We start from the raw sequence: 144,179 nt of genomic DNA on the forward strand, positions 1-144,179 counted from the left end.
TTCATAGCGACGGAATTTCCGTGTGAGTTCGTCAATGTGTGGGAGTGAGGGATGCAGTAAAGAAGGATTAGTGGATCGGAAATGTGATTGTCGTATCCCAAAAGAAAATCCTGTCGTTTCCATAGAAACGTTACTCGATTTAGAAGGAAATGTCTTAGAACACATAGTTCTCGTATTTCATAGCGACGCAATTTCCGTGTGAATTCGTCAATGTTTGCGAGTGAGGGATGCAGTAAAGAAGGATTAGTGGATCGGAAATGAGATTGTCGTATCCCAAAAGAAAATCCTGTCGTTTCCATAGAAACGTTACTCGGTTTAGAAGGAAATGTCTTAGAACACATAATATTTCATAGCGACGCTATTTCCGTGTGAATTCGTCAATGTTTGGGAGTGAGGGATGCAGTAAAGAAGGATTAGTGGATCGGAAATGTGATTGTCGTATCCCAAAAGAAAATCCTGTCGTTTCCATAGAAACGTTACTCGATTTAGAAGGAAATGTCTTAGAACACATAGTACTCGTATTTCATAGCGACGGAATTTCCGTGTGAACTCGTCAATGTGTGGGAGTGAGGGATGCAGTAAAGAAGGATTAGTGGATCGGAAATGTGATTGTCGTATCCCAAAAGAAAATCCTGTCGTTTCCATAGAAACGTTACTCGATTTAGAAGGAAATGTCTTGTAACACATAGTACTCGTATTTCATAGCGACGCAATTTCCGTGTGAATTCGTCAATGTTTGGGAGTGAGGGATGCAGTAAAGAAGGATTAGTGGATCGGAAATGAGATTGTCGTATCCCAAAAGAAAATCCTGTCGTTTCCACAGAAACGTTACTCGGTTTAGAAGGAAATGTCTTAGAACACATAGTATTTCATAGCGACGCAATTTCCGTGTGAATTCGTCAATGTTTGGGAGTGAGGGATGCAGTAAAGAAGGATTAGTGGATCGGAAATGTGATTGTCGTATCCCAAAAGGAAATCCTGTCGTTTTCATAGAAACGTTACTCGATTTAGAAGGAAATGTCTTAGAACACATAGTACTCGTATTTCATAGCGGCGGAATTTCCGTGTGAGTTCGTCAATGTGTGGGAGTGAGGGATGCAGTAAAGAAGGATTAGTGGATCGGAAATGTGATTGTCGTATCCCAAAAGAAAATCCTGTCGTTTCCATAGAAACGTTACTCGATTTAGAAGGAATTGTCTTCTAACACATAGTACTCGTATTTCATAGCGATGCAATTTCCGTGTGACTTTGTCAATGTCTGGGAGTGACGGATGCAGTAAAGAAGGATTAGTGGATCGGAAATGTGATTGTCGAATCCCAAAAGAAAATCCTGTCGTTTCCATAGAAACGTTACTCGATTTAGAAGGAAATGTCTTCTAACACATAGTACTCGTATTTCATAGCGACGCAATTTTCGTGTGAATTCGTCAATGTGTGGGTGTGAGGGATGCAGTAAAGAAGGATTAGTGGATCGGAATTGTGATTGTCGTATCCCAAAAGAAAATCCTGTCGTTTCCATAGAAACGTTACTCGATTTAGAAGATAATGTCTTCTAACACATTGTACTCGTATTTCATAGCGACGAAATTTCCGTGTGAATTCGTCAATGTGTGGGAGTGAGGGATGCAGTAAAGAAGGATTAGTGAATCGGAAATGTGATTGTCGTATCCCAAAAGAAAATCCTGTCGTTTCCATAGAAACGTTACTCGATTTAGAAGGAAATGTCTTCTAACACATAGTACTCGTTTTTCATAGCGACGCAATTTCCGTGTGAATTCGTCAATGTGTGGGAGTGAGGGATGCAGTAAAGAGGGATTAGTGGATCGGAAATGTGATTGTCGTATCCCAAAAGAAAATCCTGTCGTTTGCATAGAGACGTTACTCGATTTAGAAGGAAATGTCTTAGAACACATAGTACTCGTATTTCATAGCGACGCAATTTCCGTGTGAATTCGTCAATGTGTGGGAGTGAGGGACGCAGTAAAGAAGGATTAGTGGATCGGAAATGTGATTGTCGTATCCCAAAAGAAAATCCTGTAGTTTCCATAGAAACGTTACTCGATTTAGAAGGAAATGTCTTCTATTACATAGTACTCGTATTTCATAGCGACGCAATTTCCGTGTGAATTCGGCAATGTGTGGGAGTGAGGGATGCAGTACAGAAGGATTAGTGGACCGGAAATGTGATTGTCGTATCCCAAAAGAAAATCCTGTCGTTTCCATAGAAACGTTACTCGATTTAGAAGGAAATGTCTTCTAACACATAGTACTCGTATTTCATGGCGACGCTATTTCCGTGTGAATTCGTCAATGTGTGGGAGTGAGGGATGCAGTAAAAATGGATTAGTGGATCGGAAATGTGATTGTCGTATCCCAAAAGAAAATCCTGTCGTTTCCATAGAAACGTTACTCGATTTAGAAGGAAATGTCTTCTAACACATAGTACTCGTATTTCATAGCGACGCAATTTCCGTGTGAATTCGTCAATGTGTGGGAGTGAGGGATGCAGTAAAGAAGGATTAGTGGATCCGAAATGTGATTGTCGTATCCCAAAAGAAAATAATGTCGTTTCCATAGAAACGTTACTCGATTTAGAAGGAAATGTCATCTAACACATAGTACTCGTATTTCATAGCGACGCAATTTCCGTGTGAATTCGTCAATGTGTGAGAGTGGAGGATGGAGTACAGAAGGATTAGTGGACCGGAAATGTGATTGTCGTATCCCAAAAGAAAATCCTGTCGTTTCCATAGAAACGTTACTCGATTTAGAAGGAAATGTCTTCTAACACATAGTACTCGTAATTCATAGCGACGCAATTTCCGTGTGAATTCGGCAATGTGTGGGAGTGAGGGATGCAGTAAAGAAGGATTAGTGGATCGGAAATGTGATTGTCGTATCCCAAAAGAAAATCCTGTCGTTTCCATAGAAACGTTACTCGATTTAGAAGGAAATGTCTTTTAACACATAGTACTCGTATTTCATAGCGACGCAATTTCCGTGTGAATTCGTCAATGTGTGGGAGTGAGGGATGCAGTAAAGAAGGATTAGTGGATCGGAAATGTGATTGTCGTATCCCAAAAGAAAATCCTGTCGTTTCCATAGAAACGTTACTGGATTTAGAAGGAAATGTCTTGTAACACATAGTACTCGTATTTCATAGCGCCGCAATTTCCGTGTGAATTCGTCAATGTTTGGGAGTGAGGGATGCAGTAAAGAAGGATTAGTGGATCGGAAATGAGATTGTCGTATCCCAAAAGAAAATCCTGTCGTTTCCACAGAAACGTTACTCGGTTTAGAAGGAAATGTCTTAGAACACATAGTATTTCATAGCGACGCAATTTCCGTGTGAATTCGTCAATGTTTGGGAGTGAGGGATGCAGTAAAGAAGGATTAGTGGATCGGAAATGTGATTGTCGTATCCCAAAAGAAAATCCTGTCGTTTCCATAGAAACGTTACTCGATTTAGAAGGAAATGTCTTAGAACACATAGTACTCGTATTTCATAGCGACGGAATTTCCGTGTGAGTTCGTCAATGTGTGGGAGTGAGGGATGCAGTAAAGAAGGATTAGTGGATCGGAAATGTGATTGTCGTATCCCAAAAGAAAATCCTGTCGTTTCCATAGAAACGTTACTCGATTTAGAAGGAATTGTCTTCTAACACATAGTACTCGTATTTCATAGCGATGCAATTTCCGTGTGACTTCGTCAATGTCTGGGAGTGACGGATGCAGTAAAGAAGGATTAGTGGATCGGAAATGTGATTGTCGTATCCCAAAAGAAAATCCTGTCGTTTCCATAGAAACGTTACTCGATTTAGAAGGAAATGTCTTCTAACACATAGTACTCGTATTTCATAGCGACGAAATTTCCGTGTGAATTCGTCAATGTGTGGGAGTGAGGGATGCAGTAAAGAAGGATTAGTGGATCGGAAATGTGATTGTCGTATCCCAAAAGAAAATCCTGTCGTTTCCATAGAAACGTTACTCGATTTAGAAGGAAATGTCTTCTAACACATAGTACTCGTATTTCATAGCGACGCAATTTCCGTGTGAATTCGTCAATGTGTGGGAGTGAGGGATGCAGTAAAGAGGGATTAGTGGATCGGAAATGTGATTGTCGTATCCCAAAAGAAAATCCTGTCGTTTGCATAGAGACGTTACTCGATTTAGAAGGAAATGTCTTAGAACACATAGTACTCGTATTTCATAGCGACGCAATTTCCGTGTGAATTCGTCAATGTGTGGGAGTGAGGGACGCAGTAAAGAAGGATTAGTGGATCGGAAATGTGATTGTCGTATCCCAAAAGAAAATCCTGTAGTTTCCATAGAAACGTTACTCGATTTAGAAGGAAATTTCTTCTATTACATAGTACTCGTATTTCATAGCGACGCAATTTCCGTGTGAATTCGGCAATGTGTGGGAGTGAGGGATGCAGTACAGAAGGATTAGTGGACCGGAAATGTGATTGTCGTATCCCAAAAGAAAATCCTGTCGTTTCCATAGAAACGTTACTCGATTTAGAAGGAAATGTCTTCTAACACATAGTACTCGTATTTCATGGCGACGCAATTTCCGTGTGAATTCGGCAATGTGTGGGAGTGAGGGATGCAGTAAAGATGGATTAGTGGATCGGAAATGTGATTGTCGTATCCCTAAAGAAAATCCTGTCGTTTCCATAGAAACGTTACTCGATTTAGAAGGAAATGTCTTCTAACACATAGTACTCGTATTTCATAGCGACGCAATTTCCGTGTGAATTCATCAATGTGTGGGAGTGAGGGATGCAGTAAAGAAGGATTAGTGGATCCGAAATGTGATGGTCGTATCCCAAAAGAAAATCCTGTGGTTTCCATAGAAACGTTACTCGATTTAGAAGGAAATGTCATCTAACACATAGTACTCGTATTTCATAGCGACGCAATTTCCGTGTGAATTCGTCAATGTGTGGCGGTGGAGGATGCAGTACAGAAGGATTAGTGGACCGGAAATGTGATTGTCGTATCCCAAAAGAAAATCCTGTCGTTTCCATAGAAACGTTACTCGATTTAGAAGGAAATGTCTTCTAACACATAAAACTCGTAATTCATAGCGACGCAATTTCCGTGTGAATTCGGCAATGTGTGGGAGTGAGGGATGCAGTAAAGAAGGATTAGTGGATCGGAAATGTGATTGTCGTATCCCAAAAGAAAATCCTGACGTTTCCATAGAAACGTTACTCGATTTAGAAGGAAATGTCTTTTAACACATAGTACTCGTATTTCATAGCGACGCAATTTCCGTGTGAATTCGTCAATGTGTGGGAGTGAGGGATGCAGTATAGAAGGATTAGATGATCGGAAATGTGATTGTCGTATCCCAAAAGAACATCCTGTCGTTTCCATAGAAACGTTACTCGATTTAGAAGGAAATGTCTTCTAACACATTGTACTCGTATATCATAGCGACGCAATTTCCGTGTGAATTCGTCAATGTGTGGGAGTGAGGGATGCAGTAAAGAAGGATTAGTGGATCGGAAATGTGATTGTCGTATCCCAAAAGAAAATCCTGTCGTGTCCATAGAAACGTTACTCGATTTAGAAGGAAATGTCTTACAACACATAGTACTCGTATTTCATAGCGACGCAAATTCCGTGTGAATTCGACAATGTTTGGGAGTGAGGGATGCAGTAAAGAAGGATTAGTGGATCGGAAATGTGTTTGTCGTATCCCAAAAAAAATCCTGTCGTTTCCATAGAAACGTTACTCGATTTAGAAGGAAATGTCTTCTAACACATAGTACCCGTATTTCATAGCGACGCAATTTCCGTGTGAATTCGTCAATGTGTGGGAGTGAGGGATGCAGTAAAGAAGGATTAGTGGATCGGAAATGTGATTGTCGTATCCCAAAAGAAAATCCTGTCGTTTCCATAGAAACGTTACTCGATTTAGAAGGAAATGTCACAGAACTCTTAGTACTCATATTTCATAGCGACGCAATTTCCGTGTGAATTCGTCAATGTGTGGGAGTGAGGGATGCAGTAAAGAAGGATTAGTGGATCGGAAATGTGATTGTCGTATCCCAAAAGAAAATCCTGTCGTTTCCATAGAAACGTTACTCGATTTAGAAGGAAATGTCTTCTAACACATAGTACTCGTATTTCATAGCGACACAATTTCCGTGTGAATTCGTCAATGTGTGGGAGTGTAGGATGCAGTAAAGAAGGATTAGTGGATGGGAAATGTGATTGTCGTATCCCAAAATAAAATCCTGTCGTTTCCATAGAAACGTTACTCGATTTTGAAGGAAATGTCTTCTAACACATAGAGCCCGTATTTCATAGCGACGCAATTTCCGTGTGAATTCGTCAATGTGTGGGAGTGAGGGATGCAGTAAAGAAGGATTAGTGGATCGGAAATGTGATTATCGTATCCCAAAAGAAAATCCTGTCGTTTCCATAGAAACGTTACTCGATTTAGAAGGAAATGTCTTAGAACACATAGTACTCGTATTTCATAGCGACGCAATTTCCGTGTGAATTCGTCAATGTTTGGGAGTGAGGGATGCAGTAAAGTAGGATTAGTGGATCGGAAATGTGATTGTCGTATCCCAAAAGAAAATCCTGTCGTTTCCATAGAAACTTTACTCGATTTAGAAGGAAATGTCTTAGAACACAAAGTACTCGTATTTCATGGCGACGCAATTTCCGTGTGAATTCGTCAATGTGTGGGAGTGAGGGATGCAGTAAAGCAGGATTAGTGGATCGGAGATGAGATTGTCGTATCCCAAAAGAAATCCTGTCGTTTCCATAGAAACGTTACTCGATTTAGAAGGAAATGTCTTAGAACACATAGTACTCGTATTTCATAGCGACGGATTTTCCGTGTGAATTCGTCAATGTTTGGGAGTGAGGGATGCAGTAAAGAAGGATTAGTGGATCGGAAATGAGATTGTCGTATCCGAAAAGAAAATCCTGTCGTTTCCATAGAAACGTTACTCGATTTAGATGGAAATGTCTTAGAACACATAGTACTCGTATTTCATAGCGACGGAATTTCCGTGTGAATTCGTCAATGTGTGGGAGTGAGGGATGCAGTAAGGAAGGATTAGTGGATCGGAAATGAGATTGATGTATCCCAAAAGAAAATCCTGTCGTTTCCATAGAAACGTTACTCGATTTAGAAGGAAATGTCTAAGAACTCATAGTATTTCATAGCGACGCAATTTCCGTGTGAATTCGTCAATGTGCGGGAGTGAGGGATGCAGTAAGGAAGGATTAGTGGATCGGAAATGTGATTGTCGTATCCCAAAAGAAAATCCTGTCGTTTCCATAGAAACGTTACTCGATTTAGAAGGAAATGTCTTAGAACACATAGTACTCGTATTTCATAGCGACGGAATTTCTGTGTGAATTCGTCAATGTTTGGGAGTGAGGGATGCAGTAAGGTAGGATTAGTGGATCGGAAATGAGATTGTCGTATCCCAAAAGAAAATCCTGTCGTTTCCATAGAAACGTTACTCGATGTAGAAGGAAATGTCTTAGAAGACATAGTATTTCATAGCGACGCAATTTCCGTGTGAATTCGTCAATGTTTGGGAGTGAGGGATGCAGTAAAGAAGGATTAGTGGATCGGAAATGTGATTGTCGTATCCGAAAAGAAAATCCTGTCGTTTCCATAGAAACGTTACTCGATTTTGAAGGAAATGTCTTAGAACACATAGTACTCGTATTTCATAGCGACGGAATTTCCGTGTGAATTCGTCAATGTTTGGGAGTGAGGGATGCAGTAAAGAAGGATTAGTGGATCGGAAATGAGATTGTCGTATCCCAAAAGAAAATCCTGTCGTTTCCATAGAAACGTTACTCGATTTAGAAGGAAATGTCTTAGAACACATAGTACTCGTATTTCATAGCGACGGAATTTCCGTGTGAATTCGTCAATGTGTGGGAGTGAGGGATGCAGTAAAGAAGGATTAGTGGATCGGAAATGTGATTGTCGTATCCCAAAAGAAAATTATGTCGTTTCCATTGAAACGTTACTCGATTTAGAAGGAAGTGTCTTAGAACACATAGTATTTCATAGCGATGCAATTTCCGTGTGAATTCGTCAATGTTTGGGAGTGAGGGATGCAGTAAAGAAGGATTAGTGGATCGGAAATGTGATTGTCGTATCCCAAAAGAAAATCCTGTCGTTTCCATAGAAAAGTTACTCGATTTAGAAGGAAATGTCTTAAAACACAAAGTACTCGTATTTCATGGCGACGCAATTTCCGTATGAATTCGTCAATGTGTGGGAGTGAGGGATGCAGTAAAGAAGGATTAGTGGATCGGAAATGTGATTGTCGTATCCCAAAAGAAAATCCTGTCGTTTCCATGGAAACGTTACTCGATTTAGAAGGAAATGTCTTAGAACACATAGTACTCGTATTTCATAGCGACGCACTTTCCGTTTGAATTCGTCAATGTGTGGGGGTGAGGGATGCAGTAAGGAAGGATTAGTGGATCGGAAATGAGATTGTTGTATCCCAAAAGAAAATCCTGTCGTTTCCATAGAAACGTTACTCGATTTAGAAGGAAATGTCTTAGAACACATAGTATTTCATAGCGACGCAATTTCCGTGTGAATTCGTCAATGTGTGGGAGTGAGGGATGCAGTAAAGAAGGATTAGTGGATCGGAAATGTGATTGTCGTATCCCAAAAGAAAATCCTGTCGTTTCCATAGAAACGTTACTCGATTTTGAAGGAAATGTCTTAGAACACATAGTACTCGTATTTCATAGCGACGCAATTTCCAAGTGAATTCGTCAATGTGTAGGAGTGAGGGATGCAGTAAAGAAGGATTAGTGGATCGGAAATGTGATTGTCGTATCCCAAAAGAAAATCCTGTCGTTTCCATAGAAACGTTACTCGATTTAGAAGGAAATGTCTTCTAACACATAGTACTCGTATTTCATAGCGACGCAATTTCTGTGTGAATTCGTCAATGTGTGGGAGTGAGGGATGCAGTACAGAAGGATTAGTGGACCGGAAATGTGATTGTCGTATCCCAAAAGAAAATCCTGTCGTTTCCATAGAAACGTTACTCGATTTAGAAGGAAATGTCTTCTAACACATAGTACTCGTATTTCATAGCGACGCAATTTCCGTGTGAATTCGTCAATGTGTGGGAGTGAGGGATGCAGTGAAGATGGATTAGTGGATCGGAAATGTGATTGTCGTATCCCAAAAGAAAATCCTGTCGTTTCCATAGAAACGTTACTCGATTTAGAAGGAAATGTCTTCTAACACATAGTACTCGTATTTCATAGCGACGCAATTTCCGTGTGAATTCGTCAATGTGTGGGAGTGAGGGATGCAGTAAAGAAGGATTAGTGGATCCGAAATGTGATTGTCGTATCCCAAAAGAAAATCCTGTCGTTTCCATAGAAACGTTACTCGATTTAGAAGGAAATGTCATCTAACACATAGTACTCGTATTTCATAGCGACGCAATTTCCGTGTGAATTCGTCAATGTGTGGGAGTGGAGGATGCAGTACAGAAGGACTAGTGGACCGGAAATGTGATTGTCGTATCCCAAAAGAAAATCCTGTCGTTTCCATAGAAACGTTACTCGATTTAGAAGGAAATGTCTTCTAACACATAGTACTCGTATTCCATAGCGACGCAATTTCCGTGTTAATTCGGCAATGTGTGGGAGTGAGGGATGCAGTAAAGAAGGATTAGTGGATCGGAAATGTGATTGTCGTATCCCAAAAGAAAATCCTGTCGTTTCCATAGAAACGTTACTCGATTTAGAAGGAAATGTCTTTTAACAAATAGTACTCGTATTTCATAGCGACGCAATTTCCGTGTGAATTCGTCAATGTGTGTGAGTGAGGGACGCAGTATAGAAGGTTTAGTGGATAGGAAATGTGATTGTCGTATACCAAAAGAAAATCCTGTCGTTTACATAGAAACGTTACTCGATTTAGAAGGAAATGTCTTCTAACACATAGTACTCGTATTTCATAGCGACGCAATTTCCGTGTGAATTCGTCAATGTGTGGGAGTGAGGGATGCAGTAAAGAAGGATTAGTGGATCGGAAATGTGATTGTCGTATCCCAAAAGAAAATCCTGTCGTTTCCATAGAAACGTTACTCGATTTAGAAGGAAATGTCTTGGAACACAAAGTACTCGTATTTCATGGCGACGCAATTTCCGTATGAATTCGTCAATGTGTGGGAGTGAGGGATGCAGTAAAGAAGGATTAGTGGATCGGAAATGTGATTGTCGTATCCCAAAAGAAAATCCTGTCGTTTCCATAAAAACGTTACTCGATTTAGAAGGAAATGTCTTAGAACACATAGTACTCGTATTTCATAGCGACGCACTTTCCGTTTGAATTCGTCAATGTGTGGGGGTGAGGGATGCAGTAAGGAAGGATTAGTGGATCGGAAATGAGATTGTTGTATCCCAAAAGAAAATCCTGTCGTTTCCATAGAAACGTTACTCGATTTAGAAGGAAATGTCTTAGAACACATAGTATTTCATAGCGACGCAATTTCCGTGTGAATTCGTCAATGTGTGGGAGTGAGGGATGCAGTAAAGAAGGATTAGTGGATCGGAAATGTGATTGTCGTATCCCAAAAGAAAATTATGTCGTTTCCATTGAAACGTTACTCGATTTAGAAGGAAGTGTCTTAGAACACATAGTATTTCATAGCGATGCAATTTCCGTGTGAATTCGTCAATGTTTGGGAGTGAGGGATGCAGTAAAGAAGGATTAGTGGATCGGAAATGTGATTGTCGTATCCCAAAAGAAAATCCTGTCGTTTCCATAGAAAAGTTACTCGATTTAGAAGGAAATGTCTTAAAACACAAAGTACTCGTATTTCATGGCGACGCAATTTCCGTATGAATTCGTCAATGTGTGGGAGTGAGGGATGCAGTAAAGAAGGATTAGTGGATCGGAAATGTGATTGTCGTATCCCAAAAGAAAATCCTGTCGTTTCCATGGAAACGTTACTCGATTTAGAAGGAAATGTCTTAGAACACATAGTACTCGTATTTCATAGCGACGCACTTTCCGTTTGAATTCGTCAATGTGTGGGGGTGAGGGATGCAGTAAGGAAGGATTAGTGGATCGGAAATGAGATTGTTGTATCCCAAAAGAAAATCCTGTCGTTTCCATAGAAACGTTACTCGATTTAGAAGGAAATGTCTTAGAACACATAGTATTTCATAGCGACGCAATTTCCGTGTGAATTCGTCAATGTGTGGGAGTGAGGGATGCAGTAAAGAAGGATTAGTGGATCGGAAATGTGATTGTCGTATCCCAAAAGAAAATCCTGTCGTTTCCATAGAAACGTTACTCGATTTTGAAGGAAATGTCTTAGAACACATAGTACTCGTATTTCATAGCGACGCAATTTCCAAGTGAATTCGTCAATGTGTAGGAGTGAGGGATGCAGTAAAGAAGGATTAGTGGATCGGAAATGTGATTGTCGTATCCCAAAAGAAAATCCTGTCGTTTCCATAGAAACGTTACTCGATTTAGAAGGAAATGTCTTCTAACACATAGTACTCGTATTTCATAGCGACGCAATTTCTGTGTGAATTCGTCAATGTGTGGGAGGGAGGGATGCAGTACAGAAGGATTAGTGGACCGGAAATGTGATTGTCGTATCCCAAAAGAAAATCCTGTCGTTTCCATAGAAACGTTACTCGATTTAGAAGGAAATGTCTTCTAACACATAGTACTCGTATTTCATAGCGACGCAATTTCCGTGTGAATTCGTCAATGTGTGGGAGTGAGGGATGCAGTGAAGATGGATTAGTGGATCGGAAATGTGATTGTCGTATCCCAAAAGAAAATCCTGTCGTTTCCATAGAAACGTTACTCGATTTAGAAGGAAATGTCTTCTAACACATAGTACTCGTATTTCATAGCGACGCAATTTCCGTGTGAATTCGTCAATGTGTGGGAGTGAGGGATGCAGTAAAGAAGGATTAGTGGATCCGAAATGTGATTGTCGTATCCCAAAAGAAAATCCTGTCGTTTCCATAGAAACGTTACTCGATTTAGAAGGAAATGTCATCTAACACATAGTACTCGTATTTCATAGCGACGCAATTTCCGTGTGAATTCGTCAATGTGTGGGAGTGGAGGATGCAGTACAGAAGGACTAGTGGACCGGAAATGTGATTGTCGTATCCCAAAAGAAAATCCTGTCGTTTCCATAGAAACGTTACTCGATTTAGAAGGAAATGTCTTCTAACACATAGTACTCGTATTCCATAGCGACGCAATTTCCGTGTTAATTCGGCAATGTGTGGGAGTGAGGGATGCAGTAAAGAAGGATTAGTGGATCGGAAATGTGATTGTCGTATCCCAAAAGAAAATCCTGTCGTTTCCATAGAAACGTTACTCGATTTAGAAGGAAATGTCTTTTAACAAATAGTACTCGTATTTCATAGCGACGCAATTTCCGTGTGAATTCGTCAATGTGTGGGAGTGAGGGATGCAGTAAAGAAGGATTAGTGGATCGGAAATGTGATTGTCGTATCCCAAAAGAAAATCCTGTCGTTTCCATAAAAACGTTACTCGATTTAGAAGGAAATGTCTTAGAACACATAGTACTCGTATTTCATAGCGACGCACTTTCCGTTTGAATTCGTCAATGTGTGGGGGTGAGGGATGCAGTAAGGAAGGATTAGTGGATCGGAAATGAGATTGTTGTATCCCAAAAGAAAATCCTGTCGTTTCCATAGAAACGTTACTCGATTTAGAAGGAAATGTCTTAGAACACATAGTATTTCATAGCGACGCAATTTCCGTGTGAATTCGTCAATGTGTGGGAGTGAGGGATGCAGTAAAGAAGGATTAGTGGATCGGAAATGTGATTGTCGTATCCCAAAAGAAAATCCTGTCGTTTCCATAGAAACGTTACTCGATTTAGAAGGAAATGTCTTCTAACACATAGTACTCGTATTTCATAGCGACGCAATTTCCGTGTGAATTCGTCAATGTGTGGGAGTGAGGGATGCAGTAAAGAGGGATTAGTGGATCGGAAATGTGATTGTCGTATCCCAAAAGAAAATCCTGTCGTTTCCATAGAAACGTTACTCGATTTAGAAGGAAATGTCTTAGAACACATAGTACTCGTATTTCATAGCGACGCAATTTCCGTGTGAATTCGTCAATGTGTGGGAGTGAGGGATGCAGTAAAGAAGGATTAGTGGATCGGAAATGTGATTGTCGTATCCCAAAAGAAAATCCTGTCGTTTCCATAAAAACGTTACTCGATTTAGAAGGAAATGTCTTCTAACACATAGTCCTCGTATTTCATAGCGACGCAATTTCCGTGTGAATTCGTCAATGTGTGGGAGTGAGGGATACAGTACAGAAGGATTAGTGGACCGGAAATGTGATTGTCGTATCCCAAAAGAAAATCCTGTCTTTTCCATAGAAACGTTACTCGATTTAGAAGGAAATGTCTTCTAACACTTAGTACTCGTATTTCATAGCGACGCAATTTCCGTGTGAATTCGTCAATGTGTGGGAGTGAGGGATGCAGTAAAGATGGATTAGTGGATCAGAAATGTGATTGTCGTATCCCAAAAGAAAATCCTGTCGTTTCCATAGAAACGTTACTCGGTTTAGAAGGAAATGTCTTCTAACACATAGTACTCGTATTTCATAGCGACGCAATTTCCGTGTGAATTCGTCAATGTGTGGGAGTGAGGGATGCAGTAAAGAAGGATTAGTGGATCGGAAATGTGATTGTTGTATCCCAAGAGAAAATCCTGTCGTTTCCATAGAAACGTTACTCGATTTAGAAGGATATGTATGTTAACACATAGTTTATTTCATAGCGACGCAATTTCCGTGTGAATTCGACAATGTGTGGGAGTGAGGGATGCAGTATAGAAGGATTAGTGGATCGGAAATGTGATTGTCGTATACCAAAAGAAAATCCTCTCGTTTACATAGAAACGTTACTCGATTTAGAAGGAAATGTCATCTAACACATAGTACTCGTATTTCATAGCGACGCAATTTCCGTGTGAATTCGTCAATGTGTGGGAGTGGAGGATGCAGTACAGAAGGATTAGTGGACCGGAAATGTGATTGTCGTATCCCAAAAGAAAATCCTATCGTTTCCATAGAAACGTTACTCGATTTAGAAGGAAATGTCTTCTAACACATAGTACTCGTATTTCATAGCGACGCAATTTCCGTGTGAATTCGGCAATGTGTGTTAGTGAGGGATGCAGTAAAGAAGGATTAGTGGATCGGAAATGTGATTGTCGTATCCCAAAAGAAAATCCTGTCGTTTCCATAAAAACGTTACTCGATTTAGAAGGAAATGTCTTAGAACACATAGTACCCGTATTTCATAGCGACGCACTTTCCGTTTGAATTCGTCAATGTGTGGGGGTGAGGGATGCAGTAAGGAAGGATTAGTGGATCGGAAATGAGATTGTTGTATCCCAAAAGAAAATCCTGTCGTTTCCATAGAAACGGTACTCGATTTAGAAGGAAATGTCTTAGAACACATAGTATTTCATAGCGACGCAATTTCCGTGTGAATTCGTCAATGTGTGGGAGTGAGGGATGCAGTAAAGGAGGATTAGTGGATCGGAAATGTGATACTCGTATCCCAAAAGAAAATCCTGTCGTTTCCATAGAAACGTTACTCGATTTAGAAGGAAATGTCTTCTAACACATAGTACTCGTATTTCATAGCGACGCAATTTCCGTGTGAATTCGTCAATGTGTGGGAGTGAGGGATGCAGTAAAGAGGGATTAGTGGATCGGAAATGTGATTGTCGTATCCCAAAAGAAAATCCTGTCGTTTCCATAGAAACGTTACTCGATTTAGAAGGAAATGTCTTAGAACACATAGTACTCGTATTTCATAGCGACGCAATTTCCGTGTGAATTCGTCAATGTGTGGGAGTGAGGGATGCAGTAAAGAAGGATTAGTGGATCGGAAATGTGATTGTCGTATCCCAAAAGAAAATCCTGTCGTTTCCATAGAAACGTTACTCGATTTAGAATGAAATGTCTTCTAACACATAGTACTCGTATTTCATAGCGACGCAATTTCCGTGTGAATTCGTCAATGTGTGGGAGTGAGGGATGCAGTACAGAAGGATTAGTGGACCGGAAATGTGATTGTCGTATCCCAAAAGAAAATCCTGCCGTTTCCATAGAAACGTTACTCGATTTAGAAGGAAATGTCTTCTAACACATAGTACTCGTATTTCATAGCGACGCAATTTCCGTGTGAATTCGTCAATGTGTGGGAGTGAGGGATGCAGTAAAGCTGGATTAGTGGATCGGAAATGTGATTGTCGTATCCCAAAAGAAAATCCTGTCGTTTCCATAGAAACGTTACTCGGTTTAGAAGGAAATGTCTTCTAACACATAGTACTCGTATTTCATAGCGACGCAATTTCCGTGTGAATTCGTCAATGTGTGGGAGTGAGGGATGCAGTAAAGAAGGATTAGTGGATCCGAAATGTGATTGTCAGATCCCAAAAGAAAATCCTGTCGTTTCCATAGAAACGTTACTCGATTTAGAAGGAAATGTCATCTAACACATAGTACTCGTATTTCATAGCGACGCAATTTCCGTGTGAATTCGTCAATGTGTGGGAGTGGAGGATGCAGTACAGAAGGATTAGTGGACCGGAAATGTGATTGTCGTATCCCAAAAGAAAATCCTGTCGATTCCATAGAAACGTTACTCGATTTAGAAGGAAATGTGTTCTAACACATAGTACTCGTATTTCATAGCGACGCAATTTCCGTGTGAATTTGTCAATGTGTGGGACTGATGGATGCAGTATAGAAGGATTAGTGGATCGGAAATGTGATTGTCGTATACCAAAAGAAAATCCTGTCGTTTACATAGAAACGTTACTCGATTTAGAAGGAAATGTCTTCTAACACATAACACTCGTATTTCATAGCGACCCAATTTCCGTGTGAATTCGTCAATGTGTGGGAGTGAGGGATGCAGTAAAGAAGGATTAGTGGATCGGAAATGTGATTGTCGTATCCCAAAAGAACATCCTGTCGTTTCCATAGAAACGTTACTCGATTTAGAAGGAAATGTCTTCTAACACATAGCACTCGTATATCGTAGCGACGCAATTTCCGTGTGAATTCGTCAATGTGTGGGAGTGAGGGATGCAGTAAAGAAGGATTAGTGGATCGGAAATGTGATTGTCGTATCCCAAAAGAAAATCCTGTCGTGTCCATAGAAACGTTACTCGATTTAGAAGGAAATGTCTTAGAACACATAGTACTCGTATTCCATAGCGACGCAAATTCCGTGTGAATTCGACAATGTTTGGGAGTGAGGGATGCAGTAAAGAAGGATTAGTGGATCGGAAATGTGATTGTCGTATCTCAAAAGAAAATCCTGTCGTTTCCATAGAAACGTTACACGATTTAGAAGGAAATGTCTTAGAACACATAGTACTCGTATTTCATAGCGACGCAATTTCCGTGTGAATTCGTCAATGTGTGGGAGTGAGGGATGCAGTAAAGAAGGATTAGTGGATCGGAAATGTGATTTTCGTATCCCAAAAGAAAATCCTGTCGTTTCCATAGAAACGTTACTCGATTTAGAATGAAATGTCTTCTAACACATAGTACTCGTATTTCATAGCGACGCAATTTCCGTGTGAATTCGTCAATGTGTGGGAGTGAGGGATGCAGTACAGAAGGATTAGTGGACCGGAAATGTGATTGTCGTATCCCAAAAGAAAATCCTGCCGTTTCCATAGAAACGTTACTCGATTTAGAAGGAAATGTCTTCTAACACATAGTACTCGTATTTCATAGCGACGCAATTTCCGTGTGAATTCGTCAATGTGTGGGAGTGAGGGATGCAGTAAAGATGGATTAGTGGATCGGAAATGTGATTGTCGTATCCCAAAAGAAAATCCTGTCGTTTCCATAGAAACGTTACTCGGTTTAGAAGGAAATGTCTTCTAACACATAGTACTCGTATTTCATAGCGACGCAATTTCCGTGTGAATTCGTCAATGTGTGGGAGTGAGGGATGCAGTAAAGAAGGATTAGTGGATCCGAAATGTGATTGTCGGATCCCAAAAGAAAATCCTGTCGTTTCCATAGAAACGTTACTCGATTTAGAAGGAAATGTCATCTAACACATAGTACTCGTATTTCATAGCGACGCAATTTCCGTGTGAATTCGTCAATGTGTGGGAGTGGAGGATGCAGTACAGAAGGATTAGTGGACCGGAAATGTGATTGTCGTATCCCAAAAGAAAATCCTGTCGTTTCCATAGAAACGTTACTCGATTTAGAAGGAAATGTGTTCTAACACATAGTACTCGTATTTCATAGCGACGCAATTTCCGTGTGAATTCGGCAATGTGTGGGAGTGAGGGATGCAGTAAAGAAGGATTAGTGGATCGGAAATGTGATTGTCGTATCCCAAAAGAAAATCCTGTCGTTTCCATAGAAACGTTACTCGAGTTAGAAGGAAATGTCTTTTAACACATAGTACTCGTATTTCACAGCGACGCAATTTCCGTGTGAATTTGTCAATGTGTGGGACTGATGGATGCAGTATAGAAGGATTAGTGGATCGGAAATGTGATTGTCGTATACCAAAAGAAAATCCTGTCGTTTACATAGAAACGTTACTCGATTTAGAAGGAAATGTCTTCTAACACATAACACTCGTATTTCATAGCGACGCAATTTCCGTGTGAATTCGTCAATGTGTGGGAGTGAGGGATGCAGTAAAGAAGGATTAGTGGATCGGAAATGTGATTGTCGTATCCCAAAAGAACATCCTGTCGTTCCCATAGAAACGTTACTCGATTTAGAAGGAAATGTCTTCTAACACATAGCACTCGTATATCGTAGCGACGCAATTTCCGTGTGAATTCGTCAATGTGTGGGAGTGAGGGATGCAGTAAAGAAGGATTAGTGGATCGGAAATGTGATTGTCGTATCCCAAAAGAAAATCCTGTCGTGTCCATAGAAACGTTACTCGATTTAGAAGGAAATGTCTTAGAACACATAGTACTCGTATTCCATAGCGACGCAAATTCCGTGTGAATTCGACAATGTTTGGGAGTGAGGGATGCAGTAAAGAAGGATTAGTGGATCGGAAATGTGATTGTCGTATCCCAAAAAAAAAATCCTGTCGTTTCCATAGAAACGTTACTCGATTTAGAAGTAAATGTCTTCTAACACATAGTACTCGTATTTCATAGCGACGCAATTTCCGTGTGAATTCGTCAATGTGTGGGAGTGAGGGATGCAGTAAAGAAGGATTAGTAAATCGGAAAAGTGATTGTCGTATCCCAAAAGAAAATCCTGTTGTTTCCATAGAAACGTTACTCGATTTAGAAGGAAATGTCTTCTAACACATAGTACTCGTATTTCATAGCGACACAATTTCCGTGTGAATTCGTCAATGTGTGGGAGTGAGGGATGCAGTAAAGAAGGTTTAGTGGATCGGAAATGTGATTGTCGTATCCCAAAATAAAATCCTGTCGTTTCCATAGAAACGTTACTCGATTTAGAAGGAAATGTCTTCTAACACATAGAGCTCGTATTTCATAACGACGCAATTTCCGTGTGAATTCGTCAAAGTGTGGGAGTGAGGGATGCAGTAAAGAAGGATTAGTGGATCGGAAATGTGATTATCGTATCCCAAAAGAAAGTCCTGTCGTTTCCATAGAAACGTTACTCGATTTAGAAGGAAATGTCTTAGAACACTGAGTACTCGTATTTCATAGCGACGCAATTTCCGTGTGAATTCGTCAATGTTTGGGAGTGAGGGATGCAGTAAATTAGGATTAGAGGATCGGAAATGTGATTGTCGTATCCCAAAAGAAAATCCTGTCGTTTCCATAGAAACTTTACTCGATTTAGAAGGAAATGTCTTAGAACACAAAGTACTCGTATTTCATGGCGACGCAATTTCCGTGTGAATTCGTCAATGTGTGGGAGTGAGGGATGCAGTAAAGAAGGATTAGTGGATCGGAGATGTGATTGTCGTATCCCAAAGAAATCCTGTCGTTTCCATAGAAACGTTACTCGATTTAGAAGGAAATGTCTTAGAACACATAGTACTCGTATTTCATAGCGACGGAATTTCCGTGTGAATTCGTCAATGTTTGGGAGTGAGGGATGCAGTAAAGAAGGATTAGTGGATCGGAAATGAGATTGTCGTATCCCAAAAGAAAATCCTGTCGTTTCCATAGAAACGTTACTCGATTTAGATGGAAATGTCTTAGAACACATAGTACTCGTATTTCATAGCGACGGAATTTCCGTGTGAATTCGTCAATGTGTGGGAGTGAGGGATGCAGTAAGGAAGGGTTAGTGGATCGGAAATGAGATTGATGTATCCCAAAAGAAAATCCTGTCGTTTCCATAGAAACGTTACTCGATTTAGAAGGAAATGTCTTAGGACACGTAGTACTCGTATTTCATAGCGACGGAATTTGCGTGTGAATTCGACAATGTGTGGGAGTGAGGGATGCAGTAAAGAAGGATTAGTGGATCGGAAATGTGATTGTCGTATTTTAAAAGAAAATTATGTCGTCTCCATAGAAACGTTACTCGATTTAGAAGGAAGTGTCTTAGAACACATAGTATTTCATAGCGATGCAATTTACGTGTGAATTCGTCAATGTTTGGGAGTGAGGGATGCAGTTAAGAAGGATTAGTGGATCGGAAATGTGATTGTCGTATCCCAAAAGAAAATCCTGTCGTTTCCATAGAAACGTTACTCGATTTAGAAGGAAATGTCTTGGAACACAAAGTACTCGAATTTCATGGCGACGCAATTTCCGTATGATTTCGTCAATGTGTGGGAGTGAGGGATGCAGTAATGAAGGATTAGTGGATCGGAAATGTGATTGTCGTATCCCAAAAGAAAATCCTGTCGTTTCCATAGAAACGTTACTCGATTTAGAAGGACATGTCTTAGAACACATAGTACTCGTATTTCATAGCGACGCACTTTCCGTTTGAAGTCGTCAATGTGTGGGAGTGAGGGATGCAGTAAAGAAGGATTAGTAGATCGGAAATGTGATTGTCGTATCCCAAAAGAAAATCCTGTCGTTTCCATAGAAACGTTACTCGATTTAGCAGGAAATGTCTTAGAACACATTGTATTTCATAGCGACGCAATTTCCGTGTGAATTCGTCAATGTGTGGGAGTGAGGGATGCAGTAAAGAAGGATTAGTAGATCGGAAATGTGATTGTCGTAACCCAAAAGAAAATCCTGTCGTTTCCATAGAAACGTTACTCGATTTAGAAGGAAATGTCTTAGAACACATAGTATTTCATGGCGACGGAATTTCCGTGTGAATTCGTTAATGTTTGGGAGTGAGGGATGCAGTAAAGAAGGATTAGTGGATCGGAAATGTGATTGTCGTATCCCAAAAGAAAATCCTGTCGTTTCCATAGAAACGTTACTCGATTTAGAAGGAAATGTCTTAGAACCCATAGTATTTCATAGCGACGCAATTTCAGTGTGAATTCGTCAATGTGTGGGAGTGGGGGATGCAGTAAAGAAGGATTAGTGGATCGGAAATGAGATTGTCGTATCCCAAAAGAAAATCCTGCCGTTTCCATAGAAACGTTACTCGATTTAGAAGGAAATGTCTTCTAACACATAGAGCTCGTATTTCATAGCGACGCAATTTCCGTGTGAATTCGTCAAAGTGTGGGAGTGAGGGATGCAGTAATGAAGGATTAGTGGATCGGAAATGTGATTATCGTATCCCAAAAGAAAATCCTGTCGTTTTAATAGAAACGTTACTCGATTTAGAAGGAAATGTCTTAGAACACATAGTACTCGTATTTCATAGCGACGCAATTTCCGTGTGAATTCGTCAATGTGTGGGAGTGAGGGATGCAGTAAAGAAGGATTAGTGGATCGGAAATGAGATTGTCGTTTCCCAAAAGAAAATCCTGTCGTTTCCATAGAAACGTTACTCGATTTAGAAGGAAATGTCTTAGACCACATAGTACTCGTATTTCATAGCGACGGAATTTCCGTGTGAATTCTTCAATGTTTGGGAGTGAGGGATGCAGTAAGGAAGGATTAGTGGATCGGAAATGAGATTGTCGTATCCCAAAAGAAAATCCTGTCGTTTCCATAGAAACGTTACTCTATTTAGAAGGAAATGTCTTAGAACACATAGTACTCGTATTTCATAGCGACGGAATTTCCGTGTGAATTCGTCAATGTTTGGGAGTGAGGGATGCAGTAAGGAAGGATTAGTGGATCGGAAATGAGATTGTCGTATCCCAAAAGAAAATCCTGTCGTTTCCATAGAAACGTTACTCGATTTAGAAGGAAATGTCTTAGAACACATAGTATTTCATAGCGACGCAATTTCCGTGTGAATTCGTCAATGTGTGGGAGTGAGGGATGCAGTAAAGAAGGATTAGTGGATCGGAAATGAGATTGTCGTATCCCAAAAGAAAATCCTGTCGTTTCCATAGAAACGTTACTCGATTTAGAAAGAAATGTCTTAGAACACATAGTATTTCATAGCGACGCAATTTCCGTGTGAATTCGTCAATGTTTGGGAGTGAGGGATGCAGTAAAGAAGGATTAGTGGATCGGAAATGTGATTGTCGTATCCCAAAAGAAAATCCTGTCGTTTCCATAGAAACGTTACTCGATTTAGAAGGAAATGTCTTAGAACACATAGTACTCGTATTTCATAGCGACGGAATTTCCGTGTGAATTCGTCAATGTTTGGGAGTGAGGGATGCAGTAAAGAAGGATTAGTGGATCGGAAATGAGATTGTCGTATCCCAAAAGAAAATCCTGTCGTTTCCATAGAAACGTTACTCGATTTAGAAGGAAATGTCTTAGAACACATAGTACTCGTATTTCATAGCGACGGAATTTGCGTGTGAATTCGTCAATGTGTGGGAGTGAGGGATGCAGTAAAGAAGGATTAGTGGATCGGAAATGTGATTGTCGTATCCCAAAAGAAAATTATGTCGTTTCCATAGAAACGTTACTCGATTTAGAAGGAAGTGTCTTAGAACACATAGTATTTCATAGCGATGCAATTTACGTGTGAATTCGTCAATATTTGGGAGTGAGGGATGCAGTAAAGAAGGATTAGTGGATCGGAAATGTGATTGTCGTATCCCAAAAGAAAATCCTGTCGTTTCCATAGAAACGTTACTCGATTTAGAAGGAAATGTCTTGGAACACAAAGTACTCGTATTTCATGGCGACGCAATTTCCGTATGATTTCGTCAATGTGTGGGAGTGAGGGATGCAGTAATGAAGGATTAGTGGATCGGAAATGTGATTGTCGTATCCCAAAAGAAAATCCTGTCGTTTCCATAGAAACGTTACACGATTTAGAAGGAAATGTCTTAGAACACATAGTACTCGTATTTCATAGCGACGCACTTTCCGTTTGAAGTCGTCAATGTGTGGGAGTGAGGGATGCAGTAAAGAAGGATTAGTAGATCGGAAATAAGATTGTCGTATCCCAAAAGAAAATCCTGTCGTTTCCATAGAAACGTTACTCGATTTAGAAGGAAATGTCTTAGAACACATTGTATTTCATAGCGACGCAATTTCCGTGTGAATTCGTCAATGTGTGGGAGTGAGGGATGCAGTAAAGAAGGATTAGTAGATCGGAAATGTGATTGTCGTAACCCAAAAGAAAATCCTGTCGTTTCCATAGAAACGTTACTCGATTTAGAAGGAAATGTCTTAGAACACATAGTATTTCATGGCGACGGAATTTCCGTGTGAATTCGTTAATGTTTGGGTGTGAGGGATGCAGTAAAGAAGGATTAGTGGATCGGAAATGTGATTGTCGTATCCCAAAAGAAAATCCTGTCGTTTCCATAGAAACGTTACTCGATTTAGAAGGAAATGTCTTAGAACCCATAGTATTTCATAGCGACGCAATTTCAGTGTGAATTCGTCAATGTGTGGGAGTGGGGGATGCAGTAAAGAAGGATTAGTGGATCGAAAATAAGATTGTCGTATCCCAAAAGAAAATCCTGTCGTTTCCATAGAAACGTTACTCGATTTAGAAGGAAATGTCTTAGAACACATAGTACTCGTATTTCATAGCGACGCAATTTCCGTGTGAATTCGTCAATGTTTGGGAGTGAGGGATGCAGTAAAGAAGGATTAGTGGATCGGAAATGTGATTGTCGTATCCCAAAAAAAAAATCCTGTCGTTTCCATAGATACGTTACTCGATTTAGAAGGAAATGTCTTAGAACACATAGGACTCGTATTTCATAGCGACGCAATTTCCGTTTGAATTCGTCAATGTGTGGGGGTGAGGGATGCAGTAAGGATGGATTAGTGGATCGGAAATGAGATTGTCGTATCCCAAAAGAAAATCCTGTCGTTTCCATAGAAACGTTACTCGAGATAGAAGGAAAAAGTATTAGAACACATAGTATTTCATAGCGACGCAATTTCCGTGTGAATTCGTCAATGTTTGGGAGTGAGGGATGCAGTAAAGAAGGATTAGTGGATCGGAAATGTGATTGTCGTATCCCAAAAGAAAATCCTGTCGTTTCCATAGAAACGTTACTCGATTTAGATGGAAATGTCTTAGAACACAAAGTACTCGTATTTCATGGCGACGCAATTTCCGTGTGAATTCGTCAATGTGTGGGAGTGAGGGATGCAGTAAAGAAGGATTAGTGGATCGGAAATGTGATTGTCGTATCCCAAAAGAAAATCCTGTCGTTTCCATAGAAACGTTACTCGATTTAGAAGGAAATGTCTTAGAACACATAGTACTCGTATTTCATAGCGACGCAATTTCCGTTGGAATTCGTCAATGTTTGCTAGTGAGGGATGCAGTAAAGAAGAATTAGTGGATCGGAAATGTGATTGTCGTATCCCAAAAGAAAATCCTGTCGTTTCCATAGAAACGTTACTCGATTTAGAAGGAAATGTCTTAGTACACATAGTACTCGTATTTCATAGCGACGCAATATCCGTTTGAATTCGTCAATGTGTGGGGGTGAGGGATGCAGTAAGGAAGGATTAGTGGATCGGAAATGAGATTGTCGTATCCCAAAAGAAAATCCTGTCGTTTCCATAGAAACGTTACTCGATTTAGAAGGAAATGTCTTAGAACACATAGTATTTCATAGCGACGCAATTTCCGTGTGAATTCGTCAATGTGTGGGAGTGGGGGATGCAGTAAAGAAGGATTAGTGGATCGGAAATGAGATTGTCGATTCCCAAAAGTAAATCCTGTCGTTTCCATAGAAACGTTACTCGATTTAGAAGGAAATGTCTTAGAACACATAGTATTTCATAGCGACGCAATTTCCGTGTGAATTCGTCAATGTTTGGGAGTGAGGGATGCAGTAAAGAAGCATTAGTGAATCGGAAATGTGATTGTCGTATCCCAAAAGAAATTCCTTTCGTTTCCATAGAAACGTTACTCGATTTAGAAGGAAATTTCTTAAAACACATAGTACTCGTATTTCATAGCGACGCAATTTCCGTGTGAATTCGTCAATGTGTGGGAGTGAGGGATGCAGTAAAGAAGGATTAGTAGATCGGAAATGTGATTGTCGTATCCAAAAAGAAAATCCTGTCGTTTCCATAGAAACGTTACTCGATTTAGAAGGAAATGTCTTAGAACACATTGTATTTCATAGCGACGCAATTTCCGTGTGAATTCGTCAATGTGTGGGAGTGAGGGATGCAGTAAAGAAGGATTAGTAGATAGGAAATGTGATTGTCGTAACCCAAAAGAAAATCCTGTCGTTTCCATAGAAACGTTACTCGATTTAGAAGGAAATGTCTTAGAACACATAGTATTTCATGGCGACGGAATTTCCGTGTGAATTCGTCAATGTTTGGGAGTGAGGGATGCAGTAAAGAAGGATTAGTGGATCGGAAATGTGATTGTCGTATCCCAAAAGAAAATCCTGTCGTTTCCATAGAAACGTTACTCGATTTAGAAGGAAATGTCTTAGAACACATAGTATTTCATAGCGACGCAATTTCAGTGTGAATTCGTCAATGTGTGGGAGTGGGGGATGCAGTAAAGAAGGATTAGTGGATCGGAAATGAGATTGTCGTATCCCAAAAGAAAATCCTGTCGTTTCCATAGAAACGTTACTCGATTTAGAAGGAAATGTCTTAGAACACATAGTACTCGTATTTCATAGCGACGCAATTTCCGTGTGAATTCGTCAATGTTTGGGAGTGAGGGATGCAGTAAAGAAGGATTAGTGGATCGGAAATGTGATTGTCGTATCCCAAAAAAAAATCCTGTCGTTTCCATAGAAACGTTACTCGATTTAGAAGGAAATGTCTTAGAACACATAGTACTCGTATTTCATAGCGACGCAATTTCCGTTTGAATTCGTCAATGTGTGGGGGTGAGGGATGCAGTAAAGAAGGATTAGTGGATCGGAAATGAGATTGTTGATTCCCAAAAGTAAATCCTGTCGTTTCCATAGAAACGTTACTCGATTTAGAAGGAAATGTCTTAGAACACATAGTATTTCATAGCGACGCAATTTCTGTGTGAATTCGTCAATGTTTGGGAGTGAGGGATGCAGTAAAGAAGCATTAGTGAATCGGAAATGTGATTGTCATATCCCAAAAGAAATTCCTTTCGTTTCCATAGAAACGTTACTCGATTTAGAAGGAAATTTCTTAAAACACATAGTACTCGTATTTCATAGCGACGCAATTTCCGTGTGAATTCGTCAATGTGTGGGAGTGAGGGATGCAGTAAAGAAGGATTAGTAGATCGGAAATGTGATTGTCGTATCCCAAAAGAAAATCCTGTCGTTTCCATAGAAACGTTATTCGATTTAGAAGGAAATGTCTTAGAACACATTGTATTTCATAGCGACGCAATTTCCGTGTGAATTCGTCAATGTGTGGGAGTGAGGGATGCAGTAAAGAAGGATTAGTAGATCGGAAATGTGATTGTCGTAACCCAAAAGAAAATCCTGTCGTTTCCATAGAAACGTTACTCGATTTAGAAGGAAATGTCTTAGAACACATAGTATTTCATGGCGACGGAATTTCCGTGTGAATTCGTCAATGTTTGGGAGTGAGGGATGCAGTAAAGAAGGATTAGTGGATCGGAAATGTGATTGTCGTATCCCAAAAGAAAATCCTGTCGTTTCCATAGAAACGTTACTCGATTTAGAAAGAAATGTCTTAGAACACATAGTATTTCATAGCGACGCAATTTCAGTGTGAATTCGTCAATGTGTGGGAGTGGGGGATGCAGTAAAGAAGGATTAGTGGATCGGAAATGAGATTGTCGTATCCCAAAAGAAAATCCTGTCGTTTCCATAGAAACGTTACTCGATTTAGAAGGAAATGTCTTAGAACACATAGTACTCGTATTTCATAGCGACGCAATTTCCGTGTGAATTCGTCAATGTTTAGGAGTGAGGGATGCAGTAAAGAAGGATTAGTGGATCGGAAATGTGATTGTCGTATCCCAAAAAAAAAATCCTGTCGTTTCCATAGAAACGTTACTCGATTTAGAAGGAAATGTCTTAGAACACATAGTACTCGTATTTCATAGCGACGCAATTTCCGTTTGAATTCGTCAATGTGTGGGGGTGAGGGATGCAGTAAGGAAGGATTAGTGGATCGGAAATGAGATTGTCGTATCCCAAAAGAAAATCCTGGCGTTTCCATAGAAACGTTACTCGATTTAGAAGGAAAAGTCTTAGAACACATAGTATTTCATAGCGACGCAATTTCCGTATGAATTCGTCAATGTTTGGGAGTCAGGGATGCAGTAAAGAAGGATTAGTGGATCGCAAATGTGATTGTCGTATCCCAAAAGAAAATCCTGTCGTTTCCATAGAAACGTTACTCGATTTAGATGGAAATGTCTTAGAACACAAAGTACTCGTATTTCATGGCGACGCAATTTCCGTGTGAATTCGTCAATGTGTGGGAGAGAGGGATGCAGTAAAGAAGGATTAGTGGATCGGAAATGTGATTGTCGTATCCCAAAAGAAAATCCTGTCGTTTCCATAGAAACGTTACTCGATTTAGAAGGAAATGTCTTGGAACACAAAGTACTCGTATTTCATGGCGACGCAATTTCCGTATGAATTCGTCAATGTGTGGGAGTGAGGGATGCAGTAAAGAAGGATTAGTGGATCGGAAATGTGATTGTCGTATCCCAGAAGAAAATCCTGTCGTTTCCATAGAAACGTTACTCGATTTAGAAGGAAATGTCTTAGAACACATAGTACTCGTATTTCATAGCGACGCACTTTCCGTTTGAATTCGTCAATGTGTGGGGGTGAGGGATGCAGTAAGGAAGGATTAGTGGATCGGAAATGAGATTGATGTATCCCAAAAGAAAATCCTGTCGTTTCCATAGAAACGTTACTCGATTTAGAAGGAAATGTCTTAGAACACATAGTGTTTCATAGCGACGCAATTTCCGTGTGAATTCGTCAATGTGTGGGAGTGAGGGTTGCAGTAAAGAAGGAGTAGTGGATCGGAAATGAGATTGTCGTATCCCAAAAGAAAATCCTGTCGTTTCCATAGAAACGTTACTCGATTTAGAAGGAAATGTCTTAGAACACATAGTTCTCGTATTTCATAGCGACGCATTTTCCGTTTGAATTCGTCAATGTGTGGGGGTGAGGGATGCAGTAAGGAAGGATTAGTGGATCGGAAATGAGATTGTCGTATCCCAAAAGAAAATCCTGTCGTTTCCATAGAAACGTTACTCGATTTAGAAGGAAATGTCTTAGAACACATAGTACTCGTATTTCATAGCGACGCAATTTCCGTTGGAATTCGTCAATGTTTGCTAGTGAGGGATGCAGTAAAGAGGGATTAGTGGATCGGAAATGAGATTGTCGTATCCCAAAAGAAAATCCTGTCGTTTCCATAGAAACGTTACTCGATTTAGAAGGAAATGTCTTAGAACACATAGTTCTCGTATTTCATAGCGACGCATTTTCCGTTTGAATTCGTCAATGTGTGGGGGTGAGGGATGCAGTAAGGAAGGATTAGTGGATCGGAAATGAGATTGTCGTATCCCAAAAGAAAATCCTGTCGTTTCCATAGAAACGTTACTCGATTTAGAAGGAAATGTCTTAGAACACATAGTATTTCATAGCGACGCAATTTCCGTGTGAATTCGTCAATGTGTGGGAGTGAGGGATGCAGTAAAGAAGGATTAGTGGATCGGAAATGAGATTGTCGGTTCCCAAAAGTAAATCCTGTCGTTTCCATAGAAACGTTACTCGATTTAGAAGGAAATGTCTTAGAACACATAGTATTTCATAGCGACGCAATTTCCGTGTGAATTCGTCAATGTTTGGGAGTGAGGGATGCAGTAAAGAAGGATTAGTGAATCGGAAATGTGATTGTCGTATCCCAAAAGAAAATCCTGTCGTTTCGATAGAAACGTTACTCGATTTAGAAGGAAATGTCTTAGAACACAAAGTACTCGTATTTCATGGCGACGCAATTTCCGTGTGAATTCGTCAATGTGTGGGAGTGAGGGATGCAGTACGGAAGGATTAGTGGATCGGAAATGAGATTGTCGTATCCCAAAAGAAAATCCTGTCGTTTCCATAGAAACGTTACTCGATTTAGAAGGAAATGTCTTAGAACACATAGTACTCGTATTTCATAGCGATGCAATTTCCGTGTGAATTCGTCAATGTGTGGGAGTGAGGGATGCAGTAAGGAAGGAGTAGTGGATCGGAAATGTGATTGTCGTATCCCAAAAGAAAATCCTGTCGTTTCCATAGAAACGTTACTCGATTTAGAAGGAAATGTCTTAGAACACATAGTATTTCATAGCGACGCAATTTCCTTGTGAATTCGTCAATGTGTGGGTATGAGGGATGCAGTAAAGAAGGATTAGTGGATCGGAAATGTGATTGTCGTATCCCAAAAGAAAATCCTGTCGTTTCCATAGAAACGTTACTCGATTTAGAAGGAAATGTCTGAGAACACATAGTACTCGTATTTCATAGCGACGCAATTTCCGTGTGAATTCGTCAATGTGTGGGAGTGAGGGATGCAGTAAGGAAGGATTAGTGGATCGGAAATGAGATTGTCGTATCCCAAAAGAAAATCCTGTCGTTTCCATAGAAACGTTACTCGACTTAGAAGGAAATGTCTTAGAACACATAGTATTTCATAGCGACGCAATTTCCGTGTGAATTCGTCAATGTGTGGGAGTGAGGGATGCAGTAAAGAAGGATTAGTGGATCGGAAATGAGATTGTCGTATCCCAAAAGAAAATCCTGTCCTTTCCATAGAAACGTTACTCGATTTAGAAAGAAATGTCTTAGAACACATAGTATTTCATAGCGACGCAATTTCCGTGTGAATTCGTCAATGTTTGGGAGTGAGGGATGCAGTAAAGAAGGATTAGTGGATCGGAAATGTGATTGTCGTATCCCAAAAGAAAATCCTGTCGTTTCCATAGAAACGTTACTCGATTTAGAAGGAAATGTCTTAGAACACATAGTATTTCATAGCGATGCAATTTCCGTGTGAATTCGTCAATGTGTGGGAGTGAGGGATGCAGTAAAGAAGGATTAGTAGATCGGAAATGTGATTGTCGTATCCCAAAAGAAAATCCTGTCGTTTCCATAGAAACGTTACTCGATTTAGAAGGAAATGTCTTAGAACACATAGTATATCATAGCGACGCAACTTCCGTGTGAATTCGTCAATGTGTGGGAGTGAGGGATGCAGTAAAGAAGGATTAGTGGATCGGAAATGTGATTGTCGTATCCCAAAAGAAAATCCTGTCGTTTCCATAGAAACGTTTCTCGATTTAGAAGGAAATGTCTTAGAACACATAGTATTTCATAGCGACGCAATTTCCGTGTGTATTCGTCAATGTTTGGGAGTGAGGGATGCAGTAAAGAAGGGTTAGTGGATCGGAAATGTGATTGCCGTATCCCAAAAGAAAATCCTGTCGTTTCCATAGAAACGTTACTCGATTTAGAAGGAAATGTCTTAGAACACATAGTACTCGTATTTCATAGCGACGCAATTTCCGTTTGAATTCGCCAATGTGTGGGGGTGAGGGATGCAGTAAGGAAGGATTAGTGGATCGGAAATGAGATTGTCGTATCAGAAAAGAAAATCCTGTCGTTTCCATAGAAACGTTACTCGATTTAGAAGGAAATGTCTTAGAACACATAGTATTTCATAGCGACGCAATTTCCGTGTGAATTCGTCAATGTTTGGGAGTGAGGGATGCAGTAAAGAAGGATTAGTGGATCGGAAATGTGATTGTCGTATCCCAAAAGAAAATCCTGTCGTTTCCATAGAAACGTTACTCGATTTAGAAGGAAATGTGTTAGATCACATAGTATTTCATAGCGACGCAATTTCCGTGTGAATTCGTCAATGTGTGGGAGTGAGGGATGCAGTAAAGAAGGATTAGTGGATCGGAAATGAGATTGTCGATTCCCAAAAGTAAATCCTGTCGTTTCCACAGAAACGTTACTCGATTTAGAAGGAAATGTCTTAGAACACATAGTATTTCATAGCGACCCAATTTCCGTGTGAATTCGTCAATGTTTGGGAGTGAGGGATGCAGTAAAGAAGGATTAGTGGATCGGAAATGTGATTGTCGTATCCCAAAAGAAAATCCTGTCGTTTCCATAGAAACGTTACTCGATTTAGAAGGAAATGTCTTAGAACACATAGTACTCGTATTTCATGGCGACGCAATTTCCGTGTGAATTCGTCAATGTGTGGGAGTGAGGGATGCAGTAAAGAAGGATTAGTTGATCGGAAATGTGATTGTCGTATCCCAAAAGAAAATCCTGTCGTTTCCATAGAAACGTTACTCGATTTAGAAGGAAATGTCTTAGAACACATAGTACTCGTATTTCATAGCGACGCAATTTCCGTGTGAATTCGTCAATGTGTGGGAGTGAGGGATGCAGTAAGGAAGGATTAGTGGATCGGAAATGAGATTGTCGTATCCCAAAAGAAAAGCCTGTCGTTTCCATAGAAACGTTACTCGATTTAGAAGGAAATGTCTTAGAACACATAGTATTTCATAGCGACGCAATTTCCGTGTGAATACGTCAATGTGTGGGAGTGATGGATGCAGTAAAGAAGGATTAGTGGATCGGAAATGAGATTGTCGTATCCCAAAAGAATATCCTCTCGTTTCCATAGAAACGTTACTCGATTTAGAAAGAACTGTCTTAGAACACATAGTATTTCATAGCGACGCAATTTCCGTGTGAATTCGTCAATGTTTGGGAGTGAGGGATGCAGTAAAGAAGGATTAGTGGATCGGAAATGAGATTGTCGTATCCCAAAAGAAAATCCTGTCGTTTCCATAGAAACGTTACTCGATTTAGAAGGAAATGTCTTAGAACACATAGTATTTCATAGCGACGCCATTTCCGTGTGAATTCGTCAATGTGTGGGAGTGAGGGATGCAGTAAAGATGGATTAGTAGATCGGAAATGTGATTGTCGTATCCCAAAAGAAAATCCTGTCGTTTCCATAGAAACGTTACTCGATTTAGAAGGAAATGTCTTAGAACACATAGTATTTCATAGCGACGCAATTTCCGTGTGAATTCGTCAATGTGTGGGAGTGAGGGATGCAGTAAAGAAGGACTAGTGGATCGGAAATGTGATTGTCGTATCCCAAAAGAAAATCCTGTCGTTTCCATAGAAACGTTACTCGATTTAGAAGGAAATGTCTTAGAACACATAGTATTTCATAGCGACGCAATTTCCGTGTGAATTCGTCAATGTTTGGGAGTGAGGGATGCAGTAAAGAAGGATTAGTGGATCGGAAATGTGATTGTCGTATCCCAAAAGAAAATCCTGTCGTTTCCATAGAAACGTTACTTGATTTAGAAGGAATTGTCTTAGAACACATAGTACTCGTATTTCATAGCGACGCAATTTCCGTGTGAATTCGTCAATGTGTGGGAGTGAGGGATGCAGTAAAGAAGGATTAGTAGATCGAAAATGTGATTGTCGTATCCCAAAAGAAAATCCTGTAGTTTCCATAGAAACGTTACTCGATTTAGAAGGCAATGTCTTAAAACACATAGTACTCGTCTTTCATAGCGACGGAATTTCCGTGTGAATTTGTCAATGCTTGGGAGTGAGGGATGCAGTAAAGAAGGATTAGTGGATCGGAAATGAGATTGTCGTATCCCAAAAGCAAATCCTGTCGTTTCCATAGAAACGTTACTCGATTTAGAAGGAAATGTCTTAGAACACATAGTATTTCATAGCGACGCAATTTCCGTGTGAATTCGTCAATGTTTGGAGTGAGGGATGCAGTAAAGAAGGATTAGTGGATCGGCATTGTGATTGTCGAATCCCAAAAGAAAATCCTGTCGTTTCCATAGAAACGTTACTCGATTTAGAAGGAAATGTCTTAGAACACATAGTATTTCATAGCGACGCAATTTCCGTGTGAATTCGTCAATGTTTGGGAGTGAGGGATGCAGTAAAGAAGGATTAGTGGATCGGAAATGTGATTGTCGTATCCCAAAAGAAAATCCTGTCGTTTCCATAGAAACGTTACTCGATTTAGATGGAAATGTCTTAGAACACAAAGTTCTCGTATTTCATGGCGACGCAATTTCCGTGTGAATTCGTCAATGTGTGGGAGTGACGGATGCAGTAAAGAAGGATTAGTGGATCGGAAATGTGATTGTCGTATCCCAAAAGAAAATCCTGTCGTTTCCATAGAAATGTTACTCGATTTAGAAGGAAATGTCTTAGAACACATAGTACTCGTATTTCATAGCGACGCAATTTCCGTTTGAATTCGTCAATGTTTGGGAGTGAGGGATGCAGTAAGGAAGGATTAGTGGATCGGAAATGAGATTGTCGTATCCCAAAAGAAAATCCTGTCGTTTCCATAGAAATGTACTCGATTTAGAAGGAAATGTCTTAGAACACGTAGTATTTCATAGCGACGCAATTTCCGTGTGAATTCGTCAATGTGTGGGAGTGAGGGATGCAGTAAAGAAGGATTAGTGGATCGGAAATGAGATTGTCGTATCCCAAAAGAAAATCCTGTCGTTTCCATAGAAACGTTACTCGATTTAGAAAGAAATGTCTTAGAACACATAGTATTTCATAGCGACGCAATTTCCGTGTGAATTCGTCAATGTTTGGGAGTGAGGGATGCAGTAAAGAAGGATTAGTGGATCGGAAATGAGATTGTCGTATCCCAAAAGAAAATCCTGTCGTTTCCATAGAAACGTTACTCGATTTAGAAGGAAATGTCTTAGAACACATAGTATTTCATAGCGACGCAATTTCCGTGTGAATTCGTCAATGGGTGGGAGTGAGGGATGCAGTAAAGATGGATTAGTAGATCGGAAATGTGATTGTCGTATCCCAAAAGAAAATCCTGTCGTTTCCATAGAAACGTTACTCGATTTAGAAGGAAATGTCTTAGAACACATAGTATTTCATAGCGACGCAATTTCCGTGTGAATTCGTCAATGTGTGGGAGTGAGGGATGCAGTAAAGAAGGACTAGTGGATCGGAAATGTGATTGTCGTATCCCAAAAGAAAATCCTGTCGTTTCCATAGAAACGTTACTCGATTTAGAAGGAAATGTCTTAGAACACATAGTATTTCACAGCGACGCAATTTCCGTGTGAATTCGTCAATGTTTGGGAGTGAGGGATGCAGTAAAGAAGGATTAGTGGATCGGAAATGTGATTGTCGTATCCCAAAAGAAAATCCTGTCGTTTCCATAGAAACGTTACTTGATTTAGAAGGAAATGTCTTAGAACACATAGTACTCGTATTTCATTGCGACGCAATTTCCGTGTGAATTCGTCAATGTGTGGGAGTGAGGGATGCAGTAAAGAAGGATTAGTAGATCGGAAATGTGGTTGTCGTATCCCAAAAGAAAATCCTGTAGTTTCCATAGAAACGTTACTCGATTTAGAAGGCAATGTCTTAAAACACATAGTACTCGTACTTCATAGCGACGGAATTTCCGTGTGAATTTGTCAATGCTTGGGAGTGAGGGATGCAGTAAAGAAGGATTAGTGGATCGGAACTGAGATTGTCGTATCCCAAAAGCAAATCCTGTCGTTTCCATAGAAACGTTACTCGATTTAGAAGGAAATGTCTTAGAACACATAGTACTCGTATTTCATAGCGACGCAATTTCGGTTTGAATTCGTCAATGTTTGGGAGTGAGGGATGCAGTAAGGAAGGATTAGTGGATCGGAAATGAGATTGTCGTATCCCAAAAGAAAATCCTGTCGTTTCCATAGAAACGTTACTCGATTTAGAAGGAAATGTCTTAGAACAAATTGTATTTCATAGCGACGCAATTTCCGTTTGAATTCGTCCATGTGTGGGGGTGAGGGATGCAGTAAGGAAGGATTAGTGGATCGGAAATGAGATTGTCGTATCCCAAAAGAAGATCCTGTCGTTTCCATAGAAACGTTACTCGATTTAGAAGGAAATGTCTTAGAACACATAGTATTTCATAGCGACGCAATTTCCGTGTGAATTCGTCAATGTGTGGGAGTGAGGGATGCAGTAAAGAAGGATTAGTGGATCGGAAGTGAGATTGTCGATTCCCAAAAGTAAATAATGTCGTTTCCATAGAAACGTTACTCGATTTAGAAGGAAATGTCTTAGAACACATAGTACTTCATAGCAACGCAATTTCCGTGTGAATTCGTCAATGGTTGGGAGTTAGGGACGCAGTAAAGAAGGATTAGTGGATCGGAAATGTGATTCTCGTATCCCAAAAGAAAATCCTGTCGTTTCCATAGAAACGTTACTCGATTGAGAAGGAAATGTCTTAGAACACATAGTACTCGTATTTCATAGCGTCGCCATTTTCGTGTGAATTCGTCAATGTGTGGGAGTGAGGGATGCAGTAAAGAAGGATTAGTAGATCGGAAATGTGATTGTCGTATCCCAAAAGAAAATCCTGTCGTTTCCATAGAAACGTTACTCGATTTGGAAAGAAATGTCTTAGAACACATAGTATTTCATAGCGACGCAATTTCCGTGTGAATTCGTCAATGTTTGGGAGTGAGGGATGCAGTAAAGAAGGATTAGTGGATCGGAAATGTGATTGTCGTATCCCAAAAGAAAATCCTGTCGTTTCCATAGAAACGTTACTCGATTTAGAAGGAAATGTCTCAGAACACATAGTATTTCATAGCGACGCAATTTCCGTGTGAATTCGTCAATGTGTGGGAGTGAGGGATGCAGTTAAGAAGGATTAGTGGAGCGGAAAAAAGATTGTCGTATCCCAAAAGAAAATCCTGTCGTTTCCATAGAAACGTTACACGATTTAGAAGGAAATGTCTTAGAACACATAGTACTCGTATTTCATAGCGACGCAATGTCCGTGTGCGATTCGTCAATGTGTGGGAGTGAGGGATGCAGCAAAGAAGGATTAGTAGATCGGAAATGTGATTGTCGTATCCCAAAAGAAAATCCTGTAGTTTCCATAGAAACGTTACTCGATTTAGAAGGCAATGTCTTAAAACACACAGTACTCGTATTTCATAGCGACGGAATTTCCGTGTGAATTCGTCAATGTTTGGGAGTGAGGGATGCAGTAAAGAAGGATTAGTGGATCAGAAATGTGATTGTCGTATCCCATGAGAAAATCCTGTCGTTTCCATAGAAACGTTACTCGATTTAGAAAGAAATGTCTTAGAACACATAGTATTTCATAGCGACGCAATTTCCGTGTGAATTCGTCAATGTTTGGGAGTGAGGGATGCAGTAAAGAAGGATTAGTGGATCGGAAATGTGATTGTCGTATCCCAAAAGAAAATCCTGTCGTTTCCATAGAAACGTTACTCGATTTATAAGGAAATGTCTCAGAACACATAGTATTTCATAGCGACGCAATTTCCGTGTGAATTCGTCAATGTGTGGGAGTGAGGGATGCAGTTAAGAAGGATTAGTGGAGCGGAAAAGTGATTGTCGTATCCCAAAAGAAAATCCTGTCGTTTCCATAGAAACGTTACTCGATTTAGAAGGAAATCTCTTACAACACATAGTACTCGTATTTCATAGCGACGCAATGTCCGTGTGCGATTCGTCAATGTGTGGGAGTGACGGATGCAGCAAAGAAGGATTAGTAGATCGGAAATGTGATTGTCGTATCCCAAAAGAAAATCCTGTAGTTTCCATAGAAACGTTACTCGATTTAGAAGGCAATGTCTTAAAACACATAGTACTTGTATTTCATAGCGACGGAATTTCCGTGTGAATTCGTCAATGTTTGGAAGTGAGGGATGCAGTAAAGAAGGATTAGTGGATCAGAAATGCGATTGTCGTATCCCAAAAGAAAATCCTGTCGTTTCCATAGAAACGTTACTCGATTTAGATGGAAATGTCTTAGAACACAAAGTTCTCGTATTTCATGGCGACGCAATTTCCGTGTGAATTCGTCAATGTGGGGTGTGTTGGATGCAGTAAAGAAGGGTTAGTGGATCGGAAATGTGATTGTCGTATCCCAAAAGAAAATCCTGTCGTTTCCATCGAAACGTTACTCGATTTAGAAGGAAATGTCTTAGAACACATAGTACTCGTATTTCATAGCGACGCAATTTCCGTTTGAATTCGTCAATGTTTGGGAGTGAGGGATGCAGTAAGGAAGGATTAGTGGATCGGAAATGAGATTGTCGTATCCCAAAAGAAAATCCTGTCGTTTCCATAGAAACGTTACTCGATTTAGAAGGAAATGTCTTAGAACAAATAGTATTTCATAGCGACGCAATTTCCGTTTGAAGTCGTCAATGTGTGGGGGTGAGGGATGCAGTAAGGAAGGATTAGTGGATCGGAAATGAGATTGTCGTATCCCAAAAGAAAATCCTGTCGTTTCCATAGAAACGTTACTCGATTTAGAAGGAAATGTCTTAGAACACATGGTATTTCATAGCGACGAAATTTCCGTGTGAATTCGTCAATGTGTGGGAGTGAGGGATGCAGTAAAGAAGGATTAGTGGATCGGAAATGAGATTGTCGATTCCCAAAAGTAAATCCTGTCGTTTCCATAGAAACGTTACTCGATTTAGAAGGAAATGTCTTAGAACACATAGTACTTCATAGGGACGCAATTTCGGTGTGAATTCGTCAATGTTTGGGAGTTAGGGATGCAGTAAAGAAAGATTAGTGGATCGGAAATGTGATTCTCGTATCCCAAAAGAAAATCCTGTCGTTCCCATAGAAACGTTACTCGATTTAGAAGGAAATGTCTTAGAACACAAAGTAGTCGTATTTCATGGCGACGCAATTTCCGTGTGAATTCGTCAATGTGTGGGAGTGAGGGATGCAGTAAAGAAGGATTAGTGGATCGGAAATGTGATTGTCGTATCCCAAAAGAAAATCCTGTCGTTTCCATAGAAACGTTACTCGATTGAGAAGGAAATGTCTTAGAACACATAGTACTCGTATTTCATAGCGACGCAATTTCCGTGTGAATTCGTCAATGTGTGGGAGTGAGGGATGCAGTAAGGAAGGATTAGTGGATCGGAAATGAGATTGTCGTATCCCAAAAGAAAATCCTGTCGTTTCCATAGAAACGTTACTCGATTTAGAAGGAAATGTCTTAGAACACATAGTATTTTATAGCGACGCAATTTCCGTGTGAATTCGTCAATGTTTGGGAGTGAGGGATGCAGTAAAGAAGGATTAGTGGATCGGAAATGTGATTGTCGTATCCCAAAAGAAAATCCTGTCGTTTCCATAGAAACGTTACTCGATTTAGAAGGAAATATCTTCTAACACATAGTACCCGTATTTCATAGCGACGCAATTTCCGTGTGAATTCGTCAATGTGTGGGTTGTGAGGAATGCAGTAAAGAAGGATTAGTGGATCGGAAATGAGATTGTCGTATCCCAAAAGCAAATCCTGTCGTTTCCACAGAAACGTTACTCGATTTAGAAGGAAATGTCTTAAAACACATAGTATTTCATAGCGACGCAATTTCCGTGTGAATTCGTCAATGCTTGGAGTGAGGGATGCAGTAAAGAAGGATTAGTGGATGGAATTGTGATTGTCGAATCCCAAAAGAAAATCCTGTCGTTTCCATAGAAACGTTACTCGATTTAGAAGGAAATGTCTTAGAACACATAGTACTCGTATTTCATAGCGACGCAATTTCCGTGTGAATTCGTCAATGTGTGGGAGTGAGGGATGCAGTAAAGAAGGATTAGTAGATCGGAAATGTGATTGTCGTTTCCCAAAAGAAAATCCTGTAGTTTCCATAGAAACGTAACTCGATTTAGAAGGCAATGTCTTAAAACACATAGTACTCGTATTTCATAGCGACGGAGTTTCCGTGTGAATTTGTCAATGTTTGGGAGTGAGGGATGCAGTAAAGAAGGATTAGTGGATCGGAAATGAGATTGTCGTATCCCAAAAGCAAATCCTGTCGTTTCCACAGAAACGTTACTCGATTTAGAAGGAAATGTCTCAGAACACATAGTATTTCATAGCGACGCAATTTCCGTGTGAATTCGTCAATGTTTGGAGTGAGGGATGCAGTAAAGAAGGATTAGTGGATGGAATTGTGATTGTCGAATCCCAAAAGAAAATCCTGTCGTTTCCATAGAAACGTTACTCGATTTAGAAGGAAATGACTTAGAACACATAGTATTTCATAGCGACGCAATTTCCGTGTGAATTCGTCAATGTTTGGGAGTGAGGGATGCAGTAAAGAAGGATTAGTGGATCGGAAATGTGATTGTCGTATCCCAAAAGAAAATCCTGTCGTTTCCATAGAAACGTTACTCGATTTAGAAGGAAATGTCTTAGAACACATAGTATTTCATAGCGGCGCAATTTCCGTGTGAATTCGTCAATGTGTGGGAGTGGGGGATGCAGTAAAGAAGGATTAGTGGATCGGAAATGTGATTGTCGTATCCCAAAAGAAAATCCTGTCGTTTCCATAGAAACGTTACTCGATTTAGAAGGAAATGTCTTAGAACACATGGTACTCGTATTTCATAGCGACGTAATTTCCGTGTGAATTCGTCAATGTGTGGGAGTGAGGGATGCAGTAAAGAAGGATTAGTAGATCGGAAATGTGATTGTCGTATCCCAAAAGAAAATCCTGTAGTTTCCACAGAAACGTTACTCGATTTAGAAGGCAATGTCTTAAAACACAAGGTACTCGTATTTCATAGCGACGGAATTTCCGTGTGAATTCGTCAATGTTTGGGAGTGAGGGATGCAGTAAAGAAGGATTAGTGGATCAGAAATGTGATTGTCGTATCCCAAAAGAAAATCCTGTCGTTTCCATAGAAACGTTACTCGATTTAGAAAGAAATGTCTTAGAAAACATAGTATTTCATAGCGACGCAATTTCCGTGTGAATTCGTCAATGTTTGGGAGTGAGGGATGCAGTAAAGAAGGATTAGTGGATCGGAAATGTGATTGTCGTATCCCAAAAGAAAATCCTGTCGTTTCCATAGAAACGTTACTCGATTGAGAAGGAAATGTCTTAGAACACATAGTACTCGTATTTCATAGCGTCGCCATTTTCGTGTGAATTCGTCAATGTGTGGGAGTGAGGGATGCAGTAAAGAAGGATTAGTAGATCGGAAATGTGATTGTCGTATCCCAAAAGAAAATCCTGTCGTTTCCATAGAAACGTTACTCGATTTAGAAAGAAATGTCTTAGAACACATAGTATTTCATAGCGACGCAATTTACGTGTGAATTCGTCAATGTTTGGGAGTGAGGGATGCAGTAAAGAAGGATTAGTGGATCGGAAATGTGATTGTCGTATCCCAAAAGAAAATCCTGTCGTTTCCATAGAAACGTTACTCGATTGAGAAGGAAATGTCTTAGAACACATAGTACTCGTATTTCATAGCGTCGCCATTTTCGTGTGAATTCGTCAATGTGTGGGAGTGAGGGATGCAGTAAAGAAGGATTAGTAGATCGGAAATGTGATTGTCGTATCCCAAAAGAATATCCTGTCGTTTCCATAGAAACGTTACTCGATTTAGAAAGAAATGTCTTAGAACACATAGTATTTCATAGCGACGCAATTTCCGTGTGAATTCGTCAATGTTTGGGAGTGAGGGATGCAGTAAAGAAGGATTAGTGGATCGGAAATGTGATTGTCGTATCCCAAAAGAAAATCCTGTCGTTTCCATAGAAACGTTACTCGATTTAGAAGGAAATGTCTCAGAACACATAGTATTTCATAGCGACGCAATTTCCGTGTGAATTCGTCAATGTGTGGGAGTGAGGGATGCAGTTAAGAAGGATTAGTGGAGCGGAAAAAAGATTGTCGTATCCCAAAAGAAAATCCTGTCGTTTCCATAGAAACGTTACACGATTTAGAAGGAAATGTCTTAGAACACATAGTACTCGTATTTCATAGCGACGCAATGTCCGTGTGCGATTCGTCAATGTGTGGGAGTGAGGGATGCAGCAAAGAAGGATTAGTAGATCGGAAATGTGATTGTCGTATCCCAAAAGAAAATCCTGTAGTTTCCATAGAAACGTTACTCGATTTAGAAGGCAATGTCTTAAAACACATAGTACTCGTATTTCATAGCGACGGAATTTCCGTGTGAATTCGTCAATTTTTGGGAGTGAGGGATGCAGTAAAGAAGGATTAGTGGATCAGAAATGTGATTGTCGTATCCCAAAAGAAAATCCTGTCGTTTCCATAGAAACGTTACTCGATTTAGAAAGAAATGTCTTACAACACATAGTATTTCATAGCGACGCAATTTCCGTGTGTATTCGTCAATGTTTGGGAGTGAGGGATGCAGTAAAGAAGGATTAGTGGATCGGAAATGTGATTGTCGTATCCCAAAAGAAAATCCTGTCGTTTCCATAGAAACGTTACTCGATTTAGAAGGAAATGTCTCAGAACACATAGTATTTCATAGCGACGCAATTTCCGTGTGAATTCGTCAATGTTTGTAAGTGAGGGATGCAGTAAAGAAGGATTAGTGGATCAGAAATGTGATTGTCGTATCCCAAAAGAAAATCCTGTCGTTTCCATAGAAACGTTACTCGATTTAGATGGAAATGTCTTAGAACACAAAGTTCTCGTATTTCATGGCGACGCAATTTCCGTGTGAATTCGTCAATGTGGGGTGTGTTGGATGCAGTAAAGAAGGGTTAGTGGATCGGAAATGTGATTGTCGTATCCCAAAAGAAAATCCTGTCGTTTCCATCGAAACGTTACTCGATTTAGAAGGATATGTCTTAGAACACATAGTACTCGTATTTCATAGCGACGCAATTTCCGTTTGAATTCGTCAATGTTTGGGAGTGAGGGATGCAGTAAGGAAGGATTAGTGGATCGGAAATGAGATTGTCGTATCGCAAAAGAAATTCCTGTCGTTTCCATAGAAACGTTACTCGATTTAGAAGGAAATGTCTTAGAACAAATAGTATTTCATAGCGACGCAATTTCCGTTTGAAGTCGTCAATGTGTGGGGGTGAGGGATGCAGTAAGGAAGGATTAGTGGATCGGAAATGAGATTGTCGTATCCCAAAAGAAAATCCTGTCGTTTCCATAGAAACGTTACTCGATTTAGAAGGAAATGTCTTAGAACACATAGTATTTCATAGCGACGCAATTTCCGTGTGAATTCGTCAATGTGTGGGAGTGAGGGATGCAGTAAAGAAGGATTAGTGGATCGGAAATGAGATTGTCGATTCCCAAAAGTAAATCCTGTCGTTTCCATAGAAACGTTACTCGATTTAGAAGGAAATGTCTTAGAACACATAGTACTTCATAGGGACGCAATTTCCGTGTGAATTCGTCAATGTTTGGGAGTTAGGGATGCAGTAAAGAAAGATTAGTGGATCGGAAATGTGATTCTCGTATCCCAAAAGAAAATCCTGTCGTTCCCATAGAAACGTTACTCGATTTAGAAGGAAATGTCTTAGAACACAAAGTAGTCGTATTTCATGGCGACGCAATTTCCGTGTGAATTCGTCAATGTGTGGGAGTGAGGGATGCAGTAAAGAAGGATTAGTGGATCGGAAATGTGATTGTCGTATCCCAAAAGAAAATCCTGTCGTTTCCATAGAAACGTTACTCGATTGAGAAGGAAATGTCTTAGAACACATAGTACTCGTATTTCATAGCGACGCAATTTCCGTGTGAATTCGTCAATGTGTGGGAGTGAGGGATGCAGTAAGGAAGGATTAGTGGATCGGAAATGAGATTGTCGTATCCCAAAAGAAAATCCTGTCGTTTCCATAGAAACGTTACTCGATTTAGAAGGAAATGTCTTAGAACACACAGTATTTTATAGCGACGCAATTTCCGTGTGAATTCGTCAATGTTTGGGAGTGAGGGATGCAGTAAAGAAGGATTAGTGGATCGGAAATGTGATTGTCGTATCCCAAAAGAAAATCCTGTCGTTTCCATAGAAACGTTACTCGATTTAGAAGGAAATGTCTTCTAACACATAGTACCCGTATTTCATAGCGACGCAATTTCCGTGTGAATTCGTCAATGTGTGGGTTGTGAGGAATGCAGTAAAGAAGGATTAGTGGATCGGAAATGAGATTGTCGTATCCCAAAAGCAAATCCTGTCGTTTCCACAGAAACGTTCCTCGATTTAGAAGGAAATGTCTTAAAACACATAGTATTTCATAGCGACGCAATTTCCGTGTGAATTCGTCAATGCTTGGAGTGAGGGATGCAGTAAAGAAGGATTAGTGGATGGAATTGTGATTGTCGAATCCCAAAAGAAAATCCTGTCGTTTCCATAGAAACGTTACTCGATTTAGAAGGAAATGTCCTAGAACACATAGTACTCGTATTTCATAGCGACGCAATTTCCGTGTGAATTCGTCAATGTGTGGGAGTGAGGGATGCAGTAAAGAAGGATTAGTAGATCGGAAATGTGATTGTCGTATCCCAAAAGAAAATCCTGTAGTTTCCATAGAAACGTTACTCGATTTAGAAGGCAATGTCTTAAAACACATAGTACTCGTATTTCATAGCGACGGAGTTTCCGTGTGAATTTGTCAATGTTTGGGAGTGAGGGATGCAGTAAAGAAGGATTAGTGGATCGGAAATGAGATTGTCGTATCCCAAAAGCAAATCCTGTCGTTTCCACAGAAACGTTACTCGATTTAGAAGGAAATGTCTCAGAACACATAGTATTTCATAGCGACGCAATTTCCGTGTGAATTCGTCAATGTTTGGAGTGAGGGATGCAGTAAAGAAGGATTAGTGGATGGAATTGTGATTGTCGAATCCCAAAAGAAAATCCTGTCGTTTCCATAGAAACGTTACTCGATTTAGAAGGAAATGTCTTAGAACACATAGTATTTCATAGCGACGCAATTTCCGTGTGAATTAGTCAATGTTTGGGAGTGAGGGATGCAGTAAAGAAGGATTAGTGGATCGGAAATGTGATTGTCGTATCCCAAAAGAAAATCCTGTCGTTTCCATAGAAACGTTACTCGATTTAGAAGGAAATGTCTTAGAACACATAGTATTTCATAGCGGCGCAATTTCCGTGTGAATTCGTCAATGTGTGGGAGTGGGGGATGCAGTAAAGAAGGATTAGTGGATCGGAAATGTGATTGTCGTATCCCAAAAGAAAATCCTGTCGTTTCCATAGAAACGTTACTCGATTTAGAAGGAAATGTCTCAGAACACATGGTACTCGTATTTCATAGCGACGTAATTTCCGTGTGAATTCGTCAATGTGTGGGAGTGAGGGATGCAGTAAAGAAGGATTAGTAGATCGGAAATGTGATTGTCGTATCCCAAAAGAAAATCCTGTAGTTTCCACAGAAACGTTACTCGATTTAGAAGGCAATGTCTTAAAACACATAGTACTCGTATTTCATAGCGACGGAATTTCCGTGTGAATTTGTCAATGTTTGGGAGTGAGGGATGCAGTAAAGAAGGATTAGTGGATCGGAAATGAGATTGTCGTATCCCAAAAGCAAATCCTGTCGTTTCCATAGAAACGTTACTCGATTTAGGAGGAAATGTCTTAGAACACATAGTATTTCATAGCGACGCAATTTCCGTGTGAATTCGTCAATGTTTGGAGTAAGGGATGCAGTAAAGAAGGATTAGTGGATCGGAATTGTGATTGTCGAATCCCAAAAGAAAATCCTGTCGTTTCCATAGAAACGTTACTCGATTTACAAGGAAATGTCTTAGAACACATAGTATTTCATAGCGACGCAATTTCCGTGTGAATTCGTCAATGTTTGGGAGTGAGGGATGCAGTAAAGAAGGATTAGTGGATCGGAAATGTGATTGTCGTATCCCAAAAGAAAATACTGTCGTTTCCATAGAAACGTTACTCGATTTAGAAGGAAATGTCTTCTAACACATAGTACCCGTATTTCATAGCGACGCAATTTCCGTGTGAATTCGTCAATGTGTGGGACTGAGGGATGCAGTAAAGAAGGATTAGTGGATCGGAAATGTGATTGTCGTATCCCAAAAGAATATCCTGTCGTTTCCATAGAAACGTTACTCGATTTAGAAGGAAATGTCTTAAAACACATAGAACTCGTATTTCATAGCGACAGAATTTCCGTGTGAATTCGTCAATGTTTGGGAGTGAGGGATGCAGTAAAGAAGGATTAGTGGATCGGAAATGTGATTGTCGTATCCCAAAGGCAAATCCTGTCGTTTCCATAGAAACGTTACTCGATTTAGAAGGAAATGTCTTAGAACACATAGTATTTCATAGCGACGCAATTTCCGTGTGAATTCGTCAATGTTTGGGAGTGAGGGATGCAGTAAAGAAGGATTAGTGGATCGGAATTGTGATTGTCGTATCCCAAAAGAAAATCCTGTCGTTTCCATAGAAACGTTACTCGATTGAGAAGGAAATGTCTTAGAACACATAGTATTTCATAGCGGCGCAATTTCCGTGTGAATTCGTCAATGTGTGGGAGTGAGGGATGCAGTAAAGAAGGATTAGTGGATCGGAAATGAGATTGTCGTATCCCAAAAGAAAATCCTGTCGTTTCCATAGAAACGTTACTCGATATAGAAGGAAATGTCTTAGAACACATAGTACTCGTATTTCGTAGCGACGGAATTTCCGTGTGAATTCGTCAATGTTTGGGAGTGAGGGATGCAGTAAAGAAGGATTAGTGGATCGGAAATGTGATTGTCGTATCCCAAAAGAAAATCCTGTCGTTTCCATAGAAACGTTACTCGATTTAGAAGGAAATGTCTTAGAACACATAGCACTCGTATTTCATAGCGACGCAATTTCCGTGTGAATTCGTCAATGTTTGGGAGTGAGGGATGCAGTAAAGAAGGATTAGTGGATCGGAAATGAGATTGTCGTATCCCAAAAGAAAATCCTGTCGTTTCCATAGAAACGTTACTCGATTTAGAAGGAAATGTCTTAGAACACATAGTATTTCATAGCGACGCAATTTCCGTGTGAATTCGTCAATGTTTGGGAGTGAGGGATGCAGTAAAGAAAGATTAGTGGATCGGAAATGAGATTGTCGTCTTCGAATATAAAGTCCTGTCGTTTCCATAGAAATGTTACTTGATTTAGAAGGAGAAGTCATAGAACCCATAGTAATTCATAGTGACGGAATTTCCGTGTGAATTCGTCAATGTGTGGGAGTGAGGGATGCAGTAAAGAAGAATTAGTGGATCGGAAATGAGATTGTCGTATCCCAAAAAAAAGTCCTGTCGTTTCCATAGAAATGTTACTTGATTTAGAAGGAGATGTCATAGAACCCATAGTAATTCATAGCGACGGAATTACCGTGTGAATTCGTCAATGTGTGGGAGTGAGGGATGCAGTAATGAAGGATTAGTGGATCGGAAATGTTATTGTCTTATCCCAAAAGAAAATCCTGTCGTTTCCATAGAAACGTTACTCGATTTAGAAGGAAATGTCTTAGAACACATAGTACTCGTATTTCATAGCGACGGAATTTCCGTGTGAATTCGTCAATGTTTGGGAGTGAGGGACGCAGTAAAGAAGGATTAGTGGATCGGAAATGTGATTATCGTATCCCAAAAGAAAATCCTGTCGTTTCCACAGAAACGTTACTCGAGTTAGAAGGAAATGTCTTAGAACACATAGTACTCGTATTTCATAGCGACGGAATTTCCGTGTGAATTCGTCAATGTGTGGGAGTGGGGGATGCAGTAAAGAAGGATTAGTGGATCGGAAATGTGATTGTCGTATCCCAAAAGAAAATCCTGTCGTTTCCATAGAAACGTTACTCGATTTAGAAGGAAATGTCTTACAACACATAGTACTCGTATTTCATAGCGACGGAATTTCCGTGTGAATTTGTCAATGTTTGGGAGTGAGGGATGCAGTAAAGAAGGATTAGTGGATCCGAAATGAGATTGTCGTATCCCAAAAGCAAATCCTGTCGTTTCCACAGAAACGTTACTCGATTTAGAAGGAAATGTCTTAGAACACATAGTATTTCATAGCGACGCAATTTCCGTGTGAATTCGTCAATGTTTGGGAGTGAGGGATGCAGTAAAGAAGGATTAGTGGATCGGAAATGTGATTGTCGTATCCCAAAAGAAAATCCTGTCGTTTCCATAGAAACGTTACTCGATTTAGAAGGAAATGTCTTAGAACACATAGTATTTCATAGCGGCGGAATTTCCTTGTGAATTCGTCAATGTGTGGGAGTGGGGGATGCAGTAAAGAAGGATTAGTGGATCGGAAATGTGATTGTCGTATCCCAAAAGAAAATCCTGTCGTTTCCATAGAAACGTTACTCGATTTAGAAGGAAATGTCTTAGAACACATGGTACTCGTATTTCATAGCGACGCAATTTCCGTGTGAATTCGTCAATGTGTGGGAGTGAGGGATGCAGTAAAGAAGGATTAGTAGATCGGAAATGTGATTGTCGTATCCCAAAAGAAAATCCTGTAGTTTCCATAGAAACGTTATTCGATTTAGAAGGCAATGTCTTAAAACACATAGTACTCGTATTTCATAGCGACGGAATTTCCGTGTGAATTTGTCAATGTTTGGGAGTGAGGGATGCAGTAAAGAAGGATTAGTGGATCGGAAATAAGATTGTCGTATCCCAAAAGCAAATCCTGTCGTTTCCATAGAAACGTTACTCGATTTAGGAGGAAATGTCTTAGAACACATAGTATTTCATAGCGACGCAATTTCCGTGTGAATTCGTCAATGTTTGGAGTAAGGGATGCAGTAAAGAAGGATTAGTGGATCGGAATTGTGATTGTCGAATCCCAAAAGAAAATCCTGTCGTTTCCATAGAAACATTACTCGATTTAGAAGGAAATGTCTTAGAACACATAGTATTTCATGGCGACGCAATTTCCGTGTGAATTCGTCAATGTTTGGGAGTGAGGGATGCAGTAAAGAAGGATTAGTGGATCGGAAATGTGATTGTCGTATCCCAAAAGAAAATCCTGTCGTTTCCATAGAAACGTTACTCGATTTAGAAGGAAATGTCTTCTAACACATAGTACCCGTATTTCATAGCGACGCAATTTCCATGTGACTTCGTCAATGTGTGGGACTGAGGGATGCAGTAAAGAAGGATTAGTGGATCGGAAATGTGATTGTCGTATCCCAAAAGAAAATCCTGACGTTTCCATAGAAACGTTACTCGATTTAGAAGGAAATGTCTTAGAACACATAGTATTCGTATTTCATAGCGACGCAATTTCCGTGTGAATTCGTCAATGTGTGGGAGTGAGGGGTGCAGTAAAGAGGGATTCGTAGATCGGAAATGTGATTGTCGTATCCCAAAAGAAAATCCTGTCGTTTCCATAGGAACGTTACTCGATTTAGAAGGAAATGTCTTAAAACACATAGAACTCGTATTTCATAGCGACAGAATTTCCGTGTGAATTCGTCAATGTTTGGGCGTGAGGGATGCAGTAAAGAAGGATTAGTGGATCGGAAATGAGATTGTCGTCTCCCAACATAAGGTCCTGTCGTTTCCATAGAAATGTTACTTGATTTAGAAGGAGAAGTCATAGAACCCATAGTAATTCATAGCGACGGAATTTCCGTGTGAATTCGTCAATGTGTGGGAGTGGGGGATGCAGTAAAGAAGGATTAGTGGATCGGAAATGTGATTGTCGTATCCGAAAAGAAAATCCTGTCGTTTCCATAGAAACGTTACTCGATTTAGAAGGAAATGTCTTACAACACATAGTACTCGTATTTCATAGCGACGCAATTTCCGTGTGAATTCGTCAATGTGTGGGAGTGAGGGATGCAGTAAAGAAGGATTAGTAGATCGGAAATGTGATTGTCGTATCCCAAAAGAAAATCCTGTAGTTTCCATAGAAACGTTACTCGATTTAGAAGGCAATGTCTTAAAACACATAGTACTCGTATTTCATAGCGACGGAATTTCCGTGTGAATTTGTCAATGTTTGGGAGTGAGGGATGCAGTAAAGAAGGATTAGTGGATCGGAAATGAGATTGTCGTATCCCAAAAGCAAATCCAGTCGTTTCCATAGAAACGTTACTCGATTTAGGAGGAAATGTCTTAGAACACATAGTATTTCATAGCGACGCAATTTCCGTGTGAATTCGTCAATGTTTGGAGTAAGGGATGCAGTAAAGAAGGATTAGTGGATCGGAATTGTGATTGTCGAATCCCAAAAGAAAATCCTGTCGTTTCCATAGAAACATTACTCGATTTAGAAGGAAATGTCTTAGAACACATAGTATTTCATAGCGACGCAATTTCCGTGTGAATTCGTCAATGTTTGGGAGTGAGGGATGCAGTAAAGAAGGATTAGTGGATCGGAAATGTGATTGTCGTATCCCAAAAGAAAATCCTGTCGTTTCCATGGAAACGTTACTCGATTTAGAAGGAAATTTCTTCTAACACATAGTACCCGTATTTCATAGCGACGCAATTTCCGTGTGAATTCGTCAATGTGTGGGACTGAGGGATGCAGTAAAGAAGGATTAGTGGATCGGAAATTTGATTGTCGTATCCCAAAAGAAAATCCTGACGTTTCCATAGAAACGTTACTCGATTTAGAAGGAAATGTCTTAGAACACATAGTATTCGTATTTCATAGCGACGCAATTTCCGTGTGAATTCGTCAATGTGTGGGAGTGAGGGGTGCAGTAAAGAGGGATTCGTAGATCGGAAATGTGATTGTCGTATCCCAAAAGAAAATCCTGTCGTTTCCATAGGAACGTTACTCGATTTAGAAGGAAATGTCTTAAAACACATAGAACTCGTATTTCATAGCGACAGAATTTCCGTGTGAATTCGTCAATGTTTGGGAGTGAGGGATGCAGTAAAGAAGGATTAGTGGATCGGAAATGTGATTGTCGTATCCCAAAGGCAAATCCTGTCGTTTCCATAGAAACGTTACTCGATTTAGAAGGAAATGTCTTAGAACACATAGTATTTCATAGCGACGCAATTTCCGTGTGAATTCGACAATGTTTGGGAGTGAGGGATGCAGTAAAGAAGGATTAGTGGATCGGAATTGTGATTGTCGTATCCCAAAAGAAAATCCTGTCGTTTCCATAGAAACGTTACTCGATTGAGAAGGAAATGTCTTAGAACACATAGTATTTCATAGCGGCGCAATTTCCGTGTGAATTCGTCAATGTGTGGGAGTGAGGGATGCAGTAAAGAAGGATTAGTGGATCGGAAATGAGATTGTCGTATCCCAAAAGAAAATCCTGTCGTTTCCATAGAAACGTTACTCGATATAGAAGGAAATGTCTTAGAACACATAGTACTCGTATTTCGTAGCGACGGAATTTCCGTGTGAATTCGTCAATGTTTGGGAGTGAGGGATGCAGTAAAGAAGGATTAGTGGATCGGAAATGTGATTGTCGTATCCCAAAAGGAAATCCTGTCGTTTCCATAGAAACGTTACTCGATTTAGAAGGAAATGTCTTAGAACACATAGTACTCGTATTTCATAGCGACGCAATTTCCGTGTGAATTCGTCAATGTTTGGGAGTGAGGGATGCAGTAAAGAAGGATTAGTGGATCGGAAATGAGATTGTCGTATCCCAAAAGAAAATCCTGTCGTTTCCATAGAAACGTTACTCGATTTAGAAGGAAATGTCTTAGAACACATAGCATTTCATAGCGACGCAATTTCCGTGTGAATTCGTCAATGTTTGGGAGTGAGGGATGCAGTAAAGAAGGATTAGTGGATCGGAAATGAGATTGTCGTCTCCGAACATAATGTCCTGTCGTTTCCATAGAAATGTTACTTGATTTAGAAGGAGATGTCATAGAACCCATAGTAATTCATAGTGACGGAATTTCCGTGTGAATTCGTCAATGTGTGGGAGTGGGGGATGCAGTAAAGAAGGATTAGTGGATCGGAAATGTGATTGTCGTATCCCAAAAGAAAATCCTGTCGTTTCCATAGAAACGTTACTCGATTTAGAAGGAAATGTCTTAGAACACATAGTACTCGTATTTCATAGCGACGGAATTTCCGTGTGAATTCTTCAATGTTTGGGAGTAAGGGATGCAGTAAAGAAGGATTAGGGGATCGGAAATGTGATTGTCGTATCCCAAAAGAAAATCCTGTAGTTTCCATAGAAACGTTACTCGATTTAGAAGGAAATGTCTTAGAACACATAGTATTTCATAGCGACGCAATTTCCGCGTGAATTCGTCAATGTTTGGGAGTGAGGGATGCAGTAAAGAAGGATTAGTGGATCGGAAATGAGATTGTCGTATCCCAAAAAAAAGTCCTGTCGTTTCCATAGAAAAGTTACTTGATTTAGAAGGAGATGTCATAGAACCCATAGTAATTCATAGCGACGGAATTACCGTGTGAATTCGTCAATGTGTGGGAGTGAGGGATGCAGTAATGAAGGATTAGTGGATCGGAAATGTTATTGTCTTATCCCAAAAGAAAATCCTGTCGTTTCCATAGAAACGTTACTCGATTTAGAAGGAAATGTCTTAGAACACATAGTACTCGTATTTCATAGCGACGGAATTTCCGTGTGAATTCGTCAATGTTTGGGAGTGAGGGATGCAGTAAAGAAGGATTAGTGGATCGGAAATGTGATTATCGTATCCCAAAAGAAAATCCTGTCGTTTCCACAGAAACGTTACTCGAGTTAGAAGGAAATGTCTTAGAACACATAGTACTCGTATTTCATAGCGACGCAATTTCCGTGTGAATTAGTCTATGTGTGGGAGTGAGGAATGCAGTAAAGAAGGATTAGTGGATCGGAAATGAGATTGTCGTATCCCATAAGAAAATCCTGTCGTTTTCATAGAAACGTTACTCGATGTAGAAGGAAATGTCTTAGAACACATAGTATTTCATAGCGACGCAATTTCCGTGTGAATTCGTCAATGTTTGGGAGTGAGGGATGCAGTAAAGAAGGATTAGTGGATCGGAAATGAGATTGTCGTATCCCAAAAAAAAGTCCTGTCGTTTCCATAGAAATGTTACTTGATTTAGAAGGAGAAGTCATAGAACCCATAGTAATTCATAGCGACGCAATTTCCGTGTGAATTCGTCAATGTTTGGGGGTGAGGGATGCAGTAAAGAAGGATTAGTGGATCGGAAATGAGATTGTCGTATCCCAAAAGAAAATCCTGTCGTTTCCATAGAAACGTTACTTGATTTAGAAGGAAATGTCTTAGAACACATAGTATTTCATAGCGAAGCAATTTCCGTGTGAATTCGTCAATGTTTGGGCGTGAGGGATGCAGTAAAGAAGGATTAGTGGATCAGAAATGAGATTGTCGTCTCCCAACATAAGGTCCTGTCGTTTCCATAGAAATGTTACTTGATTTAGAAGGAGAAGTCATAGAACCCATAGTAATTCATAGTGACGGAATTTCCGTGTGAATTCGTCAATGTGTGGGAGTGGGGGATGCAGTAAAGAAGGATTAGTGGATCGGAAATGTGATTGTCGTATCCCAAAAGAAAATCCTGTCGTTTCCATAGAAACGTTACTCGATTTAGAAGGAAATGTCTTGGAACACATAGTACTCGTATTTCATAGCGACGGAATTTCCGTGTGAATTCTTCAATGTTTGGGAGTAAGGGATGCAGTAAAGAAGGATTAGGGGATCGGAAATGTGATTGTAGTATCCCAAAAGAAAATCCTGTAGTTTCCATAGAAACGTTACTCGATTTAGAAGGAAATGTCTTAGAACACATAGTATTTCATAGCGACGCAATTTCCGCGTGAATTCGTCAATGTTTGGGAGTGAGGGATGCAGTAAAGAAGGATTAGTGGATCGGAAATGAGATTGTCGTATCCCAAAAAAAAGTCCTGTCGTTTCCATAGAAATGTTACTTGATTTAGAAGGAGATGTCATAGAACCCATAGTAATTCATAGCGACGGAATTACCGTGTGAATTCGTCAATGTGTGGGAGTGAGGGATGCAGTAATGAAGGATTAGTGGATCGGAAATGTTATTGTCTTATCCCAAAAGAAAATCCTGTCGTTTCCATAGAAACGTTACTCGATTTAGAAGGAAATGTCTTAGAACACATAGTACTCGTATTTCATAGCGACGGAATTTCCGTGTGCATTCGTCAATGTTTGGGAGTGAGGGATGCAGTAAAGAAGGATTAGTGGATCGGAAATGTGATTATCGTATCCCAAAAGAAAATCCTGTCGTTTCCACAGAAACGTTACTCGAGTTAGAAGGAAATGTCTTAGAACACATAGTACTCGTATTTCATAGCGACGCAATTTCCGTGTGAATTCGTCTATGTGTGGGAGTGAGGAATGCAGTAAAGAAGGATTAGTGGATCGGAAATGAGATTGTCGTATCCCATAAGAAAATCCTGTCGTTTTCATAGAAACGCTACTCGATGTAGAAGGAAATGTCTTAGAACACATAGTATTTCATAGCGACGCAATTTCCGTGTGAATTCGTCAATGTTTGGGAGTGAGGGGTGCAGTAAAGAAGGATTAGTGGATCGGAAATGAGATTGTCGTATCCCAAAAAAAAGTCCTGTCGTTTCCATAGAAATGTTACTTGATTTAGAAGGAGAAGTCATAGAACCCATAGTAATTCATAGCGACGCAATTTCCGTGTGAATTCGTCAATGTTTGGGAGTGAGGGATGCAGTAAAGAAGGATTAGTGGATCGGAAATGAGATTGTCGTATCCCAAAAGAAAATCCTGTCGTTTCCATAGAAACGTTACTTGATTTAGAAGGAAATGTCTTAGAACACGTAGTATTTCATAGCGACGCAATTTCCGTGTGAATTCGTCAATGTTTGGGCGTGAGGGATGCAGTAAAGAAGGATTAGTGGATCGGAAATGTGATTGTCGTATCCCAAAAGAAAATCCTGTCATTTCCATAGAAACGTTACTCGATTTAGAAGGAAATGTCTTACAACACATAGTACTCGTATTTCATAGCGACGGAATTTCCGTGTGAATTCGTCAATGTTTGGGAGTGAGGGATGCAGTAAAGAAGGATTAGTGGATCGGAAATGTGATTGTCGTATCCCAAAAGAAAATCCTGTCGTTTCCATAGAAACGTTACTCGATGTAGGAGGAAATGTCTTAGAACACATAGTATTTCATAGCGACGCAATTTCTGTGTGAATTCGTCAATGTTTGGGAGTGAGGGGTGCAGTAAAGAAGTATTAGTGGATCGGAAATGAGATTGTCGTATCCCAAAAAAAAGTCCTGTCGTTTCCATAGAAATGTTACTTGATTTAGAATGAGAAGTCATAGAACCCATAGTAATTCATAGCGACGGAATTTCCGTGTGAATTCGTCAATGTGTGGGAGTGAGGGATGCAGTTAAGAAGGATTAGTGGATCGGAAATGTGATTGTCGTATCCCAAAAGAAAATCCTGTCGTTTCCATAGAAATGTTACTTGATTTAGAATGAGAAGTCATAGAACCCATAGTAATTCATAGCGACGGAATTTCCGTGTGAATTCGTCAATGTGTGGGAGTGAGGGATGCAGTTAAGAAGGATTAGTGGATCGGAAATGTTATTGTCTTATCCCAAAAGAAAATCCTGTCGTTTCCATAGAAACGTTACTCGATTTAGAAGGAAATGTCTTAGAACACATAGTACTCGTATTTCATAGCGACGGAATTTCCGTGTGCATTCGTCAATGTTTGGGAGTGAGGGATGCAGTAAAGAAGGATTAGTGGATCGGAAATGTGATTATCGTATCCCAAAAGAAAATCCTGTCGTTTCCACAGAAACGTTACTCGAGTTAGAAGGAAATGTCTTAGAACACATAGTACTCGTATTTCATAGCGACGCAATTTCCGTGTGAATTCGTCTATGTGTGGGAGTGAGGAATGCAGTAAAGAAGGATTAGTGGATCGGAAATGAGATTGTCGTATCCCATAAGAAAATCCTGTCGTTTTCATAGAAACGCTACTCGATGTAGAAGGAAATGTCTTAGAACACATAGTATTTCATAGCGACGCAATTTCCGTGTGAATTCGTCAATGTTTGGGAGTGAGGGGTGCAGTAAAGAAGGATTAGTGGATCGGAAATGAGATTGTCGTATCCCAAAAAAAAGTCCTGTCGTTTCCATAGAAATGTTACTTGATTTAGAAGGAGAAGTCATAGAACCCATAGTAATTCATAGCGACGCAATTTCCGTGTGAATTCGTCAATGTTTGGGAGTGAGGGATGCAGTAAAGAAGGATTAGTGGATCGGAAATGAGATTGTCGTATCCCAAAAGAAAATCCTGTCGTTTCCATAGAAACGTTACTTGATTTAGAAGGAAATGTCTTAGAACACATAGTATTTCATAGCGACGCAATTTCCGTGTGAATTCGTCAATGTTTGGGCGTGAGGGATGCAGTAAAGAAGGATTAGTGGATCGGAAATGTGATTGTCGTATCCCAAAAGAAAATCCTGTCATTTCCATAGAAACGTTACTCGATTTAGAAGGAAATGTCTTACAACACATAGTACTCGTATTTCATAGCGACGGAATTTCCGTGTGAATTCGTCAATGTTTGGGAGTGAGGGATGCAGTAAAGAAGGATTAGTGGATCGGAAATGTGATTGTCGTATCCCAAAAGAAAATCCTGTCGTTTCCATAGAAACGTTACTCGATGTAGGAGGAAATGTCTTAGAACACATAGTATTTCATAGCGACGCAATTTCTGTGTGAATTCGTCAATGTTTGGGAGTGAGGGGTGCAGTAAAGAAGTATTAGTGGATCGGAAATGAGATTGTCGTATCCCAAAAAAAAGTCCTGTCGTTTCCATAGAAATGTTACTTGATTTAGAATGAGAAGTCATAGAACCCATAGTAATTCATAGCGACGGAATTTCCGTGTGAATTCGTCAATGTGTGGGAGTGAGGGATGCAGTTAAGAAGGATTAGTGGATCGGAAATGTGATTGTCGTATCCCAAAAGAAAATCCTGTCGTTTCCATAGAAACGTTACTCGATTTAGAAGGAAATGTCTTACAACACATAGTACTCGTATTTCATAGCGACGGTATATCCGTGTGAATTCGTCAATGTTTGGGAGTGAGGGATGCAGTAAAGAAGGATTATTAAATCGGAAATGAGACTGTCGTATCCCATAAGAAAATCCTGTCGTTTCCATAGAAACGTTACTCGACTTAGAAGGAAATGTCTTAGAACACATAGTATTTCATAGCGACGCAATTTCCGTGTGAATTCGTCAATGTTTGGGAGTGAGGGATGCAGTAAAGAAGGATTAGTGGATCGGAAATGAGATTGTCGTATCCCAAAAGAAAATCCTGTCGTTTCCATAGAAATGTTACTTGATTTAAAGGAGAAGTCATAGAACCCATAGTAAATCATAGCGACGGAATTTCCGTGTGAATTCGTCAATGTGTGGGAGTGAGGGATGCAGTAAAGGAGAATTAGTGGATCGGAAATGTGATTGTCGTATCCCAAAAGAAAATCCTGTCGTTTCCATAGAAACGTTACTCGATTTAGAAGGAATTGTCTTAGAACACATAGTACTCGTATTTCATAGCGACGGAATTTCCGTGTGAATTCGTCAATGTTTGGGAGTGAGGGATGCAGTAAAGAAGGATTAGTGGATCTGAAATGTGATTGTCGTATCGGAAAAGGAAATCCTGTCGTTTCCATAGAAACGTTACTCGATTTAGAAGGAAATGTCTTAGAACACATAGTACTCGTATTTCATAGCGACGCAATATCCGTGTGAATTCGTCAATGTGTGGGAGTGAGGAATGCAGTAAAGAAGGATTAGTGGATCGGAAATGCGATTGTCGTATCCCATAAGAAAATCCTGTCGTTTCCATAGAAACGTTACTCGATGTAGAAGGAAATGTCTTAGAACACATAGTATTTCATAGCGACGCAATTTCCGTGTGAATTCGTCAATGTTTGGGAGTGAGGGATGCAGTAAAGAAGGATTACTGGATCGGAAATGAGATTGTCGTATCCCAAAAAAAAGTCCTGTCGTTTCCATAGAAATGTTACTTGATTTAGAAGGAGAAGTCATAGAACCCATAGTAATTCATAGCGACGGAATTTCCGTGTGAATTCGTCAATGTGTGGGAGTGAGGGATGCAGTAAAGAAGGATTAGTGGATCGGAAATGTGATTGTCGTATCCGAAAAACATATCCTGTCGTTTCCATTGAAACGTTACTCGATTTAGAAGGAAATGTCTTACAACACATAGTACTCGTATTTCATAGCGACGGAATTTTCGTGTGAATTCGTCAATGTTTGGGAGTGAGGGATGCAGTAAAGAAGGATTAGTGGATCGGAAATGAGATTGTCGTATCCCAAAAAAAAGTCTTGTCGTTTCCATAGAAATGTTACTTGATTTAGAAGGAGAAGTCATAGAACCCATAGTAATTCATTGCGACGGAATTTCCGTGTGAATTCGTCAATGTGTGGGAGTGAGGGATGCAGTAAAGAAGGATTAGTGGATCGGAAATGTGATTGTCTTATCCCAAAAGAAAATCCTGTCGTTTCCATAGAAACGTTACTCGATTTAGAAGGGAATGTCTTAGAACACATAGTACTCGCATTTCATAGCGACGGAATTTCCGTGTGAATTCGTCAATGTTTGGGAGTGAGGGATGCCGTAAAGAAGGATTAGTTGATCGGAAATGTGATTGTCGTATCCCAAAAGAAAATCCTGTCGTTTCCATAGAAACGTTACTCGATATAGAAGGAAATGTCTTAGAACACATAGTACTCGTATTTCATAGCGACGCAATTTCCGTGTGAATTCGCCAATGTGTGGGAGTGAGGGATGCAGTAAAGAAGCATTAGTGGATCGGAAATGAGATTGTCGTATCCCTAAAGAAAATCCTGTCGTTTCCATAGAAATGTTACTTGATTTAAAGGAGAAGTCATAGAACCCATAGTAAATCATAGCGACGGAATTTCCGTGTGAATTCGTCAATGTGTGGGAGTGAGGGATGCAGTAGAGAAGGATTACTGGATCGGAAATGAGATTGTCGTATCCCAAAAAAAAGTCCTGTCGTTTCCATAGAAATGTTACTTGATTTAGAAGGAGAAGTCATAGAACCCATAGTAATTCATAGCGACGGAATTTCCGTGTGAATTCGTCAATGTGTGGGAGTGAGGGATGCAGTAAAGAAGGATTAGTGGATCGGAAATGTAATTGTCTTATCCCAAAAGAAAATCCTGTCGTTTCCATAGAAACGTTACTCGATTTAGAAGGGAATGTCTTAGAACACATAGTACTCGCATTTCATAGCGACGGAATTTCCGTGTGAATTCGTCAATGTTTGGGAGTGAGGGATGCCGTAAAGAAGGATTAGTTGATCGGAAATGTGATTGTCGTATCCCAAAAGAAAATCCTGTCGTTTCCATAGAAACGTTACTCGATATAGAAGGAAATGTCTTAGAACACGTAGTACTCGTATTTCATAGCGACGCAATTTCCGTGTGAATTCGGCAATGTGTGGGAGTGAGGGATGCAGTAAAGAAGCATTAGTGGATCGGAAATGAGATTGTCGTATCCCAAAAGAAAATCCTGTCGTTTCCATAGAAACGTTACTCGATTTAGAAGGAAATGTCTTAGAACACATAGTATTTCATAGAGACGCAATTTCCGTGTGAATTCGTCAATGTTTGGGAGTGAGGGATGCAGTAAAGAAAGATTAGTGGATCGGAAATGAGATTGTCGTATCCCAAAAAAAAGTCCTGTCGTTTCCATAGAAATGTTACTTGATTTAGATGGAGAAGTCATAGAACCCATAGTAATTCATAGCGACGGAATTTCCGTGTGAATTCGTCAATGTGTGGGAGTGAGGGATGCAGTAAAGAAGGATTAGTGGATCGGAAATGTGATTGTCGTATCCCAAAAGAAAATCCTGTCGTTTCCATAGAAACGTTACTCGATTTAGAAGGAATTGTCTTAGAACACATAGTACTCGTATTTCATAGCGACGGAATTTCCGTGTGAATTCGTCAATGTTTGGGAGTGAGGGATGCAGTAAAGAAGGATTAGTGGATCGGAAATGTGATTGTCGTATCCCAAAAGGCAATCCATTCGTTTCCATAGAAACGTTACTCGATTTAGAAGGAAATGTCTTAGAACACATAGTATTTCATAGCGACGCAATTTCCGTGTGAATTCGTCAATGTTTGGGAGTGAGGGATGCAGTAAAGAAGGATTAGTGGATCGGAAATGAGATTATCGTGTCCCAAAAAAAAGTCCTGTCGTTTCCATAGAAATGCTACTTGATTTAGAAGGAGAAGTGATAGAACCCATAGTAATTCATAGCGACGGAATTTCCGTGTGAATTCGTCAATGTGTGGGAGTAAGGGATGCAGTAAAGAAGGATTAGTGGATCGGAAATGTGATTGTCGTATCCCAAAAGAAAATCCTGTCGTTTCCATAGAAACGTTACTCGATATAGAAGGAATTGTCTTAGAACACATAGTACTCGTATTTCATAGCGACGGAATTTCCGTGTGAATTCGTCAATGTTTGGGAGTGAGGGATGCAGTAAAGAAGGATTAGTGGATCGGAAATGTGATTGTCGTATCCCAAAAGAAAATCCTGTCGTTTCCATAGAGACGTTACTCGATTTAGAAGGAAATGTGTTAGAACACATAGTATTTCATAGCGTCGCAATTTCCGTGTGAATTCGTCAATGTTTGGGAGTGAGGGATGCAGTAAAGAAGGATTAGTGGATCGGAAATGAGATTGTCGTATCCCAAAAAAAATTTTTGTCGTTTCCATAGAAATGTTACTTGATTTAGAAGGAGAAGTCATAGAACCCATAGTAATTCATATTGACGGAATTTCCGTATGAATTCGTCAATCTGTGGGAGTGAGGGGTGCAGTAAAGAAGAATTAGTGGATCGGAAATGTTATTGTCGTATCCCAAAAGAAAATCCTGTCGTTTCCATAGAAACGTTACTCGATTTAGAAGGAAATGTCTTAGAACACATAGTACTCGTATTTCATAGCGACGCAATTTCCGTTTGAATTCGTCAATGTTTGGGAGTGAGGGATGCAGTAAGGAAGGATTAGTGGATCGGAAATGAGATTGTCGTATCCCAAAAGAAAATCCTGGCGTTTCCATAGAAACGTTACTCGATTTAGAAGGAAATGTCTTAGAACACTAAGTATTTCATAGCGACGCAATTTCCGTGTGAATTCCTCAATGTGTGGGAGTGAGGGATGCAGTAAAGAAGGATTAGTGGATCGGAAATGAGATTGTCGATTCCCAAAAGTAAATCCTGTCGTTTCCATAGAAACGTTACTCGATTTAGAAGGAAATGTCTTAGAACACATAGTATTTCATAGCGACGCAATTTCCGTGTTAATTCGTCATTGTTTGGGAGTGAGGGATGCAGTAAAGAAGGATTAGTGGATCGGAAATGTGATTGTCGTATCCCAAAAGAAAATCCTGTCGTTTCCATAGAAACGTTACTCGATTTAGAAGGAAATGTCTTAGAACACAAAGTACTCGTATTTCATGGCGACGCAATTTCCGTGTGAATTCGTCAATGTGTGGGAGTGAGGGATGCAGTAAGGAAGGGTTAGTGGATCGGAAATGTGATTGTCGTATCCCAAAAGAAAATCCTGTCGTTTCCATAGAAACGTTACTCGATTTAGAAGGAAATGTCTTAGAACACATAGTACTCGTATTTCATAGCGACGCAATTTCCGTGTGAATTCGTCAATGTGTTTGAGTGAGGGATGCAGTAAAGAAGGATTAGTGGATCGGAAATGAGATTGTCATATCCCAAAAGAAAATCCTGTCGTTTCCATAGAAACGTTACTCGATTTAGAAAGAAATGTCTTAGAACACATAGTATTTCATAGCGTCGCAATTTCCGTGTAAATTCGTCAATGTTTGGGAGTGAGGGATGCAGTAAAGAAGGATTAGTGGATCGGAAATGTGATTGTCGTATCCCAAAAGAAAATCCTGTCATTTCCATAGAAACGTTACTTGATTTAGAAGGAAATGTCTTAGAACACATAGTATTTCATAGCGACGCAATTTCCGTGTGAATTCGTCAATATGTGGGAGTGAGGGATGCAGTAAAGAAGGATTAGTAGATCGGAAATGTGATTGTCGTATCCCAAAAGAAAATCCTGTCGTTTCCATAGAAACGTTACTCGATTTAGAAGGAAATGTCTTAGAACACATAGTATTTCATAGCGACGCAATTTTCGTGTGAATTCGTCAATGTTTGGGAGTGAGGGATGCAGTAAAGGAGGATTAGTGAATCGGAAATGTGATTGTCGTATCCCAAAAGAAAATCCTGTCGTTTCCATAGAAACGTTACTCGATTTAGAAGGAAATGTCTTAGAACACACAGTATTTCATAGCGACGCAATTTCCGTGTGAATTCGTCAATGTGTGGGAGTGAGGGATGCAGTAAAGAAGGATTAGTGGATCGGAAATGTGATTGTCGTATCCCAAAAGAAAATTCTGTCGTTTCCATAGAAACGTTACTCGATTTAGAAGGAAATGTCTTAGAACACATAGTACTCGTATTTCATAGCGACGCAATTTCCGTGTGAATTCGTCAATGTGTGGGAGTGAGGGATGCAGTAAAGAAGGATTAGTAGATCGGAAATGTGATTGTCGTATCCCAAAAGAAAATCCTGTAGTTTCCATAGAAACGTTACTCGATTTAGAAGGCAATGTCTTAAAACACATAGTACTCGTATTTCATAGCGACGGAATTTCCGTGTGAATTTGTCAATGTTTGGGAGTGAGGGATGCAGTAAAGAAGGATTAGTGGATCGGAAATGAGATTGTCGTATCCCAAAAGCAAATCCTGTCGTTTCCATAGAAATGTTACTCGATTTAGAAGGAAATGTCTTAGAACACATAGTATTTCATAGCGACGCAATTTCCAAGTGAATTCGTCAATGTTTGGAGTGAGGGATGCAGTAAAGAAGGATTAGTGGATCGGAATTGTGATTGTCGAATCCCAAAAGAAAATCCTGTCGTTTCCATAGAAACGTTACTCGATTTCGAAGGAAATGTCTTAGAACACATAGTATTTCATAGCGACGCAATTTCCGTGTGAATTCGTCAATGTTTGGGAGTGAGGGATGCAGTAAAGAAGGATTAGTGGATCGGAAATGTGATTGTCGTATCCCAAAAGAAAATCCTGTCGTTTCCATAGAAACGTTACTCGATTTAGAAGGAAATGTCTTCTAACACATAGTACTCGTATTTCATAGCGACGCAATTTCCGTGTGAATTCGTCAATGTGTGGGAGTGAGGGATGCAGTAAAGAAGGATTAGTAGATCGGAAATGTGATTGTCGTATCCCAAAAGAAAATCCTGTCGTTTCCATAGAAACGTTACTCGATTTAGAAGGAAATGTCTTAAAACACATAGTACTCGTATGTCATAGCGACGGAATTTCCGTGTGATTTCGTCAATGTTTGGGAGTGAGGGATGCAGTAAAGAAGGATTAGTGGATCGGAAATGAGGTTGTCGTATCCCAAAAGCAAATCCTGTCGTTTTTATAGAAACGTTACTCGATTTAGAAAGAAATGCCTTAGAACACATAGTATTTCATAGCGACGCAATTTCCGTGTAAATTCGTCAATGTTTGGGAGTGAGGGATGCAGTAAAGAAGGATTAGTGGATCGGAAATGTGATTGTCGTATCCCAAAAGAAAATCCTGTCGTTTCCATAGAAACGTAACTCGATTTAGAAGGAAATGCCTTCTAACACATAGGACCCGTATTTCATAGCGACGCAATTTCCGTGTGAATTCGTCAATGTGTGGGAGTGAGGGATGCAGTAAAGAAGGATTAGTGGATCGGAAATGTGATTGACGTATCCCAAAGGAAAATCCTGTCGTTTCCATAGAAACGTTACTCGATTTAGAAGGAAATGTCTTAGAACACATAGTACTCGTATTTCATAGCGACGCAATTTCCGTGTGAATTCGTCAATGTGTGGGAGTGAGGGATGCAGTAAAGAGGGATTAGTAGATCGAAAATGTATTGTCGTATCCCAAAAGAAAATCCTGTCGTTTCCATAGAAACGTTACTCGATTTAGAAGGAAATGTCTTAAAACACATAGAACTCGTATTTCATAGCGACGGAATTTCCGTGTGAATTCGTCAATGTTTGGGAGTGAGGGATGCAGTAAAGAAGGATTAGTGGATCGGAAATGAGATTGTCGTATCCCAAAAGAAAATCCTGTCGTTTCCATAGAAACGTTACTCGATTTAGAAGGAAATGTCTTAGAGCACATAGTATTTCATAGCGACGCAATTTACGTTATAATTCGTCAATGTTTGGGAGTGAGGGATGCAGTAAAGAAGGATTAGTGGATCGGAAATGAGATTGTCGTATCCCAAAACAAAGTCCTGTCGTTTCCATAGAAATCTTACTTGATTTAGAAGGAGAAGTCATAGAACCCATAGTAATTCATAGCGACGGAATTTCCGTGTGAATTCGTGAATGTGTGGGAGTGAGGGATGCAGTAAAGAAGGATTAGTGGATCGGAAATGTGATTGTCGTATCCCAAAAGATAATCCTGTCGTTTCCATAGAAACGTTACACGATTTAGAAGGAAATGTCTTACAACACATAGTACTCGTATTTCATAGCGACGGAGATTCCGTGTGAATTCGTCAATGTTTGGGAGTGAGGGATGCAGTAAAGAAGGATTAGTGGATCGGAAATGAGATTGTCGTATCCCAAAAAAAAGTCCATTTCCGTGTGAATTCGTCAATGTGTGGGAGTGAGGGATGCAGTAAAGAAGGATTAGTGGATCGGAAATGTGATTGTCTTATCCCAAAAGAAAATCCTGTCGTTTCCATAGAAACGTTACTCGATTTAGAAGGAAATGTCTTAGAACACATAGTACTCGTATTTCATAGCGACGGAATGTCCGTGTGAATTCGTCAATGTTTGGAAGAGAGGGATGCAGTAAAGAAGGATTAGTGGATCGGAAATGTGATTGTCGTATCCCAAAAGAAAATCCTGTCGTTTCCATAGAAACGTTACTCGATTTAGAAGGAAATGTCTTAGAACACATAGTATTTCATAGCGACGAAATTTCCGTGTGAATTCGTCAATGTTAGGGAGTGAGGGATGCAGTAAAGAAGGATTAGTGGATCGGAAATGATATTGTCGTATCCAAAAAAAAAGTCCTGCCGTTTCCATAGAAATGTAACTTGATTTAGAAGGAGAAGTCATAGAACCCATAGTAATTCATAGCGACGGAATTTCCGTGTGAATTCGTCATTGTGTGGGAGTGAGGGATGCAGTAAAGAAGGATTAGTGGATCGGAAATGTGATTGTCGTATCCCAAAAGAAAATCCTGTCGTTTCCATAGAAACGTTACTCGATTTAGAAGGAAATGTCTTAGAACACATAGTACTCGTATTTCATAGCGACGCAATTTCCGTGTGAATTCGTCAATGTGTGGGAGTGAGGAATGCAGTAAAGAAGGATTAGTGGATCGGAAAAGAGATTGTTGTATCCCATAAGAAAATCCTGTCGTTTCCATAGAAACGTTACTCGATGTAGAAGGAAATATCTTAGAACACCTAGTATTTCATAGCGACGCAATTTCCGTGTGAATTCGTCAATGTTTGGGAGTGAGGGATGCAGTAAAGAAGGATTAGTGGATCGGAAATGAGATTGTCGTATCCCAAAAAAAAGTCCTGTCGTTTCCATAGAAATGTTACTTGATTTAGAAGGAGAAGTCATAGAACCCATAGTAATTCATAGCGACGGAATTTCCGTGTGAATTCGTGAATGTGTGATAGTGAGGGATGCAGTAAAGAAGGATTAGTGGATCGGAAATGTGATTGTCGTATCCCAAAAGAAAATCCTGTCGTTTCCATAGAAACGTTACTCGATTTAGAAGGAAATGTCTTACAACACATAGTACTCGTATTTCATAGTGACGGAATTTCCGTGTGAATTCGTCAATGTTTGGGAGTGAGGGATGCAGTAAAGAAGGATTAGTGGATCGGAAATGAGATTGTCGTATCCCAAAAAAAAAGTCCTGTCGTTTCCATAGAAATGTTACTTGATTTAGAAGGAGAAGTCATAGAACCCATAGTAATTCATAGCGACGGAATTTCCGTGTGAATTCGTCAATGTGTGGGAGTGAGGGATGCAGGAAAGAAGGATTAGTGGATCGGAAATGTGATTGTCTTATCCCAAAAGAAAATCCTGTCGTTTCCATAGAAACGTTACTCGATTTAGAAGGAAATGTTTTAGTACACATAGTACTCGTATTTCATAGCGACTGAATTTCCGTGTGAATCCGTCAATGTTTGGGAGTGAGGGATGCAGTAAAGAAGGATTAGTGGATCGGAAATGTGATTATCGTATCCCAATAGAAAATCCTGTCGTTTCCATAGAAACGTTACTCGATTTAGAAGGAAATGTCTTAGAACACATAGTACTCGTATTTCATAGCGACGCAATTTCCGTGTGAATTCGTCAATGTGTGGGAGTGAGGAATGCAGTAAAGAAGGATTAGTGGATCGGAAATGAGATTGTCGTATCCCATAAGAAAATCCTGTCGTTTCCATAGAAACGTTACTCGATGTAGAAGGAAATGTCTTAGAACACCTAGTATTTCATAGCGACGCAATTTCCGTGTGAATTCGTCAATGTTTGGGAGTGAGCGATGCAGTAAAGAAGGATTAGTGGATCGGAAATGAGATTGTCGTATCCCAAAAAAAAGTCCTGTCGTTTCCATAGAAATGTTACTTGATTTAGAAGGAGAAGTCATAGAACCCATAGTAATTCATAGCGACGGAATTTCCGTGTGAATTCGTGAATGTGTGGGAGTGAGGGATGCAGTAAAGAAGGTTTAGTGGATCGGAAATGTGATTGTCGTATCCTAAAAGAAAATCCTGTCGTTTCCATAGAAACGTTACTCGATTTAGAAGGAAATGTCTTACAACACATAGTACTCGTATTTCATAGCGAGGGAATTTCCGTGTGAATTCGTCAATGTTTGGGAGTGAGGGATGCAGTAAACAAGGATTAGTGGATCGGAAATGAGATTGTCGTATCCCAAAAGAAAATCCTGACGTTTCCATAGAAACGTTACTCGATTTAGAAGGAAATGTCTTAGAACACATAGTATTTCATAACGACGCAATTTCCGTGTGAATTCGTCAATGTGTGGGAGTGAGGGATGCAGTAAAGAAGGATTAGTGGATCGGAAATGAGATTGTCGATTCCCAGAAGTAAATCCTGTCGTTTCCATAGAAACGTTACTCGATTTAGAAGGAAATGTCTTAGAACACATAGTATTTCATAGCGACGCAATTTCCGTGTGAATTCGTCAATGTTTCGGAGTGAGGGATGCAGTAAAGAAGGATTAGTGGATCGGAAATGTGATTGTCGTATCCCAAAAGAAAATCCTGTCGTTTCCATACAAACGTCACTCGATTTAGAAGGAAATGTCTTAGAACACAAAGTACTCGTATTTCATGGCGACGCAATTTCCGTGTGAATTCGTCAATGTGTGGGAGTGAGGGATGCAGTAAAGAAGGGTTAGTGGATCGGAAATGTGATTGTCGTATCCCAAAAGAAAATCCTGTCGTTTCCATAGAAACGTTACTCGATTTAGAAGGAAATGTCTTAGAACACATAGTACTCGTATTTCATAGCGACGCAATTTCCGTGTGAATTCGTCAATGTGTTTGAGTGAGGGATGCAGTAAGGAAGGATTAGTGGATCGGAAATGAGATTGTCGTATCCCAAAAGAAAATCCTGTCGTTTCCATAGAAACGTTACTCGATTTAGAAAGAAATGTCTTAGAATACATAGTATTTCATAGCGACGCAATTTCCGTGTAAATTCGTCAATGTTTGGGAGTGAGGGATGCAGTAAAGAAGGATTAGTGGATCGGAAATGTGATTGTCGTATCCCAAAAGAAAATCCTGTCATTTCCATAGAAACGTTACTTGATTTAGAAGGAAATGTCTTAGAACACATAGTATTTCATAGCGACGCAATTTCCGTGTGAATTCGTCAATGTGTGGGAGTGAGGGATGCAGTAAAGAAGGATTAGTAGATCGGAAATGTGATTGTCGTATCCCAAAAGAAAATCCTGTCGTTTCCATAGAAACGTTACTCGATTTAGAAGGAAATGTCTTAGAACACATAGTATTTCATAGCGACGCAATTTCCGTGTGAATTCGTCAATGTTTGGGAGTGAGGGATGCAGTAAAGGAGGATTAGTGGATCGGAAATGTGATTGTCGTATCCCAAAAGAAAATCCTGTTGTTCCCATAGAAACGTTACTCGATTTAGAAGGAAATGTCTTAGAACACATATTATTTCATAGCGACGCCATTTCCGTGTGAATTCGTCAATGTGTGGGAGTGAGGGATGCAGTAAAGAAGGATTAGTGGATCGGAAATGTGATTGTCGTATCCCAAAAGAAAATCCTGTCGTTTCCATAGAAACGTTACTCGATTTAGAAAGAAATGTCTTAGAACACATAGTACTCGTATTTCATAGCGACGCAATTTCCGTGTGAATTCGTCAATGTGTGGGAGTGAGGGATGCAGTAAAGAAGGATTAGTAGATCGGAAATGTGATTGTCGTATCCCAAAAGAAAATCCTGTAGTTTCCATAGAAACGTTACTCGATTTAGAAGGCAATGTCTTAAAACACATAGTACTCGTATTTCATAGCGACGGAATTTCCGTGTGAATTTGTCAATGTTTGGGAGTGTGGGATGCAGTAAAGAAGGATTAGTGGATCGGAAATGAGATTGTCGTATCCCAAAAGCAAATCCTGTCGTTTCCATAGAAACGTTACTCGATTTAGAAGGAAATGTCTTAGAACACATAGTATTTCATAGCGACGCAATTTCCGTGTGAATTCGTCAATGTTTGGAGTGAGGGATGCAGTAAAGAAGGTTTAGTGGATCGGAATTGTGATTGTCGAATCCCAAAAGAAAATCCTGTCGTTTCCATAGAAACGTTACTCGATTTCAAAGGAAATGTCTTAGAACACATAGTATTTCATAGCGACGCAATTTCCGTGTGAATTCGTCAATGTTCGGGAGTGAGGGATGCAGTAAAGAAGGATTAGTGGATCGGAAATGTGATTGTCGTATCCCAAAAGAAAATCCTGTCGTTTCCATAGAAACGTTACTCGATTTAGAAGGAAATGTCTTCTAACACATAGTACTCGTATTTCATAGCGACGCAATTTCCGTGTGAATTCGTCAATGTGTGGGAGTGAGGGATGCAGTAAAGAAGGATTAGTAGATCGGAAATGTGATTGTCGTATCCCAAAAGAAAATCCTGTCGTTTCCATAGAAACGTTACTCGATTTACAAGGAAATGTCTTAAAACACATAGTACTCGTATGTCATAGCGACGGAATTTCCGTGTGAATTCGTCAATGTTTGGGAGTGAGGGATGCAGTAAAGAAGGATTAGTGGATCGGAAATGAGGTTGTCGTATCCCAAAAGCAAATCCTGTCGTTTCCATAGAAACGTTACTCGATTTAGAAGGAAATGTCTTAGAACACATAGTATTTCATAGCGACGCAATTTCCGTGTAAATTCGTCAATGTTTGGGAGTGAGGGATGCAGTAAAGAAGGATTAGTGGATCGGAAATGTGATTGTCGTATCCCAAAAGAAAATCCTGTCGTTTCCATAGAAACGTTACTCGATTTAGAAGGAAATGCCTTCTAACACATAGTACCCGTATTTCATAGCGACGCAATTTCCGTGTGAATTCGTCAATGTGTGGGAGTGAGGGATGCAATAAAGAAGGATTAGTGGATCGGAAATGTGATTGACGTATCCCAAAAGAAAATCCTGTCGTTTCCATAGAAACGTTACCCGATTTAGAAGGAAATGTCTTAGAACACATAGTACTCGTATTTCATAGCGACGCAATTTCTGTGTGAATTCGTCAATGTGTGGGAGTGAGGGATGCAGTAAAGAGGGATTAGTAGATCGGAAATGTATTGTCGTATCCCAAAAGAGAATCCTGTCGTTTCCATAGAAACGTTACTCTATTTAGAAGGAAATGTCTTAAAACACATAGAACTCGTATTTCATAGCGACGGAATTTCCGTGTGAATTCGTCAATGTTTGGGAGTGAGGGATGCAGTAAAGGAGGATTGGTGGATCGGAAATGTGATTGTCGTATCCCAAAAGAAAGTCCTGTTGTTTCCATAGAAACGTTACTCGATTTAGAAGGAAATGTCTTAGAACACATAGTATTTCATAGCGACGCAATTTCCGTGTGAATTCGTCAATGTGTGGGAGTGAGGGATGCAGTAAAGAAGGATTAGTGGATCGGAAATGTGATTGTCGTATCCCAAAAGAAAATCCTGTCGTTTCCATAGAAACGTTACTCGATTTAGAAGGAAATGTCTTAGAACACATAGTACTCGTATTTCATAGCGACGCAATTTCCGTGTGAATTCGTCAATGTGTGGGAGTGAGGTATGCAGTAAAGAAGGATTAGTAGATCGGAAATGTGATTGTCGTATCCAAAAAGAAAATCCTGTAGTTTCCATAGAAACGTTACTCGATTTAGAAGGCAATGTCTTAAAACACATAGTACTCGTATTTCATAGCGACGGAATTTCCGTGTGAATTTGTCAATGTTTGGGGGTGAGGGATGCAGTAAAGAAGGATTAGTGGATCGGAAATGAGATTGTCGTATCCCAAAAGCAAATCCTGTCGTTTCCATAGAAACGTTACTCGATTTAGAAGGAAATGTCTTAGAACACATAGTATTTCATAGCGACGCAATTTCCGTGTGAATTCGTCAATGTTTGGAGTGAGGGATGCAGTAAAGAAGGATTAGTGGATCGGAATTGTGATTGTCGAATCCCAAAAGAAAATCCTGTCGTTTCCATAGAAACGTTACTCGATTTCGAAGGAAATGTCTTAGAACACATAGTATTTCATAGCGACGCAATTTCCGTGTGAATTCGTCAATGTTTGGGAGTGAGGGAAGCAGTAAAGAAGGATTAGTGGATCGGAAATGTGATTGTCGTATCCCAAAAGAAAATCCTGTCGTTTCCATAGAAACGTTACTCGATTTAGAAGGAAATGTCTTCTAACACATAGTACTCGTATTTCATAGCGACGCAATTTCCGTGTGAATTCGTCAATGTGTGGGAGTGAGGGATGCAGTAAAGAAGGATTAGTAGATCGGAAATGTGATTGTCGTATCCCAAAAGAAAATCCTGTCGTTTCCATAGAAACGTTACTCGATTTAGAAGGAAATGTCTTAAAACACATAGTACTCGTATGTCATAGCGACGGAATTTCCGTGTGAATTCTTCAATGTTTGGGAGTGAGGGATGCAGTAAAGAAGGATTAGTGGATCGGAAATGAGGTTGTCGTATCCCAAAAGCAAATCCTGTCGTTTCCATAGAAACGTTACTCGATTTAGAAGGAAATGTCTTAGAACAAATAGTATTTCATAGCGACGCAATTTCCGTGTAAATTCGTCAATGTTTGGGAGTGAGAGATGCAGTAAAGAAGGATTAGTGGATCGGAAATGTGATTGTCGTATCCCAAAAGAAAATCCTGTCGTTTCCATAGAAACGTAACTCGATTTAGAAGGAAATGCCTTCTAACACATAGTACCCGTATTTCATAGCGACGCAATTTCCGTGTGAATTCGTCAATGTGTGGGAGTGAGGGATGCAGTAAAGAAGGATTAGTGGATCGGAAATGTGATTGACGTATCCCAAAAGAAAATCCTGTCATTTCCATAGAAACGTTACTCGATTTAGAAGGAAATGTCTTAGAATACATAGTCCTCGTATTTCATAGCGACGCAATTTCCGTGTGAATTCGTCAATGTGTGGGAGTGAGGGATGCAGTAAAGAGGGATTAGTAGATCGGAAATGTATTGTCGTTTCCCAAAAGAAAATCCTGTCGTTTCCATAGAAACGTTACTCGATTTAGAAGGAAATGTCTTAAAACACATAGAACTCGTATTTCATAGCGACGGAATTTCCGTGTGAATTCGTCAATGTTTGGGAGTGAGGGATGAAGTAAAGAAGGATTAGTGGATCGGAAATGAGATTGTCGTATCCCAAAAGAAAATCCTGTCGTTTCCATAGAAACGTTACTCGATTTAGAAGGAAATGTCTTAGAGCACATAGTATTTCATAGCGACGCAATTTACGTTTGAATTCGTCAATGTTTGGGAGTGAGGGATGCAGTAAAGAAGGATTAGTGGATCGGAAATGAGATTGTCGTCTCCCAAAATAAAGTCCTGTCGTTTCCATAGAAATGTTACTTGATTTAGCAGGAGAAGTCATAGAACCCATAGTAATTCATAGCGACGGAATTTCCGTGTGAATTCGTCAATGTGTGGGAGTGGGGGATGCAGTAAAGAAGGATTAGTGGTTCGGAAATGTGATTGTCTTATCCCAAAAGAAAATCCTGTCGTTTCCATAGAAACGTTACTCGATTTAGAAGGAAATGTCTTACAACACATAGTACTCGTATTTCATAGCGACGGAATTTCCGTGTGAATTCGTCAATGTTTGGGAGTGAGGGATGCAGTAAAGAAGGATTAGTGGATCGGAAATGTGATTGTCGTATCCCAAAAGAAAATCCTGTCGTTTCCACAGAAACGTTACTCGATTTAGAAGGAAATGTCTTAGAACACATAGTATTTCATAGCGACGCAATTTCCGCGTGAATTCGTCAATGTTTGGGAGTGAGGAATGCAGTAAAGAAGGATTAGTGGATCGGAAAAGAGATTGTCGTATCCCATAAGAAAATCCTGTCGTTTCCATAGAAACGTTACTCGATGTAGAAGGAAATGTCTTAGAGCACCTAGTATTTCATAGCGACGCAATTTCCGTGTGAATTCGTCAATGTTTGGGAGTGAGGGATGCAGTAAAGAAGGATTAGTGGATCGGAAATGAGATTGTCGTATCCCAAAAAAAAGTCCTGTCGTTTCCATAGAAATGTTACTTGATTTAGAAGGAGAAGTCATAGAACCCATAGTAATTCATAGCGACGGAATTTCCGTGTGAATTCGTGAATGTGTGGGTGTGAGGGATGCAGTAAAGAAGGATTAGTGGATCGGAAATGTGATTGTCGTATCCCAAAAGAAAATCCTGTCGTTTCCATAGAAACGTTACTCGGTTTAGAAGGAAATGTCTTACAACACATAGTACTCGTATTTCATAGCGACGGAATTTCCGTGTGAATTCGTCAATGTTTGGGAGTGAGGGATGCAGTAAAGAAGGATTAGTGGATCGGAAATGAGATTGTCGTATCCCAAAAAAAAGTCCTGTCGTTTCCATAGAAATGTTACTTGATTTAGAAGGAGAAGTCATAGAACCCATAGTAATTCATAGCGACGGAATTTCCGTGTGAATTCGTCAATTAGTGGGAGTGAGGGATGCAGTAAAGAAGGATTAGTGGATCGGAAATGTGATTGTCTTATCCCAAAAGAAAATCCTGTCGTTTCCATAGAAACGTTACTCGATTTAGAAGGAAATGTTTTAGTGCACATAGTACTCGTATTTCATAGCGACTGAATTTCCGTGTGAATCCGTCCATGTTTGGGAGTGAGGGATGCAGTGAAGATGGATTAGTGGATCGGAAATGTATTATCGTATCCCAAAAGAGAATCCTGTCGTTTCCATAGAAACGTTACTCGATTTAGAAGGAAATGTCTTAGAACACATAGTACTCGTATTTCATAGCGACGCAATTTCCGTGTGAATTCGGCAATGTGTGGGAGTGAGGAATGCAGTAAAGAAGGATTAGTGGATCGTAAATGAGATTGTCGTATCCCATAAGAAAATCCTGTCGTTTCCATAGAAACGTTACTCGATGTAGAAGGAAATGTCTTAGAACACCTAGTATTTCATAGCGACGCAATTTCCGTGTGAATTCGTCAATGTTTGGGAGTGAGGGATGCAGTAAAGAAGGATTAGTGGATCGGAAATGAGATTGTCGTATCCCAAAAAAAAGTCCTGTCGTTTCCATAGAAATGTTACTTGATTTAGAAGGAGAAGTCATAGAACCCATAGTAATTCATAGCGGCGGAATTTCCGTGTGAATTCGTGAATGTGTGGGTGTGAGGGATGCAGTAAAGAAGGATTAGTGGATCGGAAATGTGATTGTCGTATCCCAAAAGAAAATCCTGTCGTTTCCATAGAAACGTTACTCGGTTTAGTAGGAAATGTCTTACAACACATAGTACTCGTATTTCATAGCGACGGAATTTCCGTGTGAATTCGTCAATGTTTGGGAGTGAGGGATGCAGTAAAGAAGGATTAGTGGATCGGAAATGAGATTGTCGTATCCCAAAAAAAAGTCCTGTCGTTTCCATAGAAATGTTACTTGATTTAGAAGGAGAAGTCATAGAACCCATAGTAATTCATAGCGACGGAATTTCCGTGTGAATTCGTCAATTAGTGGGAGTGAGGGATGCAGTAAAGAAGGATTAGTGGATCGGAAATGTGATTGTCTTATCCCAAAAGAAAATCCTGTCGTTTCCATAGAAACGTTACTCGATTTAGAAGGAAATGTTTTAGTACACATAGTACTCGTATTTCATAGCGACTGAATTTCCGTGTGAATCCGTCAATGTTTGGGAGTGAGGGATGCAGTAAAGATGGATTAGTGGATCGGAAATGTATTATCGTATCCCAAAAGAGAATCCCGTCGTTTCCATAGAAACGTTACTCGATTTAGAAGGAAATGTCTTAGAACACATAGTACTCGTATTTCATAGCGACGCAATTTCCGTATGAATTCGTCAATGTGTGGGAGTGAGGAATGCAGTAAAGAAGGATTAGTGGATCGGAATTGTGATTGTCGAATCCCAAAAGAAAATCCTGTCGTTTCCATAGAAACGTTACTCGATTTCGAAGGAAATGTCTTAGAACACATAGTATTTCATAGCGACGCAATTTCCGTGTGAATTCGTCAATGTTTGGGAGTGAGGGAAGCAGTAAAGAAGGATTAGTGGATCGTAAATGTGATTGTCGTATCCCAAAAGAAAATCCTGTCGTTTCCATAGAAACGTTACTCGATTTAGAAGGAAATGTCTTCTAACACATAGTACTCGTATTTCATAGCGACGCAATTTCCGTGTGAATTCGTCAATGTGTGGGAGTGAGGGATGCAGTAAAGAAGGATTAGTAGATCGGAAATGTGATTGTCGTATCCCAAAAGAAAATCCTGTCGTTTCCATAGAAACGTTACTCGATTTAGAAGGAAATGTCTTAAAACACATAGTACTCGTATGTCATAGCGACGGAATTTCCGTGTGAATTCTTCAATGTTTGGGAGTGAGGGATGCAGTAAAGAAGGATTAGTGGATCGGAAATGAGGTTGTCGTATCCCAAAAGCAAATCCTGTCGTTTCCATAGAAACGTTACTCGATTTAGAAGGAAATGTCTTAGAACACATAGTATTTCATAGCGACGCAATTTCCGTGTAAATTCGTCAATGTTTGGGAGTGAGAGATGCAGTAAAGAAGGATTAGTGGATCGGAAATGTGATTGTCGTATCCCAAAAGAAAATCCTGTCGTTTCCATAGAAACGTAACTCGATTTAGAAGGAAATGCCTTCTAACACATAGTACCCGTATTTCATAGCGACGCAATTTCCGTGTGAATTCGTCAATGTGTGGGAGTGAGGGATGCAGTAAAGAAGGATTAGTGGATCGGAAATGTGATTGACGTATCCCAAAAGAAAATCCTGTCTTTTCCATAGAAACGTTACTCGATTTAGAAGGAAATGTCTTAGAATACATAGTCCTCGTATTTCATAGCGACGCAATTTCCGTGTGAATTCGTCAATGTGTGGGAGTGAGGGATGCAGTAAAGAGGGATTAGTAGATCGGAAATGTATTGTCGTTTCCCAAAAGAAAATCCTGTCGTTTCCATAGAAACGTTACTCGATTTAGAAGGAAATGTCTTAAAACACATAGAACTCGTATTTCATAGCGACGGAATTTCCGTGTGAATTCGTCAATGTTTGGGAGTGAGGGATGAAGTAAAGAAGGATTAGTGGATCGGAAATGAGATTGTCGTATCCCAAAAGAAAATCCTGTCGTTTCCATAGAAACGTTACTCGATTTAGAAGGAAATGTCTTAGAGCACATAGTATTTCATAGCGACGCAATTTACGTTTGAATTCGTCAATGTTTGGGAGTGAGGGATGCAGTAAAGAAGGATTAGTGGATCGGAAATGAGATTGTCGTCTCCCAAAATAAAGTCCTGTCGTTTCCATGGAAATGTTACTTGATTTAGCAGGAGAAGTCATAGAACCCATAGTAATTCATAGCGACGGAATTTCCGTGTGAATTCGTCAATGTGTGGGAGTGGGGGATGCAGTAAAGAAGGATTAGTGGTTCGGAAATGTGATTGTCTTATCCCAAAAGAAAATCCTGTCGTTTCCATAGAAACGTTACTCGATTTAGAAGGAAATGTCTTACAACACATAGTACTCGTATTTCATAGCGACGGAATTTCCGTGTGAATTCGTCAATGTTTGGGAGTGAGGGATGCAGTAAAGAAGGATTAGTGGATCGGAAATGTGATTGTCGTATCCCAAAAGAAAATCCTGTCGTTTCCACAGAAACGTTACTCGATTTAGAAGGAAATGTCTTAGAACACATAGTATTTCATAGCGACGCAATTTCCGCGTGAATTCGTCAATGTTTGGGAGTGAGGAATGCAGTAAAGAAGGATTAGTGGATCGGAAAAGAGATTGTCGTATCCCATAAGAAAATCCTGTCGTTTCCATAGAAACGTTACTCGATGTAGAAGGAAATGTCTTAGAGCACCTAGTATTTCATAGCGACGCAATTTCCGTGTGAATTCGTCAATGTTTGGGAGTGAGGGATGCAGTAAAGAAGGATTAGTGGATCGGAAATGAGATTGTCGTATCCCAAAAAAAAGTCCTGTCGTTTCCATAGAAATGTTACTTGATTTAGAAGGAGAAGTCATAGAACCCATAGTAATTCATAGCGACGGAATTTCCGTGTGAATTCGTGAATGTGTGGGTGTGAGGGATGCAGTAAAGAAGGATTAGTGGATCGGAATTGTGATTGTCGAATCCCAAAAGAAAATCCTGTCGTTTCCATAGAAACGTTACTCGATTTCGAAGGAAATGTCTTAGAACACATAGTATTTCATAGCGACGCAATTTCCGTGTGAATTCGTCAATGTTTGGAGTGAGGGATGCAGTAAAGAAGGATTAGTGGATCGGAATTGTGATTGTCGAATCCCAAAAGAAAATCCTGTCGTTTCCATAGAAACGTTACTCGATTTCGAAGGAAATGTCTTAGAACACATAGTATTTCATAGCGACGCAATTTCCGTGTGAATTCGTCAATGTTTGGGAGTGAGGGAAGCAGTAAAGAAGGATTAGTGGATCGGAAATGTGATTGTCGTATCCCAAAAGAAAATCCTGTCGTTTCCATAGAAACGTTACTCGATTTAGAAGGAAATGTCTTCTAACACATAGTACTCGTATTTCATAGCGACGCAATTTCCGTGTGAATTCGTCAATGTGTGGGAGTGAGGGATGCAGTAAAGAAGGATTAGTAGATCGGAAATGTGATTGTCGTATCCCAAAAGAAAATCCTGTCGTTTCCATAGAAACGTTACTCGATTTAGAAGGAAATGTCTTAAAACACATAGTACTCGTATGTCATAGCGACGGAATTTCCGTGTGAATTCTTCAATGTTTGGGAGTGAGGGATGCAGTAAAGAAGGATTAGTGGATCGGAAATGAGGTTGTCGTATCCCAAAAGCAAATCCTGTCGTTTCCATAGAAACGTTACTCGATTTAGAAGGAAATGTCTTAGAACACATAGTATTTCATAGCGACGCAATTTCCGTGTAAATTCGTCAATGTTTGGGAGTGAGAGATGCAGTAAAGAAGGATTAGTGGATCGGAAATGTGATTGTCGTATCCCAAAAGAAAATCCTGTCGTTTCCATAGAAACGTAACTCGATTTAGAAGGAAATGCCTTCTAACACATAGTACCCGTATTTCATAGCGACGCAATTTCCGTGTGAATTCGTCAATGTGTGGGAGTGAGGGATGCAGTAAAGAAGGATTAGTGGATCGGAAATGTGATTGACGTATCCCAAAAGAAAATCCTGTCATTTCCATAGAAACGTTACTCGATTTAGAAGGAAATGTCTTAGAATACATAGTCCTCGTATTTCATAGCGACGCAATTTCCGTGTGAATTCGTCAATGTGTGGGAGTGAGGGATGCAGTAAAGAGGGATTAGTAGATCGGAAATGTATTGTCGTTTGCCAAAAGAAAATCCTGTCGTTTCCATAGAAACGTTACTCGATTTAGAAGGAAATGTCCTAAAACACATAGAACTCGTATTTCATAGCGACGGAATTTCCGTGTGAATTCGTCAATGTTTGGGAGTGAGGGATGAAGTAAAGAAGGATTAGTGGATCGGAAATGAGATTGTCGTATCCCAAAAGAAAATCCTGTCGTTTCCATAGAAACGTTACTCGATTTAGAAGGAAATGTCTTAGAGCACATAGTATTTCATAGCGACGCAATTTACGTTTGAATTCGTCAATGTTTGGGAGTGAGGGATGCAGTAAAGAAGGATTAGTGGATCGGAAATGAGATTGTCGTCTCCCAAAATAAAGTCCTGTCGTTTCCATAGAAATGTTACTTGATTTAGCAGGAGAAGTCATAGAACCCATAGTAATTCATAGCGACGGAATTTCCGTGTGAATTCGTCAATGTGTGGGAGTGGGGGATGCAGTAAAGAAGGATTAGTGGTTCGGAAATGTGATTGTCTTATCCCAAAAGAAAATCCTGTCGTTTCCATAGAAACGTTACTCGATTTAGAAGGAAATGTCTTACAACACATAGTACTCGTATTTCATAGCGACGGAATTTCCGTGTGAATTCGTCAATGTTTGGGAGTGAGGGATGCAGTAAAGAAGGATTAGTGGATCGGAAATGTGATTGTCGTATCCCAAAAGAAAATCCTGTCGTTTCCACAGAAACGTTACTCGATTTAGAAGGAAATGTCTTAGAACACATAGTATTTCATAGCGACGCAATTTCCGCGTGAATTCGTCAATGTTTGGGAGTGAGGAATGCAGTAAAGAAGGATTAGTGGATCGGAAAAGAGATTGTCGTATCCCATAAGAAAATCCTGTCGTTTCCATAGAAACGTTACTCGATGTAGAAGGAAATGTCTTAGAGCACCTAGTATTTCATAGCGACGCAATTTCCGTGTGAATTCGTCAATGTTTGGGAGTGAGGGATGCAGTAAAGAAGGATTAGTGGATCGGAAATGAGATTGTCGTATCCCAAAAAAAAGTCCTGTCGTTTCCATAGAAATGTTACTTGATTTAGAAGGAGAAGTCATAGAACCCATAGTAATTCATAGCGACGGAATTTCCGTGTGAATTCGTGAATGTGTGGGTGTGAGGGATGCAGTAAAGAAGGATTAGTGGATCGGAAATGTGATTGTCGTATCCCAAAAGAAAATCCTGTCGTTTCCATAGAAACGTTACTCGGTTTAGAAGGAAATGTCTTACAACACATAGTACTCGTATTTCATAGCGACGGAATTTCCGTGTGAATTCGTCAATGTTTGGGAGTGAGGGATGCAGTAAAGAAGGATTAGTGGATCGGAAATGAGATTGTCGTATCCCAAAAAAAAGTCCTGTCGTTTCCATAGAAATGTTACTTGATTTAGAAGGAGAAGTCATAGAACCCATAGTAATTCATAGCGACGGAATTTCCGTGTGAATTCGTCAATTAGTGGGAGTGAGGGATGCAGTAAAGAAGGATTAGTGGATCGGAAATGTGATTGTCTTATCCCAAAAGAAAATCCTGTCGTTTCCATAGAAACGTTACTCGATTTAGAAGGAAATGTTTTAGTACACATAGTACTCGTATTTCATAGCGACTGAATTTCCGTGTGAATCCGTCCATGTTTGGGAGTGAGGGATGCAGTGAAGATGGATTAGTGGATCGGAAATGTATTATCGTATCCCAAAAGAGAATCCTGTCGTTTCCATAGAAACGTTACTCGATTTAGAAGGAAATGTCTTAGAACACATAGTACTCGTATTTCATAGCGACGCAATTTCCGTGTGAATTCGGCAATGTGTGGGAGTGAGGAATGCAGTAAAGAAGGATTAGTGGATCGTAAATGAGATTGTCGTATCCCATAAGAAAATCCTGTCGTTTCCATAGAAACGTTACTCGATGTAGAAGGAAATGTCTTAGAACACCTAGTATTTCATAGCGACGCAATTTCCGTGTGAATTCGTCAATGTTTGGGAGTGAGGGATGCAGTAAAGAAGGATTAGTGGATCGGAAATGAGATTGTCGTATCCCAAAAAAAAGTCCTGTCGTTTCCATAGAAATGTTACTTGATTTAGAAGGAGAAGTCATAGAACCCATAGTAATTCATAGCGGCGGAATTTCCGTGTGAATTCGTGAATGTGTGGGTGTGAGGGATGCAGTAAAGAAGGATTAGTGGATCGGAAATGTGATTGTCGTATCCCAAAAGAAAATCCTGTCGTTTCCATAGAAACGTTACTCGGTTTAGTAGGAAATGTCTTACAACACATAGTACTCGTATTTCATAGCGACGGAATTTCCGTGTGAATTCGTCAATGTTTGGGAGTGAGGGATGCAGTAAAGAAGGATTAGTGGATCGGAAATGAGATTGTCGTATCCCAAAAAAAAGTCCTGTCGTTTCCATAGAAATGTTACTTGATTTAGAAGGAGAAGTCATAGAACCCATAGTAATTCATAGCGACGGAATTTCCGTGTGAATTCGTCAATTAGTGGGAGTGAGGGATGCAGTAAAGAAGGATTAGTGGATCGGAAATGTGATTGTCTTATCCCAAAAGAAAATCCTGTCGTTTCCATAGAAACGTTACTCGATTTAGAAGGAAATGTTTTAGTACACATAGTACTCGTATTTCATAGCGACTGAATTTCCGTGTGAATCCGTCAATGTTTGGGAGTGAGGGATGCAGTAAAGATGGATTAGTGGATCGGAAATGTATTATCGTATCCCAAAAGAGAATCCCGTCGTTTCCATAGAAACGTTACTCGATTTAGAAGGAAATGTCTTAGAACACATAGTACTCGTATTTCATAGCGACGCAATTTCCGTATGAATTCGTCAATGTGTGGGAGTGAGGAATGCAGTAAAGAAGGATTAGTGGATCGGAATTGTGATTGTCGAATCCCAAAAGAAAATCCTGTCGTTTCCATAGAAACGTTACTCGATTTCGAAGGAAATGTCTTAGAACACATAGTATTTCATAGCGACGCAATTTCCGTGTGAATTCGTCAATGTTTGGGAGTGAGGGAAGCAGTAAAGAAGGATTAGTGGATCGTAAATGTGATTGTCGTATCCCAAAAGAAAATCCTGTCGTTTCCATAGAAACGTTACTCGATTTAGAAGGAAATGTCTTCTAACACATAGTACTCGTATTTCATAGCGACGCAATTTCCGTGTGAATTCGTCAATGTGTGGGAGTGAGGGATGCAGTAAAGAAGGATTAGTAGATCGGAAATGTGATTGTCGTATCCCAAAAGAAAATCCTGTCGTTTCCATAGACACGTTACTCGATTTAGAAGGAAATGTCTTAAAACACATAGTACTCGTATGTCATAGCGACGGAATTTCCGTGTGAATTCTTCAATGTTTGGGAGTGAGGGATGCAGTAAAGAAGGATTAGTGGATCGGAAATGAGGTTGTCGTATCCCAAAAGCAAATCCTGTCGTTTCCATAGAAACGTTACTCGATTTAGAAGGAAATGTCTTAGAACACATAGTATTTCATAGCGACGCAATTTCCGTGTAAATTCGTCAATGTTTGGGAGTGAGAGATGCAGTAAAGAAGGATTAGTGGATCGGAAATGTTATTGTCGTATCCCAAAAGAAAATCCTGTCGTTTCCATAGAAACGTAACTCGATTTAGAAGGAAATGCCTTCTAACACATAGTACCCGTATTTCATAGCGACGCAATTTCCGTGTGAATTCGTCAATGTGTGGGAGTGAGGGATGCAGTAAAGAAGGATTAGTGGATCGGAAATGTGATTGACGTATCCCAAAAGAAAATCCTGTCATTTCCATAGAAACGTTACTCGATTTAGAAGGAAATGTCTTAGAATACATAGTCCTCGTATTTCATAGCGACGCAATTTCCGTGTGAATTCGTCAATGTGTGGGAGTGAGGGATGCAGTAAAGAGGGATTAGTAGATCGGAAATGTATTGTCGTTTCCCAAAAGAAAATCCTGTCGTTTCCATAGAAACGTTACTCGATTTAGAAGGAAATGTCTTAAAACACATAGAACTCGTATTTCATAGCGACGGAATTTCCGTGTGAATTCGTCAATGTTTGGGAGTGAGGGATGAAGTAAAGAAGGATTAGTGGATCGGAAATGAGATTGTCGTATCCCAAAAGAAAATCCTGTCGTTTCCATAGAAACGTTACTCGATTTAGAAGGAAATGTCTTAGAGCACATAGTATTTCATAGCGACGCAATTTACGTTTGAATTCGTCAATGTTTGGGAGTGAGGGATGCAGTAAAGAAGGATTAGTGGATCGGAAATGAGATTGTCGTCTCCCAAAATAAAGTCCTGTCGTTTCCATGGAAATGTTACTTGATTTAGCAGGAGAAGTCATAGAACCCATAGTAATTCATAGCGACGGAATTTCCGTGTGAATTCGTCAATGTGTGGGAGTGGGGGATGCAGTAAAGAAGGATTAGTGGTTCGGAAATGTGATTGTCTTATCCCAAAAGAAAATCCTGTCGTTTCCATAGAAACGTTACTCGATTTAGAAGGAAATGTCTTACAACACATAGTACTCGTATTTCATAGCGACGGAATTTCCGTGTGAATTCGTCAATGTTTGGGAGTGAGGGATGCAGTAAAGAAGGATTAGTGGATCGGAAATGTGATTGTCGTATCCCAAAAGAAAATCCTGTCGTTTCCACAGAAACGTTACTCGATTTAGAAGGAAATGTCTTAGAACACATAGTATTTCATAGCGACGCAATTTCCGCGTGAATTCGTCAATGTTTGGGAGTGAGGAATGCAGTAAAGAAGGATTAGTGGATCGGAAAAGAGATTGTCGTATCCCATAAGAAAATCCTGTCGTTTCCATAGAAACGTTACTCGATGTAGAAGGAAATGTCTTAGAGCACCTAGTATTTCATAGCGACGCAATTTCCGTGTGAATTCGTCAATGTTTGGGAGTGAGGGATGCAGTAAAGAAGGATTAGTGGATCGGAAATGAGATTGTCGTATCCCAAAAAAAAGTCCTGTCGTTTCCATAGAAATGTTACTTGATTTAGAAGGAGAAGTCATAGAACCCATAGTAATTCATAGCGACGGAATTTCCGTGTGAATTCGTGAATGTGTGGGTGTGAGGGATGCAGTAAAGAAGGATTAGTGGATCGGAAATGTGATTGTCGTATCCCAAAAGAAAATCCTGTCGTTTCCATAGAAACGTTACTCGGTTTAGAAGGAAATGTCTTACAACACATAGTACTCGTATTTCATAGCGACGGAATTTCCGTGTGAATTCGTCAATGTTTGGGAGTGAGGGATGCAGTAAAGAAGGATTAGTGGATCGGAAATGAGATTGTCGTATCCCAAAAAAAAGTCCTGTCGTTTCCATAGAAATGTTACTTGATTTAGAAGGAGAAGTCATAGAACCCATAGTAATTCATAGCGACGGAATTTCCGTGTGAATTCGTCAATTAGTGGGAGTGAGGGATGCAGTAAAGAAGGATTAGTGGATCGGAAATGTGATTGTCTTATCCCAAAAGAAAATCCTGTCGTTTCCATAGAAACGTTACTCGATTTAGAAGGAAATGTTTTAGTACACATAGTACTCGTATTTCATAGCGACTGAATTTCCGTGTGAATCCGTCAATGTTTGGGAGTGAGGGATGCAGTGAAGATGGATTAGTGGATCGGAAATGTATTATCGTATCCCAAAAGAGAATCCTGTCGTTTCCATAGAAACGTTACTCGATTTAGAAGGAAATGTCTTAGAACACATAGTACTCGTATTTCATAGCGACGCAATTTCCGTGTGAATTCGGCAATGTGTGGGAGTGAGGAATGCAGTAAAGAAGGATTAGTGGATCGTAAATGAGATTGTCGTATCCCATAAGAAATTCCTGTCGTTTCCATAGAAACGTTACTCGATGTAGAAGGAAATGTCTTAGAACACCTAGTATTTCATAGCGACGCAATTTCCGTGTGAATTCGTCAATGTTTGGGAGTGAGGGATGCAGTAAAGAAGGATTAGTGGATCGGAAATGAGATTGTCGTATCCCAAAAAAAAGTCCTGTCGTTTCCATAGAAATGTTACTTGATTTAGAAGGAGAAGTCATAGAACCCATAGTAATTCATAGCGGCGGAATTTCCGTGTGAATTCGTGAATGTGTGGGTGTGAGGGATGCAGTAAAGAAGGATTAGTGGATCGGAAATGTGATTGTCGTATCCCAAAAGAAAATCCTGTCGTTTCCATAGAAACGTTACTCGGTTTAGTAGGAAATGTCTTACAACACATAGTACTCGTATTTCATAGCGACGGAATTTCCGTGTGAATTCGTCAATGTTTGGGAGTGAGGGATGCAGTAAAGAAGGATTAGTGGATCGGAAATGAGATTGTCGTATCCCAAAAAAAAGTCCTGTCGTTTCCATAGAAATGTTACTTGATTTAGAAGGAGAAGTCATAGAACCCATAGTAATTCATAGCGACGGAATTTCCGTGTGAATTCGTCAATTAGTGGGAGTGAGGGATGCAGTAAAGAAGGATTAGTGGATCGGAAATGTGATTGTCTTATCCCAAAAGAAAATCCTGTCGTTTCCATAGAAACGTTACTCGATTTAGAAGGAAATGTTTTAGTACACATAGTACTCGTATTTCATAGCGACTGAATTTCCGTGTGAATCCGTCAATGTTTGGGAGTGAGGGATGCAGTAAAGATGGATTAGTGGATCGGAAATGTATTATCGTATCCCAAAAGAGAATCCCGTCGTTTCCATAGAAACGTTACTCGATTTAGAAGGAAATGTCTTAGAACACATAGTACTCGTATTTCATAGCGACGCAATTTCCGTATGAATTCGTCAATGTGTGGGAGTGAGGAATGCAGTAAAGAAGGATTAGTGGATCGTAAATGAGATTGTCGTATCCCACAAGAAAATCCAGTCGTTTCCATAGAAACGTTACTCGATGTAGAAGGAAATGTCTTAGAACACCTAGTATTTCATAGCGACGCAATTTCCTTGTGAATTCGTCAATGTTTGGGAGTGAGGGATGCAGTAAAGAAGGATTAGTGGATCAGAAATGAGATTGTCGTATCCCAAAAAAAAGTCCTGTCGTTTCCATAGAAATGTTACTTGATTTAGAAGGAGTAGTCATAGAACCCATAGTAATTCATAGCGACGGAATTTCCGTGTGAATTCGTGAATGTGTGGGAGTGAGGGATGCAGTAAAGAAGGATTAGTGGATCGGAAATGTGATTGTCGTATCCCAAAAGAAAATCCTGTCGTTTCCATAGAAACGTTACTCGATTTAGAAGGAAATGTCTTACAACACATAGTCCTCGTATATCATAGCGACGGAATTTCCGTGTGAATTCGTCAATGTTTGGGAGTGAGGGATGCAGTAAAGAAGGATTAGTGGATCGGAAATGAGATTGTCGTATCCCAAAAAAAAGTCCTGTCGTTTCCATAGAAATGTTACTTGATTTAGAAGGAGAAGTCATAGAACCCATAGTAATTCATAGCGACGGAATTTCCGTGTGAATTCGTCAATGTGTGGGAGTGAGGGATGCAGTATAGAAGGATTAGTGGATCGGAAATGTGATTGTCTTATCCCAAAAGAAAATCCTGTCGTTTCCATAGAAACGTTACTCGATTTAGAAGGAAATGTCTTAGAACACATAGTACTCGTATTTCATAGCGACGGAATTTCCGTGTGAATTCGTCAATGTTTGGAAGAGAGGGATGCAGTAAAGAAGAATTAGTGGATCGGAAATGTGATTGTCGTATCCCAAAAGAAAGTCCTGTCGTTTCCATAGAAACGTTACTCGATTTAGAAGGAAATGCCTTAGAACACATAGTACTCGTATTTCATAGCGACGCAATTTCAGTGTGAATTCGTCAATGTGTGGGAGTGAGGGATGCAGTAAAGAAGCATTAGTGGATCGGAAATGAGATTGTCGTATCCCATAAGAAAATCCTGTCGTTTCCGTAGAAACGTTACTCGATTTAGAAGGAAATGTCTTAGAACACATAGTATTTCATAGCGACGAAATTTCCGTGTGAATTCGTCAATGTTTGGGAGTGAGGGATGCAGTAAAGAAGGATTAGTGGATCGGAAATGTGATTGTCGTATCCCAAAAGAAAATCCTGTCGTTTCCATAGAAACGTTACTCGATTTAGAAGGAAATGACTTAGAACACATAGTACTCGTATTTCATAGCGACGCAATTTCCGTGTGAATTCGTCAATGTGTGGGAGTGAGGAATGCAGTAAAGAAGGATTAGTGGATCGGAAAAGAGATTGTCGTATCCCATAAGAAAATCCTGTCGTTTCCGTAGAAACGTTACTCGATTTAGAAGGAAATGTCTTAGAACACATAGTATTTCATAGCGACGAAATTTCGGTGTGAATTCGTCAATGTTTGGGAGTGAGGGATGCAGTAAAGAAGGATTAGTGGATCGGAAATGAGATTGTCGTATCCCAAAAAAAAGTCCTGTCGTTTCCATAGAAATGTTACTTGATTTAGACGGAGAAGTCATAGAACCCATAGTAATTCATAGCGACGGAATTTCCGTGTGAATTCGTGAATGTGTGGGAGTGAGAGATGCAGTAAAGAAGGATTAGTGGATCGGAAATGTGATTGTCGTATCCCAAAAGAAAATCCTGTCGTTTCCATAGGAACGTTACTTGATTTAGAAGGAAATGTCTTACAACACATAGTACTCGTATTTCATAGCGACGGAATTTCCGTGTGAATTCGTCAATGTTAGGGAGTGAGGGATGCAGTAAAGAAGGATTAGTGGATCGGAAATGAGACTGTCGTATCCCAAAAAAAAGTCCTGTCGTTTCCATAGAAATGTTACTTGATTTAGAAGGAGAAGTCATAGAACCCATAGTAATTCATAGCGACGGAATTTCCGTGTGAATTCGTCAATGTGTGGGAGTGAGGGATGCAGTAAAGAAGGATTAGTGGATCGGAAATGTGATTGTCTTATCCCAAAAGAAAATCCTGTCGTTTCCATAGAAACGTTACTCGATTTAGAAGGAAATGTTTTAGTACACATAGTACTCGTATTTCATAGCGACTGAATTTCCGTGTGAATCGGTCAATGTTTGGGAGTGAGGGATGCAGTAAAGAAGGATTAGTGGATCGGAAATGTGATTATCGTATCCCAATTGAAAATCCTGTCGTTTCCATAGAAACGTTACTCGATTTAGAAGGAAATGTCTTAGAACACATAGTACTCGTATTTCATAGCGACGCAATTTCCGTGTGAATTCGTCAATGTGTGGGAGTGAGGAATGCAGTAAAGAAGGATTAGTGGATCGGAAATGAGATTGTCGTATCCCATAAGAAAATCCTGTCGTTTCAATAGAAACGTTACTCGATGTAGCAGGAAATGTCTTAGAACACCTAGTATTTCATAGCGACGCAATTTCCGTGTGAATTCGTCAATGTTTGGGAGTGAGGGATGCAGTTAAGAAGGATTAGTGGATCGGAACTGAGATTGTCGTATCCCAAAAAAAAGTCCTGTCGTTTCCATAGAAATGTTACTTGATTTAGAAGGAGAAGTCATAGAACCCATAGTAATTCATAGCGACGGAATTTCCGTGTGAATTCGTGAATGTGTGGGAGTGAGGGATGCAGTAAAGAAGGATTAGTGGATCGGAAATGTGATTGTCGTATCCCAAAAGAAAATCCTGTCGTTTCCATAGAAACGTTACTCGATTTAGAAGGAAATGTCTTACAACACATAGTACTCGTATTTCATAGCGACGGAATTTCCGTGTGAATTCGTCAATGTTTGGGAGTGAGGGATGCAGTAAAGAAGGATTAGTGGATCGGAAATGAGATTGTCGTATCCCAAAAAAAAGTCCTGTCGTTCCCATAGAAATGTTACTTGATTTAGAAGGAGAAGTCATAGAACCCATAGTAATTCATAGCAGCGGAATTTCCGTGTAAATTCCACAATGTGTGGGAGTGAGGGATGCAGTAAAGAAGGATTAGTGGAACGGAAATGTGATTGTCTTATCCCAAAAGAAAATCCTGTCGTTTCCATAGAAACGTTACTCGATTTAGAAGGAAATGTCTTCTAACACATAGTACTCGTATTTCATAGCGACGGAATTTCCGTGTGAATTCGTCAATGTTTGGAAGAGCGGGATGCAGTAAAGAAGGATTAGTGGATCGGAAATGTGATTGTCGTATCCCAAAAGAAAATCCTGTCGTTTCCATAGAAACGTTACTCGATTTAGAAGGAAATGTCTTAAAACGTCATAGAACTCGTATTTCATAGCGACGGAATTTCCGTGTGAATTCGTCAATGTTTGGGAGTGAGGGATGCAGTAAAGGAGGATTGGTGGATCGGAAATGTGATTGTCGTATCCCAAAAGAAAATCCTGTTGTTTCCATAGAAACGTTACTCGATTTAGAAGGAAATGTCTTAGAACACATAGTATTTCATAGCGACGCAATTTCCGTGTGAATTCGTCAATGTGTGGGAGTGAGGAATGCAGTAAAGAAGGATTAGTGGATCGGAAATGTGATTGTCGTATCCCAAAAGAAAATCCTGTCGTTTCCATAGAAACGTTACTCGATTTAGAAGGAAATGTCTTAGAACACATAGTACTCGTATTTCATAGCGACGCAATTTCCGTGTGAATTCGTCAATGTGTGGGAATGAGGGATGCAGTAAAGAAGGATTAGTAGATCGGAAATGTGATTGTCGTATCCCAAAAGAAAATCCTGTAGTTTCCATAGAAACGTTACTCGATTTAGAAGGCAATGTCTTAAAACACATAGTACTCGTATTTCATAGCGACGGAATTTCCGTGTGAATTTGTCAATGTTTGGGAGTGAGGGATGCAGTAAAGAAGGATTAGTGGATCGGAAATGAGATTGTCGTATCCCAAAAGCAAATCCTGTCGTTTCCATAGAAACGTTACTCGATTTAGAAGGAAATGTCTTAGAACACATAGGATTTCATAGCGACGCAATTTCCGTGTGAATTCGTCAATGTTTGGAGTGAGGGATGCAGTAAAGAAGGATTAGTGGATCGGAATTGTGATTGTCGAATCCCAAAAGAAAATCCTGTCGTTTCCATAGAAACGTTACTCGATTTCGAAGGAAATGTCTTACAACACATAGTACTCGTATTTCATAGCGACGGAATTTCCGTGTGAATTCGTCAATGTTTGGGAGTGAGGGATGCAGTAAAGAAGGATTAGTGGATCGGAAATGTGATTGTCGTATCCCAAAAGAAAATCCTGTCTTTTCCATAGAAACGTTACTCGATTTAGAAGGAAATGTCTTAGAACACATAGTATTTCATAGCGACGCAATTTCCGCGTGAATTCGTCAATGTTTGGGAGTGAGGAATGCAGTAAAGAAGGATTAGTGGATCGGAAAAGAGATTGTCGTATCCCATAAGAAAATCCTGTCGTTTCCATAGAAACGTTACTCGATGTAGAAGGAAATGTCTTAGAACACCTAGTATTTCATAGCGACGCAATTTCCGTGTGAATTCGTCAATGTTTGGGAGTGAGGGATGCAGTAAAGAAGGATTAGTGGATCGGAAATGAGATTGACGTATCCCAAAAAAAATTTCTGTCGTTTCCATAGAAATGTTACTTGATTTAGAAGGAGAAGTCATAGAACCCATAGTAATTCATAGCGACGGAATTTCCGTGTGAATTCGTCAATTAGTGGGAGTGAGGGATGCAGTAAAGAAGGATTAGTTGATCGGAAATGTGATTGCCTTATCCCAAAAGAAAATCCTGTCGTTTCCATAGAAACGTTACCCGATTTAGAAGGAAATGTTTTAGTACACATAGTACTCGTATTTCATAGCGACTGAATTTCCGTGTGAATCCGTCAATGTTTGGGAGTGAGGGATGCAGTAAAGAAGGATTAGTGGATCGGAAATGTATTATCGTATCCCAAAAGAAAATCCTGTCGTTTCCATAGAAACGTTACTCGATTTAGAAGGAAATGTCTTAGAACACACAGTACTCGTATTTCATAGCGACGCAATTTCCGTGTGAATTCGTCAATGTGTGGGAGTGAGGGATGCAGTAAAGAAGGATTAGTAGATCGGAAATGTGATTGTCGTATCCCAAAAGAAAATCCTGTCGTTTCCATAGAAACGTTACTCGATTTAGAAGGAAATGTCTTAGAACACATAGTACTCGTATTTCATAGCGACGCAATTTCCGTGTGAATTCGTCAATGTGTGGGAGTGAAGAATGCAGTAAAGAAGGATTAGTGGATCGGAATTGTGATTGTCGAATCCCAAAAGAAATTCCTGTCGTTTCCATAGAAACGTTACTCGATTTCGAAGGAAATGTCTTAGAACACATAGTATTTCATAGCGACGCAATTTCCGTGTGAATTCGTCAATGTTTGGGAGTGAGGGATGCAGTAAAGAAGGATTAGTGGATCGGAAATGTGATTGTCGTATCCCAAAAGAAAATCCTGTCGTTTCCATAGAAACGTTACTCGATTTAGAAGGAAATGTCTTCTAACACATAGTACTCGTATTTCATAGCGACGCAATTTCCGTGTGAATTCGTCAATGTGTGGGAGTGAGGGATGCAGTAAAGAAGGATTAGTAGATCGGAAATGTGATTGTCGTATCCCAAAAGTAAATCCTGTCGTTTCCATAGAAACGTTACTCGATTTAGAAGGAAATGTCTTAAAACACATAGTACTCGTATGTCATAGCGACGGAATTTCCGTGTGAATTCGACAATGTTTGGGAGTGAGGGATGCAGTAAAGAAGGATTAGTGGATCGGAAATGAGGTTGTCGTATCCCAAAAGAAAATCCTGTCGTTTCCATAGAAACGTTACTCGATTTAGAAGGAAATGTCTTAAAACACATAGAACTCGTATTTCATAGCGACGGAATTTCCGTGTGAATTCGTCAATGTTTGGGAGTGAGGGATGCAGTAAAGAAGGATTAGTGGATCGGAAATGAGATTGTCGTATCCCAAAAGAAAATCCTGTCGTTTCCATAGAAACGTTACTCGATTTAGAAGGAAATGTCTTAGAGCACATAGTATTTCATAGCGACGCAATTTACGTTTGAATTCGTCAATGTTTGGGAGTGAGGGATGCAGTAAAGAAGGATTAGTGGATCGGAAATGAGATTGTCGTCTCCCAAAATAAAGTCCTGTCGTTTCCATAGAAATGTTACTTGATTTAGCAGGAGAAGTCATAGAACCCATAGTAATTCATAGCGACGGAATTTCCGTGTGAATTCGTCAATGTGTGGGAGTGGGGGATGCAGTAAAGAAGGATTAGTGGATCGGAAATGTGATTGTCGTATCCCAAAAGAAAATCCTGTCGTTTCCATAGAAACGTTACTCGATTTAGAAGGAAATGTCTTACAACACATAGTACTCGTATTTCATAGCGACGGAATTTCCGTGTGAATTCGTCAATGTTTGGGAGTGAGGGATGCAGTAAAGAAGGATTAGTGGATCGGAAATGTGATTGTCGTATCCCAAAAGAAAATCCTGTCGTTTCCATAGAAACGTTACTCGATTTAGAAGGAAATGTCTTAGAACACATAGTATTTCATAGCGACGCAATTTCCGCGTGAATTCGTCAATGTTTGGGAGTGAGGAATGCAGTAAAGAAGGATTGGTGGATCGGAAAAGAGATTGTCGTATCCCATTAGAAAATCCTGTCATTTCCATAGAAACGTTACTCGATGTAGAAGGAAATGTCTTAGAACACCTAGTATTTCATAGCGACGCAATTTCCGTGTGAATTCGTCAATGTTTGGGAGTGAGGGATGCAGTAAAGAAGGATTAGTGGATCGGAAATGAGATTGTCGTATCCCATAAAAAAGTCCTGTCGTTTCCATAGAAATGTTACTTGATTTAGAAGGAGAAGTCATAGAACCCATAGTAATTCATAGCGACGGAATTTCCGTGTGAATTCGTGAATGTGTGGGTGTGAGGGATGCAGTAAAGAAGGATTAGTGGATCGGAAATGTGATTGTCGTATCCCAACAGAAAATCCTCTCGTTTCCATAGAAACGTTACTCGATTTAGAAGGAAATGTCTTACAACACATAGTACTCGTATTTCATAGCGACGGAATTTCCGTGTGAATTCGTCAATGTTTGGGAGTGAGGGATGCAGTAAAGAAGGATTAGTGGATCGGAAATGAGATTGTCGTATCCCAAAAAAAAGTCGTGTCGTTTCCATAGAAATGTTACTTGATTTAGAAGGAGACGTCATAGAACCCATAGTAATTCATAGCGACGATATTTCCGTGTGAATTCGTCAATTAGTGGGAGTGAGGGATGCAGTAAAGAAGGATTAGTGGATCGGAAATGTGATTGCCTTATCCCAAAAGAAAATCCTGTCGTTTCCATAGAAACGTTACTCGATTTAGAAGGAAATGTTTTACTACACATAGTACTCGTATTTCATAGCGACTGAATTTCCGTGTGAATCCGTCAATGTTTGGGAGTGAGAGATGCAGTAAAGAAGGATTAGTGGTTCGGAAGTGTATTATCGTATCCCAAAAGAAAATCCTGTCGTTTCCATAAAAACGTTACTCGATTTAGAAGGAAATGTCTTAGAACACATAGTACTCGTATTTCATAGCGACGCAATTTCCGTGTGAATTCGTCAATGTGTGGGAGTGAGGAATGCAGTAAAGAAGGATTAGTGGATCGGAAATGAGATTGTCGTATCCCATAAGAAAATCCTGTCGTTTCCATAGAAACGTTACTCGATGTAGAAGGAAATGTCTTAGAACACCTAGTATTTCATAGCGACGCAATTTCCGTGTGAATTCGTCAATGTTTGGGAGTGAGGGATGCAGTAAAGAAGGATTAGTGGATCGGAAATGAGATTGTCGTATCCCAAAAAAAAGTCCTGTCGTTTCCATAGAAATGTTACTTGATTTAGAAGGAGAAGTCATAGAACCCATAGTAATTCATAGTGACGGAATTTCCGTGTGAATTCGTGAATGTGTGGGAGTGAGGGATGCAGTAAAGAAGGATTAGTGGATCGGAAATGTGATTGTCGTATCCCAAAAGAAAATCCTGTCGTTTCCATAGAAACGTTACTCGATTTAGAAGGAAATGTCTTACAACACATAGTACTCGTATTTCATAGCGACGGAATTTCCGTGTGAATTCGTCAATGTTTGGGAGTGAGGGATGCAGTAAAGAAGGATTAGTGGATCGGAAATGAGATTGTCGTATCCCAAAAAAAAGTCCTGTCGTTTCCATAGAAATGTTACTTGATTTAGAAGGAGAAGTCATAGAACCCATAGTAATTCATAGCGACGGAATTTCCGTGTGAATTCGTCAATGTGTGGGAGTGAGGGATGCAGTAAAGAAGGATTAGTGGATCGGAAATGTGATTGTCTTATCCCAAAAGAAAATCCTGTCGTTTCCATAGAAACGTTACTCGATTTAGAAGGAAATGTCTTAGAAAACATAGTACTCGTATTTCATAGCGACGGAATTTCCGTGTGAATTCGTCAATGTTTGGAAGATAGGGATGCAGTAAAGAAGGATTAGTGGATCGGAAATGTGATTGTCGTATCCCAAAAGAAAATCCTGTCGTTTCCATAGAAACGTTACTCGATTTAGAAGGAAATGCCTTAGAACACATAGTACTCGTATTTCATAGCGACGCAATTTCAGTGTGAATTCGTCAATGTGTGGGAGTGAGGGATGCAGTAAAGAAGCATTAGTGGATCGGAAATGAGATTGTCGTATCCCATAAGAAAATCCTGTCGTTTCCATAGAAACGTTACTCGATTTAGAAGGAAATGTCTTAGAACACATAGTATTTCATAGCGACGAAATTTCCGTGTGAATTCGTCAATGTTTGGGAGTGAGGGATGCAGTAAAGAAGGATTAGTGGATCGGAAATGTGATTGTCGTATCCCAAAAGAAAATCCTTTCGTTTCCATAGAAACGTTACTCGATTTAGAAGGAAATGTCTTAGAACACATAGTACTCGTATTTCATAGCGACGCAATTTCAGTGTGAATTCGTCAATGTGTGGGAGTGAGGAATGCAGTAAAGAAGGATTAGTGGATCGGAAAAGAGATTGTCGTATCCCATAAGAAAATCCTGTCGTTTCCATAGAAACGTTACTCGATGTAGAAGGAAATGTCTTAGAACACCTAGTATTTCATAGCGACGCAATTTCCGTGTGAATTCGTCAATGTTTGGGAGTGAGGGATGCAGTAAAGAAGGATTAGTGGATCGGAAATGAGATTGTCGTATCCCAAAAAAAAGTCCTGTCGTTTCCATAGAAATGTTACTTGATTTAGAAGGAGAAGTCATAGAACCCATAGTAATTCATAGCGACAGAATTTCCGTGTGAATTCGTGAATGTGTGGGAGTGAGGGATGCAGTAAAGAAGGATTAGTGGATCGGAAATGTGATTGTCGTATCCCAAAAGAAAATCCTGTCGTTTCCATAGGAACGTTACTTGATTTAGAAGGAAATGTCTTACAACACATAGTACTCGTATTTCATAGCGACGGAATTTCCGTGTGAATTCGTCAATGTTTGGGAGTGAGGGATGCAGTAAAGAAGGATTAGTGGATCGGAAATGAGATTGTCGTATCCCAAAAAAAAGTCCTGTCGTTTCCATAGAAATGTTACTTGATTTAGAAGGAGAAGTCATAGAACCCATAGTAATTCATAGCGACGGAATTTCCGTGTGAATTCGTCAATGTGTGGGTGTGAGGGATGCAGTAAAGAAGGATTAGTGGATCGGAAATGTGATTGTCTTATCCCAAAAGAAAATCCTGTCGTTTCAATAGAAACGTTACTCGATTTAGAAGGAAATGTTTTAGTACACATAGTACTCGTATTTCATAGCGACTGAATTTCCGTGTGAATCCGTCAATGTTTGGGAGTGAGGGATGCAGTAAAGAAGGATTAGTGGATCGGAAATGTGATTATCGAATCCCAATAGAAAATCCTGTCGTTTCCATAGAAACGTTACTCGATTTAGAAGGAAATGTCTTTGAACACACAGTACTCGTATTTCATAGCGACGCAATTTCCGTGTGAATTCGTCAATGTGTGGGAGTGAGGAATGCAGTAAAGAAGGATTAGTGGATCGGAAATGAGATTGTCGTATCCCTTAAGAAAATCCTGTCGTTTCCATAGAAACGTTACTCGATGTAGAAGGAAATGTCTTAGAACACCTAGTATTTCATAGCGGCGCAATTTCCGTGTGAATTCGTCAATGTTTGGGAGTGAGGGATGCAGTTAAGAAGGATTAGTGGATCGGAAATGAGATCGTCGTATCCCAAAAAAAAGTCCTGTCGTTTCCATAGAAATGTTACTTGATTTAGAAGGAGAAGTCATAGAACACATAGTAATTCATAGCGACGGAATTTCCGTGTGAATTCGTGAATGTGTGGGAGTGAGGGATGCAGTAAAGAAGGATTAGTGGATCGGAAATGTGATTGTCGTATCCCAAAAGAAAATCCTGTCGTTTCCATAGAAACGTTACTCGATTTAGAAGGAAATGTCTTAGAACACATAGTACTCGTATTTCATAGCGACGGAATTTCCGTGTGAATTCGTCAATGTTTGGAAGAGCGGGATGCAGTAAAGAAGGATTAGTGGATCGGAAATGTGTTTGTCGTATCCCAAAAGAAAATCCTGTCGTTTCCATAGAAACGTTACTCGATTTAGAAGGAAATGTCTTAGAACACATAGTACTCGTATTTCATAGCGACGCAATTTCAGTGTGAATTCGTCAATGTGTGGGAGTGAGGGATGCAGTTTAGAAGCATTAGTGGATCGGAAACGAGATTGTCTTATCCCATAAGAAAATCCTGTCGTTTCCATAGAAACGTTACTCGATTTAGAAGGAAATGTCTTAGAACACATAGTATTTCATAGCGACGAAATTTCCGTGTGAATTCGTCAATGTTTGGGAGTGAGGGATGCAGTAAAGAAGGATTAGTGGATCGGAAATGTGATTGTCGTATCCCAAAAGAAAATCCTTTCGTTTCCATAGAAACGTTACTCGATTTAGAAGGAAATGTCTTAGAACACATAGTACTCGTATTTCACAGCGACGCAATTTCAGTGTGAATTCGTCAATGTGTGGGAGTGAGGAATGCAGTAAAGAAGGATTAGTGGATCGGAAAAGAGATTGTCGTATCCCATAAGAAAATCCTGTCGTTTCCATAGAAACGTTACTCGATGTAGAAGGAAATGTCTTAGAACACCTAGTATTTCATAGCGACGCAATTTCCGTGTGAATTCGTCAATGTTTGGGAGTGAGGGATGCAGTAAAGAAGGATTAGTGGATCGGAAATGAGATTGTCGTATCCCAAAAAAAAGTCCTGTCGTTTCCATAGAAATGTTACTTGATTTAGAAGGAGAAGTCATAGAACCCATAGTAATTCATAGCGACGGAATTTCCGTGTGAATTCGTGAATGTGTGGGAGTGAGGGATGCAGTAAAGAAGGATTAGTGGATCGGAAATGTGATTGTCGTATCCCAAAAGAAAATCCTGTCGTTTCCATAGGAACGTTACTTGATTTAGAAGGAAATGTCTTACAACACATGGTACTCGTATTTCATAGCGACGGAATTTCCGTGTGAATTCGTCAATGTTTGGGAGTGAGGGATGCAGTAAAGAAGGATTAGTGGATCGGAAATGAGATTGTCGTATCCCAAAAAAAAGTCCTGTCGTTTCCATAGAAATGTTACTTGATTTAGAAGGAGAAGTCATAGAACCCATAGTAATTCATAGCGACGGAATTTCCGTGTGAATTCGTCAATGTGTGGGTGTGAGGGATGCAGTAAAGAAGGATTAGTGGATCGGAAATGTGATTGTCTTATCCCAAAAGAAAATCCTGTCGTTTCAATAGAAACGTTACTCGATTTAGAAGGAAATGTTTTAGTACACATAGTACTCGTATTTCATAGCGACTGAATTTCCGTGTGAATCCGTCAATGTTTGGGAGTGAGGGATGCAGTAAAGAAGGATTAGTGGATCGGAAATGTGATTATCGAATCCCAATAGAAAATCCTGTCGTTTCCATAGAAACGTTACTCGATTTAGAAGGAAATGTCTTAGAACACACAGTACTCGTATTTCATAGCGACGCAATTTCCGTGTGAATTCGTCAATGTGTGGGAGTGAGGAATGCAGTAAAGAAGGATTAGTGGATCGGAAATGAGATTGTCGTATCCCTTAAGAAAATCCTGTCGTTTCCATAGAAACGTTACTCGATGTAGAAGGAAATGTCTTAGAACACCTAGTATTTCATAGCGACGCAATTTCCGTGTGAATTCGTCAATGTTTGGGAGTGAGGGATGCAGTTAAGAAGGATTAGTGGATCGGAAATGAGATCGTCGTATCCCAAAAAAAAGTCCTGTCGTTTCCATAGAAATGTTACTTGATTTAGAAGGAGAAGTCATAGAACACATAGTAATTCATAGCGACGGAATTTCCGTGTGAATTCGTGAATGTGTGGGAGTGAGGGATGCAGTAAAGAAGGATTAGTGGATCGGAAATGTGATTGTCGTATCCCAAAAGAAAATCCTGTCGTTTCCATAGAAACGTTACTCGATTTAGAAGGAAATGTCTTAGAACACATAGTACTCGTATTTCATAGCGACGGAATTTCCGTGTGAATTCGTCAATGTTTGGAAGAGCGGGATGCAGTAAAGAAGGATTAGTGGATCGGAAATGTGATTGTCGTATCCCAAAAGAAAATCCTGTCGTTTCCATAGAAACGTTACTCGATTTAGAAGGAAATGTCTTAGAACACATAGTACTCGTATTTCATAGCGACGCAATTTCAGTGTGAATTCGTCAATGTGTGGGAGTGAGGGATGCAGTAAAGAAGCATTAGTGGATCGGAAATGAGATTGTCGTATCCCATAAGAAAATCCTGTCGTTTCCATAGAAACGTTACTCGATTTAGAAGGAAATGGCTTATAACACATAGTATTTCATAGCGACGAAATTTCCGTGTGAATTCGTCAATGTTTGGGAGTGAGGGATGCAGTAAAGAAGAATTAGTGGATCGGAAATGAGATTGTCGTATCCCAAAAAAAAGTCCTGCCGTTTCCATAGAAATGTTACTTGATTTAGAAGGAGAAGTCATAGAACCCATAGTAATTCATAGCGACGGAATTTCCGTGTGAATTCGTCAATGTGTGGGAGTGAGGGATGCAGTAAAGAAGGATTAGTGGATCGGAAATGAGATTGTCGTATCCCAAAAGAAAATCCTGTCGTTTCCATAGAAACGTTACTCGATTTAGAAGGAAATGTCTTAGAACACATAGTACTCGTATTTCATAGCGACTCAATTTCCGTGTGAATTCTTCAATGTGTGGGAGTGAGGGATGCAGTAAAGAAGCATTACTGGATCGGAAATGAGATTGTCGTATCCCATAAGAAAATCCTGTAGTTTCCATATAAACGTTACTCGATTTAGAAGGAAATGTCTTAGAACACATAGTATTTCATAGCGACGCAATTTCCGTGTGAATTCGTCAATGTTTGGGAGTGAGGGATGCAGTAAAGAAGGATTAGTGGTTCGGAAAGGAGTTTGTCGTATCCCAAAAAAAAGCCCTGTCGTTTCCATAGAAATGTTACTTGATTTAGAAGGAAATGTCTTAGAACACATAGTACTCGTGTTTCATAGCGACGCAATTTCCGTGTGAATTCGTCAATGTGTGGGAGTGAGGAATGCAGTATAGAAGGATTAGTGGATCGGAAAAGAGATTGTCGTATCCCATAAGAAAATCCTGTCGTTTCCATAGAAACGTTACTCGATGTAGACGGAAATGTCTTAGAACACATAGTACTCGTATTTCATAGCGACGGAATTTCCGTGTGAATTCGTCAATGTTTGGAAGAGCGGGATGCAGTAAAGAAGGATTAGTGGATCGGAAATGTGATTGTCGTATCCCAAAAGAAAATCCTGTCGTTTCCATAGAAACGTTACTCGATTCAGAAGGAAATGTCTTAGAACACATAGTACTCGTATTTCATAGCGACTCAATTTCAGTGTGAATTCGTCAATGTGTGGGAGTGAGGGATGCAGTAAAGAAGCATTAGTGGATCGGAAATGAGATTGTCGTATCCCATAAGAAAATCCTGTCGTTTCCATAGAAACGTTACTCGATTTAGAAGGAAATGGCTTAGAACACATAGTATTTCATAGCGACGATATTTCCGTGTGAATTCGTCAATGTTTGGGAGTGAGGGATGCAGTAAAGAAGAATTAGTGGATCGGAAATGAGATTGTCGTATCCCAAAAAAAAGTCCTGCCGTTTCCATAGAAATGTTACTTGATTTAGAAGGAGAAGTCATAGAACCCATAGTAATTCATAGCGACGGAATTTCCGTGTGAATTCGTCAATGTGTGGGAGTGAGGGATGCAGTAAAGAAGGATTAGTGGATCGGAAATGTGATTCTCGTATCCCAAAAGAAAATCCTGTCGTTTCCATAGAAACGTTACTCGATTTAGAAGGAAATGTCTTAGAACACATAGTACTCGTATTTCATTGCGACACAATTTCCGTGTGAATTCGTCAATGTGTGGGAGTGAGGGATGCAGTAAAGAAGCATTAGTGGATCGGAAATGAGATTGTCGTATCCCATAAGAAAATCCTGTAGTTTCCATATAAACGTTACTCGATTTAGAAGGAAATGTCTTAGAACACATAGTATTTCATAGCGACGCAATTTCCGTGTGAATTCGTCAATGTTTGGGAGTGAGGGATGCAGTAAAGGATTAGTGGATCGGAAAGGAGATTGTCGTATCCCAAAAGAAAATCCTGTCGTTTCCATAGAAACGTTACTCGATTTAGAAGGAAATGTCTTAGAACACATAGTACTCGTATTTCATAGCGACGCAATTTCCGTGTGAATTCGTCAATGTGTGGGAGTGAGGAATGCAGTAAAGAAGGATTAGTGGATCGGAAAAGAGATTGTCGTATCCCATAAGAAAATCCTGTCGTTTCCATAGAAACGTTACTCGATGTAGAAGGAAATGTCTTAGAACACCTAGTATTTCATAGCGACGCAATTTCCGTGTGAATTCGTCAATGTTTGGGAGTGAGGGATGCAGTAAAGAAGGATTAGTGGATCGGAAATGAGATTGTCGTATCCCAAAAAAAAGTCCTGTCGTTTCCATAGAAATGTTACTTGATTTAGAAGGAGAAGTCATAGAACCCATAGTAATTCATAGCGACGGAATTTCCGTGTGAATTCGTGAATGTGTGGGAGTGAGGGATGCAGTAAAGAAGGATTAGTGGATCGGAAATGTGATTGTCGTATCCCAAAAGAAAATCCTGTCGTTTCCATAGGAACGTTACTTGATTTAGAAGGAAATGTCTTACAACACATAGTACTCGTATTTCATAGCGACGGAATTTCCGTGTGAATTCGTCAATGTTTGGGAGTGAGGGATGCAGTAAAGAAGGATTAGTGGATCGGAAATGAGATTGTCGTATCCCAAAAAAAAGTCCTGTCGTTTCCATAGAAATGTTACTTGATTTAGAAGGAGAAGTCATAGAATCCATAGTAATTCATAGCGACGGAATTTCCGTGTGAATTCGTGAATGTGTGGGAGTGAGGGATGCAGTAAAGAAGGATTAGTGGATCGGAAAGGAGATTGTCGTATCCCAAAAGAAAATCCTGTCGTTTCCATAGAAACGTTACTCGATTTAGAAGGAAATGTCTTAGAACACATAGTACTCGTATTTCATAGCGACTCAATTTCCGTGTGAATTCTTCAAAGTGTGGGAGTGAGGGATGCAGTAAAGAAGCATTAGTGGATCGGAAATGAGATTGTCGTATCCCATAAGAAAATCCTGTAGTTTCCATATAAACGTTACTCGATTTAGAAGGAAATGTCTTAGAACACATAGTATTTCATAGCGACGCAATTTCCGTGTGAATTCGTCAATGTTTGGGAGTGAGGGTTGCAGTAAAGAAGGATTAGTGGTTCGGAAAGGAGATTGTCGTATCCCAAAAAAAAGTCCTGTCGTTTCCATAGAAATGTTACTTGATTTAGAAGGAAATGTCTTAGAACACATAGTACTCGTGTTTCATAGCGACGCAATTTCCGTGTGAATTCGTCAATGTGTGGGAGTGAGGAATGCAGTAAAGAAGGATTAGTGGATCGGAAAAGAGATTGTCGTATCCCATAAGAAAATCCTGTCGTTTCCATAGAAACGTTACTCGATGTAGACGGAAATGTCTTAGAACACATAGTACTCGTATTTCATAGCGACGGAATTTCCGTGTGAATTCGTCAATGTTTGGAAGAGCGGGATGCAGTAAAGAAGGATTAGTGGATCGGAAATGTGATTGTCGTATCCCAAAAGAAAATCCTGTCGTTTCCATAGAAACGTTACTCGATTCAGAAGGAAATGTCTTAGAACACATAGTACTCGTATTTCATAGCGACTCAATTTCAGTGTGAATTCGTCAATGTGTGGGAGTGAGGGATGCAGTAAAGAAGCATTAGTGGATCGGAAATGAGATTGTCGTATCCCATAAGAAAATCCTGTCGTTTCCATAGAAACGTTACTCGATTTAGAAGGAAATGGCATAGAACACATAGTATTTCATAGCGACGATATTTCCGTGTGAATTCGTCAATGTTTGGGAGTGAGGGATGCAGTAAAGAAGAAGTAGTGGATCGGAAATGAGATTGTCGTATCCCAAAAAAAAGTCCTGCCGTTTCCATAGAAATGTTACTTGATTTAGAAGGAGAAGTCATAGAACCCATAGTAATTCATAGCGACGGAATTTCCGTGTGAATTCGTCAATGTGTGGGAGTGAGGGATGCAGTAAAGAAGGATTAGTGGATCGGAAATGTGATTCTCGTATCCCAAAAGAAAATCTTGTCGTTTCCATAGAAACGTTACTCGATTTAGAAGGAAATGTCTTAGAACACATAGTACTCGTATTTCATAGCGACACAATTTCCGTGTGAATTCGTCAATGTGTGGGAGTGAGGGATGCAGTAAAGAAGCATTAGTGGATCGGAAATGAGATTGTCGTATCCCATAAGAAAATCCTGTAGTTTCCATATAAACGTTACTCGATTTAGAAGGAAATGTCTTAGAACACATAGTATTTCATAGCGACGCAATTTCCGTGTGAATTCGTCAATGTTTGGGAGTGAGGGATGCAGTAAAGAAGGATTAGTGGATCGTAAAGGAGATTGTCGTATCCCAAAAGAAAATCCTGTCGTTTCCATAGAAACGTTACTCGATTTAGAAGGAAATGTCTTAGAACACATAGTACTCGTATTTCATAGCGACGCAATTTATGTGTGAATTCGTCAATGTGTGGGAGTGAGGAATGCAGTAAAGAAGGATTAGTGGATCGGAAAAGAGATTGTCGTATCCCATAAGAAAATCCAGTCGTTTCCATAGAAACGTTACTCGATGTAGAAGGAAATGTCTTAGAACACCTAGTATTTCATAGCGACACAATTTCCGTGTGAATTCGTCAATGTTTGGGAGTGAGGGATGCAGTAAAGAAGGATTAGTGGATCGGAAATGAGATTGTCGTATCCCAAAAAAAAGTCCTGTCGTTTCCATAGAAATGTTACTTGATTTAGAAGGAGAAGTCATAGAACCCATAGTAATTCATAGCGACGGAATTTCCGTGTGAATTCGTGAATGTGTGGGAGTGAGGGATGCAGTAAAGAAGGATTAGTGGATCGGAAATGTGATTGTCGTATCCCAAAAGAAAATCCTGTCGTTTCCATAGGAACGTTACTTGATTTAGAAGGAAATGTCTTACAACACATAGTACTCGTATTTCATAGCGACGGAATTTCCGTGTGAATTCGTCAATGTTTGGGAGTGAGGGATGCAGTAAAGAAGGATTAGTGGATCGGAAATGAGATTGTCGTATCCCAAAAAAAAGTCCTGTCGTTTCCATAGAAATGTTACTTGATTTAGAAGGGGAAGTCATAGAACCCATAGTAATTCATAGCGACGGAATTTCCGTGTGAATTCGTGAATGTGTGGGAGTGAGGGATGCAGTAAAGAAGGATTAGTGGATCGGAAATGTGATTGTCGTATCCCAAAAGAAAATACTGTCGTTTCCATAGAAACGTTACTCGATTTAGAAGGAAATGTCTTACAACACATAGTACTCGTATTTCATAGCGACGGAATTTCCGTGTGAATTCGTCAATGTTTGGGAGTGAGGGATGCAGTAAAGAAGGATTAGTGGATCGGAAATGAGATTGTCGTATCCCAAAAAAAAGTCCTGTCGTTTCCATAGAAATGTTACTTGATTTAGAAGGAAAAGTCATAGAACCCATAGTAATTCATAGCGACGGAATTTCCGTGTGAATTCGTCAATGTGTGGGAGTGAGGGATGCAGTAAAGAAGGATTAGTGGATCGGAAATGTGATTGTCTAATCCCAAAAGAAAATCCTGTCGTTTCCATAGAAACGTTACTCGATTTAGAAGGAAATGTCTTAGAACACATAGTACTCGTATTTCATAGCGACGGAATTTCCGTGTGAATTCGTCAATGTTTGGAAGAGCAGGATGCAGTAAAGAAGGATTAGTGGATCGGAAATGTGATTGTCGTATCCCAAAAGAAAATCCTGTCGTTTCCATAGAAACGTTACTCGATTTAGAAGGAAATGTCTTAGAACACATAGTACTCGTATTTCATAGCGACGGAATTTCAGTGTGAATTCGTCAATGTGTGGGAGTGAGGGATGCAGTAAAGAAGCATTAGTGGATCGGAAATGAGATTGTCGTATCCCACAAGAAAATCCTGTCGTTTCCATAGAAACGTTACTCGATTTAGAAGGAAATGGCTTAGAACACATAGTATTTCATAGCGACGAAATTTCCGTGTGAATTCGTCAATGTTTGGGAGTGAGGGATGCAGTAAAGAAGAATTAGTGGATCGGAAATGAGATTGTCGTATCCCAAAAAAAAGTCCTGCCGTTTCCATAGAAATGTTACTTGATTTAGAAGGAGAAGTCATAGAACCCATAGTAATTCATAGCGACGGAATTTCCGTGTGAATTCGTCAATGTGTGGGTGTGAGGGATGCAGTAAAGCAGGATTAGTGGATCGGAAATGTGATTGTCGTATCCCAAAAGAAAATCCTGTCGTTTCCATAGAAACGTTACTCGATTTGGAAGGAATTGTCTTAGAACACATAGTACTCGTATTTCATAGCGACGGAATTTCCGTGTGAATTCGTCAATGTTTGGGAGTGAGGGATGCAGTAAAGAAGGATTAGTGTATCGGAAATGTGATTGTTGTATCCCAAAAGAAAATCCTGTCGTTTCCATAGAAACGTTACTCGATTTAGAAGGAAATGTCTTAGAACACATAGTATTTCATAGCGACGCAATTTCCGTGTGAATTCGTCAATGTTTGGGAGTGAGGGATGCAGTAAAGAAGGATTAGTGGATCGGAAATGAGATTATCGTATCCCAAAAAAAAGTCTTGTCGTTTCCATAGAAATGTTACTTGATTTAGATGGAGAAGTCATAGAACCCATAGTAATTCATAGCGACGGAATTTCCGTGTGAATTCGTCAATGTGTGGGAGTGAGGGATGCAGTAAAGAAGGATTAGTGGATCGGAAATGTGATAGTCGTATCCCAAAAGAAAATCCTGTCGTTTCCATAGAAATGTTACTCGATTTAGAAGGAAATGTCTTAGAACACATAGTACTCGTATTTCATAGCGACGCAATTTCCGTGTGAATTCGTCAATGTTTGGGAGTGAGGGATGCAGTAAAGAAGGATTAGTGGATCGGAAATGTGATTGTCGTATCCCAAGAGAAACTCCTGTCGTTTCCATAGAAACGTTACTCGATTTAGAAGGAAATGTCTTAGAACACATTGTACTCGTATTTCATAGCGACGCAATTTCCGTGTGAATTCGTCAATGTGTGTTAGTGAGGGATGCAGTAAAGAAGGATTAGTGGATCGGAAATGTGATTGTCGTATCCCGAAAGAAAATCCTGTCGTTTCCATAGAAACGGTACTCGATTTAGAAGGAATTGTCTTAGAACACATAGTACTCGTATTTCATAGCGACGGAATTTCCGTGTGAATTCGTCAATGTTTGGGAGTGAGGGATGCAGTAAAGAAGGATTAGTGGATCGGAAATGTGATTGTCGTATCCCAAAAGAAAATCCTGTCGTTTCCATAGAAACGTTACTGGATTTAGAAGGAAATGTCTTAGAACACATAGTATTTCATAGCGACGCAATTTCCGTGTGAATTCGTCAATGTTTGGGAGTGAAGGATGCAGTAAAGAAGGATTAGTGGATCGGAAATGAGATTGTCGTATCCCAAAAAAAAGTCCTGTCGTTTCCATAGAAATGTTACTTGATTTAGAAGGAGAAGTCATAGAACCCATAGTAATTCATAGCGACGGAATTTCCGTGTGAATTCGTCAATCTGTGGGAGTGAGGGATGCAGTAAAGAAGGATTAGTGGATCAGAAATGTGATTGTCGTATCCCAAAAGAAAATCCTGTCGTTTCCTTAGAAACGTTACTCGATTTAGAAGGAAATGTCTTAGAATACATAGTACTCGTATTTCATAGCGACGCAATTTCCGTGTGAATTCGTCAATGTGTGGGAGTGAGGGATGCAGTAAAGAAGGATTAGTGGATCGGAAATGAGATTGTCGTGTCCCAAAAGAAAATCCTGTCGTTTCCATAGAAACGTTACTCGATTTAGAAGGAAATGTCTTAGAACACATAGTACTCGTATTTCATAGCGACGGAATTTCCATGTGAATTCTTCAATGTTTGGGAGTGAGGGATGCAGTAAAGAAGGATTAGTGGATCGGAAATGTGATTGTCGTATCCCAAAAGAAAATCCTGTCGTTTCCATAGAAACGTTACTCGATTTAGAAGGAAATGTCTTAGAACACATAGTACTCGTATTTCATAGCGACGCAATTTCCGTGTGAATTCGTCAATGTGTGGGAGTGAGGGATGCAGTAACGTAGGATTAGTGGATCGGAAATGAGATTGTCGTATCCCAAAAGAAAATCATGTCGTTTCCAAAGAAACGTTACTCGATTTAGAAGGAAATGTCTTAGAACACATAGTACTCGTATTTCATAGCGACGGAATTTCCGTGTGAATTCGTCAATGTTTGGGAGTGAGGGATGCAGTAAAGAAGGATTAGTGGATCGGAAATGTGATTGTCGTATCCCAAAAGAAAATCCGGTCGTTTCCATAGAAACGTTACTCGATTTAGAAGGAAATGTCTTAGAACACATAGTATTTCATAGCGACGCAATTTCCGTGTGAATTCGTCAATGTTTGGGAGTGAGGGATGCAGTAAAGAAGGATTAGTGGATCGGAAATGTGATAGTCGTATCCCAAAAGAAAATCCTGTCGTATCCATAGAAACGTTACTCGATTTAGAAGCAAATGTCTTAGAACACATAGTACTCGTATTTCATAGCGACGCAATTTCCGTGTGCATTCGTCAATGTGTGGGAGTGAGGGATGCAGTAAAGAAGGATTAGTGGATCGGAAATGTGATTGTCGTATCCCAAAAGAAAATCCTGTCGTTTCCATAGAAACGTTACTCGATTTAGAAGGAATTGTCTTAGAACACATAGTACTCGTATTTCATAGCGACGGAATTTCCGTGTGAATTCGTCAATGTTTGGGAGTGAGGGATGCAGTAAAGAAGGATTAGTGGATCGGAAATGTGATTGTCGTATCCCAAAAGAAAATCCAGTCGTTTCCATAGAAACGTTACTCGATTTAGAAGGAAATGTCTTAGAACACATAGTATTTCATAGTGACGCAATTTCCGTGTGAATTCGTCAATGTTTGGGAGTGAAGGATGCAGTAAAGAAGGATTAGTGGATCGGAAATGAGATTGTCGTATCCCAAAAAAAAGTCCTGTCGTTTCCATAGAAATGTTACTTGATTTAGAAGGGGAAGTCATAGAACCCATAGTAATTCATAGCGACGGAATTTCCGTGTGAATTCGTCAATCTGTGGGAGTGAGGGATGCAGTAAAGAAGGATTAGTGGATCAGAAATGTGATTGTCGTATCCCAAAACAAAATCCTGTCGTTTCCATAGAAACGTTACTCGATTTAGAAGGAAATGTCTTAGAACACATAGTACTCGTATTTCATTGCGACGCAGTTTCCGTGTGAATTCGTCAATGTGTGGGAGTGAGGGATGCAGTAAAGAAGGATTAGTGGATCGGAAATGAGATAGTCGTATCCCAAAAGAAAATCCTGTCGTTTCCATAGAAACGTTACTCGATTTAGAAGGAAATGTCTTAGAACACATAGTACTCGTATTTCATAGCGACGCAATTTCCGTGTGAATTCGTCAATGTGTGGGAGTGAGGGATGCAGTAAAGAAGGATTAGTGGATCGGAAATGAGATTGTCGTGTCCCAAAAGAAAATCCTGTCGTTTCCATAGAAACGTTACTCGATTTAGAAGGAAATGTCTTAGAACACATAGTATTTCATAGCGACGCAATTTCCGTGTGAATTCGTCAATGTGTGGGAGTGAGGGATGCAGTAAAGAAGGTTTAGTGGATCGGAAATGAGATTGTCGTATCCCAAAAGAAAATCCTGTCGTTGCCATAGAAACGTTACCCGATTTAGAAGGAAATGCCTTAGAACCCATAGTATTTCATAGCGACGCAATTTCCGTGTGAATTCGTCAATGTTTGGGAGTGAGGGATGCAGTAAAGAAGGATTAGTGGATCGGAAATGATATTGTCGTATCCCAAAAGAAAATCCTGTCGTTTCCATAGAAACGTTACTCGATTTAGAAGGAAATGTCTTAGAACACATAGTATTTCATAGCGACGCAATTTCCGTGTGAATTCGTCAATGTGTGGGAGTGAGGGATGCAGTAAAGAAGGATTAGTGGATCGGAAATGAGATTGTCGTATCCCAAAAGAAAATCCTGTCGTTTCCATTGAACCGTTACTCGATTTCGAAGGAAATGTCTTAGAACACATAGTACTAGTATTTCACAGCGACGAATTTCCGTGTGAATTCGTCAATGTTTGGGAGTGAGGGATGCAGTAAAGAAGGATTAGTGGATCGGAAACGTGATAGTCGTATCCCAAAAGAAAATCCTGTCGTTGCCATAGAAACGTTCCTCGATTTAGAAGGAAATGTCTTAGAACACATAGTATTTCATAGCGACGCAATTTCCGTGTGAATTCGTCAATGTTTGGGAGTGAGGGATGCAGTAAAGAATGATTAGTGGATCGGAAATGAGATTGTCGTATCCCAAAAGAAAATCCTGTCGTTTCCATAGAAACGTTACTCGATTTAGAAGGAAATGTCTTAGAACACATAGTATTTCATAGCAACGCAATTTCCGTGTGAATTCGTCAATGTGTGGGAGTGAGGGATGCAGTAAAGAAGGATTAGTGGATCGGAAATGAGATTGTCGTATCCCAAAAGAAAATCCTGTCGTTTCCATAGAACCGTTACTCGATTTAGAAGGAAATGTCTTAGAACACATAGTACTAGTATTTCATAGCGACGGAATTTCCGTGTGAATTCGTCAATGTTTGGGAGTGAGGGATGCAGTAAAGAAGGATTAGTGGATCGGAAATGTGATAGTCGTATCCCAAAAGAAAATCCTGTCGTTTCCATAGAAACGTTACTCGATTTAGAAAGAAATGTCTTAGAACACATAGTACTCGTATTTCATAGCGACGCAATTTCCGTGTGAATTCGTCAATGTGTGGGAGTGAGGGATGCAGTAAAGAAGGATTAGTGGATCGGAAATGAGATTGTCGTATCCCAAAAGAAAATCCGGTCGTTTCCATAGAAACGTTACTCGATTTAGAAGGAAATGTCTTATAACACATAGTATTTCATAGCGACGCAATTTCCGTGTGAATTCGTCAATGTTTGGGAGTGAGGGATGCAGTAAGGAAGGATTAGTGGATCGGAAATGTGATAGTCGTATCCCAAAAGAAAATCCTGTCGTTTCCATAGAAACGTTACTCGATTTAGAAGGAAATGTCTTAGAACACATAGTACTCGTATTTCATAGCGACGCAATTTCCGTGTGAATTCATCAATGTGTGGGAGTGAGGGATGCAGTAAAGAAGGATTAGTGGATCGGAAATGAGATTGTCGTATCCCAAAAGAACATCCTGTCGTTTCCATAGAAACGTTACTCGATTTAGAAGGAAATGTCTTAGAACACATAGTACTCGTATTTCATAGCGACGCAATTTCCGTGTGAATTCGTCAATGTGTGGGAGTGAGGGATGCAGTAAAGAAGGATTAGTGGATCGGAAATGAGATTGTCGTGTCCCAAAAGAAAATCCTGTCGTTTCCATAGAAACGTTACTCGATTTAGAAGGAAATGTCTTAGAACACATAGTATTTCATAGCGACGCAATTTCCGTGTGAATTCGTCAATGTGTGGGAGTGAGGGATGCAGTAAAGAAGGATTAGTGGATCGGAAAGGAGATTGTCGTATCCCAAAAGAAAATCCTGTCGTTGCCATAGAAACGTTACTCGATTTAGAAGGAAATGTCTTAGAACACATAGTATTTCATAGCGACGCAATATCCGTGTGAATTCGTCAATGTTTGGGAGTGAGGGATGCAGTAAAGAAGGATTAGTGGATCGGTAATGAGATTGTCGTATCCCAAAAGAAAATCCTGTCGTTTCCATAGAAACGTTACTCGAATTAGTAGGAAATGTCTTAGAACACATAGTACTCGTATTTCATAGCGACGCAATTTCCGTGTGAATTCGTCAATGTGTGGGAGTGAGGGATGCAGTAAAGAAGGATTAGTGGATCGGAAATGAGATTGTCGTATCCCAAAAGAAAATCCTGTCGTTTCCATAGAACCGTTACTCGATTTAGAAGGAAATGTCTTAGAACACATAGTACTAGTATTTCATAGCGACGGAATTTCCGTGTGAATTCGTCAATGTTTGGGAGTGAGGGATGCAGTAAAGAAGGATTAGTGGATCGGAAATGTGATAGTCGTATCCCAAAAGAAAATCCTGTCGTTTCCATAGAAACGTTACTCGATTTAGAAAGAAATGTCTTAGAACACATAGTACTCGTATTTCATAGCGACGCAATTTCCGTGTGAATTCGTCAATGTGTGGGAGTGAGGGATGCAGTAAAGAAGGATTAGTGGATCGGAAATGAGATTGTCGTATCCCAAAAGAAAATCCGGTCGTTTCCATAGAAACGTTACTCGATTTAGAAGGAAATGTCTTATAACACATAGTATTTCATAGCGACGCAATTTCCGTGTGAATTCGTCAATGTTTGGGAGTGAGGGATGCAGTAACGAAGGATTAGTGGATCGGAAATGTGATAGTCGTATCCCAAAAGAAAATCCTGTCGTTTCCATAGAAACGTTACTCGATTTAGAAGGAAATGTCTTAGAACACATAGTACTCGTATTTCATAGCGACGCAATTTCCGTGTGAATTCATCAATGTGTGGGAGTGAGGGATGCAGTAAAGAAGGATTAGTGGATCGGAAATGAGATTGTCGTATCCCAAAAGAACATCCTGTCGTTTCCATAGAAACGTTACTCGATTTAGAAGGAAATGTCTTAGAACACATAGTACTCGTATTTCATAGCGACGCAATTTCCGTGTGAATTCGTCAATGTGTGGGAGTGAGGGATGCAGTAAAGAAGGATTAGTCTATCGGAAATGAGATTGTCGTGTCCCAAAAGAAAATCCTGTCGTTTCCATAGAAACGTTACTCGATTTAGAAGGAAATGTCTTAGAACACATAGTATTTCATAGCGACGCAATTTCCGTGTGAATTCGTCAATGTGTGGGAGTGAGGGATGCAGTAAAGAAGGATTAGTGGATCGGAAAGGAGATTGTCGTATCCCAAAAGAAAATCCTGTCGTTGCCATAGAAACGTTACTCGATTTAGAAGGAAATGTCTTAGAACACATAGTATTTCATAGCGACGCAATATCCGTGTGAATTCGTCAATGTTTGGGAGTGAGGGATGCAGTAAAGAAGGATTAGTGGATCGGTAATGAGATTGTCGTATCCCAAAAGAAAATCCTGTCGTTTCCATAGAAACGTTACTCGAATTAGTAGGAAATGTCTTAGAACACATAGTACTCGTATTTCATAGCGACGCAATTTCCGTGTGAATTCGTCAATGTGTGGGAGTGAGGGATGCAGTAAAGAAGGATTAGTGGATCGGAAATGAGATTGTCGTATCCCAAAAGAAAATCCTGTCGTTGCCATAGAAACGTTACTCAATTTAGAAGGAAATGTCTTAGAACACATAGTATTTCATAGCGACGCAATTTCCGTGTGAATTCGTCAATGTGTGGGAGTGAGGGATGCAGTAAAGAAGGATTAGTGGATCGGAAATGAGATTGTCGTATCCCAAAAGAAAATCCTGTCGTTGCCATAGAAACGTTACTCAATTTAGAAGGAAATGTCTTAGAACACGTAGTATTTCATAGCGACGCAATTTCCGTGTGAATTCGTCAATGTTTGGGAGTGAGGGATGCAGTAAAGAAGGATTAGTGGATCGGAAATGAGATTGTCGTATCCCAAAAGAAAATCCTGTCGTTTCCATAGAAACGTTACTCGATTTAGAAGGAAATGTCTTACAACACATAGTATTTCATAGCGACGCAATTTCCGTGTGAATTCGTCAATGTGTGGGAGTGAGGGATGCAGTAAATGAAGGATTAGTGGATTGGAAATGAGATTGTCGTATCCCAAAAGAAAACCCTGTCGTTTCCATAGAACCGTTACTCGATTTAGAAGGAAATGTCTTAGAACACATAGTACTAGTATTTCATAGCGACGGAATTTCCGTGTGAATTCGTCAATGTTTGGGAGTGAGGGATGCAGTAAAGAAGGATTAGTGGATCGGAAATGTGATGGTCGTATCCCAAAAGAAAATCCTGTCGTTTCCATAGAAACGTTACTCGATTTAGAAGGAAATGTCTTAGAACACATAGTATTTCATAGCGACGCAATTTCCGTGTGAATTCGTCAATGTTTAGGAGTGAGGGATGAAGTAAAGAAGGATTAGTGGATCGGAAATGTGATTGTCGTATCCCAAAAGAAAATCCTGTCGTTTCCATAGAAACGTTACTCGATTTAGAAGGAAATGTCTTAGAACACATAGTACTCGTATTTCATAGCGACGCAATTTCCGTGTGAATTCGTCAATGTGTGGGAGTGAGGGATGCAGTAAAGACGGATTAGTGGATCGGAAATGAGATTGTCGTATCCCAAAAGAAAATCCTGTCGTTTCCATAGAAACGTTACTCGATTTAGAACTAAATGTCTTAGAACACATAGTATATCATAGCGACGCAATTTCCGTGTGAATTCGTTAATGTGTGGGAGTGAGAGATGCAGTAAAGAAGGATTAGTGGATCGGAAATGAGATTGTCGTATCCCAAAAGAAAATCCTGTCGTTTCCATAGAACCGTTACTCGATTTAGAAGGAAATGTCTTAGAACACATAGTACTAGTATTTCATAGCGACGGAATTTCCGTGTGAATTCGTTAATGTTTGGGAGTGAGGGATGCAGTAAAGAAGGACTAGTGGATCGGAAATGTGATAGTCGTATCCCAAAAGAAAATCCTGTCGTTTCCATAGAAACGTTACTCGATTTAGAAGGAAATGTCTTAGAACACATAGTACTCGTATTTCATAGCGACGCAATTTCCGTGTGAATTCGTCAATGTGTGGGAGTGAGGGATGCAGTAAAGAAGGATTAGTGGATCGGAAATGAGATTGTCGTATCCCAAAATAAAATCCTGTCGTTTCCATAGAAACGTTACTCGATTTAGAAGGAAATGTCTTATAACACATAGTATTTCATAGCGACGCAATTTCCGTGTGAATTCGTCAATGTTTGGGAGTGAGGGATGCAGTAAAGAAGGATTAGTGGATCGGAAACGTGATAGTCGTATCCCAAAAGAAAATCCCGTCGTTTCCATAGAAACGTTACTCGATTTAGAAGGAAATGTCTTAGAACACATAGTACTCGTATTTCATAGCGACGCAATTTCCGTGTGAATTCGTCAATGTGTGGGAGTGAGGGATGCAGTAAAGAAGGATTAGTGGATCGGAAATGAGATTGTCGTATCCCAAGAGAAAATCCTGTCGTTTCCATAGAAACGTTACTCGATTTAGAAGGAAATGTCTTAGAACACATAGTACTCGTATTTCATAGCGACGCAATTTCCGTGTGAATTCGTCAATGTGTGGGAGTGAGGGATGCAGTAAAGAAGGATTAGTGGATCGGAAATGAGATTGTCGTATCCCAAAAGAAAATCCTGTCGTTTCCTTTGAAAAGTTACTCGATTTAGAAGGAAATGTCTTAGAACACATAGTATTTCATAGCGACGCAATTTCCGTGTGATTTCGTCAATGTGTGGGAGTGAGGGATGCAGTAAAGAAGGATTAGTGGATCGGAAATGAGATTGTCGTGTCCCCAAAGAAAATCCTGTCGTTTCCATAGAAACGTTACTCGATTTAGAAGGAAATGTCTTAGAACACATAGTATTTCATAGCGACGCAATTTCCATGTGAATTCGTCAATGTTTGGGAGTGAGGGATGAAGTAAAGAAGGATTAGTGGATCGGAAATGTGATTGTCGTATCCCAAAAGAAAATCCTGTCGTTTCCATAGAAACGTTACTCGATTTAGAAGGAAATGTCTTAGAACACATAGTACTCGTATTTCATAGCGACGCAATTTCCGTGTGAATTCGTCAATGTGTGGGAGTGAGGGATGCAGTAAAGACGGATTAGTGGATCGGAAATGAGATTGTCGTATCCCAAAAGAAAATCCTGTCGTTTCCATAGAAACGTTACTCGATTTAGAACTAAATGTCTTAGAACACATAGTATTTCATAGCGACGCAATTTCCGTGTGAATTCGTTAATGTGTGGGAGTGAGAGATGCAGTAAAGAAGGATTAGTGGATCGGAAATGAGATTGTCGTATCCCAAAAGAAAATCCTGTCGTTTCCATAGAACCGTTACTCGATTTAGAAGGAAATGTCTTAGAACACATAGTACTAGTATTTCATAGCGACGGAATTTCCGTGTGAATTCGTTAATGTTTGGGAGTGAGGGATGCAGTAAAGAAGGATTAGTGGATCGGAAATATGATAGTCGTATCCCAAAAGAAAATCCTGTCGTTTCCATAGAAACGTTACTCGATTTAGAAGGAAATGTCTTAGAACACATAGTACTCGTATTTCATAGCGACGCAATTTCCGTGTGAATTCGTCAATGTGTGGGAGTGAGGGATGCAGTAAAGAAGGATTAGTGGATCGGAAATGAGATCGTCGTATCCCAAAAGAAAATCCTGTCGTTTCCATAGAAACGTTACTCGATTTAGAAGGAAATGTCTTATAACACATAGTATTTCATAGCGACGCAATTTCCGTGTGAATTCGTCAATGTTTGGGAGTGAGGGATGCAGCAAAGAAGGATTAGTGGATCGGAAATGTGATAGTCGTATCCCAAAAGAAAATCCCGTCGTTTCCATAGAAACGTTACTCGATTTAGAAGGAAATGTCTTAGAACACATAGTACTCGTATTTCATAGCGACGCAATTTCCGTGTGAATTCGTCAATGTGTGGGAGTGAGGGATGCAGTAAAGAAGGATTAGTGGATCGGAAATGAGATTGTCGTATCCCAAAAGAAAATCCGGTCGTTTCCATAGAAACGTTACTCGATTTAGAAGGAAATGTCTTAGAACACATAGTACTCGTATTTCATAGCGACGCAATTTCCGTGTGAATTCGTCAATGTGTGGGAGTGAGGGATGCAGTAAAGAAGGATTAGTGGATCGGAAATTAGATTGTCGTATCCCAAAAGAAAATCCTGTCGTTTCCTTTGAAAAGTTACTCGATTTAGAAGGAAATGTCTTAGAACACATAGTATTTCATAGCGACGCAATTTCCGTGTGATTTCGTCAATGTGTGGGAGTGAGGGATGCAGTAAAGAAGGATTAGTGGATCGGAAATGAGATTGTCGTGTCCCCAAAGAAAATCCTGTCGTTTCCATAGAAACGTTACTCGATTTAGAAGGAAATGTCTTAGATCACATAGTATTTCATAGCGACGCAATTTCCGTGTGAATTCGTCAATGTGTGGGAGTGAGGGATGCAGTAAAGAAGGATTAGTGGATCGGAAATGAGATTGTCGTATCAGAAAAGAAAATCCAGTCGTTGCCATAGAAACGTTACTCGATTTAGAAGGAAATGTCTTAGAACACAAAGTATTTCATAGCGACGCAATTTCCGTGTGAATTCGTCAATGTTTGGGAGTGAGGGATGCAGTAAAGAAGGATTAGTGGATCGGAAATGAGATTGTCGTATACCAAAAGAAAATCCTGTCGTTTCCATAGAAACGTTACTCGATTTAGAAGGAAATGTCTCAGAACACATAGTATTTCATAGCGACGCAATTTCCGTGTGAATTCGTCAATGTGTGGGAGTGAGGGATGCAGTAAAGAAGGATTAGTGGATCGGAAATGAGATAGTCGTATCCCAAAAGAAAATCCTGTCGTTTCCATAGAACCGTTACTCGATTTAGAAGGAAATGTCTTAGAACACATAGTACTAGTATTTCATAGCGACGGAATTTCCGTGTGAATTCGTCAGTGTTTGGGAGTGAGGGATGCAGTAAAGAAGGATTAGTGGATCGGAAATGTGATAGTCGTATCCCAAAAGAAAATCCTGTCGTTTCCATAGAAACGTTACTCGATTTAGAAGGAAATGTCTTAGAACACATAGTACTCGTATTTCATAGCGACGAAATTTCCGTGTGAATTCGTCAATGTGTGGGATTGAGGGATGCAGTAAAGAAGGATTAGTGGATCGGAAATGAGATTGTCGTATCCCAAAAGAAAATCCTGTCGTTTCCATAGAAACGTTACTCGATTTAGAAGGAAATGTCTTAGAACACATAGTATTTCATAGCGACGACATTTCCGTGTGAATTCGTCAATGTGTGGGAGTGAGGGATGCAGTAAAGAAGGATTAGTGGATCGGAAATGAGATTGTCGTATCCCAAAAGAAAATCCTGTCGTTGCCATAGAAACGTTACTCAATTTAGAAGGAAATGTCTTAGAACACATAGTATTTCATAGCGACGCAATTTCCGTGTGAATTCGTCAATGTTTGGGAGTGAGGGATGCAGTAATGAAGGATTAGTGGATCGGAAATGAGATTGTCGTATCCCAAAAGAAAATCCTGTCGTTTCCATAGGAACGTTACTCGATTTAGAAGGAAATGTCTTAGAACACATAGTATTTCATAGCGACGCAATTTCCGTGTGAATTCGTCAATGTGTGGGAGTGAGGGATGCAGTAAAGAAGGATTAGTGGATTGGAAATGAGATTGTCGTATCCCAAAAGAAAACCCTGTCGTTTCCATAGAACCGTTACTCGATTTAGAAGGAAATGTCTTAGAACACATAGTACTAGTATTTCATAGCGACGGAATTTCCGAGTGAATTCGTCAATGTTTGGGAGTGAGGGATGCAGTAAAGAAGGATTAGTGGATCGGAAATGTGATAGTCGTATCCCAAAAGAAAATCCTGTCGTTTCCATAGAAACGTTACTCGATTTAGAAGGAAATGTCTTAGAACACATAGTATTTCATAGCGACGCAATTTCCGTGTGAATTCGTCAATGTTTGGGAGTGAGGGATGAAGTAAAGAAGGATTAGTGGATCGGAAATGTGATTGTCGTATCCCAAAAGAAAATCCTGTCGTTTCCATAGAAACGTTACTCGATTTAGAAGGAAATGTCTTAGAACACATAGTACTCGTATTTCATAGCGACGCAATTTCCGTGTGAATTCGTCAATGTGTGGGAGTGAGGGATGCAGTAAAGACGGATTAGTGGATCGGAAATGAGATTGTCGTATCCCAAAAGAAAATCCTGTCGTTTCCATAGAAACGTTACTCGATTTAGAACTAAATGTCTTAGAACACATAGTATATCATAGCGACGCAATTTCCGTGTGAATTCGTTAATGTGTGGGAGTGAGGGATGCAGTAAAGTAGGATTAGTGGATCGGAAATGAGATTGTCGTATCCCAAAAGAAAATCGTGTCGTTTCCATAGAAACGTTACTCGATTTAGAAGGAAATGTCTTAGAGCACATAGTACTCGTATTTCATAGTGACGGAATATCCGTGTGAATTCGTCAATGTGTGGGAGTGATGGATGCAGTAAAGACGGATTAGTGGATCGGAAATAAGATTGTTGTATCCCAAAAGAAAATCCTGTCGTTTCCATAGAAACGTTACTCGATTTAGAACTAAATGTCTTAGAACACATAGTATATCATAGCGACGCAATTTCCGTGTGAATTCGTTAATGTGTGGGAGTGAGGGATGCAGTAAAGTAGGATTAGTGGATCGGAAATGAGATTGTCGTATCCCAAAAGAAAATCCTGTCGTTTCCATAGAAACGTTACTCGATTTAGAAGGAAATGTCTTAGAACACATAGTATTTCATAGCGACGCAATTTCCGTGTGAATTCGTCAATGTTTGGGAGTGAGGGATGCAGTAAAGAAGGATTAGTGGATCGGAAATGAGATTGTCGTATCCCAAAAGAAAATCCTGTCGTTTCCATAGGAACGTTACTCGATTTAGAAGGAAATGTCTTAGAACACATAGTATTTCATAGCGACGCAATTTCCGTGTGAATTCGTCAATGTGTGGGAGTGAGGGATGCAGTAAAGAAGGATTAGTGGATTGGAAATGAGATTGTCGTATCCCAAAAGAAAACCCTGTCGTTTCCATAGAACCGTTACTCGATTTAGAAGGAAATGTCTTAGAACACATAGTACTAGTATTTCATAGCGACGGAATTTCCGTGTGAATTCGTCAATGTTTGGGAGTGAGGGATGCAGTAAGGAAGGATTAGTGGATCGGAAATGTGATAGTCGTATCCCAAAAGAAAATCCTGTCGTTTCCATAGAAACGTTACTCGATTTAGAAGGAAATGTCTTAGAACACATAGTATTTCATAGCGACGCAATTTCCGTGTGAATTCGTCAATGTTTGGGAGTGAGGGATGAAGTAAAGTAGGATTAGTGGATCGGAAATGTGATTGTCGTATCCCAAAAGAAAATCCATTCGTTTCCATAGAAACGTTACTCGATTTAGAAGGAAATGTCTTAGAACACATAGTACTCGTATTTCATAGCGACGAAATTTCCGTGTGAATTCGTCAATGTGTGGGAGTGAGGGATGCAGTAAAGAAGGATTAGTGGATCGGAAATGAGATTGTCGTATCCCAAAAGAAAATCCTGTCGTTTCCATAGAAACGTTACTCGATTTAGAAGGAAATGTCTTAGAACACATAGTATTTCATAGCGACGCAATTTCCGTGTGAATTCGTCAATGTGTGGGAGTGAGGGATGCAGTAAAGAAGGATTAGTGGATCGGAAATGAGATTGTCGTATCCCAAAAGAAAATCCTGTCGTTGCCATAGAAACGTTACTCAATTTAGAAGGAAATGTCTTTGAACACATAGTATTTCATAGCGACGCAATATCCGTGTGAATTCGTCAATGTTTGGGAGTGAGGGATGCAGTAAAGAAGGATTAGTGGATCGGAAATGAGATTGTCGTATCCCAAAAGAAAATCCTGTCGTTTCCATAGGAACGTTACTCGATTTAGAAGGAAATGTCTTAGAACACATAGTATTTCATAGCGACGCAATTTCCGTGTGAATTCGTCAATGTGTGGGAGTGAGGGATGCAGTAAAGAAGGATTAGTGGATTGGAAATGAGATTGTCGTATCCCAAAAGAAAACCCTGTCGTTTCCATAGAACCGTTACTCGATTTAGAAGGAAATGTCTTAGAACACATAGTACTAGTATTTCATAGCGACGGAATTTCCGTGTGAGTTCGTCAATGTTTGGGAGTGAGGGATGCAGTAAAGAAGGATTAGTGGATCGGAAATGTGATAGTCGTATCCCAAAAGAAAATCCTGTCGTATCCATAGAAACGTTACTCGATTTGGAAGGAAATGTCTTAGAACACATAGTATTTCATAGCGACGCAATTTCCGTGTGAATTCGTCAATGTTTGGGAGTGAGGGATGAAGTAAAGAAGGATTAGTGGTTCAGAAATGTTATTGTCGTATCCCAAAAGAAAATCCTGTCGTTTCCATAGAAACGTTACTCGATTTAGAAGGAAATGTCTTAGAACACATAGTACTCGTATTTCATAGCGACGCAATTTCCGTGTGAATTCGTCAATGTGTGGGAGTGAGGGATGCAGTAAAGAAGGATTAGTGGATCGGAAATGAGATTGTCGTATCAGAAAAGAAAATCCAGTCGTTGCCATAGAAACGTTACTCGATTTAGAAGGAAATGTCTTAGAACACAAAGTATTTCATAGCGACGCAATTTCCGTGTGAATTCGTCAATGTTTGGGAGTGAGGGATGCAGTAAAGAAGGATTAGTGGATCGGAAATGAGATTGTCGTATACCAAAAGAAAATCCTGTCGTTTCCATAGAAACGTTACTCGATTTAGAAGGAAATGTCTCAGAACACATAGTATTTCATAGCGACGCAATTTCCGTGTGAATTCGTCAATGTGTGGGAGTGAGGGATGCAGTAAAGAAGGATTAGTGGATCGGAAATGAGATAGTCGTATCCCAAAAGAAAATCCTGTCGTTTCCATAGAACCGTTACTCGATTTAGAAGGAAATGTCTTAGAACACATAGTACTAGTATTTCATAGCGACGGAATTTCCGTGTGAATTCGTCAGTGTTTGGGAGTGAGGGATGCAGTAAAGAAGGATTAGTGGATCGGAAATGTGATAGTCGTATCCCAAAAGAAAATCCTGTCGTTTCCATAGAAACGTTACTCGATTTAGAAGGAAATGTCTTAGAACACATAGTACTCGTATTTCATAGCGACGAAATTTCCGTGTGAATTCGTCAATGTGTGGGATTGAGGGATGCAGTAAAGAAGGATTAGTGGATCGGAAATGAGATTGTCGTATCCCAAAAGAAAATCCTGTCGTTTCCATAGAAACGTTACTCGATTTAGAAGGAAATGTCTTAGAACACATAGTATTTCATAGCGACGACATTTCCGTGTGAATTCGTCAATGTGTGGGAGTGAGGGATGCAGTAAAGAAGGATTAGTGGATCGGAAATGAGATTGTCGTATCCCAAAAGAAAATCCTGTCGTTGCCATAGAAACGTTACTCAATTTAGAAGGAAATGTCTTAGAACACATAGTATTTCATAGCGACGCAATTTCCGTGTGAATTCGTCAATGTTTGGGAGTGAGGGATGCAGTAATGAAGGATTAGTGGATCGGAAATGAGATTGTCGTATCCCAAAAGAAAATCCTGTCGTTTCCATAGGAACGTTACTCGATTTAGAAGGAAATGTCTTAGAACACATAGTATTTCATAGCGACGCAATTTCCGTGTGAATTCGTCAATGTGTGGGAGTGAGGGATGCAGTAAAGAAGGATTAGTGGATTGGAAATGAGATTGTCGTATCCCAAAAGAAAACCCTGTCGTTTCCATAGAACCGTTACTCGATTTAGAAGGAAATGTCTTAGAACACATAGTACTAGTATTTCATAGCGACGGAATTTCCGTGTGAATTCGTCAATGTTTGGGAGTGAGGGATGCAGTAAAGAAGGATTAGTGGATCGGAAATGTGATAGTCGTATCCCAAAAGAAAATCCTGTCGTTTCCATAGAAACGTTACTCGATTTAGAAGGAAATGTCTTAGAACACATAGTATTTCATAGCGACGCAATTTCCGTGTGAATTCGTCAATGTTTGGGAGTGAGGGATGAAGTAAAGAAGGATTAGTGGATCGGAAATGTGATTGTCGTATCCCAAAAGAAAATCCTGTCGTTTCCATAGAAACGTTACTCGATTTAGAAGGAAATGTCTTAGAACACATAGTACTCGTATTTCATAGCGACGCAATTTCCGTGTGAATTCGTCAATGTGTGGGAGTGAGGGATGCAGTAAAGACGGATTAGTGGATCGGAAATGAGATTGTCGTATCCCAAAAGAAAATCCTGTCGTTTCCATAGAAACGTTACTCGATTTAGAACTAAATGTCTTAGAACACATAGTATATCATAGCGACGCAATTTCCGTGTGAATTCGTTAATGTGTGGGAGTGAGGGATGCAGTAAAGTAGGATTAGTGGATCGGAAATGAGATTGTCGTATCCCAAAAGAAAATCGTGTCGTTTCCATAGAAACGTTACTCGATTTAGAAGGAAATGTCTTAGAGCACATAGTACTCGTATTTCATAGTGACGGAATATCCGTGTGAATTCGTCAATGTGTGGGAGTGATGGATGCAGTAAAGACGGATTAGTGGATCGGAAATAAGATTGTTGTATCCCAAAAGAAAATCCTGTCGTTTCCATAGAAACGTTACTCGATTTAGAACTAAATGTCTTAGAACACATAGTATATCATAGCGACGCAATTTCCGTGTGAATTCGTTAATGTGTGGGAGTGAGGGATGCAGTAAAGTAGGATTAGTGGATCGGAAATGAGATTGTCGTATCCCAAAAGAAAATCCTGTCGTTTCCATAGAAACGTTACTCGATTTAGAAGGAAATGTCTTAGAACACATAGTATTTCATAGCGACGCAATTTCCGTGTGAATTCGTCAATGTTTGGGAGTGAGGGATGCAGTAAAGAAGGATTAGTGGATCGGAAATGAGATTGTCGTATCCCAAAAGAAAATCCTGTCGTTTCCATAGGAACGTTACTCGATTTAGAAGGAAATGTCTTAGAACACATAGTATTTCATAGCGACGCAATTTCCGTGTGAATTCGTCAATGTGTGGGAGTGAGGGATGCAGTAAAGAAGGATTAGTGGATTGGAAATGAGATTGTCGTATCCCAAAAGAAAACCCTGTCGTTTCCATAGAACCGTTACTCGATTTAGAAGGAAATGTCTTAGAACACATAGTACTAGTATTTCATAGCGACGGAATTTCCGTGTGAATTCGTCAATGTTTGGGAGTGAGGGATGCAGTAAGGAAGGATTAGTGGATCGGAAATGTGATAGTCGTATCCCAAAAGAAAATCCTGTCGTTTCCATAGAAACGTTACTCGATTTAGAAGGAAATGTCTTAGAACACATAGTATTTCATAGCGACGCAATTTCCGTGTGAATTCGTCAATGTTTGGGAGTGAGGGATGAAGTAAAGTAGGATTAGTGGATCGGAAATGTGATTGTCGTATCCCAAAAGAAAATCCATTCGTTTCCATAGAAACGTTACTCGATTTAGAAGGAAATGTCTTAGAACACATAGTACTCGTATTTCATAGCGACGAAATTTCCGTGTGAATTCGTCAATGTGTGGGAGTGAGGGATGCAGTAAAGAAGGATTAGTGGATCGGAAATGAGATTGTCGTATCCCAAAAGAAAATCCTGTCGTTTCCATAGAAACGTTACTCGATTTAGAAGGAAATGTCTTAGAACACATAGTATTTCATAGCGACGCAATTTCCGTGTGAATTCGTCAATGTGTGGGAGTGAGGGATGCAGTAAAGAAGGATTAGTGGATCGGAAATGAGATTGTCGTATCCCAAAAGAAAATCCTGTCGTTGCCATAGAAACGTTACTCAATTTAGAAGGAAATGTCTTTGAACACATAGTATTTCATAGCGACGCAATATCCGTGTGAATTCGTCAATGTTTGGGAGTGAGGGATGCAGTAAAGAAGGATTAGTGGATCGGAAATGAGATTGTCGTATCCCAAAAGAAAATCCTGTCGTTTCCATAGGAACGTTACTCGATTTAGAAGGAAATGTCTTAGAACACATAGTATTTCATAGCGACGCAATTTCCGTGTGAATTCGTCAATGTGTGGGAGTGAGGGATGCAGTAAAGAAGGATTAGTGGATTGGAAATGAGATTGTCGTATCCCAAAAGAAAACCCTGTCGTTTCCATAGAACCGTTACTCGATTTAGAAGGAAATGTCTTAGAACACATAGTACTAGTATTTCATAGCGACGGAATTTCCGTGTGAGTTCGTCAATGTTTGGGAGTGAGGGATGCAGTAAAGAAGGATTAGTGGATCGGAAATGTGATAGTCGTATCCCAAAAGAAAATCCTGTCGTATCCATAGAAACGTTACTCGATTTGGAAGGAAATGTCTTAGAACACATAGTATTTCATAGCGACGCAATTTCCGTGTGAATTCGTCAATGTTTGGGAGTGAGGGATGAAGTAAAGAAGGATTAGTGGTTCAGAAATGTTATTGTCGTATCCCAAAAGAAAATCCTGTCGTTTCCATAGAAACGTTACTCGATTTAGAAGGAAATGTCTTAGAACACATAGTACTCGTATTTCATAGCGACGCAATTTCCGTGTGAATTCGTCAATGTGTGGGAGTGAGGGATGCAGTAAAGACGGATTAGTGGATCGGAAATGAGATTGTCGTATCCCAAAAGAAAATCCTGTCGTTTCCATAGAAACGTTACTCGATTTAGAACTAAATGTCTTAGAACACATAGTATATCATAGCGACGCAATTTCCGTGTGAATTCGTTAATGTGTGGGAGTGAGCGATGCAGTAAAGTAGGATTAGTGGATCGGAAATGAGATTGTCGTATCCCAAAAGAAAATCCATTCGTTTCCATAGAAACGTTACTCGATTTAGAAGGAAATGTCTTAGAACACATAGTACTCGTATTTCATAGCGACGAAATTTCCGTGTGAATTCGTCAATGTGTGGGAGTGAGGGATGCAGTAAAGAAGGATTAGTGGATCGGAAATGAGATTGTCGTATCCCAAAAGAAAATCCTGTCGTTTCCATAGAAACGTTACTCGATTTAGAAGGAAATGTCTTAGAACACATAGTATTTCATAGCGACGCAATTTCCGTGTGAATTCGTCAATGTGTGGGAGTGAGGGATGCAGTAAAGAAGGATTAGTGGATCGGAAATGAGATTGTCGTATCCCAAAAGAAAATCCTGTCGTTGCCATAGAAACGTTACTCAATTTAGAAGGAAATGTCTTTGAACACATAGTATTTCATAGCGACGCAATATCCGTGTGAATTCGTCAATGTTTGGGAGTGAGGGATGCAGTAAAGAAGGATTAGTGGATCGGAAATGAGATTGTCGTATCCCAAAAGAAAATCCTGTCGTTTCCATAGAAACGTTACTCGATTTAGAAGGAAATGTCTTAGAACACATTGTATTTCATAGCGACGCAATTTCCGTGTGAATTCGTCAATGTGTGGGAGTGAGGGATGCATTAAAGAAGGATTAGTGGATCGGAAATGAGATTGTCGTATCCCAAAAGAAAACCTTGTCGTTTCCATAGAACCGTTACTCGATTTAGAAGGAAATGTCTTAGAACACATAGTACTAGTATTTCATAGCGACGGAATTTCCGTGTGAATTCGTCAATGTTTGGGAGTGAGGGATGCAGTAAAGAAGGATTAGTGGATCGGAAATGTGATAGTCGTATCCCAAAAGAAAATCCTGTCGTTTCCATAGAAACGTTACTCGATTTAGAAGGAAATGTCTTAGAACACATAGTATTTCATAGCGACGCAATTTCCGTGTGAATTCGTCAATGTTTGGGAGTGAGGGATGAAGTAAAGAAGGATTAGTGGATCGGTATTGTGATTGCTGTATCCCAAAAGAAAATCCTGTCGTTTCCATAGAAACGTTACTCGATTTAGAACGAAATGTCTTAGAACACATAGTACTCGTATTTCATAGCGACGCAATTTCCGTGTGAATTCGTCAATGTGTGGGAGTGAGGGATGCAGTAAAGACGGATTAGTGGATCGGAAATAAGATTGTTGTATCCCAAAAGAAAATCCTGTCGTTTCCATAGAAACGTTACTCGATTTAGAACTAAATGTCTTAGAACACATAGTATATCATAGCGACGCAATTTCCGTGTGAATTCGTTAATGTGTGGGAGTGAGGGATGCAGTAATGTAGGATTAGTGGATCGGAAATGAGATTGTCGTATCCCAAAAGAAAATCCTGTCGTTTCCATAGAAACGTTACTCGATTTTGAAGGAAATGTCTTAGAACACATAGTATTTTATAGCGACGCAATTTCCGTGTGAATTCGTCAATGTTTGGGAGTGAGGGATGCAGTAAAGAAGGATTAGTGGATCGGAAATGAGATTGTCGTATCCCAAAAGAAAATCCTGTCGTTTCCATAGAAACGTTACTCGATTTAGAAGGAAATGTCTTAGAACACATAGTATTTCATAGCGACTCAATTTCCGTGTGAATTCGTCAATGTGTGGGAGTGAGGGATGCAGTAAAGAAGGATTAGTGGATTGGAAAAGAGATTGTCGTATCCCAAAAGAAAATCCTGTCGTTTCCATAGAAACGTTACTCGATTTAGAAGGAAATGTCTTAGAACACATAGTACTCGTATTTCATAGCGACGGAATTTCCGTGTGAATTCGTCAATGTTTGGGAGTGAGGGATGCAGTAAAGAAGGAGTAGTGGATCGGAAATGTGATTGTCGTATCCCAAAAGAAAATCCTGTCGTTTCCATAGAAACGTTACTCGATTTAGAAGGAAATGTCTTAGAACACATAGTACTCGTATTTCATAGCGACGGAATTTCCGTGTGAATTCGTCAATGTGTGGGAGCGAGGGATGCAGTAAAGAAGGATTAGTGGATCGGAAATGAGATAGTCGTATCCCAAAAGAAAATCCTGTCGTTTCCATAGAAACGTTACTCGATTTAGAAGGAAATGTCTTAGAACACATAGTGTTTCATAGCGACGCAATTTCCGTGTGAATTCGTCAATGTTTGGGAGTGAGGGTTGCAGTAAAGGAGGATTAGTGGATCGGAAATGTGATTGTCGTATCCCAAAGAAAATCCTGCCGTTTCCATAGAAATGTTACTCGAAATTAGAAGGAAATGTCTTAGAACACATTGTATTTCATAGCGACTCAATTTCCGTGTGAATTCGTCAATGTGTGGGAGTGAGGGATGCAGTAAAGAAGGATTAGTGGATCGGAAATGAGATTGTCGTATCCCAAAAGAAAATCCTGTCGTTTCCATAGAAACGTTACTCGATTTAGAAGGAAATGTCTTAGAACACATAGTATTTCATAGTGACGCAATTTCCGTGTGAATTCGTCAATGTGTGGGAGTGAGGGATGCAGTAAAGAAGGATTAGTGGATCGGATATGAGATTGTCGTATCCCAAAAGAAAATCCTGTCGTCTCCATAGAAACGTTACTCGATTAAGAAGGAAATGTCTTAGAACACATATTACTCGTATTTCATAGCGACGGAATTTCCGTGTGAATTCGTCAATGTGTGGGAGTGAGGGTTGCAGTAAATTAGGATTAGTGGATCGGAAATGTGATTGTCGTATCCCAAAAGAAAATCCTGTCGTTTCCATAGAAACGTTACTCGATTTAGAAGGAAATGTCTTAGAACACATAGTATTTCATAGCGACTCAATTTCCGTGTGAATTCGTCAATGTGTGGGAGTGAGGGATGCAGTAAAGAAGGATTAGTGGATCGGAAATGAGATAGTCGTATCCCAAAAGAAAATCCTGTCGTTTCCATAGAAACGTTACTCGATATAGAAGGAAATGTCTTAGAACACATAGTATTTCATAGCGACTCAATTTCCGTGTGAATTCGTCAATGTGTGGGAGTGAGGGATGCAGTAAAGTAGGATTAGTGGATCGGAAATGAGATTGTCGTATCCCAAAAGAAAATCCTGTCGTTTCCATAGAAACGTTACTCGATTTAGAAGGAAATGTCTTAGAACACATAGTACTCGTATTTCATAGCGACGCAATTTCCGTGTGAATTCGTCAATGTTTGGGAGTGAGGGTTGCAGTAAAGGAGGATTAGTGGATTGGAAATGTGATTGTCGTATCCCAAAAGAAAATCCTGTCGTTTCCATAGAAACGTTACTCGATTTAGAAGGAAATGTCTTAGAACACATAGTATTTCATAGCGACTCAATTTCCGTGTGATTTCGTCAATGTGTGGGAGTGGGGGATGCAGTAAAGAAGGATTAGTGGATCGGAAATGAGATTGTCGTATCCCAAAAGAAAATCCTGTCGTTTCCATAGAAACGTTACTCGATTTAGAAGGAAATGTCTTAGAACACATAGTATTTCATAGTGACGCAACTTCCGTGTGAATTCGTCAATGTGTGGGAGTGAGGGATGCAGTAAAGAAGGATTAGTGGATCGGAAATGAGATTGTCGTATCCCAAAAGAAAATCCTGTCGCTTCCATAGAAACATTACTCGATTTAGAGGGAAACGTCTTAGAGCACATAGTACTTGTATTTCATAGCGACGCAATTTCCGTGTGAATTCGTCAATGTTTGGGAGTGAGGGTTGCAGTAAAGGAGGATTAGTGGATCGGAAATGTGATTGTCGTATCCCAAAAGAAAATCCTGTCGTTTCCATAGAAATGTTACTCGATTTAGAAGGAAATGTCTTAGAACACATAGTATTTCATAGCGACTCAATTTCCGTGTGAATTCGTCAATGTGTGGGAGTGAGGGATGCAGTAAAGAAGGATTAGTGGATGCTAAATGAGATTGTCGTATCCCAAAAGAAAATCCTGTCGTTTCCATAGAAACGTTACTCGATTTAGAAGGAAATGTCTTAGAACACATAGTATTTCATAGCGACCCAATTTCCGTGTGAATTCGTCAATGTGTGGGAGTGAGGGATGCAGTAAAGAAGGATTAGTGGATCGGAAATGAGATTGTCGTATCCCAAAAGAAAATCCTGTCGTTTCCATAGAAACGTTACTCGATTTAGAAGGAAATGTCTTAGAACACATAGTACTCGTATTTCATAGCGACGGAATTTCCGTGTGAATTCGTCAATGTGTGGGAGTGAGGGATGCAGTAAAGAAGGATTAGTGGATCGGAAATGAGATTGTCGTATCCCAAAAGAAAATCCTGTCGTTTCCAAAGAAACGTTACTCGATTTAGAAGGAAATGTCTTAGAACACATAGTATTTCATAGCGACTCAATTTCCGTGTGAATTCGTCAATGTGTGGGAGTGAGGGATGCAGTAAAGAAGGATTAGTGGATCGGAAATGAGATTGCCGTATCCCAAAAGAATATCCTGTCGTTTCCATAGAAACGTTACTCGATTTAGAAGGAAATGTCTTAGAACACATAGTACTCGAATTTCATAGCGACGGAATTTCCGTGTGAATTCGTCAATGTTTGGGAGTGAGGGATGCAGTAAAGAAGGATTAGTGGATCGGAAATGTGATTGTCGTATCCCAAAAGACAATCCTGTCGTTTCCATAGAAACGTTACTCGATTTAGAAGGAAATGTCTTAGAACACATAGTATTTCATAGCGACGGAATTTCCGTGTGAATTCGTCAATGTGTGGAGTGAGGGATGCAGTAAGGAAGGATTAGTGGATCGGAAATGAGATTGTCGTATCCCAAAGGAAAATCCTGTCGTTTCCATAGAAACGTTACTCGATTTAGAACTAAATGTCTTAGAACACATAGTATATCATAGCGACGCAATTTCCGTGTGAATTCGTTAATGTGTGGGAGTGAGGGATGCAGTAAAGAAGGATTAGTGGATCGGAAATAAGATTGTCGTATCCCAAAAGAAAATCCTGTCGTTTCCATAGAAACGTTACTCGATTTAGAAGGAAATGTCTTACAACACATAGTATTTCATAGCGACGCAATTTACGTGTGAATTCGTCAATGTTTGGGAGTGAGGGATGCAGTAAAGAAGGATTAGTGGATCGGAAATGAGATTGTCGTATCCCAAAAGAAAATCCTGTCGTTTCCATAGAAACGTTACTCGATTTAGAAGGAAATGTCTTAGAACACATAGTATTTCATAGCGACGGAATTTCCGTGTGAATTCGTCAATGTGTGGGAGTGAGGGATGCAGTAAAGAAAGATTAGTGGATCGGAAATGAGATTGTCGTATCCCAAAAGAAAATCCTGTCGTTTCCACAGAAACGTTACTCGATTTAGAAGGAAATGTCTTAGAACACATAGTATTTCATAGCGACTCAATTTCCGTGTGAATTCGTCAATGTGTGGGAGTGAGGGATGCAGTAAAGAAGGATTAGTGGATCGGAAATGAGATTGTCGTATCCCAAAAGAAAATCCTGTCGTTTCCATAGAAACGTTACTCGATATAGAAGGAAATGTCTTAGAACACATAGTATTTCATAGCGACTCAATTTCCGTGTGAATTCGTCAATGTGTGGGAGTGAGGGAAGCAGTAAAGAAGGATTAGTGGATCGGAAATGAGATTGTCGTATCCCAAAAGAAAATCCTGTCGTTTCCATAGAAACGTTAGTCGATTTAGAAGCAAATGTCTTAGAACACATAGTATTTCATAGCGACTCAATTTCCGTGTGAATTCGTCAATGTGTGGGAGTGACGGATGCAGTAAAGAAGGATTAGTGATCGGAAATGAGATTGTCGTATCCCAAAAGAAAATCCTGTCGTTTCCATAGAAACGTTACTCGATTTAGAAGGAAATGTCTTAGAACACATAGTATTTCATAGCGACTCAATTTCCGTGTGAATTCGTCAATGTGTGGGAGTGAGAGATGCAGTAAAGAAGGATTAGTGGATCGGAAATGAGATTGTCGTATCCCAAAAGAAAATCCTGTCGTTTCCATAGAAACGTTACTCGATTTAGAAGGAAATGTCTTAGAACACATAGTACTCGTATTTCATAGCGACGCAATTTCCGTGTGAATTCGTCAATGTTTGGGAGTGAGGGTTGCAGTAAAGGAGGACTAGTGGATCGGAAATGTGATTGTCGTATCCCAAAAGAAAATCCTGTCGTTTCCATAGAAACGTTACTCGATTTAGAAGGAAATGTCTTAGAACACATAGTACTCGTATTTCATAGCGACGGAATTTCCGTGTTAATTCGTCAATGTGTGGGAGTGAGGGATGCAGTAAAGAAGGATTAGTGGATCGGAAATGAGATGGTCGTATCCCAAAAGAAAATCCTGTCGTTTCCATAGAAACGTTACTCGATTTAGAAGGAAATGTCTTAGAACACATAGTATTTCATAGCGACTCAATTTCCGTGTGAATTCGTCAATGTGTGGGAGTGAGGGATGCAGTAAAGAAGGATTAGTGGATCGCAAATGAGATTGTCGTATCCCAAAAGAAAATCCTGTCGTTTCCATAGAAACGTTACTCGATTTAGAAGGAAATGTCTTAGAACACATAGTACTCGTATTTCATAGCGACGGAATTTCCGTGTGAATTCGTCAATGTGTGGGAGTGAGGGATGCAGTAAAGAAGGATTAGTGGATCGGAAATGAGATTGTCGTATCCCAAAAGAAAATCCTGTCGTTTCCATAGAAACGTTACTCGATTTAGAAGGAAATGTCTTAGAACACATAGTATTTCATAGCGACTCAATTTCCGTGTGAATTCGTCAATGTGTGGGAGTGAGGGATGCAGTAAAGAAGGATTAGTGGATCGCAAATGAGATTGTCGTATCCCAAAAGAAAATCCTGTCGTTTCCATAGAAACGTTACTCGATTTAGAAGGAAATGTCTTAGAACACATAGTACTCGTATTTCATAGCGACGGAATTTCCGTGTGAATTCGTCAATGTGTGGGAGTGAGGGATGCAGTAAAGAAGGATTAGTGGATCGGAAATGAGATTGTCGTATCCCAAAAGAAAATCCTGTCGTTTCCATAGAAACGTTACTCGATTTAGCAGGAAATGTCTTAGAACACATAGTATTTCATAGTGACGCAATTTCCGTGTGAATTCGTCAATGTGTGGTAGTGAGGGATTCAGTAAAGAAGGATTAGTGGATCGGAAATGAGATTGTCGTATCCCAAAAGAAAATCCTGTCGTTTCCATAGAAACGTTACTCGATTTAGAAGGAAATGTCTTAGAACACATAGTACTCGTATTTCATAGCGACGGAATTTCCGTGTGAATCCGTCAATGTGTGGGAGTGAGGGATGCAGTAAAGAAGGATTAGTGGATCGGAAATGAGATTGTCGTATCCCAAAAGAAAATCCTGTCGTTTCCATAGAAACGTTACTCGATTTAGAAGGAAATGTCTTAGAACACATAGTATTTCATAGCGACTCAATTTCTGTGTGAATTCGTCAATGTGTGGGAGTGAGGGATGCAGTAAAGAGGGATTAGTGGATCGGAAATGAGATTGTCGTATCCCAAAAGAAAATCCTGTCGTTTCCATAGAAACGTTACTCGATATAGAAGGAAATGTCTTAGAACACATAGTATTTCATAGCGACTCAATTTCCGTGTGAATTCGTCAATGTGTGGGAGTGAGGGATGCAGTAAAGAAGGATTAGTGGATCGGAAATGAGATTGTCGTATCCCAAAAGAAAATCCTGTCGTTTCCATAGAAACGTTACTCGATTTAGAAGGAAATGTCTTAGAACACATAGTATTTCATAGCGACTCAATTTCCGTGTGAATTCGTCAATGTGTGGGAGTGAGGGATGCAGTAAAGAAGGATTAGTGATCGGAAATGAGATTGTCGTATCCCAAAAGAAAATCCTGTCGTTTCCATAGAAACGTTATTCGATTTAGAAGGAAATGTCTTAGAACACATAGTATTTCATAGCGACTCAATTTCCGTGTGAATTCGTCAGTGTGTGGGAGTGAGGGATGCAGTAAAGAAGGATTAGTGGATCGGAAATGAGATTGTCGTATCCCAAAAGAAAATCCTGTCGTTTCCATAGAAACGTTACTCGATTTAGAAGGAAATGTCTTAGAACACATAGTACTCGTATTTCATAGCGACGCAATTTCCGTGTGAATTCGTCAATGTTTGGGAGTGAGGGTTGCAGTAAAGGAGGATTAGTGGATTGGAAATGTGATTGTCGTATACCAAAAGATAATCCTGTCGTTTCCATAGAAACGTTACTCGATTTAGAAGGAAATGTCTTAGAACACATAGTATTTCATAGCGACTCAATTTCCGTGTGATTTCGTCAATGTGTGGGAGTGGGGGATGCAGTAAAGAAGGATTAGTGGATCGGAAATGAGATTGTCGTATCCAAAAAGAAAATCCTGTCGTTTCCATAGAAACGTTACTCGATTTAGAAGGAAATGTCTTAGAACACATAGTATTTCATAGTGACGCAATTTCCGTGTGAATTCGTCAATGTGTGGGAGTGAGGGATGCAGTAAAGAAGGATTAGTGGATCGGATATGAGATTGTCGTATCCCAAAAGAAAATCCTGTCGCTTCCATAGAAACGTTACTCGATTTAGAGGGAAACGTCTTAGAACACATAGTACTTGTATTTCATAGCGACGCTATTTCCGTGTGAATTCGTCAATGTTTGGGAGTGAGGGTTGCAGTAAAGGAGGATTAGTGGATCGGAAATGTGATTGTCGTATCCCAAAAGAAAATCCTGTCGTTTCCATAGAAATGTTACTCGATTTAGAGGGAAACGTCTTAGAACACATAGTACTTGTATTTCATAGCGACGCAATTTCCGTGTGAATTCGTCAATGTTTGGGAGTGAGGGTTGCAGTAAAGGAGGATTAGTGGATCGGAAATGTGATTGTCGTATCCCAAAAGAAAATCCTGTCGTTTCCATAGAAACGTTGCTCGATTTAGAAGGAAATGTCTTAGAACACACAGTATTTCATAGCGATTCAATTTCCGTGTGAATTCGTCAATGTGTGGGAATGAGGGATGCAGTAAAGAAGGATTAGTGGATCGGAAATGAAAATGTCGTATCCCAAAAGAAAATCCTGTCGTTTCCATAGAAACGTCACTCGATTTAGAAGGAAATGTCTTAGAACACATAGTACTCGTATTTCATAGCGACGGAATTTCCGTGTGAATTCGTCAATGTGTGGGAGTGAGGGATGCAGTAAAGAAGGATTAGTGGATCGGATATGAGATTGTCGTATACCAAAAGAAAATCCTGTCGTTTCCACAGAAACGTTACTCGATTTAGAAGGAAATGTCTTAGAACACATAGTATTTCATAGCGACTCAATTTCCGTGTGAATTCGTCAATGTGTGGGAGTGAGGGATGCAGTAAAGAAGGATTAGTGGATCGGAAATGAGATTTTCGTATCCCAAAAGAAAATCCTGTCGTTTCCATAGAAACGTTACTCGATTTAGAAGGAAATGTCTTAGAACACATAGTATTTCATAGCGACTCAAATTCCGTGTGAATTCGTCAATGTGTGGGAGTGAGGGATGCAGTAAAGAAGGATTAGTGGATCGCAAATGAGATTGTCGTATCCCAAAAGAAAATCCTGTCGTTTCCATAGAAACGTTACTCCATTTAGAAGGAAATGTCTTAGAACACATAATACTCGTATTTCATAGCGACGGAATTTCCGTGTGAATTCGTCAATGTGTGGGAGTGAGGGATGCAGTAAAGAAGGATTAGTGGATCGGAAATGAGATTGTCGTATCCCAAAAGAAAATCATGTCGTTTCCATAGAAACGTTACTCGATTTAGAAGGAAATGTCTTAGAACACATAGTATTTCATAGCGACTCAATTTCCGTGTGAATTCGTCAATGTGTGGGAGTGAGGGATGCAGTAAAGAAGGATTAGTGGATCGGAAATGAGATTGTCGTATCCCAAAAGAAAATCCTGTCGTTTCCATAGAAACGTTACTCGATTTAGAAGGAAATGTCTTAGAACACATAGTATTTCATAGCGACTCAATTTCCGTGTGAATTCGTCAATGTGTGGGAGTGAGGGATGCAGTAAAGAAGGATTAGTGATCGGAAATGAGATTGTCGTATCCCAAAAGAAAATCCTGTCGTTTCCATAGAAACGTTACTCGATTTAGAAGGAAATGTCTTAGAACACATAGTATTTCATAGCGACTCAATTTCCGTGTGAATTCGTCAATGTGTGGGAGTGAGGGATGCAGTAAAGAAGGATTAGTGGATCGGAAATGAGATTGTCATATCCCAAAAGAAAACCCTGTCGTTTCTATAGAAACGTTACTCGATTTAGAAGGAAATGTCTTAGAACACATAATACTCGTATTTCATAGCGACGGAATTTCCGTGTGAATTCGTCAATGTGTGATAGTGAGGGATGCTGTAAAGAAGGATTAGTGGATCGGAAATGAGATTGTCGTATCCCAAAAGAAAATCATGTCGTTTCCATAGAAACGTTACTCGATTTAGAAGGAAATGTCTTAGAACACATAGTATTTCATAGCGACTCAATTTCCGTGTGAATTCGTCAATGTGTGGGAGTGAGGGATGCAGTAAAGAAGGATTAGTGGATCGGAAATGAGATTGTCGTATCCCAAAAGAAAATCCTGTCGTTTCCATAGAAACGTTACTCGATATAGAAGGAAATGTCTTAGAACACATAGTATTTCATAGCGACTCAATTTCCGTGTGAATTCGTCAATGTGTGGGAGTGAGGGATGCAGTAAAGAAGGATTAGTGGATCGGAAATGAGATTGTCGTATCCCAAAAGAAAATCCTGTCGTTTCCATAGAAACGTTACTCGATTTAGAAGGAAATGTCTTAGAACACATAGTATTTCATAGCGACTCAATTTCCGTGTGAATTCGTCAATGTGTGGGAGTGAGGGATGCAGTAAAGAAGGATTAGTGATCGGAAATGAGATTGTCGTATCCCAAAAGAAAATCCTGTCGCTTCCATAGAAACGTTACTCGATTTAGAGGGAAACGTCTTAGAACACATAGTACTTGTATTTCATAGCGACGCAATTTCCTTGTGAATTCGTCAATGTTTGGGAGTGAGGGTTGCAGTAAAGGAGGATTAGTGGATCGGAAATGTGATTGTCGTATCCCAAAAGAAAATCCTGTCGTTTCCATAGAAATGTTACTCGATTTAGAAGGAAATGTCTTAGAACACATAGTATTTCATAGCGACTCAATTTCCGTGTGAATTCGTCAATGTGTGGGAGTGAGGGATGCAGTAAAGAAGGATTAGTGGATCGGAAATGAGATTGTCGTATCCCAAAAGAAAATCCTGTCGTTTCCATAGAAACGTTACTCGATTTAGAAGGAAATGTCTTAGAACACACAGTATTTCATAGCGATTCAATTTCCGTGTGAATTCGTCAATGTGTGGGAGTGAGGGATGCAGTAAAGAAGGATTAGTGGATCGGAAATGAGATTGTCGTATCCCAAAAGAAAATCCTGTCGTTTCCATAGAAACGTTACTCGATTTAGAAGGAAATGTCTTAGAACACATAGTACTCGTATTTCATAGCGACGGAATTTCCGTGTGAATTCGTCAATGTGTGGGAGTGAGGGATGCAGTAAAGAAGGATTAGTGGATCGGAAATGAGATTGTCGTATCCCAAAAGAAAATCCTGTCGTTTCCACAGAAACGTTACTCGATTTAGAAGGAAATGTCTTAGAACACATAGTATTTCATAGCGACTCAATTTCCGTGTGAATTCGTCAATGTGTGGGAGTGAGGAATGCAGTAAAGAAGGAATAGTGGATCGGAAATGAGATTGCCGTATCCCTAAAGAATATCCTGTCGTTTCCATAGAAACGTTACTCGATTTAGAAGGAAATGTCTTAGAACACATAGTACTCGTATTTCATAGCGACGGAATTTCCGTGTGAATTCGTCAATGTGTGGGAGTGAGGGATGCAGTAAAGAAGGATTAGTGGATCGGAAATGAGATTGTCGTATCCCAAAAGAAAATCCTGTCGTTTCCACAGAAACGTTACTCGATTTAGAAGGAAATGTCTTAGAACACATAGTATTTCATAGCGACTCAATTTCCGTGCGAATTCGTCAATGTGTGGGAGTGAGGGATGCAGTAAAGAAGGATTAGTGGATCGGAAATGAGATTGCCGTATCCCAAAAGAATATCCTGTCGTTTCCATAGAAACGTTACTCGATTTAGAAGGAAATGTCTTAGAACACATAGTACTCGTATTTCATAGCGACGGAATTTCCGTGTGAATTCGTCAATGTGTGGGAGTGAGGGATGCAGTAAAGAAGGAATAGTGGATCGGATATGAGATTGTCGTATACCAAAAGAAAATCCTGTCGTTTCCACAGAAACGTTACTCGATTTAGAAGGAAATGTCTTAGAACACATAGTATTTCATAGCGACTCAATTTCCGTGTGAATTCGTCAATGTGTGGGAGTGAGGGATGCAGTAAAGAAGGATTAGTGGATCGGAAATGAGATTGTCGTATCCGAAAAGAAAATCCTGTCGTTTCCATAGAAACGTTACTCGATTTAGAAGGAAATGTCTTAGAACACATAGTATTTCATAGCGACTCAATTTCCGTGTGAATTCGTCAATGTGTGGGAGTGAGGGATGCAGTAAAGAAGGATTAGTGGATCGCAAATGAGATTGTCGTATCCCAAAAGAAAATCCTGTCGTTTCCATAGAAACGTTACTCGATTTAGAAGGAAATGTCTTAGAACACATAATACTCGTATTTCATAGCGACGGAATTTCCGTGTGAATTCGTCAATGTGTGGGAGTGAGGGATGCAGTAAAGAAGGATAAGTGGATCGGAAATGAGATTGTCGTATCCCAAAAGAAAATCATGTCGTTTCCATAGAAACGTTACTCGATTTAGAAGGAAATGTCTTAGAACACATAGTATTTCATAGCGACTCAATTTCCGTGTGAATTCGTCAATGTGTGGGAGTGAGGGATGCAGTAAAGAAGGATTAGTGGATCGGAAATGAGATTGTCGTATCCCAAAAGAAAATCCTGTCGTTTCCATAGAAACGTTACTCGATATAGAAGGAAATGTCTTAGAACACATAGTATTTCATAGCGACTCAATTTCCGTGTGAATTCGTCAATGTGTGGGAGTGAGGGATGCAGTAAAGAAGGATTAGTGGATCGGAAATGAGATTGTCGTATCCCAAAAGAAAATCCTGTCGTTTCCATAGAAACGTTACTCGATTTAGAAGGAAATGTCTTAGAACACATAGTATTTCATAGCGACTCAATTTCCGTGTGAATTCGTCAATGTGTGGGAGTGAGGGATGCAGTAAAGAAGGATTAGTGATCGGAAATGAGATTGTCGTATCCCAAAAGAAAATCCTGTCGTTTCCATAGAAACGTTACTCGATTTAGAAGGAAATGTCTTAGAACACATAGTATTTCATAGCGACTCAATTTCCGTGTGAATTCGTCAATGTGTGGGAGTGAGGGATGCAGTAAAGAAGGATTAGTGGATCGGAAATGAGATTGTCGTATCCCAAAAGAAAACCCTGTCGTTTCTATAGAAACGTTACTCGATTTAGAAGGAAATGTCTTAGAACACATAATACTCGTATTTCATAGCGACGGAATTTCCGTGTGAATTCGTCAATGTGTGGGAGTGAGGGATGCTGTAAAGAAGGATTAGTGGATCGGAAATGAGATTGTCGTATCCCAAAAGAAAATCATGTCGTTTCCATAGAAACGTTACTCGATTTAGAAGGAAATGTCTTAGAACACATAGTATTTCATAGCGACTCAATTTCCGTGTGAATTCGTCAATGTGTGGGAGTGAGGGATGCAGTAAAGAAGGATTAGTGGATCGGAAATGAGATTGTCGTATCCCAAAAGAAAATCCTGTCGTTTCCATAGAAACGTTACTCGATATAGAAGGAAATGTCCTAGAACACATAGTATTTCATAGCGACTCAATTTCCGTGTGAATTCGTCAATGTGTGGGAGTGAGGGATGCAGTAAAGAAGGATTAGTGGATCGGAAATGAGATTGTCGTATCCCAAAAGAAAATCCTGTCGTTTCCATAGAAACGTTACTCGATTTAGAAGGAAATGTCTTAGAACACTTAGTATTTCATAGCGACTCAATTTCCGTGTGAATTCGTCAATGTGTGGGAGTGAGGGATGCAGTAAAGAAGGATTAGTGATCGGAAATGAGATTGTCGTATCCCAAAAGAAAATCCTGTCGCTTCCATAGAAACGTTACTCGATTTAGAGGGAAACGTCTTAGAACACATAGTACTTGTATTTCATAGCGACGCAATTTCCGTGTGAATTCGTCAATGTTTGGGAGTGAGGGTTGCAGTAAAGGAGGATTAGTGGATCGGAAATGTGATTGTCGTATCCCAAAAGAAAATCCTGTCGTTTCCATAGAAATGTTACTCGATTTAGAAGGAAATGTCTTAGAACACATAGTATTTCATAGCGACTCAATTTCCGTGTGAATTCGTCAATGTGTGGGAGTGGGGGATGCAGTAAAGAAGGATTAGTGGATCGGAAATGAGATTGTCGTATCCCAAAAGAAAATCCTGTCGTTTCCATAGAAACGTTACTCGATTTAGAAGGAAATGTCTTAGAACACACAGTAATTCATAGCGATTCAATTTCCGTGTGAATTCGTCAATGTGTGGGAGTGAGGGATGCAGTAAAGAAGGATTAGTGGATCGGAAATGAGATTGTCGTATCCCAAAAGAAAATCCTGTCGTTTCCATAGAAACGTTACTCGATTTAGAAGGAAATGTCTTAGAACACATAGTACTCGTATTTCATAGCGACGGAATTTCCGTGTGAATTCGTCAATGTGTGGGAGTGAGGGATGCAGTAAAGAAGGATTAGTGGATCGGAAATGAGATTGTCGTATCCCAAAAGAAAATCCTGTCGTTTCCACAGAAACGTTACTCGATTTAGAAGGAAATGTCTTAGAACACATAGTATTTCATAGCGACTCAATTTCCGTGTGAATTCGTCAATGTGTGGGAGTGAGGGATGCAGTAAAGAAGGATTAGTGGATCGGAAATGAGATTGCCGTATCCCAAAAGAATATCCTGTCGTTTCCATAGAAACGTTACTCGATTTAGAAGGAAATGTCTCAGAACACATAGTACTCGTATTTCATAGCGACGCAATTTCCGTGTGAATTCGTCAATGTTTGGGAGTGAGGGATGCAGTAAAGAAGGATTAGTGGATCGGAAATGTGATTGTCGTATCCCAAAAGAAAATCCTGTCGTTTCCATAGAAACGTTACTCGATTTGGAAGGAAATGTCTTAGAACACATAGTATTTCATAGCGACGGAATTTCCGTGTGAATTCGTCAATGTGTGGAGTGAGGGATGCAGTAAGGAAGGATTAGTGGATCGGAAATGAGATTGTCGTATCCCAAAGGAAAATCCTGTCGTTTCCATAGAAACGTTACTCGATTTAGAACTAAATGTCTTAGAACACATAGTATATCATAGCGACGCAATTTCCGTGTGAATTCGTTAATGTGTGGGAGTGAGGGATGCAGTAAAGAAGGATTAGTCAATCGGAAATGAGATTGTCGTATCCCAAAAGAAAATCCTGTCGTTTCCATAGAAACGTTACTCGATTTAGAAGGAAATGTCTTAGAACACATAGTATTTCATAGCGACGCAATTTCCGTGTGAATTCGTCAATGTTTGGGAGTGAGGGATGCAGTAAAGAAGGATTAGTGGATCGGAAATGAGATTGTCGTATCCCAAAAGAAAATCCTGTCGTTTCCATAGAAACGTTACTCGATTTAGAATGAAATGTCTTAGAACACACAGAATTTCATAGCGACTCAATTTCCGTGTGAATTCGTCAATGTTTGGGAGTGAGGGATGCAGTATAGAAGGATTAGTGGATCGGAAATGAGATTGTCGTATCCCAAAAGAAAATCCTGTCGTTTCCATAGAAACGTTACTCGATTTAGAAGGAAATGTCTTAGAACACATAGTACTCGTATTTCATAGCGACGGAATTTCCGTGTGAATTCGTCAATGTTTGGGAGTGAGGGATGCAGTAAAGAAGGATTAGTGGATCGGAAATGTGATTGTCGTATCCCAAAAGAAAATCCTGTCGTGTCCATAGAAACGTTACTCGATTTAGAAGGAAATGTCTTAGAACACATAGTACTCGTATTTCATAGCGACGGAATTTCCGTGTGAATTCGTCAATGTGTGGGAGTGAGGGATGCAGTAAAGAAGGATTAGTGGATCGGAAATGAGATTGTCGTATCCCAAAAGAAAATCCTGTCGTTTCCATAGAAACGTTACTCGATTTAGAAGGAAATGTCTTAGAACACATAGTATTTCATAGCGACTCAATTTCCGTGTGAATTCGTCAATGTGTGGGAGTGAGGGATGCAGTAAAGAAGGATTAGTGATCGGAAATGAGATTGTCGTATCCCAAAAGAATATCCTGTCGTTTCCATAGAAACGTTACTCGATTTAGAAGGAAATGTCTTAGAACACATAGTATTTCATAGCGACTCAATTTCCGTGTGAATTCGTCAATGTGTGGGAGTGAGGGATGCAGTAAAGAAGGATTAGTGGATCGGAAATGAGATTGTCGTATCCCAAAGGAAAATCCTGTCGTTTCCATAGAAACGTTACTCGATTTAGAAGGAAATGTCTTAGAACACATAGTATTTCATAGCGACTCAATTTCCGTGTGAATTCGTCAATGTGTGGGAGTGAGGGATGCAGTAAATAAGGATTAGTGGATCGGATATGAGATTGTCGTATCCCAAAAGAAAATCCTGTCGTTTCCATAGAAACGTTACTCGATTTAGAAGGAAATGTCTTAGAACACATAGTATTTCATAGCGACTCAATTTCCGTGTGAATTCGTCAATGTGTGGGAGTGAGGGATGCAGTAAAGAAGGATTAGTGATCGGAAATGAGATTGTCGTATCCCAAAAGAATATCCTGTCGTTTCCATAGAAACGTTACTCGATTTAGAAGGAAATGTCTTAGAACACATAGTATTTCATAGCGACTCAATTTCCGTGTGAATTCGTCAATGTGTGGGAGTAAGGAATGCAGTAAAGAAGGATTAGTGGATCGGAAATGAGATTGTCGTATCCCAAAAGAAAATCCTGTCGCTTCCATAGAAACGTTACTCGATTTAGAAGGAAACGTCTTAGAACACATAGTACTTGTATTTCATAGCGACGCAATTTCCGTGTGAATTCGTCAATGTTTGGGAATGAGGGTTGCAGTAAAGGAGGATTAGTGGATCGGAAATGTGATTGTCGTATCCCAAAAGAAAATCCTGTCGTTTCCATAGAAATGTTACTCGACTTAGAAGGAAATGTCTTAGAACACATAGTATTTCATAGCGACTCAATTTCCGTGTGAATTCGTCAATGTGTGGGAGTGAGGGATGCAGTAAAGAAGGATTAGTGGATCGGAAACGAGATTGTCGTATCCCAAAAGAAAATCCTGTCGTTTCCATAGAAACGTTACTCGATTTAGAAGGAAATGTCTTAGAACACATAGTATTTCATAGCGACTCAATTTCCGTGTGAATTCGTCAATGTGTGGGAGTGAGGGATGCAGTAAAGAAGGATTAGTGATCGGAAATGAGATTGTCGTATCCCAAAAGAAAATCCTGTCGTTTCCATAGAAACGTTACTCGATTTAGAAGGAAATGTCTTAGAACACATAGTACTCGTATTTCATAGCGACGGAATTTCCGTGTTAATTCGTCAATGTGTGGGAGTGAGGGATGCAGTAAAGAAGGATTAGTGGATCGGAAATGAGATTGTCGTATCCCAAAAGAAAATCCTGTCGTTTCCATAGAAACGTTACTCGATTTAGAAGGAAATGTCTTAGAACACATAGTATTTCATAGCGACTCAATTTCCGTGTGAATTCGTCAATGTGTGGGAGTGAGGGATGCAGTAAAGAAGGATTAGTGGATCGCAAATGAGATTGTCGTATCCCAAAAGAAAATCCTGTCGTTTCCATAGAAACGTTACTCGATTTAGAAGGAAATGTCTTAGAACACATGGTACTCGTATTTCATAGCGACGGAATTTCCGTGTGAATTCTTCAATGTGTGGGAGTGAGGGATGCAGTAAAGAAGGATTAGTGGATCGGAAATGAGATTGTCGTATCCCAAAAGAAAATCCTGTCGTTTCCATAGAAACGTTACTCGATTTAGAAGGAAATGTCTTAGAACACATAGGATTTCATAGTGACGCAATTTCCGTGTGAATTCGTCAATGTGTGGGAGTGAGGGATTCAGTAAAGAAGGATTAGTGGATCGGAAATGAGATTGTCGTATCCCATAAGAAAATCCTGTCGTTTCCATAGAAACGTTACTCGATTTAGAAGGAAATGTCTTAGAACACATAGTACTCGTATTTCATAGCGACGGAATTTCCGTGTGAATTCGTCAATGTGTGGGAGTGAGGGATGCAGTAAAGAAGGATTAGTGGATCGGAAATGAGATTGTCGTATCCCAAAAGAAAATCCTGTCGTTTCCATAGAAACGTTACTCGATTTAGAAGGAAATGTCTTAGAACACATAGTATTTCATAGCGACTCAATTTCCGTGTGAATTCGTCAATGTGTGGGAGTGAGGGATGCAGTAAAGAAGGATTAGTGGATCGGAAATGAGATTGTCGTATCCCAAAAGAAAATCCTGTCGTTTCCATAGAAACGTTACTCGATATAGAAGGAAATGTCTTAGAACACATAGTATTTCATAGCGACTCAATTTCCGTGTGAATTCGTCAATGTGTGGGAGTGAGGGATGCAGTAAAGAAGGATTAGTGGATCGGAAATGAGATTGTCGTATCCCAAAAGAAAATCCTGTCGTTTCCATAGAAACGTTACTCGATTTAGAAGGAAATGTCTTAGAACACATAGTATTTCATAGCGACTCAATTTCCGTGTGAATTCGTCAATGTGTGGGAGTGAGGGATGCAGTAAAGAAGGCTTAGTGATCGGAAATAAGATTGTCGCATCCCAAAAGAAAATCCTGTCGTTTCCATAGAAACGTTACTCGATTTAGAAGGAAATGTCTTAGAACAAATAGTATTTCATAGCGACTCAATTTCCGTGTGAATTCCTCAATGTGTGGGAGTGAGGGATGCAGTAAAGAAGGATTAGTGGATCGGAAATGAGATTGTCGTATCCCAAAAGAAAATCCTGTCGTTTCCATAGAAACGTTACTCGATTTAGAAGGAAATGTCTTAGAACACATAGTACTCGTATTTCATAGCGACGCAATTTCCGTGTGAATTCGTCAATGTTTGGGAGTGAGGGTTGCAGTAAAGGAGGATTAGTGGATTGGAAATGTGATTGTCGTATCCCAAAAGAAAATCCTGTCGTTTCCATAGAAACGTTACTCGATTTAGAAGGAAATGTCTTAGAACACATAGTATTTCATAGCGACTCAATTTCCGTGTGATTTCGTCAATGTGTGGGAGTGGGGGATGCAGTAAAGAAGGATTAGTGGATCGGAAATGAGATTGTCGTATCCAAAAAGAAAATCCTGTCGTTTCCATAGAAACGTTACTCGATTTAGAAGGAAATGTCTTAGAACACATAGTATTTCATAGTGACGCAATTTCCGTGTGAATTCGTCAATGTGTGGGAGTGAGTTATGCAGTAAAGAAGGATTAGTGGATCGGATATGAGATTGTCGTATCCCAAAAGAAAATCCTGTCGCTTCCATAGAAACGTTACTCGATTTAGAGGGAAACGTCTTAGAACACATAGTACTTGTATTTCATAGCGACGCAATTTCCGTGTGAATTCGTCAACGTTTGGGAGTGAGGGTTGCAGTAAAGGAGGATTAGTGGATCGGAAATGTGATTGTCGTATCCCAAAAGAAAATCCTGTCGTTTCCATAGAAATGTTACTCGATTTAGAAGGAAATGTCTTAGAACACATAGTATTTCATAGCGACTCAATTTCCGTGTGAATTCGTCAATGTGTGGGAGTGAGGGATGCAGTAAAGAAGGATTAGTGGATCGGAAATGAGATTGTCGTATCCCAAAAGAAAATCCTGTCGTTTCCATAGAAACGTTACTCGATTTAGAAGGAAATGTCTTAGAACACATAGTATTTCATAGCGATTCAATTTCCGTGTGAATTCGTCAATGTGTGGGAGTGAGGGATGCAGTAAAGAAGGATTAGTGGATCGGAAATGAGATTGTCGTATCCCAAAAGAAAATCCTGTCGTTTCCATAGAAACGTTACTCGATTTAGAAGGAAATGTCTTAGAACACATAGTACTCGTATTTCATAGCGACGGAATTTCCGTGTGAATTCGTCAATGTGTGGGAGTGAGGGATGCAGTAAAGAAGGATTAGTGGATCGGAAATGAGATTGTCGTATCCCAAAAGAAAATCCTGTCGTTTCCACAGAAACGTTACTCGATTTAGAAGGAAATGTCTTAGAACACATAGTATTTCATAGCGACTCAATTTCCGTGTGAATTCGTCAATGTGTGGGAGTGAGGGATGCAGTAAAGAAGGATTAGTGGATCGGAAATGAGATTGCCGTATCCCAAAAGAATATCCTGTCGTTTCCATAGAAACGTTACTCGATTTAGAAGGAAATATCTTAGAACACATAGTACTCGTATTTCATAGCGACGGAATTTCCGTGTGAATTCGTCAATGTTTGGGAGTGAGGGATGCAGTAAAGAAGGATTAGTGGATCGGAAATGTGATTGTCGTATCCCAAAAGAAAATCCTGTCGTTTCCATAGAAACGTTACTCGATTTGGAAGGAAATGTCTTAGAACACATAGTATTTCATAGCGACGGAATTTCCGTGTGAATTCGTCAATGTGTGGAGTGAGGGATGCAGTAAGGAAGGATTAGTGGAACGGAAATGAGATTGTCGTATCCCAAAGGAAAATCCTGACGTTTCCATAGAAACGTTACTCGATTTAGAACTAAATGTCTTAGAACACATAGTATATCATAGCGACGCAATTTCCGTGTGAATTCGTTAATGTGTGGGAGTGAGGGATGCAGTAAAGAAAGATTAGTGGATCGGAAATGAGATTGTCGTATCCCAAAAGAAAATCCTGTCGTTTCCATAGAAACGTTACTCGATTTAGAAGGAAATGTCTTAGAACACATAGTATTTCATAGCGACTCAATTTCCGTGTGAATTCGTCAATGTGTGGGAGTGAGGGATGCAGTATAGAAGGATTATTGGATCGGAAATGAGATTGTCGTATCCCAAAAGAAAATCCTGTCGTTTCCATAGAAACGTTACTCGATTTAGAAGAAAATGTCTTAGAACACATAGTACTCGTATTTCATAGCGACGGAATTTCCGTGTGAATTCGTCAATGTTTGGGAGTGAGGGATGCAGTAAAGAAGGATTAGTGGATCGGAAATGTGATTGTCCTATCCCAAAAGAAAATCCTGTCGTTTCCATAGAAACGTTACTCGATTTAGAAGGAAATGTCTTAGAACACATAGTACTCGTATTTCATAGCGACGGAATTTCCGTGTGAATTCGTCAATGTGTGGGAGTGAGGGATGCAGTAAAGAAGGATTAGTGGATCGGAAATGAGATTGTCGTATCCCAAAAGAAAATCCTGTCGTTTCCATAGAAACGTTACTCGATTTAGAAGGAAATGTCTTAGAACACATAGTATTTCATAGCGACTCAATTTCCGTGTGAATTCGTCAATGTGTGGGAGTGAGGGATGCAGTAAAGTAGGATTAGTGGATCGGATATGAGATTGTCGTATCCCAAAAGAAAATCCTGTCGTTTCCATAGAAACGTTACTCGATTTAGAAGG

Source organism: Schistocerca americana, chromosome 5 (genome assembly GCF_021461395.2).
Source record: "Schistocerca americana isolate TAMUIC-IGC-003095 chromosome 5, iqSchAmer2.1, whole genome shotgun sequence".
In the NCBI taxonomy this organism is placed as follows: Eukaryota; Metazoa; Arthropoda; class Insecta; order Orthoptera; family Acrididae; genus Schistocerca; species Schistocerca americana.